This window comes from Phoenix dactylifera, chromosome 8 (genome assembly GCF_009389715.1).
Source record: "Phoenix dactylifera cultivar Barhee BC4 chromosome 8, palm_55x_up_171113_PBpolish2nd_filt_p, whole genome shotgun sequence".
In the NCBI taxonomy this organism is placed as follows: Eukaryota; Viridiplantae; Streptophyta; class Magnoliopsida; order Arecales; family Arecaceae; genus Phoenix; species Phoenix dactylifera.
This window is the reverse complement of record NC_052399.1, coordinates 12,645,656-12,789,834: the sequence shown is the minus strand read 5'-3', so window position 1 is coordinate 12,789,834 and position 144,179 is coordinate 12,645,656. Positions and strand designations below refer to the sequence as shown.

The 144,179-nt window shown below is 40.9% G+C and overlaps 3 protein-coding genes and 1 non-coding gene across 5 annotated transcripts; 3 read left to right on the top strand and 1 right to left on the bottom strand.

Annotated features, from left to right (window-relative positions):
- The first annotated feature begins 58,550 nt into the window (after nucleotides 1–58,550).
- Nucleotides 58,551–84,794, top strand: LOC103716583 (GABA transporter 1-like). The gene is made up of 7 exons (XM_026808251.2): nucleotides 58,551–58,876; nucleotides 61,971–62,093; nucleotides 77,123–77,217; nucleotides 77,298–77,484; nucleotides 81,518–81,648; nucleotides 83,431–83,646; nucleotides 83,864–84,794. The coding sequence occupies exons 1-7, from the start codon at nucleotides 58,705–58,707 to the stop codon at nucleotides 84,257–84,259; spliced, it is 1,320 nt and encodes a 439-aa protein (XP_026664052.1). The 5' UTR covers nucleotides 58,551–58,704; the 3' UTR covers nucleotides 84,260–84,794.
- Nucleotides 58,960–59,044, top strand: TRNAY-GUA. The gene is given in 2 exon segments: nucleotides 58,960–58,996; nucleotides 59,009–59,044. It is a non-coding gene; the product is annotated as a tRNA-Tyr (tRNA).
- A 2,235-nt stretch (nucleotides 84,795–87,029) lies between the features above and the next one.
- On the bottom strand, nucleotides 87,030–98,560 carry LOC103716574 (CRM-domain containing factor CFM3, chloroplastic/mitochondrial). The gene is made up of 9 exons (XM_008804616.3): nucleotides 97,630–98,560; nucleotides 94,458–94,947; nucleotides 94,242–94,372; nucleotides 92,657–93,007; nucleotides 88,820–88,976; nucleotides 88,145–88,437; nucleotides 87,889–87,948; nucleotides 87,698–87,787; nucleotides 87,030–87,447 (listed from the first exon to the last, which is right to left on the bottom strand). The coding sequence occupies exons 1-9, from the start codon at nucleotides 98,476–98,478 to the stop codon at nucleotides 87,181–87,183; spliced, it is 2,688 nt and encodes an 895-aa protein (XP_008802838.1). The 5' UTR covers nucleotides 98,479–98,560; the 3' UTR covers nucleotides 87,030–87,180.
- Nucleotides 98,561–105,644: 7,084 nt separating this feature from the next.
- LOC103716575 (ankyrin-1) lies at nucleotides 105,645–131,689 on the top strand. 2 transcript variants are annotated; one of them, XR_605546.3, is made up of 13 exons: nucleotides 105,645–105,787; nucleotides 105,918–105,980; nucleotides 106,074–106,244; nucleotides 107,518–107,649; nucleotides 110,150–110,289; nucleotides 115,650–115,736; nucleotides 120,112–120,237; nucleotides 124,531–124,683; nucleotides 124,998–125,060; nucleotides 125,511–125,612; nucleotides 129,394–129,541; nucleotides 129,646–129,725; nucleotides 131,252–131,689. XR_605546.3 is itself a non-coding variant. In XM_008804617.3 (13 exons), exons 1-13 carry the CDS (start codon nucleotides 105,757–105,759, stop codon nucleotides 131,304–131,306), a joined length of 1,374 nt encoding a protein of 457 aa, XP_008802839.1. In that variant the 5' UTR covers nucleotides 105,645–105,756; the 3' UTR covers nucleotides 131,307–131,689. The 2 variants fall into 2 exon arrangements, 1 of the variants encoding a protein (XP_008802839.1); XM_008804617.3 differs by having other exon boundaries at nucleotides 129,394–129,564.
- Nucleotides 131,690–144,179: the final 12,490 nt, after the last annotated feature.

The window sequence follows — 144,179 nt, the reverse complement described above, 5'->3', positions numbered from 1 at the left end:
TAGGATTGCAAGTAATTCTTGCTAAAACCAGATTGCAGGAAATCTTTTCTATCTTGGAATAAATTTCGAACTCTTATGCAAGTATGTGATGTTAAACACAACTAAGAAAGAATTGAAGTATTGATGCATTCCCATGCAGATGTCTTACTAGTACAGATCAAGCAAAACGTAGTCCTATCTATCTACCTCTCCGAGCACAATATCTTGAGTACCTAAAACTATGTTTAGGACTGCAAAAGCATAGCTGTAGCCCCTAACATCTTCATCTCCTTATTTTTATTTTGAATGTACATTTCTGTGATGATAATGGTACAAATCTTGGTGTCAGTCAGGAAAAACAAAGTTGAGGTGAACCATGTATCAGAACAGTACCAATATGGGAGTGGTATTGGTATTTTACATGTATTGTCCAATATGGCCCGTAGATATTGGTATGAGTTGATACTCAAATCCTTGTGACAAAAAATATGAACAAGTGACTGAAAAAAAAAGAAGGGACTTAAATTGCATACAATCTTGACCTATATTGCATGTTCGACTATTTAAATAAATCATCATTATTTATAGTAAGTCAATTATTTTCTTGTCAAGCTATAAGAGCTGGATAACACTAAAAGAAGGGACTTCTGACTTTTAGGGAGCCTTACATTTCTTAGATGTCTTTATTGAAAGTGAAAAGAAGTGAAGATTCCAGCTCATCATGATAGTAAACCTAAGTTTTTAGGGTTAAGAGAATTTTGGGGAGGGCTACCCCCTATGGTGTAGTTCATTGCCTACAGTCCCTTCTATCAACAACAACAAAAAAAAGAGGTGAAGATGCATAAAGTTCTTTCACTTTCTTATATGTTCTTGTTTGTTATTTTTCTTTTTCATTTTTTTGTCAGAGATACAAGTCGAATAAGTTGGAGGAAAAAACTCACACTTTAATAGATTACAACTACCGCAGTAAAACAGGAGAGAGTGGAGGTTCTTGGTGCCATATGATAATTCTATAGGACAAGAAAGGAGGACCAGCTGAGAAGAGATCATAAGAAGAAAGAAGAGGAAAAAAGGTAGGAAATGAGAGACAGAGAAGGGAAAGTGGAGGAAGAGAAAGAAGAGAAGAAAGGGAAGGAAAGCATAGGAGCAAAACAAGAAGAAGAAAGGAAAAGAAAAAGAAAAGAGAATTGGTCAATGCTAGTAAAGGGCATTTAGTTAACTCCCATAATCAAGATATGTAGCAGTTGTTGGAGTCATCATGAACTCTGATGACCCAAAGATTGATTTAAAGATTGATTTTGATGATCACAAAACCTTGAAGTATAAATACTAATGTTTGTGTTGCGAGAAGAAAGATTATTTATTTTGCAAGGAACATAGCAAGTTGGAAGAATTCAAGAAGGCCTCCAAAGCTCTCAAGAAAAGTTAGAAGAAAGCCACACCTCATTGGCCCAAGATTCAAGTTCAAAGGCTTCAATTTAGAAGAGCAAGTTTTAAGAAAAAATTCAAAGGAAAGGCACTCGAGTCGACTCCTACAGTTCCGAGTCGACTCCAAGGAGCAACAGACAGCCGGACAGAAAGATTCATCTCAGAACCTGTCAACGAGTCGACTCCTGAAGAGCGCGAGTCGACTCCGATGCTTGCCGAGTCGACTCCTAAGGAAGCAAGAGTCGACTCCCAGAGAAATACAAGGCAGAAAAGTCAGAGAGCAATTTTCGGGTCTGAGATTCGAGTCGACTCCAGTGAAACGCGAGTCGACTCCGATGGATGGCAAGTCGACTCCAAAGAAGGTGAGAGTCGACTCTCAGAGGAACATAAGAAAAAGTCAGAGAGCAATTTTCGGACTCTGAGATTCGAGTCGACTCCCGCAATATGCGAGTCGACTCCAAGACTCCGCGACCATCAACAGACAGAAGACCAAGTTACTGCCTCTGAGATTCGAGTCGACTCCCAGACAGCTCGAGTCGACTCCAAGACAGCTTCACATCAAAAAGGCAGAAGACCAAGTTTCGGAAACTGAGAGCCGAGTCGACTCCGAGGAAGTTCGAGTCGACTCCAAAACTGGACGAGCCAAAAGACAGAGAATCGGGAGTTCGGGCTCTGAGATTCGAGTCGACTCCCAGGACAGTCGAGTCGACTCGAGTGGATCAAATTCAAATTTGGATCCACGGACTTCAGTGGATGAGCCGACTCCGAAATTGCTAAGTCAGCTCCAGAAGTTGGCGAGTCGACTCCAGGTCAAGACGAGTCGACTCCCAGTCGTGAAGGCAACTTTAATTCAAATCTGGAACAGTTGCCGAGTCGACTCCGGAAAAGCTTGAGTCGACTCCCGCTAGAGCCGAGTCGACTCCTGATCGCGCGAGTCGACTCTAACCCACCAACGGACACATTGTCAGGCTGCGCAGAGTGTGCAGAACGGGCAGAAAAAGCTCTCTAAGGGCTAGTTTCCGTGGGGGTTGGTTTAAATAGCTACAGAAGACTGTAGCAAGGCAGAGAAGAACCATTCCACTCCAACTAATCAAGCATTCAAGCTCTGCAACGTGTTCTTCAACGAAAAAGAGGAAGATCTGTATTTACTGCATCCACCTACATCTTCCCAGCAATTAAAGCCTTCTCCTCCTGCATTCAAGTCGACTACTCACTCAAGAGGAGACCAGAAGTTTAAGAAGCCATTCCTCTTCTCCAACCTAAAAGCGTTTGAGGCTTCTTAACTTCATTTATTGTTCATATTGTCTTTTATCTGCTTTTGAGAAGCTGTATTTTTCTGTTTCTTCTTTTTATTTACACATTGTATTTGCTTGGTTCAATCGGGGGATTGAATCAAGGGGATTGAGGTTGGTTGGTGAGCCGAGTGTAAAACCAATGTGTGTAAGGGTTCGATTGTGATCCCGAGAAAACAATTGGGGTGGTTCTAGTCGGTGAGCCTGGGAAAACCGACCGAGTTCGTTGTGACCTCGTAAAACAACAAGTTGGGTTGTGAGCTTGTAAAACAACCGGCTGTAATCTGTAGGATTATAGTGAAATTCCCAAGAGGTCTTGGGGAGTGGATGTAGGTGCTGGGGTGCACTGAACCACTATATGTTTGTTGTGTTTGTGATGCTTTTTGTCATTGTCTATCTTGCTCACTTACTTACCTAGATAAATTGCATGCTTAACTCTTATCCGCGCATCCTTTAGTTGCAAGCATATTAAATTTACTTAATCAAGTCTCATTCGATAAATCAACCTATTGCTACGTTTAAATTCCACTATGCAACTATACAACTTAGCATAATTAATTGAAAAGTGTTAGAAGTAGCTTAAAAGTTTTATAAGACCCAATTCACCCCCCCTCTTGGGTTGTATCTACTGGGCAACAAGTGGTATCAGAGCAGATGCTCTATAGTTTCTTGCCTTGTGTTTTTGACCTAACCGTCAAAGAGCCAAAGATCATGACAACTCAAATAGATAGTTTTCTAGGAGAGGGACAATTAATTGATAGACCTCCACTATTTAATGGCATAAACTATACACATTGGAAAGCACGCATGCGCATTTTTATACAATCACTTGATTATAATTTATGGAGCATTATAGTCAATGGAACACACACAAACACTAGTCATAATGAGAAAATGGTTCAACAAAATTCAAAAGCCATGAACCTATTATATTGTGCATTAGATAGGAATGAGTTTAATTGCATATCTTCTTGCATGACTGCTAAAGAAATATGGAATATGCTTGAAGATAAATATGAATGCACTAACAAATCTAAAACATCATGTGTAGAAGAAGAGCAGTATCATATTGCAAATTCATGTTTCATGGCACATGAGGTACATGCTGAAACTGAAAGCAATTTTACATTTGATGAACTTCACGATGCCTTTTCTGATTTGTATTTAGAATATAAGAAACTTGTTTGTAAGAACAAGAACTTGAAGAATGAAAATCAAATTCTAATAGATGAAAAACTGAAACTAACTAGTAAAACTGAAATCTTAATTAAAGAAAATCAAGAACTAAATCAGAAAAACCAACTTCTCACTGAAAGCCATGATAAACTTAAGAAAAATAATGAATTGCTTTCAGAAGATAACAAAAGATTAACTAAAGAAGTTGACAAATTAAAACCTGTTGTTGAAAGATTTACTTTGAGCTCTGAAAAGTTGAATCTAATGATAAATAATCAAAGAGCTGAATTTGATAATATTGGATTGGGATGTCAACCTTGGTACACCCAAAAATCTTTCAAGAATATGTTTGTTAAAACAGTTTCTAATCATTTTAAAATAGATTCTTATAATGCTGATAAACAGGAACAAAGGTTATGCAAAATCTCTTCTGTTCCTAAATCTGTACATTACAAATTTGATAAACCTAAAAGGCAAAAACAGAAAACTGAAGGATTATCTACCACTCATGTTAAATCCATGTTTGTTAAATTTAATAAGAAGATGCAGAAATACACTTCTTGTAGTCCAAAAATCTGCAAGCCTATAGACAAAATAGCTATTAAGAAAATATGGGTTCCAAAAGGAACAATAATAGCTAACCTGCAAGGACCCAAAAGAGCTTAGGTTCCTAAGTTGAAAATCTAAATATTTTCTGCAGGTGTGTCTAGCACTCAAGGCTCCAACAAAAGATGTTAAATTGGACATTGGGTGCTCTAGACATATATTAAAGAATAAAACTTAAATGTAATCAAGAAAAATAATTAAAATAGAAGAAATAACTTCAAATTTCTCCATCTTTCTATATTATACTTTACTTATTGTTGGATAAGTTGCTAGATGATTAATCAATTTATTAAGAATAACTCTATGAATTCTCTATATGCTTGATTGAGAGCTTTTATCCATGGCATTATTGTTTATTGATCATAGATATAAAAATGTGTACTTGGTATGCCTTTGAATATTGCACTATAAATACCAAGATTAAAGAAACCATCTTTGGCATATAATATCAACTCATGCGAGTATGGATTTAATTTCAAAAGACTTTGGCATTGGCTTACTTAGAGTATCTTCTGAAAGGTCAAAGTTTGCTATGCATGTTAACTAAGGAAACAAACAAGAATCAATTTCTAAATCTAAAGATGTTGTTTCCATCACTGAGTTTTCAAAAGCTTACATTGGATTTGTTCTTGGCAAATAAAACTGAAGTATTTTCTGTATTTGCTAAATCCTGTAAAAGTGTTTCAAATGAAAAAGGTTTCCAAACTGTGAAGAGTATCATGACACAGTGTTGAAAACCAAAATCCTGATAAAGTTTATACAGAAATTAATTATTTCAGCACCAAGGACACCTTAAATAAAATAGGGTTCATAGAATTCTTGAAGAAATGAAAAAGACAATTGTGTATGATAGTCATCTACTTAAATGATTTTTAAAAGCTATCATCACTGCTTGTCATACATATGATTTCTATTAGATCTATTTTTGATGAAAACTCCTTTTGATCTTCTGAAAAATGAAAAATGAACCATTGCATATCTTTCATATTTTTCAGTAGCTTATGATATGCTTGATATGGTCTTTTGAAAATAATGCCAAATCTGATAAAGATATTTCTATCCTTGGATATCATTCATCAAGCAATGCGTATAGAATATTTAATGAAAAGATTCTAGTTGAAGAAATATCAATTCAGTTTATTCTTTATGAGACTAATGATTTATTATCAAAATACTAAAATCAAATTATATATGTATATGGTTAATCTTTTACATATAACAATCTGAAAACTTGTTAATAATCAGAACCAAATTGAGTTTTTCAGAAATGCACTTAATGAAGAAAAATTGATAACTACTAAAAGACTAAATCAAGAAAAGATGAAATAGATCTTGATAAGACTTTTGCATGATTAGAAGTAAAGATCACCATTATCATTTGTTTGCCTCATGAGCTTTATAATCTGTCAAATGAATGTGTAGAATTCACTCCTATGTGGTTATTTCATTAAAAAAAAAGGGGATCTATGTAAAATAACCACCATATTTAAAGATTACACATTACATATATGATAAAGCAATATGTGATTTGGAACAAGCATCAAAAGCATGATATATAAAGCTTAAGTAACCTTTTTGATAGAAAGTAATAGTGATAAATCTATGCATCAAAAATAAGAATTTGTGATATCTTATTTGCTCAAAGTATGCATTGATGACATCATTTTTGGTTCTACTAATGAAGAGTTATATGAAGATTTTACTTAGCTCATGTAAGGTGAGTTTGAAGTATATATGATGAATGAATTAACATCTTCTCTCAAACTCCAAATTAAGACAAACAAGAAAGGGGTATCTTCATTGACCAAAGTTAGTCCACAGAAAAACCCTTATAGAAGATTGGCATGAAGAAGGTATATCTATGACCCCATCTTGTAGAATTTGAAAAGGATGAGCAAAGTAGATCTATTGTTTAAAGCTGTATTGAAGCATGATAGAATAATTATTTTATCATACAGCTAGTAGACCTGAATGTATGCTTATTATGTGCCCTTATGCAAGACTTCAATCCAACTTTAATGAATCATATTTCATTGATAACAAATAAATCATAATCTGAATTTTGATAGAAACAACCGTTTAAGATAAGCTGATTAAAACTTAGCTAATATGTCTTATTAATAATTATCTTAAGCAAATAGAATCTAGGCTCCATTGATTCTGAAAATAAAAAAAAAAAAATTTGATTTGACCTTGATAAATCTTCCTATTGCCTCACATGCTTGTCCTTGAACTATCTTGGTTAATGAAACTATCTCTTTAGTTCAAGTGATATGTGCTTGCTTATATTTAGGCAATCTCTTGAGTAAAGTGATTCAACATTTAATTATTGTCATATCTTATGTTGAGCCATCTAATTAAAAAAAAAATTTATGTTGAATGAATATTTTGTATCTTAAAGAAACTAAAGACTTTCTTTCAAGAAAGAAAAGAAGTTTGTTAATAATGCAGGATCCTTGAGCAAGAAAATGAAAGATCTCAACTTGAAGGATATGTCCATGTAAGATACAACAAACATTCACATGCAAACAAGAGAGAAGACCTTCTTCAGCCAAAAGTTCATACATAAGAAATCTAGTAGGTATTTGACTGAAGAATGCAGAATGAATTGGTAATTCTAGATACTTCTCTCATAAATTAATTGAGCAAAGTCAATAACTTAAATCTTATTATGGCATGATTAAGGTCTTTAATTATTAATTTTTTGATATCATGTCTCTATATATATTGATTGACTTATACTCTTAAAAATTGTTTCATGGTTTGCCCAAACTAAAATATATCTTTGCCTATGTCATAACCATGAAATACACAAGTTTATGCTTGAACTTTTGATTTAAAATAACTTGTGAGAAATGATGAATCCTTGAGCATAATGAAAATGTTGTTTGCATGATATACATCTATATGATACATAAGATTAATTCTTTATTATGCTCTTTCATGTAAATTACTTGAGAATAACAAAAAGAGAGAGAGATAAAGAAAAGAAAATGGAAATTATTCAAGAGAAGTAAAATCTAAGTAAAGGCAAATACTTCAATCTTAAGGAAAAGCAAAACAAGCATAATATATTCGGCACATTTGGAAGGGATAAAATCCATAATTAATTACACTTAAACAGGGAGAGTTTGAAGTAAACATTTTAACCTTTCTATATTGCTCATCATAGGGATGGTGCCAATGGGGAGGCTAGTGGTAGTACCCGGCACTATTTGACCCAACTATTCGGTGTAGGACATATTAGGGACGGCACAAGAGAGAGGCTAGTGGTAGTACCTCGTGCCCCTTCCCAACTCCACCGGATAGGGAGCAAATAGAGTATAGAGCATAAGAAAGTAAAAATGAAAGACAAAGTTAATGAAATTATATAAGAAGAATCAAGTCAAATTTATTAATCACTTGAAAACACACTTTAAGGATGAAATCATTGCAAGATAATACTTAAATAGGGGGAGTTTATTTGAAAAGAATTGATTTTGATCCTTAACATTCTTACTCTTAATATTTTAATGCATGACTTAACACATAATATATTTTGCATATGGCATGATGCTTTAAATTATGGATTCTCAATATTTTGTAATGCTTCATGCTTGGACAATTTGACTGATTGTTTGAAATACTACATAAAATTTTTGTTTGGTAAGAAAATTCAGATTTGTCATTCACAATCATCGTTAAAATGTGAAAGTTGAAATGAGAAGAGAAAGATATCTCTATTTAGGCAAAATGAATTGATCTTGATCTATCTTTCTACTTGCCTAACTTTGATACATAATATCCTAATACTTGTTAAAATATCCTCCATTTTGTACAAAGATTCTGAAAGTGCTCTAATGTTATTGAAATATGTGTTTTCAATCTTAGTAATTTAAGATGAGCTACAAAGTAGAAGATACATATCTCAAATTTTGAGAGCCTTCTTGGAAATTCTTATGAAAATTCAGAATCTGATTTTGTATAAAAGCTTAAACTCCATATGATTTCTAAATAACATCTTAATGTAAGAAAAACAGAATTAATTTTGATGCCTTTGTTGATTGCTCCGATACGCATCCGAAACATATCATTTCTTATCTTTAAAGTGTACTAATATTGGTCCAAATGATGTGTCTTTCGATGATCTTGACTGTAAACAAAAATTTCTAAATATATGATCTTATTTTGATTTTAAAAAGATTTAGTGTGTTTCATGTATACATTGGTGAAAAACTATGATTAAGAAATTGAGTTCTATAAATATACCTCAATGATCATCTATATGTTTTTCTCTCCTACATTCTTAAAGACTTCCATCAGAATATATATAGAGTGAATAATCTTAAAGCTAGAAATATTTCAGCTCACTCAAATGATTCTAAAAGAAAGAAAATGTAAATGCTTTTGAAAGAAACTGAACTTCAAATGAATCATTTTCTGATTAATATTCTCTAAGATTAGGAGAAAGCATAACTTGTTCTTAAAGGATTAAAAAGAGTGATTACTATAAATTTTGAATAATTCTAGATCACTCTACATTCTCGATATCATAAGAAAGAATGATTAAAGAGGAATGCATCGTTTGAGGGGGAGCTTTAGATATTCAGTATATTATCCTAAAATTACTTTAATTTGATGCATACCTTGATTGATTTTGATGAACCTCCTTATATTGCAAGACTTGCTTTAATTATATAATAAGTTTATACCTTGAGATGAGTTCTATAAAGGTTGTCTTATCTCAAACCTTGAGTCTTATGAAAATAAGCTGAAACTTATAGAAAATATATTTTTGAGATTGACAATTTTATTGAACATTATCTTCAAATTCTAAACTCTTAAATGGAATGATCAATTGAGGGGGAGAAAGAAAATTTCAGAAGGAGAGATCATATGGAGCTAAATCGCATAAATCCATAACTAAAGGAGAGAGAAAGAATACTAAATGAAAAGTGATCCTAATGCTCTCCAATATTTATCATCTGAAATTTAAATCTAAAAATTTTTACGATACACCTTGAGGCCTGTTATTTGGTTAGTATATCTTATGCATCAATCATGAACCAAATTGCAATTCAAATAGTTGAACTTAAGAGCCTCTAATTTAATAAAAAAAGGGGGAGAATAACGTGTTGAATTTGCTTGAGTATCTTTTAGAAAATCTATTTTGAAATTCACTAATGAGTCCTAATTGGTTTGCTCTTTAGAACTTAAATTGTGTGCCAATTCATATTTTTTATGTATCAAATTGTGCTTATTTTCTAAAAGAACAAAAGAAAGTCTTTAAAAGAGCTCTAAGATGAATCATAAATTGCATGAATTCATATTTTGGTATTTGTGCCCCAATGCTCTTATTATCATAAAAGAACCTTGAAGTCATTAAGAATTAATGATCCAACATGATGATATGTCTTTCAAATATATAAGTTTTGATCTTTTACTCTGAAAATCAATTAAATTGCTCTCATGTTGATAAAATACTTAATAGATTGGGCAAAAGGTCTTAAATGAACAAGCTTTCATACTTATTAAAGAGAGATTAGATTTCCACTCATGTGTTTCCTTGAATATCATTTGTGGTACTTCTTGTATTAATCTAAGGAAGATTCCACCTATACTTGATTAGAAAACTATCTGTGGTATCAAATTAGAAAACTTCTTGAAATCACATTCAATGTGTTTTGCTCTGAAATTATCTTAATTGGCTCTGATCTATGCTCATTAATCTGATTCTAATATTATTGCCTTGAGTTTTATGATTCATATCCTTGCAATAATTTGACATGCAAATCAGAGTACAATAAGGAAAAGAAATATTTGAGTATTCTTATCTTTGTGCTTAATGTTTCACTCTCTTTTTGATGTTGTCAAAAAGGGGGAGAAATATCTAAGTATATGCTCATAATGCTTTGTGTTTTGCATTGAACACCAACTCAGCTTAAATTGAAATATGTTGATTGTGTTAAGCTGATTAAATCTAAAGCATTATCGTGAAGTATGTTTTTAAATATATATGTTTTCTACTTCATGCAACTTAGCTATGTATTACTTCTAGAACACAATATATTTTATATTGCATATACTCCAAGTTTTGTCATCATCAAAAAGGGGGAGACTGATGACCCAAAGATTGATTTAAAGATTGATTTTGATGATCACAAAACCTTGAAGTATAAATACTAATGTTTGTGTTGCAAGAAGAAAGATTATTTATTTTGCAAGGAACATAGCAAGTTGGAAGAATTCAAGAAGGCCTCCAAAGCTCTCAAGAAAAGTTAGAAGAAAGCCACACCTCATTGGCCCAAGATTCAAGTTCAAAGGCTTCAATTTAGAAGAGCAAGTTTTAAGAAAAAATTCAAAGGAAAGGCACTCGAGTCGACTCCTACAGTTCCGAGTCGACTCCAAGGAGCAACAGACAGCCGGACAGAAAGATTCATCTCAGAACCTGTCAACGAGTCGACTCCTGAAGAGCGCGAGTCGACTCTGATGCTTGCCGAGTCGACTCCTAAGGAAGCAAGAGTCGACTCCCAGAGAAATACAAGGCAGAAAAGTCAGAGAGCAGTTTTCGGGTCTGAGATTCGAGTCGACTCCAGTGAAACGCGAGTCGACTCCGATGGATGGCAAGTCGACTCCAAAGAAGGTGAGAGTCGACTCTCAGAGGAACACAAGAAAAAGTCAGAGAGCAATTTTCGGACTCTGAGATTCGAGTCGACTCCCGCAATATGCGAGTCGACTCCAAGACTCCGCGACCATCAACAGACAGAAGACCAAGTTACTGCCTCTGAGATTCGAGTCGACTCCCAGACAGCTCGAGTCGACTCCAAGACAGCTTCACATCAAAAAGGCAGAAGACCAAGTTTCGGAAACTGAGAGCCGAGTCGACTCCGAGGAAGTTCGAGTCGACTCCAAAACTGGACGAGCCAAAAGACAGAGAATCGGGAGTTCGGGCTCTGAGATTCGAGTCGACTCCCAGGACAGTCGAGTCGACTCGAGTGGATCAAATTCAAAATTGGATCCACGGACTTCAGTGGATGAGCCGACTCCGAAATTGCTAAGTCAGCTCCAGAAGTTGGCGAGTCGACTCCAGGTCAAGACGAGTCGACTTCCAGTCGTGAAGGCAACTTTAATTCAAATCTGGAACAGTTGCCGAGTCGACTCCCGCTACAGCCGAGTCGACTCCTGATCGCGCGAGTCGACTCTAACCCACCAACGGACACATTGTCAGGCTGCGCAGAGTGTGCAGAACGGGCAGAAAAAGCTCTCTAACGGCTAGTTTCCGTGGGGGTTGGTTTAAATAGCCACAGAAGACTGTAGCAAGGCAGAGAAGAACCATTCCACTCCAACTAATCAAGCATTCAAGCTCTGCAACGTGTTCTTCAACGAAAAAGAGGAAGATCTGCATTTACTGCATCCACCTACATCTTCCCAGCAATTAAAGCCTTCTCCTCCTGCATTCAAGTCGACTACTCACTCAAGAGGAGACCAGAAGTTTAAGAAGCCATTCCTCTTCTCCAACCTAAAAGCGTTTGAGGCTTCTTAACTTCATTTATTGTTCATATTGTCTTTTATCTGCTTTTGAGAAGCTGTATTTTTCTGTTTCTTCTTTTTATTTACACATTGTATTTGCTTGGTTCAATCGGGGGATTGAATCAAGGGGATTGAGGTTGGTTGGTGAGCCGAGTGTAAAACCAACGTGTGTAAGGGTTCGATTGTGATCCCGAGAAAACAATCGGGGTGGTTCTAGTCGGTGAGCCTGGAAAAACCGACCGAGTTCGTTGTGACCTCGTAAAACAACAAGTTGGGTTGTGAGCTTGTAAAACAACCGGCTGTAATCTGTAGAATTATAGTGAAATTTCCAAGAGGTCTTGGGGAGTGGATGTAGGTGCTGGGGTGCACCGAACCACTATATGTTTGTTGTGTTTGTGATGCTTTTTGTCATTGTCTATCTTGCTCACTTACTTACCTAGATAAATTGCATGCTTAACTCTTATCCGCGCATCCTTTAGTTGCAAGCATATTAAATTTACTTAATCAAGTCTCATTCGATAAATCAACCTATTGCTACGTTTAAATTCCACTATGCAACTATACAACTTAGCATAATTAATTGAAAAGTGTTAGAAGTAGCTTAAAAGTTTTATAAGACCCAATTCACCCCCCCTCTTGGGTTGTATCTACTGGGCAACAAACTCCAAGAATCATATTATTTTTTTTTCTTTGTTTTTATGTACTGTTCCAAGTTAGTTAGGTTGAGCCTTAAGCTTAATATATTCGAGTTTGTTTTTTTTAATTGAAGTGGGATATTGATATTTTTGTCTTTTAGTGGGAGAAAGAGTGTAGTTTTATAAATAAGAAGAGAGAGTTACGCAAAAATTTGGAGAGAATTCTTTTTAGTGAGGTGAAGCATTTTGAAGAGACATGAGGTTTCTTTAAAAGAAGAGCCAAACCCATTATTTTGGATTTTATTTTCTTTTAAATAAATATAATTTTCCCTCTCAAATTTTTCTTTCACTATTTATGTTTGATTTATTTGGTATTTTTTTGGATCCTAGGTCGGCGTGGTCGATCTGTTCCAAGTATTATGTCATTCTACATGGTATCATAGCTAGACTGAAGTATGGGCAAATAGTGTGCGGCTTTGATCAGATTTATTGGAAGCATAGTTTGTGGAGCAGCGACTTGACTATTGGTGGTTTTTGTGTTCGTAGCTCGGCATGGTTAAAAAGCTTCCAGTAATTTACTGTACGATAGCGCAAGTATATGGATTCTTATTTTGATGATTTAACATATGAATTATCATAGCTGATGCTATTGCCATCTCTCTCAATAAGCTTTGGTTTTCTATAGTTTTTAAGTTCATCTAAAGTAAGAACAAAAATCTTTTGTCTTGTAATGGAATTTGTTTTATAGTGCGAGAGCTTTAGGGGAAGAGAAAGTATATGTGACGTTTTTAAAAAGAGGGAAACATTAGAGTGGGGATTTCTTTGAAGAGAGGTGAGGCATCCTTGTGTGGCACGAGAAGTATTGACAATATGACTTCCTATAAAAAATTATATGGAAAGTATCCTAATATTTCTCATCTTCGTGTGTTTGGATGTGTTTGCTTTGTTTATAATTATGATGCATTCTCTAATAAGCTAGATAAAAATTACGTCAGATGCATATTTCTTGGCTATGATGAGGCTAGAAAAGGTTGAGGTGCATTAATCCTGAGACAAAGAAGAATTACATCTCCGGACATATTTTTGATGAGAGCTCTTCTTGGTAGTCTTTTGATGGGTCTTACTTTCCAGTTGATGAGTTTAGGTCAGTTTATGATGTGAGGACCGTATTTTTTAGAAGGATAGTGAACCTACTTCCTCCTCTACAACTTCTTCTTCAGCTCAACAGCCCGAGTAGTCTTCATTTTTGCCTACTTTAGGTACTCAAAAAAGTCCATTGGTGTATATGCCTCAAATTCTAAAAAAAAGAAAGACATAATTAGAGGAGAAGAAGACAACAAGTTACTTGGAGATAAACCTAAAGCTCCTAAGGATCCATCACCACTGTAGAGAAGCAAGAGAAAAAGGAAACAGGTTGATAGGTATCGAGATTGAGATTATTCTTCTATTGCTTATTGTTATATTTCTAAAATTGTTGATAAGCTAGAACCAACTTCATATGATGAGGCCAAAGGCATTAGTGTTTGGGAGGATACTATGAAAGAACAGATTTCAGCTTTTAAGAAGAATGAGCCATGGAATTTGGTTCTTTTGCTTAATTTTTCTTCTATTTCTTATAAGTGGGTTCATAAAGTGAGGAAAAAAAAAAAGGTTTTTATAGAGGTCCAGTTAATGGATATTTTAATCAAAGAATCGGCGATCGAGTAGTTTAAAGATTTGCACGACAAGCTTGGCATTGTAAGCATGGGATTCGTAATGAGGGAGAGTATTGGAGTCATCACGAACTCCAAAAAGCCTATTTTCTTTTTTGTTTTTATGTGTTGGTCCAAGTTAGCTTAAGTTGAGCCTTAGGCTCAACATACAAAGTTTGTCTTTTAAGTGCTAGTCCATTTAGTTAGGTTGAGCCTTAGGCTAATATTTTTAATTTTGGTTTTTGGTTAGAGTGAGAAATGGATGTTTTTGCCTTTTAGTAGAAGAAAGGATATAGTTTTATCAATAGGGGGAGAACATTGCGTGAAAACTTAGAGAGAATTCTTTTTTGGTGAGATGAAATGTCTTGAAGAGATATGAGACTTCTTTGTGAAAGAAATTAAACTTATTATTTCAATTTTTATTTTCTTTTGAATAAATATATTTTTTCTTTCCTAAATTTTTCTTTCACTATTTTTGTTTGATTTATTTGGTGTTTATTCTGGATCCTCGTCTGGTATAATCGATCTACTACGGGTAGCATGTCGTTCTATAGAAGTTTTGTTGGCCTACAAATATAGGCTCGTCAAATTCATATAGGTAGCTATACTTAGGTGCTAATAAATCTAATCTAGAATCATTTTGGCTTATCAAAATCTGACATAAACCCTCTTATAAAAAATCCCTATGACTTGATCTCTAGAAAATTTGTTATCCTTCAATACCTAGTGACCATAATTTTTGCCTGTTAGTTTATGTTAATGTACTATAGGTAGGTTTAGGACATCTGTTGTTTTGTTCTCATAAGGAAATGACATAACAAAAGAATTAGGATCTATAGATCTATAAATTAGTTAGGAAAGTTGCAACTTTGGTGGCGATGTTGATGAATTGATAAAAACTTACTAGTTCCATCCCCTTTTCTCCTTCAACCCCTCGTTCCTAAAATCCAAGTCTTAAGGAGTCATCTAAGTATTATAACTTTGATCCCACAGAGAATTCATGTATAAAATCTGGAAAAAAAATCAAACGTTTTATACTTACAGTATTCATATACATAATCATAATCTTTACCATCCAACCTTTCCCCCAACTATTTGGTGTTGGTTTAGGGATCCTCATTCACTGAGGGTTCATGAGAATACATTCATAAAGTGTTCTCGTTTTGGACCATGTATCAGCTTTTGTCCTTATGGAAACATTCACCAAGTGTTCTTGTTGGACCATGTATTAGCTTTTGTCCTTATGGAACTATATCCTCATTTGGATTTACAAAGGGGCATTTGTACAAGAAGAGATTAATCAAGAGGCCTAGAAATGTAGATTAAAGTGTTGCCCAGAGATGGTCACCCAAGAGGGGGGTGAATTGGGTGTTTTAAAACTTTTTGCCTAATTAAGAGTAAAACACGCAAATATATGAACTAAAGTAAAGATAGAGGGATGAGAAGAGTCAATCGCAAACACAAGGTTTTATAGTGGTTCGGAGCTTCCACTGCTCCTACATCCACTCCCCAAAGCACCTTTGGGAATTTCCACTATAATCCAAGATTACAGTCCGGTAGTTTTGCGAGTGCACTACCCAACTCGTTGTTTTACACCGGGCTAACAACGAACCCTAAAACCCCCAATTTAACCTAGGCTTGGGACGCATTTCCCTTGTTCCAAGTCCCTTGACTGGAACAAGCACAATATTGAAAGAGTTTTACAAACAATTAGAAAGCTCTAAATAAGCAAATATGACAATGATAAACAATAGAACCCGGAAGAATCCTTTTGCCGTTGGAAGCGTGGGAAATGGTGATTCTTCCGATGTGGATTGCGTAGGTTTGAGTGTGAGCTTTGAATCCCGGGCGGAAGAGAGTAGTTGAGCTTGAAATCACTTGGGAAGCTTGAAAGCACTTGATTTCTTCACTTGAATGCACTAACTCCCTTGAACCTCTTTTTCTTTCTTCTCTCTTGAATGATTTTACTTTGGGTTGGTAAAAAGTTATTGAGAAGCACTTAAGAGCTCCCTTTTATAGCTCAAAAAGCAAATATAGCCGTTAGAGATAAAGTAAAAGAGATTTGAAATTCAAACCAAACCTGTAAAAGCTGTCAGTCGCGTCCCAGGCGCTCCGGGGACGTCTCTGCTTCAACGAGAGACGTCTCGGCTACAAGATTTTACTTTTTACGTTGTCTGGGGACGACTCGGCTCTTTATGGGGACGACCCTGGAATTGTACCGTTTGAATCCTTGCCTTTCTGATTTGCTGAGAGGGTCGTCTCTGCACTTTACGGGGACGTCTCGGCTTGTTTGCACTTTTTGAATGGGGACGACTCCGCTGCCTCGGGGACGACTCCGCTTCTTTATCTCAGAAAAACATGTCTTCTGGAATTCCCTGAGAGAGTCGACTCCGCTCTTTCAGGGGACGTCTCCGTTGCCTTATCACCGAAAAAGTCATTCTCTGGAAAACCCTGAGAGAGCCGTCTCCGCTATCTTGAGGACGACTCGGGAAGTCTGCTTTTTACTTGCGGAGACGACTCCGCGTACGGTGGGGACGTCTCGCGCATATCTCTTGAAAACTGCCTTTCTGCCGCCACTGAGAGAGTCGACTCCGCTACTGAGAGAGTCGTCCCCGCGATACGGCAGGTGCCAGGGACGTCTCCAGACATGCCAGTTCTTCCTGTTTGTGCCAGAGACGTCTCTGAGACAACCCGAAGACGTCTCGGCTGTCCCTGAACTTTTTCTTTCATCTCAAAAATTCTTTAATAAGTCCTTAAAAATCATGGGAACTTGCCTAGATATTTCTTAACAATATTCCTAATAAAATACATGAAATCCTCAATTAAATTGTTAAGATAAATGGAATTATACTCTAGTGTTTTGTATTCATCAAAATCCATTAGGGGGTCAACAATCTCTCCCTTTTTGATGATGACAAAACACTGAGTATATGCAAATTCGAAATTTAAACATATACACAGTATTTGATCAGATGTATAAGCATAATGTTTTGATTAGAGCTAGATACAGTGTGCATAATTCAAAATAGTCAATTTTGAGTTCTATCATTATGCATAAGATTGATCTTCATAACTCTTAAGCAATTTTAGCATATCAACTGAATTTGAATTAAGTTAAAATTTGAAAGCTTAGTTCTTTTTGACTCCCCCTTTCTTTTCAGAAGAGCAATTATCTAAAGGCCAATATTTTTTAATTTTATCTTCTCTTAATTCAACTTGGGAGTATGAATTTTGCATTCCAATGTATCCAATATCCATATATCCATATTGGTTCTACTCTTGGTTCTACTCTTGATTCTACTCCCCCTGCTATATCTACTCCCCCTTTTTGTCATCAACAATGAAGGGGACAAATTATCCTTCCATGAACTACTCAAAGAGATTCAAGTTGTGCTCCCCCTGTCCAAGAATTTAGTCATTCATATCACTCCCCCTTTGTTTTGGAATTCATTTCAGACTCCTCTTTTTGTTTAACATAGTTATCACAAGATGTGCTCCCCCCTGTGTCATATGTATTGATAAGTTGTGTTGAATTTGAATACTCAAGGTATGTTATGAGATTTTTATGGCACATCACAAGAAACACATACACAGTCACAGAATCACATACACAGAAGCACATACACAAGGTTTCAAAAGAAATTGTATTCATGTATCATTGTAAACCTTTGAAGTCAGTACATAGTTAAAAGAAGAAATCATTACAAGAAGTGTTCCAAAATAGCCTAGGGTTTACAAAAAGAAGATCCTACAAAATGTCCCTCATCGGCGACGTTGCTCATAGACCCTACAAGCTGCATCTATAAATGCATTGATTGAATCCATTAGGGTCTTGAACTGATCTCCCTGTGACTTATGGAAGGCTGCCACGAGTGCTTCAAATTCTATGGTTGCCATTTCAATTCTTCCTCTGAGTTGGGCAACCAAGGTGCCCACATTTCCTCCTGGGCTTGTCAACTCTTTAAGATTCTTTGAAATGGCCTTCAAACTGTCCTTTAGCTCGATTGATCTGACTGTTTGGGTGGCACCCACACCAATTATTTCTTGCGTTGTGGCTTCAATTTGAGCTCTAATGTCCTTTAGCTCTTGTAGAAGCCCTTCATGTGAAGCTCTGATGGGGGCCAACTCAGTAGAGATCATGGATCTCATTTCCTCCCTCATTTGTTGACAAATGACAGATGCTAAGGTACGCATCTGGTCTTCTGATAGGAAGGAGGGCCCACTGACTGGAGGAGGTGGTGGCATGGATGTGGAAGGTCCAGCTGAGCTGGAGGGTATATCAGGCAAATCCATGTGGCTAGGTGGAGGAGAGTGGTGGTCAGGCTCCTGAAATGGGATCTCAGGCTCTAGGATTTGGGCTTTTCTCTTTGGTACCTTGACCCACGACCCATCTACTTTATGAAACTCCATTCTTCGCATTGTGCCCTCATTATAATAGTCGGTGTTTCTCAAGAGTTTTGCAGGCTCATTTGTTGGAATGGGAACTTTGAAGTGTTTGAATACTAGGGTAAATATCATGCCATAGGGTATACTAAACCTAGAATTCCTATGACATAGAGCAATGTAGTTCAACATAAGTCTAGGGAGGTTTAGGGGAATCCCTAGTAGGATATGATGCATAATAACTAAGTCTCGCTCTGAAACAAAATCGAAGCGACCGGTTTTAGGAAACAAGACCCGGTTGACAATACTCAAAAGGAGTCTCATCTCAGCGTTTAGGTCTTGAGAGTTGACAACATCAAGAGGGCCGCAGTCCTCTCATCCTAAAAGTAAATTTAGGGCTATTTCTCTTTGGGGATGTGAGGTTGGAGCCTCACCGTCCTTAGGGATTTGCAAAATAGTGGACAAGATGTCCTCATTAATTTCTACTAATGTCCCCCGGACATATGCAGTGTACCCTAAGTCCCCTAAGGCCATATTGCTAAAAAGTTCTCTAACTAGACCGGGGTAGGTCGAGGTATTGAGGGTACAAAGGTGCTCCCACCCTTGGGCTCGGAGTCTCTCTCCAATAGAGAACCCCTCACTGTCTAAAAAAGCAAAATCTATGTACCTACCGGTCGTCACTGTGCGATTTGCACAGGAAATGGTCGTGGTTGGCGGAGCAACCGGAGGAGACGGTGCGGAAGGTTCTTCCCTCCGTTCCTCACCGTCGGCCGCTACCCTAGGTCGCCTTCCACCAGTTCGTCTAGCCCTCTTTGGTGCCATGGATGCTAGGGTTTGTGATGGAGAGCAAATGGAGGCTAGGGTTTGAGGTGGAGAGCAAATAGAGGCTAGGGTTTTTTGTTTTGGTCGGGGATGAGAGAAGATAGCTCGGGTCGGCTCGAGCGGTTTCACTTATTTAAAAAAAAACCTCGTTCGGTCCCCGAGACGTCTCGCCTGGGGGGACGTCTCTGCGATTTGCCAGAGACGTCTCCGGCACTGAAAAATTTCAGACTGGATTCTATCTTTTCCCAAATTTTTGTTTAATCACCCTAATCAACATGATTTCTTTTGATAAACACAGAGTGAATTTGTTTGTGATCCTCCCCCTTAATAATACATCCTATAATAAATTGATAAAGATTTTTGAATTATTAATGTTGAAATGAGGAATGTTTGACCAAATTTCGAATACCTATGAAATAGGCTCTGAAAATATCTCCATGAAGAGTCCAAGGGAGGGTAACCATCCTCCGGAAAGTCAAACAGTTCGTCATTTAGCTTAGATGAATTCATGCTTTCACTTATGTTTACCTTGAGGTGGAGTACTAGTTTGAGTGGCAAAGCAATGCAATACAAGTTTAATTTATTTGTTAGGATCATACAAGCTCAAGGCATTCCTTAAGAAGTTGAATCTATCTTTACAAAGGGGCTTTGTAAAGATATCGGCCAATTGATTTTCAGTACATACATATTCAATCATCACATCATTTTTCAGCACATGATCCCTAATAAAATGATGCCTAATCTCTATATGCTTTGACTTAGAGTGTTGGACAGGATTTTTTGTTAAATTAATTGCACTTGTATTATCACATTTAATTGGTATATTATTCATTTTGATACCGAAGTCTTCAAGTTGTTGCTTAATCCAAAGGACTTGGGCACAACAGCTTCCAGCTGCAATGTACTCAGCCTCAGCTGTGGACAAGGCAACTGAATCTTGTTTCTTGCTAAACCAAGAAACCAAATTAGCACCCAAGAATTGACATGTGCCACTTGTGCTTTTTCTGTCGAGTTTGCACCCGGCAAAATCAGCATCGGAATAAGCAATTAAATTTATGTCAGATTGTTTAGAATACCATAAGCCAATATTAGATGTCCCTACTAGATATCTAAAAATTCTTTTAACAGCTTGCAGATGTGATTCCTTAGGACATGCTTGGTATCTAGCACACATACAAACACTGAATAATATATCTGGTCTACTAGCGGTAAGGTAAAGTAAAGAGCCTATCATACCTCTGTACAATTTGCAGTCTATACTTTTACCTTTTTCATCTTTGTCAAGCTTGCAACTTGAGCCCATGGGTGTGCTGATTTCCTTTGCATCCTTCATCTTGAATTTTTCCAACATTTCCTTGATGTATTTGGACTGACTGATGAAGATGCCTTCCTCTGATTGTTTTATTTGTAGCCCAAGGAAGAAGTTGAGCTCACCCATCATGCTCATTTCAAATTCTCCCTGCATAAGCTTGGCAAACTCTTGACAAAGACTATCATTAGTAGCACCAAAAATTATATCATCCACATAAATTTGCACAAGCAATAAGTCATTTCCTTTTCTTTTAATGAAGAGGGTTTTGTCTACATTTCCTCTCTTAAATTTATTTTCAATTAGAAAATTACTTAATCTTTCATACCATGCCCTAGGGGCTTGCTTAAGTCCATACAATGCTTTATGCAATTTATACACATAATCTGGATGTAAGTGATTTTCAAAACCTAGAGGTTGTCCTACATAAACTTCCTCCATTATATAACCATTTAAAAAGGCACTTTTTACATCCATTTGATAGAGTTTAAAATCCATGAAGCATGCATATGCCAAAAGTAATCTAATAGCCTCTAATCTAGCAACAGGAGTAAAAGTTTCATCAAAGTCTATTCCTTCCTCCTGATTATATCCTTTGGCCACTAGCCTAGCTTTGTTTCTTATTACTATCCCATCTTCATCTAGTTTATTTCTATATACCCATTTGGTGCCTATGATTGAAACATTAGGGGGTCTTTTCATTAGAGTCCAAACTTCATTTCTTTCAAATTGGTTTAATTCCTCTTGCATAGCATTCATCCAATTATCATCTTTTTCAACTTCTTCTAGTGATTTAGGCTCTATTTGTGAAACGAAAGCAAGATAATTACTAGTATTTCTTAGAGAGGATCTAGTTCTTATACCTTGTGAAGGATCACCAAGGATTAGATCCTTTGGATGACCATGTGCATACCTCCATTCCTTAGGAAGATCTTGATTTCTTGATGGAGGTTGATCTTCTTCATCTTACTGATTTGTATCTTCTTTGATCTCATCCTCATGTTGTTTGTCTTGTATGGAGAATTCTTTCATTCGGTCTTCAAGTATACCTACATCACCATCTTCTTTTTTTGTAGAAGAATCTCCATTAGCTTCATCAAAAATAACATGAATGGATTCTTCAACAACGAGAGTTCTCTTGTTGAAGACCCTGTATGCTCTACTAGATGAGGAATAACCTAGAAAGATCCCCTCATCTGATTTAGCACTAAATTTACTTAGATTGTCCTTTCCATTGTTTAAAATAAAGCATCGACAACCGAAAATATGAAAATAACTTATATTTGGTTTCTTACTTTTTATCAACTCATAAGGTGTTTTCTTTAAGATGGATCTAACTAAAGCACGATTTAGAATATGCATGAAGTATTTATTGCTTCAGCCCAAAAATACTTTGGTAGATCCGATTCGCACAATATGGTACGAGCCATATCTGCTAGTGTGCGATTCTTCCTTTCTACCACCCCATTTTGTTGGGGTGTCCTAGGTACCGAGAAATTGTGATTGATACCATTTTCTTCACAGAATTTTTCAAAATACTGATTTTCAAACTCGGTACCATGATCACTCCTAATTGCTTTTAGTTTAAGATTGAGTTCATTCGAAACCCTATTATGAAACTTGATAAAAGCGGGAAAGGACTCATCTTTGTGTGCAAGAAATGAAACCCATGTAAAACATGAAAAATCATCAACAATTACAAGACCAAATTTCTTACCCCCTAGACTAGCAGTTCTAGTGGGTCCAAACAAATCCATGTGAATTAGTTCTAAGGGTTTTGATGTTGAGACTATGTTCTTAGACTTGAAAGAACTTCTTGTTTGTTTTCCTAATTGACATGCAGCACAAATTTTATTCTTTTCAAAGTCTATTTTTGGTAGTCCTTTGACTAGATCCTTTATAATTAATTTAGAGATTAAATCCATGCTAGCATGCCCTAACCTACGATGCCATAACCAACTAGTCTCATTGACTTTGGGATTCATGGCTACAAGACATTGGCCATCCTTCATGGTGAGATCATCAAGATCTACCATGTAAACATTTCCATGCCTATGTCCTGTGAGTATGATCTCATTGTCAATTGGACTACTAATTATGCATAGTGATGATTCAAATGACACTTTAAAGCCCTTGTCACAAAATTGACTTATACTTAATAAATTATGTTTTAGTCCGTTAACTAACAATACATTATCAATAAATGAGGAGGGTGATATGGAAATTTTACCAACACCAATGATTCGGCCTTTAGCATTGTCTCCAAATGTGACTACTCCTCCTTCTTTTGATTCCAAGGTGACGAAGAGACTCTTGTCACCGGTCATATGCCTTGAGCAACCACTATCAAGATACCACATTCTCTTTTTATTCCCGGCTGCAAGGCATACCTGCAAAATGATCATGTGAAGCTCTTAGGTACCCAAGTTTTCTTGGGTCCTTCGTGGTTAGTGTAGTTGGTTCCCTTAGGCACCCATACTTTAGTTATGTTTTTAGCTTTTACAAATATACTCTTGTTAGTTTGGATCTTTCTTTGAATACAAGAGTAGGCCTTATGTCCATTCTTTCCACAATGAAAGCATGTAGGTTTTTCAGTTTTTATATCTTTTGCTTTTACAAAGAAATTCTTTAGATACTTTTGTTGCTTGTTAGTTTTATATCCTAATCCGGCTTTATTAAAAACAGCTCTTTGATTTGAAAGAATAAGATTTAATTTTTCAGAGCTTTGTGTGAATTTTTCAACAATTGGTTTGTACTTATGTACCTCATTCTTAAGGTTCAAATTTTCTTTAACTAGTTCTTCCTTATCTTTTTTAAGAGATTCAACATTTTGTGCAAGTGAGGTATTATTATCGAATAGGGATTTTACTTTTAGATTTAGTTCCTTAATTAGTGTTTTTGCCTTTTCATTTTCAATGCTAAGTTTTGAATTTTTGATTTCTAGGTTAGTAGTGTTAATATTTTTAACGCTCTCCTTTTCAATTAATAGGTTTTCAATATCTTCCTTCAGTTTTTGATTGGAGATTTTTAATTCTTTATTCTTTGCTCCTAACATACTACAATCACCCATAAGTTCTTGAAAAGCTTCATATAATTCTTCTAAAGTAAAATTTATAGTTGGGTTTTGACATACCTCGTCGTCTTCGAACGCCATGAAGCACAAATTGGCGGTCTCTTCCTTCTCTTCCTCGGAGGATGATGTGTCACTATCATCCCATGTTGCCTTCAATGCCTTCTTCTTCTTCTTTCCAAAATACTTCTTTTGTTGAGGGCATTCGGAACGAATGTGTCCCGGTCTCTTGCAATCATAGCATATGATTGGGTCTCTTTCTTTTTCTTTTTCTTTTTTCCAATCATTTCTCCCTCCAAACTTTTTCTTTGGGAAGGGTTTCTTTTTCCTCATGAATTTTTTAAACTTCCTAACTATCAAACCTAAGTCCTCATCTTCGCTTCCTTCTTCACTCTCACTACTTTCTTCTTCAACTACACTCGAAGTAGCCTTGAGTGCGATTGTCTTCTTCTTTGGCAACTCTTCTTCATGTTGCTTCATTGTGAGCTCATGCGTCATCAATGAGCCCAATAGTTGTTCTAGTCCCAAAGTGTTGAGGTCTTTGGCTTCTACGATCGCCGTGACCTTTGCTTCCCATGCTTTCGGCAAAGACCTGAGAATTTTACTTACAAGTTCCGGGTTAGTATAAGATTTACCCAAGCTCTTTAGACCATTAATTATATCGGTAAAGCGTGTAAACATGCATGTGATGGTTTCATTGGGTTCCATCTTAAACAACTCATACTTGTGAACTAGAATGTTCACTTTAGACTCTTTGACTTGATTTGTACCCTCGTGGGTAACTTCAAGCCTATCCCATATTTCCTTAGCGGAACTACATGTGGAGACTCTATTGAACTCATTTACATCTAGAGAACAAAATAATGAGTTCATGGCTCTAGAGTTAAGTTGAGCCATCCTATCATCATTCTCATCCCACTCCTCCTCAGGTTTGGGAACTTGAATGCCATTAACCATGTGTGATGGTTCTTGTGGTCCCTTAAGTATAACCCTCCACAAGGCATAGTCTTGTGCTTGAATGAAAATCTTCATTCTAGTCTTCCAATAGGTATAATTTGTCCCATTGAAGAGTGGAGGTCTATTGGTTGCCTGCCCCTCAGCAGGAACATTGTTAAAGGGTGTTCCCATCTAGATCTTTAGCTAAGACGGTTAGGTCTTCAAGAATTATACAGAGCACCCGCTCTGATACCACTTGTTGCCCAGAGATGGTCACCCAAGAGGGGGGTGAATTGGGTGTTTTAAAACTTTTTGCCTAATTAAGAGTAAAACACGCAAATGTATGAACTAAAGTAAAGATAGAGGGATGAGAAGAGTCAATCGCAAACACAAGGTTTTATAGTGGTTCGGAGCTTCCACTGCTCCTACATCCACTCCCCAAAGCACCTTTGGGAATTTTCACTATAATCCAAGATTACAGTCCGGTAGTTTTGCGAGTGCACTACCCAACTCGTTGTTTTACACCAGGCTAACAACGAACCCTAAAACCCCCAATTTAACCTAGGCTTGGGACGCCTTTCCCTTGTTCCAAGTCCCTTGACTGGAACAAGCACAATATTGAAAGAGTTTTACAAACAATTAGAAAGCTCTAAATAAGCAAATATGACAATGATAAACAATAGAACCCGGAAGAATCCTTTTGCCGTTGGAAGCATGGGAAATGGTGATTCTTCCGATGTGGATTGCGTAGGTTTGAGTGTGAGCTTTGAATCCCGGGCGGAAGAGAGTAGTTGAGCTTGAAATCACTTGGGAAGCTTGAAAGCACTTGATTTCTTCACTTGAATGCACTAACTCCCTTGAACCTCTTTTTCTTTCTTCTCTCTTGAATGATTTTGCTTTGGGTTGATAAAAAGTTATTGAGAAGCACTTAAGAGCTCCCTTTTATAGCTCAAAAAGCAAATATAGCCGTTAGAGATAAAGTAAAAGAGATTTGAAATTCAAACCAAACCTGTAAAAGCTGTCAATCGCGTCCCAGGCGCTCCGGGGACGTCTCTGCTTCAACGAGAGATGTCTCGGCTACAAGATTTTACTTTTTACGTTGTCTGGGGACGACTCTGGAATTGTACCGTTTGAATCCTTGCCTTTCTGATTTGCTGAGAGGGTCGTCTCTGCACTTTACGGGGACGTCTCGGCTTGTTTGCACTTTTTGAATGGGGACGACTCCGCTGCCTCGGGGACGACTCCGCTTCTTTATCTCAGAAAAACATGTCTTCTGGAATTCTCTGAGAGAGTCGACTCCGCTCTTTCAGGGGACGTCTCCGCTGCCTTATCACCGAAAAAGTCATTCTCTGGAAAACCCTGAGAAAGCCGTCTCCGCTATCTTGGGGACGACTCGGGAAGTCTGCTTTTTACTTGCAGGGACGACTCCGCGTACGGTGGGGACGTCTCGCGCATATCTCTTGAAAACTGCCTTTCTGCCGCCACTGAGAGAGTCGACTCCGCTACTGAGAGAGTCGACTCCGCTATCGCGGGGACGACTCGGCAGGTGCCAGGGACGTCTCCAGACGTGCCAGTTCTTCCTGTTTGTGCCAGAGACGTCTCTGAGACAACCCGGAGACGTCTCGGCTGTCCCTGAACTTTTTCTTTCATCTCAAAAATTCCTTAATAAGTCCTTAAAAATCATGGGAACTTGCCTAGACATTTCTTAACAATATTCCTAATAAAATACATGAAATCCTCAATTAAATTGTTAAGATAAATGGAATTATACTCTAGTGTTTTGTATTCATCAAAATCCATTAGGGGGTCAACATAAAGGAATGCCAAACTTAGGTTTAGTTAGATGTTATGTAGTCATCCTATTGATCCAACTCCTCCAATAATGCTAGTCCAATTTCCAACAACCTATAGCGTTGGTGAGGAAGCTTTGGAAAATAGTCCTAGTTGGAGTAAACCAGATCAATGCACAAAAGACAAGCAATAGATCCTTCAAGCATTGCCAACCCTATGTCCAACAGTTCCAATTATTCAAACATTTATATGAAGTCTCTTGAATGAAACTATTCCAACAAGTTTCAAATTAGGGATGGTTCTTTGTTTTTGTTACAAAATGGAAAATAAGCTGCATGAAGATTGACTTAAAGTTTCGATAAAAAAAAAAGACTTAAAGTTTGGAAACTAAACTAGTGAAAGAATCTCAAATGAATCACTTTTGAATGCAGGGTTCTCCTCAGAGGCTTTAAAATTCAAGTAAGCTTAACTTGCTTTGGTTGCCTCCAACGTTAAAGAAGCCAAGATCTAACCACAACTGGAATCTAAGATTGTTGGCGCCCGAAAGATGCATGGTTGCGGATCAGTAGTCCAAAATTGACGACGAAATTATGTGAAGCTTCAATTGTAGGTTTATTTTAACAGAATTGCTAGATAATTAAATTGAACATAACCAGAGGATCAACTAGGAGAATCAATAGTCCTATGCCTTTGGCCAAATATCAATCTTCTGTCGGAGTTAAGCTTGAAAATTGATAAGGATTCTTAATTTGACCCTTAGAGTTAGCATCAGGTAATCACTTGTGAGACTTCAAATTTAGCATTACTGAGTTTGCAAAATTAAGAAGCATATAAGAAATGCTCTCCAAGACAAGATTTTAAGTACCATGGGATGGGGACATTCTGGTTTTTTTGTGGAGCGAGACATCCCGTATACCGACACTTGGGATGGTGGACGTCCTGTCCCATCTAGGTCCAGTTCCCAACTTGTCCTATCCTAAAACTCAAGATGGTGAGACACCCGGAGTCCTGCCAGTATTTAAAACCTTGCTCCAAAAACCTTAAATATTCTGAATTTATGAATTCTTCATTGATTCCCACTTAAGGTCCCTTTTTGGTGCCTATGTTTTGTTGCTAACCTTAGAACTCGACTAGGATTTCAAACATATATAATTAATAGAAAGGAAAAACAAAATATTCAAATATATACATGGGACAGTGAACTAAATCTTACCCTAGTATCACACCTTTCAGCTTAGCAAGTAAAAATCCTGGGTTTGATTCTTGGGTGCAGTATCCCCAAAATTCTGGATCTAGGTAATGTTAGTGCAGGAAGGTCTTCCTCTTTCTCTCAAAAAAAAAAAAAAAGAAAAAGAAAAAAGAAAATATAACTAGGAATGATTTACAAGGTTGGCAATACTTTGGGTCAGGTCAGCTTTGGATTAGGTCAAGTTAGAGCAATAAAATGGTCGACCTTGGCTCGTACATGACTGAAACCGGTATTGGAATCAGACCTTTGACCCATCTCAACTCATGACCTAATCTAACCCAACTGGCATATTTTCTATTACTCTTTGCCTGGCCCAAGCTGACACAACCCCCACATTGGCCATGGATGGTAAAACTAGTTATGCTCTCGTTGTAGCAAGCATGACAGAATAGACTATAACTATCTCATCTTGGGAGATGCTTAGAATGGTAAAGATTAGAAATCAGTTTGTCAAGATTAGAAAGAGCATACAACTTATGAGATCTGTCTGGACTTTGGAGGCCTCGATCATTCTATCCTTGAGATACATCGTGCACACAGAAATTTCGAAAGGCATATTTAGTTGGAGAAAGTTGGGCTCTGAAATAGAAATAAGAATGAATGAATTCCATTCAAGCTGTTTGATTGGAAAGAGACCCATTCCCATTCCAATTTCAGAAGAAAGGGATGCCCCAATCCTCTAAAATTCAAATCCAACTGTCTCCTAATATTCAAACCTTATTCCAATTCCGATTCCATATGAACCAAACATGTTGAGAAATACTGCCATTCCAATTCTCATTTCAATCCATCCCAATTACCCTTTCGGTTGTGAGCCAAATGCACCCTAAGTGGAGTAACGGAAGCATGGGAGAAGTGGTAGAAATTGCTAGAAGTTATGCAAATTCATCGAAAAGATTTTGCTCAAGAAAAAGAAAATTCATCTAAAAAGATAAGCTCAATTTCTCAAATATATTCAGATTATGGAATCTATCGGTTCTATTTCCTTCAAACTTCTTCATTCTTCCACCATGTTCTTTCTCACTATTCCCTTTGTGTAGCAGATATCACATGAACTGTTGGTTTGCCGTGGAGAGGACTTACAATAATGGACCAAGGCACTGACTCCAAGTAGTGTAAACTGTAGAAATATGCATCTCAAACTCTCTATACTGGAGGAAAACCACAGTGACCATGTCCCGATCTACTGTCAATTATGTAAGCTTTTATATATGGGTCTTCAGCAAAAAGGATGAGATGAAATGTGTCACTTTTTGTGCCTCAGGCCGCAAAGGAATTATGCCAAGGGCCTCTTTTTTATATTTTGAGAGAGATTCAACCACAGGAAATCAAAAATATTGGAAATGTTTTTTGAGGACTTTATATTTGAAGAAATTTTTTCACTTGATACGGAAAAGCTGATGGTTTACACTAACAGATTATTGGAAAAATTGTTTCAAGAATTTTCTTCTGTATTTCAAGGAAAAGAATTAACTTATTTTTCTATCATATCTTTGATAGATTTCACAAGATATATCTTTGTTTTTCTTTTTTATGATTTAGAACAAGAAAATAGAAAGAGGATATATTTATGGCTTAAAACGAAACCATATAAACAAGGTATCAAAATTCATGCCTCATTTTTTTGGCAGTTCTTCAAACCGGAATCCACGCTTAATAGCTATTATTCTTGAATAAAGTTATGTTAGTATTAATATGCTTGAACTGGTGTAAGCATTTAGAGGACCCTAGAAAACTGTGAAAGAGGAGGAGAAGAAGAAGGAGAAGAAAGCTAACATCTAGGAATAAAAATTCTAACTCCTCAGCAAATTTCTTAGATATAAGCAACAAAAATAATAATGACAACCATGGATAACATAATTAGCACTTGTTGCACATCAAAGAAAAGCATAATAACAAGACAAACAAAAAAGACAGGACAACACTCAACAAAGAGAGAAGAATATCTTGAACAGCATATCATTCATCTTCCTGATAATAAAAGAAACTCTTGCTTTCTCACCTGAGGCTGAAAAATATATAGGCTCTGCCTCTGTCCTCCACTGCCTCCGAATTCTCAAAAGCCAACCGATTAGCATGGATGCTGATGAAGAATTCGTCGTCTTTTCTCTTCATCTATTGATGAGAAAATATTTTGAGAATTGATGAAAAGAAATCCGAAGAACAATAACACAATGGCCAATAACTTGTATTTTATGAAAGAAGGCAAAGGAAAGGATCAAAGAGAACAAATTACAGTCAGAGTAGACGAAAAATCTTTGCTTTGATCGAATCTGGAATTGTTCCCAAGAAAATCCTCCTCCTGGGAATCATTCCGCAGCCAAACTTGACTGACAGACTTAGGAGGGAAAGAGAAATTCTTCTTCTCCTCCTCCTTCTTCTTCTTCTTCTTCTTTCCCCCTTGAGGTTCCCCTGGAATGAAGGGAAGATGGGTCAAGGGAAATTCCTCTGTTGGGTCCTTTGTTCCCGCGTAATTCAAATTTCTTATAGCTCGTTACCCGCGTGGTCAACCGAGTTGGTTTCGTTTCTCAATAAAAAGCATGAAGTCTATGGCTTTGGTTGGTTTCTTTTCATAATATAAATTTTTAAATAAAAAAGTCAATGAATTGGACTTTTGACTGGCCAAAGTTTAAGAACTCATTCTTTTCTTAATCCTACGTGCGATTGTAAATGGACATAAGGACCCGTTCAATCTTCCCAACTCAATGGCTGATTTAGGGGGATATTGGTTGTAACTTGCTTATTAAAGCTGAGGTGTACAGCTGTTATACTAACCATAATTGGTTGATGACTATGTAAAATAAGGGATCCTGGACCTCTGTAAAAAGGATATATATAACAAAGGAAGAGAGATTTAATGGTGGATGTAGGTCATCATTGGACCGAACCACGTTAACCTCTGGTGTTATTTGTCTTCTTCTTTTTCTTTGTTTCTTCCTGTATTTCAGAATTTGATATGGTATCAGAGCCAGGCCATTGATCCATTTGGGTCCGTTTAGTTGCTTCTTTCTGGTGTTGATCCAGGTCGGGTCTGATCGAGACCTTCATTCTTCCTAAGGCTTCTTTATTTCCTCTCAAGGATCATTTTTTTTTTCTTGGCATGGATTCTCACCATCATCCTCGCTTGGCGGTGAATTTGGATGGTAAGAACTACGTCCTATGGTCCTCGTATCTTCGTAATTTCTTGCAGGGACAAGAACTATGGGAGTTGATCAGTGTCGATACTCCTCAACCTTCTAATGAATCAAAAGCCCCCAAATGGTTGGCAAACAATGCCAAGATCAAAACTTGGATAATGGAGTCTGTGGAGAACTCCATTGCAGTGAATCTCAGCCCATTTACTACTGCCAAAGAAATATGGGATTATCTTCAATGCTTGTATTTGCAGACCAATCAGGCGCGTCTCTATCAACTTGAACAGGAGATAAGTTTTATTTCTCAGGACTCTCGTACCATAACTGATTTTATGCTGCTATTACCTCTCTTTGGAATGAAATGGATATGATGTCTTCTGACATTCCTAAGGAGGCTCTTCCCACAATAATCACGATGCGACAACAGACACGCTGTCAACAATTTCTAATGAAATTACGTCCAGATTTTGAGCATGCTCGAGCCTCTATTCTTAATCGTAGTGGGAGTTACACTCTTGATACGATTTTATCGGAATTGCAAATGGAAGAGATACGACTACAGTCTCTTGCATCTCTCAAATCCTCTCCTGAGACAGCACTTCTTGCTAATACTTTCAAGGGAAAATTTCGAGATATTAGCCAAGTTAAATGTTTTCACTGTGGACATTACGCCAATACATGCAAGAAGAGAGGTACTAAGAGCAACTTGATGTTTTGCCGTTATTGCAAGGTGCATGGGCATGTTATTGAAAATTGTCGCAAACGTCCTCAAAAGCCTAGAAATCATCGGGCCTATAATGCTATTGTCTAGCCACCTGTGGTCACACCATCTGCAGAAGCTCCGACTCTAGATTCTTCGACTTCAACAAGCTCAGCGTCCCCATCTCCAGACTTTATTCAGCAAGTTATACAGGCACTCCAAGCTTCTAGCATCGGTAAGAACTATACTCGCTCTTCTTGGATACTCAATTCAGGTGCTTCACATCATATGACAGGAGATTTGTCGACTCTTCATCATACACATCCCAGTTATAAGAATGAGAATATCATGGTGGCAAACGGCAACCGTCTTCCAGTTGAGCGTATTGGTTATTCCTCTTTCAAACTCAAAGTGTTTATCTCTCTCAAAAGTTTTATATGTGCCTACGCTCTCTACAAATTTACTTTCAGTAGGACAGTTTGTGAATCAGAACTGTATTATCTCATTCTCTCCCTCTGGATGTCTAATACAGGACCTATAGACCGGGACAACAATTGGGACCGGCCGTAAGGTGGGGGATATTTTTGTACTGGATTTCGGGACTTCCTCATTAACTCCTCGTTGTTTTCTTGCACCCTCTTTGAAGGAAATAAATTCAGCAAATAAACTTTGGAAGCTGTGGCACCACCGTTTAGGTCATCCTCATGCTCGCAATTTGCATTCTATGTTTACATCGGGTCTGTTAGTTGATAAGCTTGACTCTAGTATTGATGTTGACAAAACTTGTGAAGATTGTGCTCTTGCTAAAGCACATACTTTACCTTTCACTAGTAGTTTAAATCATGCACAAGCCTCTTTTGATATTATTCACTCAGACGTATGGGGCCCCACCCGTGTTAGTTCATTAACGGAAAAATATTACTATGTTTTGTTTGTTGATGATTGGTCAAGGTATTCATGGGTATATTTCTTGCGTCATAAGTCTGAGGTGATGCCAGTGTTTCAACAATTTTATACGATGGTCTCTACACAGTTTGACAAAAATATTAGGATTCTCCATACAGATTCAGGAGGAGAATATATGTCAAATGAATTTACTGCTTATCTTATCTCTAAAGGGACTGTGCATCAGCGAAGTTGTCCCCATCAACCTCAGCAAAATGGCCTTGCGGAACGGAAACATCGCCACTTGTTGGAAACCTCTCGCACTCTGCGTTTTCATGCAAATCTTCCTAAAGTTTTCTGGGCTGAAAGCTTTCTCACTGCCTGCTATTTCATCAATCGGTTGCCCACACCGATCTTAAATAATATTTCTCCATTGCAAAAGCTTTTGGATTCTCACCAAAGTATAATTTACTTAGAGTTTATGGCTGCACTTGTTATGTTCTTTTGGCCCTAAAGGAGCACTCCAAACTTGATGCAAAATCAGTTAAGTGTATTTTTCTTGGATACTCCGAGACTCAGAAGGGTTATCAATGTTATGATTGGTTGGCTAAACGAATGCGTGTATCCCGGAATGTTGTGTTTTTTGAAGATATGCCATATTTCAGTGCTCCCACCCCTCAATCTGTTCCTGTGACTTCCACAGATGTGCCGCTATCTTCTTTTCCTCCGAACACACCGCTACATTCTTTATTACCCGTGACTCCTCCACCAATACCCTCGTTGCCACTGCAATCATCTTCTCCTTCATCACCACCGCCCCCACCGCCACTGCCACCTCTCCTTCGTCGGTCATCTCGTTCAAATTTCTCCAAGCCCCCTGATCGCCTATCTCTATTCTCTTTCTTGGATCCTTTATATATACCTCGATCCTATAAGCAAGCTTCAGAAACTGCTCACTAGACTCGCACTATGGAGGAAGAGCTTGCGGCATTACATTCGAACAACACCTGGGATTTGGTTCCGGCTCCTGCGAATCATCCGCTAGTAGGGTCTAAGTGGGTTTATTCCATCAAGTTGAAAGCTGATGGCTCATTGGATCGTTATAAAGCAAGGCTTGTGGCGCAAGGTTTTAATCAGGAATATGGGGTTGATTATGCTGAAACATTTGCTCTGGTCGCTAAAATGACAACTATTCGTACTCTTATAGCTGTTGGCACAATCAGACAGTGGGATATTTTTCGAATGAATGTTAAAAATGCTTTTCTTAATGGTGACCTATATGAAACAGTTTATATGAGACCACCTCTAGGATATCATGCGGCTCCCAATTTGGTGTGTAAGCCCAAAAAGGCTCTTTATGGTCTGAAGCAAGCACCCCGCACATGGTTTGCAAAATTGCGTGGAGTTCTACTAGCAGCAAGTTATCATTAGATTTCTAATGATTATTCCTTGTTTATATCCTCCACCCAACAAGGTAATATATTTGTTTTAGTTTATGTTGATGATCTCTTAATTAGTGGTGATAATAAGGATGGCATCCAATATCTCAAGGACACATTACAATCTTCTTTCCACATGAAGGACCTTGGTTTAGCTTCCTATTTTCTTGGATTGGAGATTTCCAAAAATTCTCAAGGATATTTTCTGAGTCAGCGGAAGTATACACATGATTTGATCGAACTTGCTCAACTATCTGATGCTAAAACAATAGCTACACCTCTTGAACTCAATGTTAACTATGTCTGTGATAATGGGGATCCCCTTCCTGACCCCATGACTTATCGTAGTATTGTTGGTGGACTCGTGTATCTCAAAGTTACACGGCCCGATATAGCTCATGTTGTACATATTATTAGTCAATTTGTTTCTGATCCGCGGTGTTTGCACCTCACGACTGTTCATCGCATTATCCGTTACCTTCGGCCTACTTCTCATATGGGATTATCGTATGCTACAACTTCTGCTTCGTTATTAACTGTATACTCGGATGTAGACTATGCAGGGTGTAAGGATACATGCAGATCCACCACAGGGTATTGTGTTTTTTTGGGAAGTTCTCTTCTCCCTGGAAGTCCAAGAAGCAACCAAACGTATCCAAATCCTCCACTGAAGCAGAGTATCGTGCAATGTCTTCCACCTCTAGTGAGATCGTTTGGCTTCGCAGGTTACTCGAGGATTTTTGTCTTCCCCAAAAAGTCCCTACACCTTTGTTCTGTGACAATGAAAGTGATGTTAAGATTGCGTGTAATCCGGTGTTCCATGAACGCTCAAAACACATTGAAGTCGATTGTCATTTTGTTCGAGAAAAATTTGAGCAAGGTTTAATTTCTCTTCCTCAAGTATCATCTAAGGAGCAGCTGGCTGATTTCTTTACTAAAGCACAATCATCGCTGTGTCATCGCTGCGACACAACTATTATATTGGCAAACTGATGATGGATCATCATCAGTTTGAGGGGGAGTGTAAACGGACATGAGGACCCGTTCAATCTTCCCAACTTAATGGCTGATTTAGGGGGATATTGGTTGTAACTTGCTTATTAAGGCTGAGGTGTACAGCTGTTATACTAACCATAATTGGTTGATGACTATGTAATATAAGGGATCCTGGACCTCTGTAAAAAGGATATATATAACAAAGGAAGAGAGATTTGATGGTGGATGTAGGTCATCATTGGACCAAACCACGTTAACCTCTGGTGTTATTTGTCTTCTTCTTTTTCTTTGTTTCTTCTTGTATTTCAGAATTTGATAGCGATATAGATTAGATGGTCCACAATCTGATTGTTTCTACTCTTTCTAACGGTGGAACTCTGCTCACGACTGTATACAGCAACAAAGTCATCAACAACAAAAGCTATGTTTGAGCTTACTTCCAAAAAAAAACAACCTGAAAACGAAAATTAAGAACACCAACAACAACAACAACAACTCTGTTTGAGCTGGTGGATGATGCCGGAGTTAGGGGTATCAATGGAGGCTCATACTTTAACTTTGGATTGCAGGTTGGCATGTTATCGGCTTCCATTGAAACCCATAATAGCCAGAGATTTAAGTTCTTTCGAAGTTGGCTGCAGAGGACCTCATGCAATTAATGAGCTCGAGATTGAATTGCATGAAACTTAGTAAAGGTTCTAATCTACACCAAGACTCCCATTGGTATTTGTATATATTGAGCTTCCACACGGTCAATGATGGACATCTGAAAATGAAGATCCATATGTTAATTATGACTTCTGATATCTAAATTAGTTAGAAACAAGAAAATCATGTGTCTTTGAAGTCCATCAATTGATAAAAAATCAAGCAATTTTAACAATATAATATCATGTTTTAGTATGATTTCTAATCCAGATGTATCTAAGTTAGCTAAAATTTTCATATTATATATATGTATATCAATTGCTAACTTCACCGATTATTTCATTATCTTCATAAGAATCCCTCGTTACGAGCTTGTACACATACTTCTAAAGCCACCCTATTAACTACTGCACCAAACTAATTTCCCCAAGGGTGTTCTATCGGTCGTCCACCGAGTTGTAGTATGGAAATATTTCAAAATCTTTCAGCCAGGCAGGCATATTCCAAACATGAATACTGCTAAAGCCACAGGCATAACACCTAGCATAGAAACCCAATCTGGAGTGAAATAAATACAATGACTTCAGTCTAAAAATAATAGTGCTGAGAATGTAATAAATAAAATAAACCCAAAGTAATCTCAAGATAAATGTTTGGTTTAATATTATACATATTGTAATATAATTTTTACTCATTAACTATATTATTACTATTCATTTTGTCCTTGTTTCATGTATAGGGAAGAGATTTCCAAAATAAATGATTTTTAACCTCTGGGTGTTCCATACACTGTAGATCATAGTCAATAGCGTAGATTTTCATTTTGGGGGGTCTACAAATTTCAATCATTAATTATATCATTACTAGTCATTTTGTGCTTACTTGATGTATAGGGAAGAGATATCCAAAATAAATGATTTTTAGCCTCTAAGTGTTTTGTACACGGTAGGTGATAGTCAATAGTAGAGCTGATCAAAATCCGGGCCGGGCCGGGCTCAGGCCGGGCTCTACAGCAGAAATTAGGCCCGATGGCTATGCCCAGGCCCGGGCCGGCCCGACTGTCGGGCTTAAATTTTTGTCCAGACCCGACCCGACTTTATAAATCTAGTTCTAGGCCCGTCTAGCCCGGCCCGACCCGATAGGCCCGATTTTTCTTTGTTTGGAATATGGAAATGGGCCAGAATGGCCCGACCAAGCCCGGCCCAATTTTTTGGTCGGGCCGCCTTTTTTACCCAGGCCCGACCCATGGGCCTTTTTTTAATGCCCAAGCCCGAAAAATTTCGGGACGGGCTAGGCGGGCTAGGCGGGCCAAAAGGCCCGTGATCAGCTCTAGTCAATAGCATGGATTTTCTTTTTGGGTGGTCTAATATTAATTTTCATTATAAAATATTTCAAACCAAATGCAATCAAGTATATTCTAGTCTCTCTCCCCATCCTCTCTATCTCTTATCTTGACCAACATAGATTTATAAATAGCAAGATTTGGACAATATGATAATCATATTTTTATTTTTTAAAATTGATTTTAACTAATAAATTTCAGAGATAATATTTTAAACTACATACTGGTATTAGATCTATCGTATCAACTGAGCTTTTGAATGATGCTACTTCTTTTCAATTTTCTTATGTTCCATATTGGCCAAGACAAATAGAGATTTTAATTCATCTTGAGTCTCAACTATAGACTAAGATGACCAAGATCAACTTTTAAAACTTTGGTTTTAATGGGTCTTTAGTCTCAAGGACCTTGGTATTGCTTTTGCTTGATATTTTTGGTTTCGAAATCCTAAGAAGAAAAATGAACTAAACTGAACAACTTGCCCATTACTTTGAGACTCCCCCTCTTTTGAGTCCATATATTTTTTTCACTTTAGTTATGGGAATATTTTAACTGATGATAGAAAGAACACTACTCTCCATAGTACTCCCCTTGAGAAGAGTAAGGATCCGAAAGAATACTACCATTTTTAGAGAAAAGAAATAAGAAAGATTTTCAAAGAAAGTGGCATCCATGGACACAAAAGCAAAGATTTATTGCTTTTGGAGATAGTGCAAATAAAAGCAAGGAATAACTACCATAAATATTGTGAATGCTATCTTCAACATCAATACCCATGTAGTATTTCATTAATTCGTAGAGAAATAAAACACATAATTTTTTTATCAAAAAAGACAAAAACACAAGAACAAGAATGACAACAACAAAAATGCCAAATAGCTAGGCTCCAACTTATTTGAATTTTCAGAATCTCCACTATAAAAGTATATCTATATTATGTGAACTTAAATTTATGTAACTATTATTCAATATTTTATGTTTATATGTTAAAATTAATTTATATTTATTTGGTATTGTATGTCTATGTATTTAATATATATACTATATTTTATTATTTTTATGTTTACTCACTATTCGAATGATTGATTCACTTTGAGGATTAGAAATCCAAACAAGTCAAGTTTTATTTTTCATTCAAAAAAAGGTTTTCATATATTTGAAAACCAAAAACCGTACTCCTTTTTTTAGGGGAAAAGGCAAAATGTTTCTTGGACCTGTTTAATGTTTCCTTATCAACAATTAGATGACAAGTTGCATTTTCATATGCATGAAACTTTTAATTTGTTGATGCACAATTTTCTAAGCAATGAAATAAGAAAAATGTGAGGATATTGTCAGTAAGATGATTCATGTATGCATAAATTCCTCCTTTAATATTTTGGCACCATCGGCAACTGCAACATTAGTCAATTATTTCAACTTAGATCATAGCACTTCACGAGCATCTAGCAAGATGAATCGCGCGGAAGTTGACTTGTGAAGTGGATGCTCCTATTCTTCTTGTCATTGTTGTTGTTATTGTATAATAAAGAGTGAAATAAGTTTTTTCCAAAAAAAAGGAAAAAAAGAAAAGAAATAAAAGGTCGAATAGGTTAGGTTGCTTGAACTTAATTTAAGACATGGTTTAGATCTAAAACTGGGTTTGCTACAAATAGAGGTGGCAATGCCTAATTTATTTCACCCGTTTAACTTGATTCAATTTGTTGTAAGTCGGGTTAGGTTACTTATTAACAAAATGGTCAAGCAAAGGTCTAGATTCTTAGACTGCTTAATAAACAGGTTAGGTTTGGGTTGATGAATTTTTGACTCAACATGTATCCAACCCGACCCATATCTGGTCCAACCTAACCCAATTGCCATCCTACAAAGGAAAAACCAAGCTTTTGACATTGAGTTCTCCTCCAAAATAGGAGAGACTTTAAGATCTTTATACCCTATCATGTGTTCAATAGTACAATGAAATTTTAGGCAAACAGTACGAAGATCTCATTGCCTATCATGTATTACTAGCAAGCTCAAAGTGAAAATTTAGTTTCGCCCTAGGATGTACTTGTGTAGATCCTAGTATACCAACAAGGCATCGGCTACACAAATAAAAAATAGCCTCTCCCAAAACAATGATTGATGCTTCAGTAACTCACAAATTTTGATGAAAAATAATAGGTTTTACAAAACACTTAGGGCCTATTTGGATACTCCTATATGATTAGGTTAAAAATTCTGTAAGATTCGTGAATTGAGTCATCTAGTTAAGCATGGCCCAGTATCAACCAAACCCACCCAGCTCAAATCCCATAGGAAAAAAGAAAAGACTTTCATAGGTCTTTTTTTTCTTCCTACAGCCCAAAGGCTACGACCTATCTAGGCTAGGTTTGGATAAGCATTTAGAAAATATAAGCTAGATGGACCAACATGCTTAATTCCAATAGGATTTTCAACCCAATCCTATAGAAATACCCAATCATGCCCTTAAATTTCTAACTTGAAATAACATGCTACATAACATGCTACTTGAATGGTAAGGGACTCCAACTCCAAAACCTATTTTATACCCACATCTCCCCTCCACTTGGACCAAAATCAAGATCCGGCCAAGCCTAATACTCATGGAACCAGATAGTAGCGGTATCCAAACTAATGCTTGATGGTTAAATTAAGCAAATTGGCCTACCATTATACTAAAATTCTACACCATTGAGAATATGAATCCATAATACCCGACAAATAAAGGAACATCTTTTACCAAGATATACATAATTACTTCTTTTCCTTTGTACACTGGTTTGTATCATAATTTGAAGATGGGGAGTTCATCATCTTTTCTGATACAAAAGGTTTATAAAAAAAAAAAGAACTTATACAAAATTACTTAAGTATTACCTTTGTTTCAACTGTGTTTTCACTAAAAAATGTCAAGCACCACACTTCCTACGAGAGAGTTATGGATTGAGATCCAGGATATCATATCCCTAGCCCATAATTTGCATAGTCCTGCAATTCAATGCAGGCTTGTCTGGATCATTAGATTTTGATCAGTGCAGTGGGGAACGGAGGGGTTTTAAGGTGCACATTTCACAGTAAGTATACAGGATAACTGTCTCCTTGTTTCATGAGGGTTGCCTGCAAGTGGTTTCCATTAGTTTACTATCTTTCTAGTTTTAATCGTGCTGACTCATGCACATATTGTAACTTGTGGTCAAACAGGATTAGTTCAACTTTAACAAAACCCAAAAAGAAAAAAAGATTAGTTCAATAATGCCAATATCTTCCAATAAAAGTTATCGATGATGGGCTATCATTATTATTCTCTCGCTTGGAAATTGAATTTAACAATATTATTTTGTTTCATGGAATTGTGAAATATCAAATCACAACTGTTAAGTTCATCATATAAATGTGATTAGCTTTTCTTTTTTCTAAAAACAATTATATAATCTATCCCCTAGCATCCCAAAATACATACATGCACAAATGGAATGAGCTGGATTAGATGGATCCATACTATAACAGTTGCCAAATAAATATTTCTTCTTGATGCACATTAACATAGAAACAGTGCTTCGAGACCATGTTTCAGCTTGAACCTCGTATATTAAACCTAGAAGACTTAGGTAATTTATCTTGATCAAAGGGCATGTGACACATCTTGCAAGAAGAAATTTTGTTAATAGACACCTACAAACTAATGAGTTGAATAGCAACATTGTGGAACTCCTCAGTTCTTCTACTACTTACTAGTAAAATTGCCTTATTAACTTTGCTGCTATTGGTAATTGCAATTTGTTTTGGCTCCAATTCAATTCACTACATTAATTTTTATTCCAATATAACTTGGATTTGTGCCATGGACTGGCTATTGTTTAGCTCTGGAGCCCTGATTTAGACTTACCTTGTTCTTACATGAACCTAGCTTAGATCCACATCAATTGGACGCCTTTTTGTGACCTAACCCACCATAAAGTCTGCTACTCCTTTTGATTTCTGTTTCTCCCTCTTTCATTAATTTTGGTGGCTTCATACGGTGCGTTGTGACCTGCTGAAGCCCATTAAAAAGAAAGGAAAAAAAATCCAAAGGAGAAAATAGAATTAAGTATTGAATATATTGGAGGATGTTTTGCAACTTGCCTTATTATTATTATTATTATTATTATTATTTGCTTAGGAAAAGGGGAAGGGAGGAGGAAGGGACAAGTCCAACCCCGCGTAGCAGCCCCTACTGGGCCTCCACCCTGTCGCAAGAATGTTCGATGCGGACAAAAATGACCGTATGTTGGGCACGCCAGCTGGTTTTACTCATACCCTCTCCACCCGTAGGCCGGGCTCGTTACCCCTCTGGGCTCCGGCACGGTTACCCTCCGTGTGAGTATGTCACACCCAGTACCACCGAGGCTACCAGCAGACCAATAAGCCCTCCCAGATTCCGCGTCCAAGCAGGGAGCATCCGGTCTCCACAATTTAATCGACGCCCGCGCGTTTCAAACTCGGAACCACTTAGTTGGAAATAAGACCCAGTTTTACTGAGCTACTACCTCATTGGCCGCAACTTCTCTTTATCACTTTTTCATCTTTCTTCTTTCTTAAATTGCTTGCGGTTTTCTTTCAAAAGTTTATTAACTAAGGGTCCTTTCTTTTTCCCATTTTTCTCTTGGCAAGAATCCGGGTTAGTTTGGTCATAAAGGACAATTAAGGCTGCAATAAGCACTTGGGAGGTTCCTAGTAAAGCCCTGTTAATGGCTAGTTTGGTCAGAAGCCTCTCATCCTGTAGTTGAGCCTAATTTAAACATTAAAATAATTCCCAAATAAATCAATATTTTAGGAATAAATTGAAATAATTAGAAGTAAGAGATAGGCTTCTATATGAATGTGGCCTGCCTAGCGCGGCTCATGCCAGCTGAGCCGAGCAAGTGTGCATGGTTCGTAACCCAAAATCGGAGATATCCGATTAAAATCTACTAGTTGACAAGTATTAAACATAACACTATTTGCATTGTTTTTTCTCCATAGAAGTGACAAACTCGATATAGACCACTTTGTCTGCTACCGCTACAGTTGAACAAAGCTTGAAAGTGAGATCCATGATGTTAGAAAGTTGAATTGTAAGCCAAAGTTTCAAAAACTGTAATTGGTCCTTCCATGTTCGATTGAGATAATCTTTTTTATATAAATTAAGTAACTTTCCAAGCTTTGCGACGTGGTGCCGCACCTCAAAAGATGCAATCATGCCTCATATTTCATCATTTGAGTGTCGAAATGGACCGATCAAATCGAAATTTTCTTTTTAAGAAAGATTTTAATCAACCACATCTTCTAATCCAAAAATAAATAAATAGAACAATTGAAAGCAAAGTCGATGTAGAAGTCGAGATCTACCTCCTATAGAATTTTAGCTTTTTCATATTTATCTCTGTTAGTCATTTTTATTTTGGGAAAGCTAAGTCTTATTGGAACTAGAAGAGGAATCTAGCTGAAATTATATGAAGGATGATCTCGCTATTATAAATAGATGTTATATATCTTAATTTATGATCATTAATGAAAGAAAAAGAAAACTATACCCTATTTTTGCCAAAATTTCTACTTCTTCTTCGATTTTTAAGAAATTCAAACTGAGCAGATTAAGAAAATTTTTCCTTCACTCTGATCGGATCAGACACGAAGAACTAGTTGAAAAAATAAATATTTTGAAGAATGAACATATTCAATCAAAAATCAAAAAATATGTAAATAATTAAATATTATCTCACATGATCATCTTTTGGATGTCTTGTGGTCCAACCTTCTATGCCATAGGTGTGCCAAGCCACCAGCCCACCAAAATTAAAATTAAATATCTCTCGATCTAAAAAATATTAAATAGAGCGACTAAAGACAAAATTGATGTAGAAATCAAAATTTACATCCTACAGAATTTTAATTTTTTCATGTTTATAACTGTTGCTGGTGGTCCAAACCGAGAACGATTGACACGACGGTGTGAACGGGGTTCCGCCTGAGTTGTCTTGGTTGGTGCTGGTTGCGCTCCACCTTCCGCCAAGGAACCTGCAAACAAGCCTTGCACCACCACCAGGGTGGTGATGGCCCTCCGACGGTCAAGTCAGAGGAGATTGGAGGAGGAGAGATGATAATCACAAGTGGGAGAGAGTGCTCTGGGAGGTATTGCTTACCCCCCTTCTCCCCCCAGCCGCATATATGCCTGGCTGGGATGTCTCTCAGGGGGGTTTGTCGTCGTGGGGCACGATAGAATGGCCACTGACATGGCCGTTACGGGGCGTCGTGGAGCAGCGCCGGGTACGGTCATGGCAGGGCGTAGTGGAGCTCCGCTTTGTACGGTCGATACAGGAGATCGTGGGCAGCATCGGGTACAGCCGTTGCAGGGAGTAGTGGAGCAGGAGGCCGCGGCGTGCCTCTGGAGAATAGCCTGTCGTTATCAAAAGATCTCCGATTCGGGGTCGGAATGCTGGATCATAGGGCAGCCGACCCGGGGTCGGGCTGCGGAGCCGAGGAGGTCCGACTCGGGGTCGGAGTGCTGGATCATAGGGCAGCCGACCCGGGGTCGGGCTGCGGAGCCGAGGAGGTCCGACTCGGGGTCGGAGTGCTGGATCATAGGGCAGCCGACCCGGGGTCGGGCTGCGGAGCCGAGGAGGTCCGACTCGGGGTCGGAGTGCTGGATCATAGGGCAGCTGTAGCTTTCCTGGATATGCGTGCCGATCACGTGGGGCATGGCGGCTCAATTCCCCCATAACAGTAGCCCCCGCTTCCGAGCCTGGAACCAGAAGGGGAACAGGTGAAGGGAGTGATGTTTCGAGATTGCCGCCATCCTTCGGAGAGGCGCGCGCGCTTCAAGCTTCCCGCCTTCTTTATGGCGTATGGCGGTTGCTGCTGACCTGGCAACCTGAGGATTTCGGCGGACATCCTTCCTTAATGGTGTCGATTCGCCTTTGGGGTGCGAGCGACCCTTCGGCGGCCAGGCGTCTTCTGGCGTCATCGAGGTGTCACTTGCCCTTTCGCCTATTTAATCGGGGGCCCTCCCCCGTCCGTCTTCTTCTTTACGGACATTTTCGAGTTTTTCCTTTGCGCTACCATTGTTGCCGCCGAAACGTTCGCTTGCTTTTCCTTTGACGCTCTCGGAGCCGTTCTTCCTCCTCTTCAAGTGAGTTTCCCACTCTTCTACTTTGAGCTCTTCATACTTTTTCTTTTTGTACTAGTGCACCCCAGTCGTTCCGGCCTTTCCCTCCTTCTTGACCCCGTCCTGACCGTAGATTGGCCATTAGGGATGGGCGAAGTGGGAGCAGATAGCATCAAGTCAAAACTGGTCGCCGAGGACTTAGACGGATTTGTGGCTCGGTACCACCTTCCCGAGGCCTGCAATGTCACGCTCCCAGGGCCTGAGGAGAGGATGTCTCATCCTCCCCGAGGGAAGATCGCCATCAATGAGGGCATCCTCCAAGCCGGGTTCCGCTTTCCCCCTTCAGACCTAGTCTTACAGGTGCTCCGGGGTTTAGGAATGGCACCGACGCAACTGGTGCCGAACTCGTGGCGTGCTCTGACGGTCTTCCAGGTTCTCTGTCGCTTGCATGCGATTCCCGCCACCTTGAACGTTTTCTGGGAGCTCTACGGCCTGAGCGGCCACCCCCAGGACAAAGGGTGGTGGTGCTTCGCAGCGCGGCGAGGGTGCGGCCTTGTCAAGGAGGGTCCTACCTCCATTCACCACTGGAAGGAGCGCTTCTTTTTCGTTGATGCAGACCCCTCCTGGGAAATCAGGGCAATCTGGGGGACGCCGGTGAAGTCCCCAATTGGCCTGTCGAAGTTGTCGAGGGAGGAATCCGAGGGCGTCGCCGCCTTGAAGGGGTTGGTCGCCGAGGGCCAGCTTCCCCCGGTGGGGCCGCCTCATTTCTGAGGATACCTTGGTGAACGTCGGTTTGAGCTCGGTCCCCACCGACCGTGAGTCCGCCATCGTTTCTTTAGCTCTTTTCTTCTCTTTCGTTCCTTCTTCCTTTCGGTTTCTCAGTCCCTGACCATCCCGTCCTTCTTGCAGAGGTCGACGACGTCATGCGGTCGGTGAAGTCGAAGGCTGTTGGTAGGGCGTCCCTGCTGGAAGCAGTCCGGAGGAGGAAACGAGCTCTTCCGAGCGGGGCCCCACCGGCGAAGAAGTCCCGTAAGGAGATACCTCCGATGCCGACCGACGAGTCCGGGCCCACCGGTCAGGGAGATGTCGTGGGCACCGACCGGCAGCTGACGCTGTATCAGCCCTCCGGTGGTAAGGTTGCCGCTACTCCGGAGGTGCCACCTGAGCCTGCTCAAGACGGACGGGTCGGACGTGATCGGTCCCCAACCCGGCCTTCGACTCGGTCGGCTCCTGATGACTCGAGGAGGGACGCGCCGAGGCCCCGGCCGAGCGGGACCCTATCAATTCCTGGGGCGACCCCCGCCGCGAGCGTGATCAGCCGGACTCTTCCCCAGGCGATGGATAAGGGTAAGGCTGCAGAACCACCATCCGGCTCCGGGGAGAAATCGGGGTCTGCCTTCACTACCGATGGCGCCCGAAATCTCATCGAAACAGTGTTGCTGGAGAAGGACCGTCGGCGGGTCCGGGAGTTGGATGTCTCTGACGTTGGGGCCGCCAGCTGCGTCTGTCTCATGTCGGTGAGTGTTCTTCTGGCCGTCTTTCACCATTTATTGGCTCTGTTGTTCTCCGCCTGACTCCCTTATTTTTCCTATTTCTTAGCTCGCCCAGTACATGATCCGTCTGGAGGAGTGCTACAAGGAACAGGCGGGGCTTTTGGCGAAGGCCGAGGACCGGCTGAAAGCAATGGAAGAGGGAGGCCGGGCTGCGGCAGGCAGGACGACCGGGGACCTCGAGGCGAGGCTCCGGGAGGCCGAAGAGCGGGCACTCGGCTTCGCCGCCCTGGAGGAGCAACTGTCAGAGGCTCGGGAGCAACTCAAAGCCGCCTCGGGCCTCGAAAGCAGGGTCAAGAAGGCGGAGGAACGGGCTGAAAAGCAGTCCCGGAAAATCGCGGACTATCGAGAGCGGTGGGAGAAGGCCCAGCGGTCTGCCGACAACGCCTGCGACCGAATCCGCTCTTTTGAAGCCAAACTAGGCGAACTGGAGTCGGCCCTGGAGAAGTCATGCACGGACGTCCAAGAGCTCCGTTCGCGCCTGAAGGAAGCCGAGGCCGCTCGGGTTGCTACCGAGGCGAAGCATAAAGAGGCTCAGGCTGATCTGCTGAGGGTCTCCTCTGAGGCCGAAGGCCGGATTGTGGCGAAGGTCTTGGAGGCCAAGGCTCAGATTATGGAGCGAGCTGAGGCGGAGCTGGCCGAGAAGAGGGCGGAAATCGGGCGTCAGGCGGTAGAGGCTTATCGCCAGTCCGCCGAGTTCGCCCATGATATGTCGGAGGCAGTGCGGACCTATCGCCAGTCTGACGAGTTTGTCCATGACGCGTCGGACGCGGGGGCCGAAGCCTTCACCTTGGGCTTCGAGGAGGGCCTGGCAAGGGTGTCGGCTAAGTATCCCGAAGTTGACCTGAGCGAGATCTCCCTCCTGGACTCCTCTCCGGCGCCATCGCCTGCTGGTTCTCCTGCTGCTTCCCTACCTCCCGCGGACGAGCCCGGCGTTCCCGACTCGGGAGTTCCTCCAAGCTGACCTCTTGTACCTTCCATTGTCTTTTTTATTTTTGTATGTCGGCGTTTTGCCCAATTGTATGGGCCTCGGCCCTGAAAATTAATGCACGTTGAATATTTCTTCATCTCGCCCTCGTCCTCTTTTTTTTTTTTTTTAGCTCTTGGTTGCTTCTTGCTGACTTTTTGATTCCCGAAGTTCTTCCGGCGCTAGGCCAGGCATCCGAGGGTTAAACCTCAGGAAACTCTTCCGGCGCTAAGCCAGGCATCCGAGGGTTAGGCCTCAGGAAATTCTTCCGGCGCTAAGCCAGGCATCCGAGGGTTAGGCCTCAGGAAATCTTCCGGCGCTGAGCCAGGCATCCGAGGGTTAGGCCTCAGGAAACTCTTCCGGCGCTAGGCCAGGCATCCGAGGGTTAGACCTCAGGAAACTCTTCCGGCGCTGAGCCAGGCATCCGAGGGTTAGGCCTCAGGAAACTCTTCCGGCGCTGAGCCAGGCATCCGAGGGTTAGGCCTCAGGAAACTCTTCCGGCGCTAGGCCAGGCATCCGAGGGTTAACCTCAGGAAACTCTTCCGGCGCTAAGCCAGGCATCCGAGGGTTAGGCCTCAGGAAATTCTTCCGGCGCTAAGCCAGGCATCCGAGGGTTAGGCCTCAGGAAATTCTTCCGGCGCTGAGCCAGGCATCCGAGGGTTAGGCCTCAGGAAACTCTTCCGGCGCTAAAGCCAGGCATCCGAGGGTTAGGCCTCAGGAAATTCTTCCGGCGCTAAGCCAGGCATCCGAGGGTTAGGCCTCAGGAAATTCTTCCGGCGCTGAGCCAGGCATCCGAGGGTTAGGCCTCAGGAAATTCTTCCGGCGCTAAGCCAGGCATCCGAGGGTTAGGCCTCAGGAAATTCTTCCGCTCGCTGGTCGGCCAAGGCTGGCGCAAGCCGAAGCGACCGGTCGGGGCTTCCGGCTAGTCTGCTCCCGGGATGATCATCGGTTAGCCAGGCATCTGAGGGTTGTCAAGCCTCAGGGGAATTCCGCTCGTTGGTCGGCCAAGGCTGGCGCAAGCCGAGGCGACCGGTCGGGGCTTCCGGCTAGTCTGCTCCCGGGATGATCATCGGGTTAGCCAGGCATCCGAGGGCCGAGCCTCGGGAGATTCCACTCGTTGGTCGGCCTAGGCTGGCGCAAGCCGAGGCGACCGGTCGGGGCTTCCGGCTAGTCTGCTCCCGGGATGATCATCGGGTTAGCCAGGCATCTGAGGGTTGTCAAGCCTCAGGGAAATTCCGCTCGTTGGTCGGCCAAGGCTGGCGCAAGCCGAGGCGACCGGTCGGGGCTTCCGGCTAGTCTGCTCCCGGGATGATCATCGGGTTAGCCAGGCATCCGAGGGCCGAGCCTCGGGAGATTCCACTCGTTGGTCGGCCTAGGCTGGCGCAAGCCGAGGCGACCGGTCGGGGCTTCCGGCTAGTCTGCTCCCGGGATGATCATCGGGTTAGCCAGGCATCTGAGGGTTGTCAAGCCTCAGGGAAATTCCGCTCGTTGGTCGGCCAAGGCTGGCGCAAGCCGAGGCGACCGGTCGGGGCTTCCGGCTAGTCTGCTCCCGGGATGATCATCGGGTTAGCCAGGCATCCGAGGGCCGAGCCTCGGGAGATTCCACTCGTTGGTCGGCCTAGGCTGGCGCAAGCCGAGGCGACCGGTCGGGGCTTCCGGCTAGTCTGCTCCCGGGATGATCATCGGTTAGCCAGGCATCTGAGGGTTGTCAAGCCTCAGGGAAATTCCGCTCGTTGGTCGGCCAAGGCTGGCGCAAGCCGAGGCGACCGGTCGGGGCTTCCGGCTAGTCTGCTCCCGGGATGATCATCGGGTTAGCCAGGCATCTGAGGGTTGCAGCCTCAGGGAAATTCCGCTCGTTGGTCGGCCTAGGCTGGCGCAAGCCGAGGCGACCGGTCGGGGCTTCCGGCTAGTCTGCTCCCGGGATGATCATCGGGTTAGCCAGGCATCCGAGGGCCGAGCCTCGGGAATTCCACTCGTTGGTCGGCCTAGGCTGGCGCAAGCCGAGGCGACCGGTCGGGGCTTCCGGCTAGTCTGCTCCCGGGATGATCATCGGGTTAGCCAGGCATCTGAGGGTTGTCAAGCCTCAGGGAAATTCCGCTCGTTGGTCGGCCACTTGTCGCTCGCCGCCCATCGGGGTTTCTCTGTGCCCAGCCGCGACCGTGTTTCTCCTCTCCTCCAAGCGTTGCCTGGGGGGAACACGAGAAGGGTATTAAACGCTAATTAATGCGTTACCTGGGAAATCGGATCGCCAGTTGCTGCTGGTGAGGAGTGTTAGTTGAGCGGCCGCGATACGCGGGTTCTTCGAGGAGGATGCGGCCTGGGCGCGAGCGGAGACACGTGGACCTAGGGGTATACGTCACCCGGATCGTCCTGCACAAAGAATGCGATTTAAGGAGAATGACGCTTAGGAAATCGCGGGGAGATACGCCTCGGGAGCCGGAACGGCTCCGGATTCAGTGCGCCTGCATTTATTGGAGCCACCCGTATCGGAACTACCAGGGGGCCGCAGCTTGGCTATAAATACAGGTGCAGGTACGATGGAATTTGCTAAGCCGGAGCTGCAGGTTGCCATGGATCGCGGACCTCCTCCTTGGCATATGACTGAGAGACTCCTGTCGAAGGAAAGGGGAGGCGCTCCCCTTACAACTTCAGCCAACTAGCCGTTTCATCTGGGATCAACAAGGAGGGTCTCCCCGGCGGAACTCCGCTCTAGGCGTTTCATCCGGGATCACATCTCCCCTCCTTGAAGTTCAGCCTCCCGGTTGAGCTCTGCGCCGGACGCTCAATCCGGGACCGCGCCTCCATATACTCTTCCCCCTCGAATCCCTTCTCTTCCTACCACTGGGGAAGATGGGAATATCCTTTGGAGGCGGCGTTCCCCTGGGGGCAGCGGGAGCTTCTTCTGCGGCGGCTCCTCCTCTTTTTGGTGAGGTGCTGGATGGCGCCTCCGGTTAGAAGCACCCACTTCTGGTGGGACTGCAGCCGCCCTGGGTTGAGGGTTTGGGTCCCCACCTCTTCTTTACTTTCTTTACTCCCTAATTCCCCTCTGGGAATTCCTTGTAATCACACGAGCACGCCACTGTAACCAGAAATTATTGAAATGAAAAGTATTGCACCTTTTTAAATTGTCTTTCTGGCCTTGTTGTTCTACTGGTAATACATCCGCAGGTTAGCGGAATTCCAGCCCCTTGGAATTTCTCGGCCATCTAGGGCTTCCAACTGGTAGGAGCCAGGTCGGTTTACCCAACGAACTTTATACGGGCCTTCCCAATTTGGCGCTAGCTTCCCACCTTCCGTAGGTTGAGATGCCTTAGCTCGCCTCAGCACCAGATCTCCAATTCTGAAAAGCTTCGGTCGGACTTTGGAGTTGTAATATCGGGCCACCCTCTGCTGATACATTGCCATCCGTACCTGAGCCATTTCCCTTGCCTCTTCCAAGAGATCCAAGTTCCCTCGGAGTTGCTCTGAATTGGCCTCGGGTCGGTGCGCGGCCACCCGAGGCGAGGGGAGTCCGAGCTCCACGGGGGCAACGGCTTCCGTGCCATAGGTTAGGCTGAAAGGCGTCTCTCCAGTAGGAGTCCGTTGTGTGGTCCGATACGCCCAAAGGACATTCTCGAGTTCCTCGACCCAAGCTTGCCCCGTCCGGCCGATCCGCGCTTTGATACCTTGGAGGATTGTCCGATTTGTGACCTCGGCCTCGCCGTTGGTTTGGGGATGCGACACGGATGTGAACCGATGCTCGATCCCGAATTCCTCGCAGAAGTCCCGGAAGTGCTTGTTATCAAACTGTCGACCGTTATCCGAGATGAGGACCCGAGGTACTCCAAATCGGACAATGATGTTCTTCTTCACGAACTTCCGGACTTGTGCCTCCGTGATGGTGGCCAGTGGCTCTGCCTCCACCCACTTGGTGAAGTAGTCGATGGCGACAATCAAAAATTTCCGCTGGGCCGAAGCGACGGGGAATGGTCCGAGGATATCCATTCCCCATTGTGCGAAGGGCCAGGGCGCGGTGATTGGCGCCAAGGGGACAGAGGGGACTCTCTGGACGTTGGCGTGGCGCTGGCAGGCGTCGCATTTCCGCACGTGGTCCTTCGAGTCCTCCATCAAGGTCGGCCAATAGTAGCCTTGCCTCATGATCTTATGCGCCAAGGACCTAGCCCCCAAGTGCGATCCGCAGATGCCTTCGTGGACTTCGCCGAGGGCGTAGGCCGCTTCCGCGGGGCGGAGGCACCTTAAGAGGGGGGCGGTAAACGAGGTCCGATACAGCCTCCCTTCATAAAGTACGTAGTGGGCGGACTTCTTTACAAGCCGCCGGGCCTGATCTTCGTCTTCAGGGAGGATTCCTTCGGCGAGGTAGGCGACGAGCGGGTCCATCCAAGACGGCTCCGGATCAATTGCCATCACCGCTCCAGCCCCGTCAATGCTCGGGGCATCCAGGGTCTCCAGGTAGATTGCCCTCGACAAGTTGTGCGCGTCTGCGTCCACTAGGCGGGACAACCTGTCGGCCCTGGCATTTTCGCTCCTCGGGACCTGCTGAATGTCAACACTGCCGAGGTCGGGAATGAGTGTTTGCACCTTCCGGACGTAGCTCTGCATGGTCGGGCTCCGCGCCTCGAACTCCCCTCGAACCTGCCCGACCACCAGCTGGGAGTCGGTGAAGACTTTCAGACGCCGGATGCCGAGCTCCTTGGCGAGTTTGAGTCCCGCGACTAGGGCCTCGTACTCCGCCTCATTGTTGGTCACTGGAAATCCGAACCTCAAGGCATACTCGGCTATCACTCCATCGGGATTGGTGAGGACCAGCCCAGCCCCTCCACCTTCAGGGTTCGACGACCCGTCAATGTGGAGCGTCCAGATCGGGAGATCGAGGCTGGGTGTCTCCGGCGGCTTAGGTTCCGCCTCCTGCACAGTGCACTCAGCGAGAAAGTCCGCGAGTACCTGGGCCTTGATGGCTGGTCGGGGCTGGTAGCGGATGTCGAACTCACCAAGTTCTACTGCCCACTTCACCAGCCGTCCCGCATTCTCTGGATTGCTGAGAATCTGCCGCAGTGGTTGATCGGTCAAAAGGGTGACAGAATGAGCCTGGAAATAGGGGCGAAGCCTCCTGGTCGCAGTCAGCAGCGCGAAGGCGATCTTCTCAGCCTTCGTGTACCGCGTCTCGGCATCCCGGAGGACTCGGCTGATGTAGTATACAGGCTTCTGAAGTCTTGCCTCTTCCCGAACCAGTACTGCGCTGACTGCGGTTGGGGAGACCGCCAGGTAAAGGTAGAGCATCTCCCCCTCTTGCGGCTTGGACAGCAGGGGAGGAGACGCCATGTACTCCTTGAGCTGGTCGAACGCCGCATGGCATTCGGCCGTCCAGAGGAAGTCTTTTGGGCGCTTCAACACCTTGAAGAATGGTTGGCAGCGTTCGGCCGACTTTGCCACAAATCGTCCGAGCGCGGCGACCCTTCCAGCGAGCTCCTGAACCTCCTTCACTTTGGTCGGAGGGGACATATCTTGGATGGCTTTGATCTTGTCCGGGTTGGCCTCGATCCCGCGCTGGTTGACAATGAAACCGAGGAACCTCCCGGCCGAAGCACCAAAAGCGCACTTCGCTGGGTTTAGCTTCATGCGAAACTTTCGCAAGGTGGTGAAAGTCTCCTCCAGATCTGCAATGTGCTGGTCTGCATGGCGGCTTTTTACCAGCATATCGTCCACGTACACCTCCATATTCCGGCCGATCTGCTCCTTGAAGATTTTATTGACGAGGCGCTGGTAAGTGGCGCCAGCGTTCTTCAGACCGAAGGGCATTACCTTGTAACAGTACAGCCCCCGGTCTGTTATGAAGGCAGTTTTCTCCTCGTCCTGTGGAGCCATCATTATTTGGTTGTAGCCGGAGAAGGCGTCCATAAAAGACAGTAGCTGATATCCGGAAGTCGCGTCGACCAGTTGGTCTATCCGTGGAAGCGGAAAGCTATCCTTGGGGCACGCCTTGTTCAGGTCGGTGTAGTCGACGCACATCCTCCACTTCCCGCTCGCCTTCCGGACAAGTACGACGTTTGCCAGCCACTCGGGGTAGCTCACCTCTCTTATGAAACCTGCCTCCAAGAGTTTGTCTACCTCCTGGTCGACCACCCGGATCCGATCCGGGGCACAGTGTCTCTTCTTTTGCTTTACTGGTCGGTGGGTCGGGTCGACGTTGAGGGCGTGAGAAACGACCTCCGGGTCGATCCCAGGTACATCGGCCGCCGACCAGGCAAACACATCTGCATTGGCTCGGAGGAATTCCACTAACCGGAGCCGAGCTTCCAAGTCGAGGTTGGCACCGACCCGGACCGTGCGGTCCGGGCGGCCTTCTTCGAGGGGAACTTCGATTACGCCCTCGGCCGGCTCCCCGTGCCGCAAGGCCACTTCGTCTCTGGCGTCAAGTGACTCGACGCTTAGGGCCTCCATGGGCTTCTTCCCTTTGAGAGTTGCTAGGAAACACTGCCGTGCGGTCGGCTGGTCACCTCGGACCTCTCCAATCCCGGCCGCTGTGGGGAACCGCATGAGCAAATGGTAGGTAGAAACCACCGCGCGAAGGGCGTTCAGTCCGGGTCGTCCGAGGATAGCGTTGTAGGCCGAGGGGACACGGACGACCAAGAACCCGAGCCGCACCGTGGCTTCTGCGGGTGCAATGCCCGCAGTCACAGGCAGCTCGATGACACCTTCGGCCGAGATAGCGTCTCCAGTGAATCCTATGAGGGGGGTGGATGTTTTGTGCAACAATTGTCGGGAAAAGCCCATCTTTTGGAAGGCCTCGTAATACAAAATATCAGCTGAGCTTCCACTATCCACAAGAACACGCCTTACATCATAGTCCGCCATAGTGAGAGAGATCACCATGGCGTCATCGTGGGGAGTCTGAACCCCCTTTACATCTTCATCACAAAAAGTGATTACATTTCCGACCCGCTGCCTCTTCGCGACGGCCACTCCTGATACTTCCGCCGAGCCCCCTGCGTTCCTCACGGGCCGAGAGCAGCCCCCAGTGATGGTGTGGATCACTCCCGCAACGGGTCGATTCTGCTCCCGAGGCTCCTGAGGGGCCGGGTCGGCTGGACGCGGGTCTGCGGGGGGACGTCGGTCGTTTACATATCGACCGAGACGTCCTCGGCGAATGAGAGCCTCGATCTCGTCCCGAAGCTGGAAGCAGTCTTCGGTATCGTGGCCGTGGTCTCGGTGGTACTCACAGTACGCCCGAGAAGGCTTCCTCCCAGGGATCTTCTTCATCTGCCTCGGGACCGGGAGGTCCTCCCGCCCCTTGACCTCCATGAGGATCTGGGCCCGGGGGGCCAGGAGTGGGGTGTACCGGTTGAAGCGTCGGTGCGGAGAACGAGGGCGTGTGGCGCCGTGGTTCCTTGCTGGTGACGGGCTTCTGCGCCGGCGTTGAGGCGTCGGGCTCCTCCTCTGGGGTGCCTCTTTTCGCCTTTTCTTCCCGGGCTTTAGAGGGGCTTCGGCGGCCTCCTTGTTCCGGTGGGAGGCTGCCTCCTCGGCGTCTGCATACTGGTTTGCCCGAGACAACAGCTCCGGGAAGCTCCGCGGCAGACGTTTGTCCAGGGAGAAGGTGAGTCTGCCCTTCCGGAAGCCTCGCTTCAGGGCTGAGAGAGCCACCTCCTGGCTCAAATTCCGGACCTCCAGTGTTGCCTTGTTGAAGCGGGTGAGATAATCCCGCAGGCTCTCTCCCTCGTTCTGCCGGACATCGAAGAGGGAGTCGGAGACCAGTCTTCGCCGGCTACTGACGGCGAAATGGCTGATGAAGAGACGGGTGAACTGGTGGAAGGACTGGATGGAATTAGCCTCCAGGCCGGCGAACCACGCCCTTGCCGGGCCGCGGAGGGTCGCCGGGAAGGCCTTGCAGAGGAGAGGATCCGATGCTCCATGGAGGAGCATAAGAGTCCTGAAACTCTCCACGTGGTCCCGTGGGTCCGCCGCCCCGTCGTAGGGTTCGATCGCCGGCATTTTGAACCCCGGCGGGTTTAGGGTTCGCAGGATCCTTGAGGCAAGCGCCGGCTGGGAGGAGATTTCCAAGTCGGCGAAGGGATCTTTGGAGTGGCCCTTCAGGACCTGGAGCTGTCTGTGGAGATCGTCCACCCGCCGGTCCAGGGAGCGCGACCGGTGGGTGGGAGACAAGGAGCGGCGCGAGGGGGACCGACTGGAGTGCGGGCCCCTCGAGGACTGGGGTGTCTGAGAACGCGCCCGGGTCCGCCTCTCGTACCCCGCGCAGCTCCGATGAGAAGGTCCTGGCAGAATGGACCGCACTCGAGAATCCTCCCCGCGCCGGTGCTCCTCTCCATGGGAGAGGAAGGAGCGCGGGTTGTGAGGAAGAGGCGAGTGCTCGGGGAGCAGCGGCTCCTGAGCCCGCTGCGGCACCCGAGAGATCACACCCTGCAGATTCTGCACTGCCTCCGCGAGGGTGCGAACCTGCTGGGCTAGCTGGTCGAACTGAGCAGGTTCGACCGTCTGAATGGGAGGAGAAGCGGTGGAATGCTGCTGAGAGTGTGTTGGGGACGCAGCAGCCTCCCGGCCAGAGGCGCGAGAGGCTCCGCGACCGGAAGCATTGGAAGCTCCGCGACCACCTCGCCGTGCCATTACGATCGTTCTGAGATTAGGCCCTTCCTCTAGCGCCAACTGTTGCTGGTGGTCCAAACCGAGAACGATTGACACGACGGTGTGAACGGGGTTCCGCCTGAGTTGTCTTGGTTGGTGCTGGTTGCGCTCCACCTTCCGCCAAGGAACCTGCAAACAAGCCTTGCACCACCACCAGGGTGGTGATGGCCCTCCGACGGTCAAGTCAGAGGAGATTGGAGGAGGAGAGATGATAATCACAAGTGGGAGAGAGTGCTCTGGGAGGTATTGCTTACCCCCCCCTTCTCCCCCCAGCCGCATATATGCCTGGCTGGGAGGTCTCTCAGGGGGGTTTGTCGTCGTGGGGCACGATAGAATGGCCACTGACATGGCCGTTACGGGGCGTCGTGGAGCAGCGCCGGGTACGGTCATGGCAGGGCGTAGTGGAGCTCCGCTTTGTACGGTCGATACAGGAGATCGTGGGCAGCATCAGGTACAGCCGTTGCAGGGAGTAGTGGAGCAGGAGGCCGCGGCGTGCCTCTGGAGAATAGCCTGTCGTTATCAAAAGATCTCCGATTCGGGGTCGGAATGCTGGATCATAGGGCAGCCGACCCGGGGTCGGGCTGCGGAGCCGAGGAGGTCCGACTCGGGGTCGGAGTGCTGGATCATAGGGCAGCCGACCCGGGGTCGGGCTGCGGAGCCGAGGAGGTCCGACTCGGGGTCGGAGTGCTGGATCATAGGGCAGCCGACCCGGGGTCGGGCTGCGGAGCCGAGGAGGTCCGACTCGGGGTCGGAGTGCTGGATCATAGGGCAGCTGTAGCTTTCCTGGATATGCGTGCCGATCACGTGGGGCATGGCGGCTCAATTCCCCCATAACAATAACTATTTTTGGAAAGTTGAGATTATGTATCTTAATTTATGATCATCAATAAAAGGAAAAGAAACCTAAAACCTACTTTCACCCAAATTCCTACTACTTTTTTTTGAGAGAGAGAGAGAGATTTGAGTTAGACAAATTGAGAGAATTCTTCCTTCTCATTGATCAAATCAGGAACCAAATTTATTGAACTAGCTGAAAAAATGAATACTTTAATCAACAAACATATTTAATCAAAAATCAGAAAATATTTACATAATTAAATGTTTTCTAACATGATGATCTTTTGGATGTTTTATGGTCCAACCATCTATCCCACTGGTGTGCTATGCCACCAGCCCACCAATTTGGTTTTGCCAATTATTTGAGCACTTTGGACTAGATGTATTAATTGTGAGACTCAAATGTATCACTGGAGCTCAATTCTCAAGCTCAGAAGCTAGTTAGGTCATGAGCCCCATCTTGATTACTTGTAAAAGATTAAAATTAAATACTTACTCAATCGAATTCTAGACCTAAGGTGGCATTTGGTGATCCAAATGGGAAGTGACCCAAATGGGATCATCAAGATGATCTTAGATCACTAGCGATCCTTATTTCGAGATAATCTGATCCTCGATAATCTAAGATTACCGTATTTGGTATATTATATTCCTATTATTTAAATCCTTGGGTATTTACAAGTAACTTGTTTGATATTTTATGAGAATCCAAAATCGCTAATCATATAATACTAAAACTACCCCTACCCCTGATATATTCTATATAATATATTTATTAATATATTAACTATTAATATACTTCACAAAAAATATATTTATTAATTCTATAAATATATTAATTATTATTATAGAATTAATATTTTTATTTATAATAATATATTATTATTTTAAACACTAATATCTATTTTGATTAAAAATGAGACAAATAGAAGTCATATATTTAGGCCCCATCTGGGAAAGCTTTTGGAGGGCCAAAAAATATTTTTTCGTCTCCAAAAGCACTTTTGGATGAAAAAGGGTGTTTAGTAAAAATTTTGAAAAGCTGTTATACCTTTTCCAGAAAGCTAAAACAACTTTTTGAGGGAAGCTCCATTTTGAAGTTTTCCAAAAAAGCTATTTTGAGCTTTGTCAGAAAGTTATTTTTTTTGACCAAAATACTTATAATAAAATATAACAATTACATACTTTGTCCCTTTATAAACCTAAAAACTTAGTGGAGACCTAACAAAGAACCCTAGCTGTGGATCAGGCTCCCCTCCGTGCAAGAAAAGGTATTCTTATATTCTATTATTATTTTATACCTTTATTATTGTATTATACTATAAATATAATATTATATTACATTATATCATAATACCTTAATATGTTATGTTAAATAATTTAATATTATGTTATATTATGAAAAATTAAATTTATGCTATAATTATAATATTTTATACCTTTATTATTGTATTATACTATAAATATAATATTATATTACATTATATCATAATACATTAATATGTTATGTTAAATAATTTAATATTATATTATATTATGAAAAATTAATGTACGCTAATAATTATAATATTTGGTAGCTTTATTTTTGTATTATACTAATAATATAATATTATATTACATTATATCATAACACATTGATATGTTATGTTACATAATTTAATATTATATTAAATTATTATACTATAGTATATAATATTATATTATATTACAGTAATATTATACTATATGATATATTTATATATTAATGTATGTTATATTTTATTATGCTCTGCTGTATAATAATATGTAATATCCTTTATGGTAATTTTGTCATATAAAAGTATTTTTTCAATTTGTTTGCCAAACACATATTAAAGTGATATAACACTTTAGAAATATGGTTACTAAACAGCAAACAGTTTTTTATAAAAACTCTACTTCAGCGAGCTCTACTTCCAACAGCTCCTCCAAACAGAACTTTAGTAATTTGATAATACCAATATAAAGTGCAATAATATATTTGTATTATAATTAAGAATTATAATTTAATAATAATATAACAGTAATAATATAGTATAATATATTATATATCATAAATATAATTTTAGTCAAAGATTGCTGCTCTGGATTAGAATCTGGATCAGGTGAAAATTTGAGAAGTGGATATGCTTTAGAATCACAGCTTATAAGGCCAGAATATAATAAAATATAATGAATGCCAGCACCAAATGCCCATAAAAGCCATCGTATGCAGGTCAAAAACTGAACCTGAGGTGGGTGCCGTACTACTTGACAAAAGCGGCGGAACTGCGTGCAATGGCTGAGCTCCATGCGCGCGCCCTTGTCAAAGGAAAATAATAGTTTTTTTCCCTGCAAATCAGAGCCGAATATATAAATGAAAGCGTGGAAAAAATTCGTCCCCTTGTGCCGATGAATAGCGACGTCTTCCCACCGCCGGAGACTCTTCTACTCTGGGAATCGGAAGCGGAGAGATTCTCCCATATTCGTCCCCTCTCCCAAAAATAAATGGTTCTCTCCACTTCTTCGGAGTCCTCCTCATCGCCCTCGCCATCTTAGAGAGTGCGTGGGAGATGAGAACGAGCGCCTCCGACGGGGTCGAGGAGGAGGAGCAGCAGGTGATCTCTGAAGGAGGAGGGAGAGGTACGTGGAAGCACGCGGCGTTCCACGTGGCGACCACCATCGCCACGCCGGCGGCCTATGCTCCCTTGCCCTTTGCTCTCGCCTCACTTGGCTGGCCTCTTGGTATTCTCCTCCTCCTTTTCGCTTCCTCATCTCTGTAGAGAAAACGTTTTAGGAGAAATCTCTGGGCTCATTCGACCATCCATCCGACCTTAGCTCAGTTGGTAGAGCGGAGGACTGTAGTTGAGCAGGTTAATCCTTAGGTCGCTGGTTCGAATCCGGCAGGTCGGATTTTTTTTTTTTTTCTATGAAATTTTTTTCTTGCTTGGAAGTGCTGTGTGCTGAAGTCAAAACTTCTTTTTTTATTTTCCTAATAATAACTATTATTATAAATCATTTTTTAATTCGATTGACATGTTTAAAATTTTAATTTGCATGTATGGTTGTTGTAAAAGCATCAAGCACTGTGAAAGAATGCATTGTTCTTTCCAATTAGCATCTCTTTTTTTTTTTTTTAACTGCTAGGTGCTGAAGTGAAAGCTTCTTTTCTTCCTTCCTAATCATAACTATTTTAAATCATTTTGTGATTCAAGTGGCATGTTTAAAATTTTGATTTACATGTACGGCTCTTATTAAAACATCAGGCACTGTGAAGGAAGGCATTGTTGTTTTTCCAATTTGGATCATTGAAAAGGCATAGGAACTCACCTTGAAGCCTTTGAGTGCCCAAAGACTAACTACCACAAGAAGGAATATGCAGTTCAATTGTACAAAAGTAATGAGAATCATGATGTAAAGATGAAATTAAACCTAAGACTGGAAAACATATCATGGACGAGGTCAGGCACACGAAAGCCTAAAAAGCAATGGCCCTAAGCTCATAGCAAGAAACCGAAAGCTCATGTCTAAGACCGATCCAAGATGGAGTGAATATACAATTTTGAAATTACAAATGTCTAAAACTTTAAAAATGTAGGAAAATATATGTTTGTTGAGTTTAATAAATATTTATTCCATTAAGCAAGTCGGTATGTATCGTGAAGCCTTAGAGTATGTCAGTTGATACACCATAATGCGAAGCAATATTGAGTTGTAATGAGTCCATTTTTACTGCCCAAAGGTTACAAAGGGTGGGCATCATGCTTAAGAGACCTCAACATATTTCGTGCTACATGATAAGATATGCATATATGGTGCAGAGCATTTTCTAAAATTCAGAGGATCTACATGAGAAAGCATCGATCAGTGTGTACTAATATTTGTTTTTATTGAAATAGGAACAACCATATTATTGACAGGAACGAAAAATAAAGATAAAAATTTGAAAAAGATGCAAAAGAGTAAAGATAATGTTCAGATCATACACCTATTAAGGTATAGGCAGTTGTGAGGAACAAAATTGAAATTGATCCTAATGATAAAGATTCTAAAGGAGACCACAAATTCTAAGGATTAATCTGGATTTATGGTAAGATTTTAAGCATTTGAGGTTATCTTCTTCCTAAGGAACTTCCTACATGAAAGAAAAGAGAAAGAAAATAAATACAGTTTATTGACGCGGAGCATTTGAAGAAATGGTTCACTGAACATTAGATGCAAGGCAAATAATAGGACTATACCATATCAAGATATACGTAAAGACTAATACTAGAAATTGTGGTGGCAACGCAAGTGAGATTCTATGATTTGGGACTTATACTGATGTTGATCTTTATTCTTGATCTATTTACATTTGTTGTGGATGAATAATTGTTGAAAATAAGAAATTTCCAGGATATGATGTCTGCAGTTGATGGTGATGCACATGCGAACTAATATTTAGGAAGAAAGCTATCGAGAAGAAGGATTCAAATATTAACAGAATCATAATATGTACGGTGTATGCAATTTAATAAGGAATTAAGAGGGAGAAATGATGATTCAGAACTCTTGCTCTCGTAGCTTAATTATACAATCAGTTCTGGATAACGGATTGTGCCGAAAAGAAATAAGCTGGATAAATGAAGTGAAAAGCTGCATGCCACTTAGTATCGAATAATGAGTTTATATGATAATGGTGTGGCTTGTACATGGCTCATGGATTTTAGCACTCGCAAAGGGTTATGCTCATGAGTGTACATCACAAAAATGACCCTATTAAGGTGATAGTTTGGTAAATGGTAATGGCAGAGAGGATAAGCTTAAGATTGAACGCATCAGAGGAGACAAATGGTCATGCTGGTTATAGACGAGTTCCTGCATTTACGATCATGTGGGATGTATATGGAATATCAGTGGAGGCTTTCATAATAAGTGCTAGTAATTGCCAAAAGGCCAAGAATGGTTGGCAAGACCTTAGATAGCTAAGTGAAAAAGTTTGGAGAAACAACTGACAAATCTTGCATTGGTAGATAGATAGCCCTCAAAGGGAATGAGAAAGGATTTACTAGTCTAACTTAAACCAAGTAGTAATTGGCTTCATGGAAACTATAAATAGCAAGCCTTATCCCAAATGGACCAATTTAGGGATTTCTCTAGTGCTATTCAAAAGGGCTAAACTAAGCCCCCAGTAAGATGGTGCGGATTGGATCTCACAGCTTTCATACAGGTTTTTCCAAGTAGCTTTCAATCCTTTTATTCAAATATCAGCCCCATTCTATAATATATGTTTCACCAGTTTTGTGTTATCATCTGCATCACTTTGCATTACCAATTCTTTGTCTTCCTAATAGACATGTATGCATAATTTCTTTCTTATTTTCTATCTTCACAACATCAGTCATCTTATCTTTATGCATTCTATGCATTTCCAACATTTAAACACATAGACATTATCCTCCTATGCAATCGACGATGGCACAAGTCTGTATATTTTTCCCTTCCTCCATTCTACTCTAAGATACTATGAAAAGTTTTGTCTTTTCGAAATGATCTTGATAGTGGTTGCTAGGAAAAAAAGTTGGCAAGGCTATGGTATTTGTTGCACTCACATCTGATGAATGATTCTGATCCTTTTGAATGTAGATCCAAGAACACGATTTCTCTGAAAATGATCCTCCAATCTGAAAATGCAACATTAAGAAGTCTTATTTTCCTGACATATGAGAAATTCAGTTACTTGAATCTTCATGAATCTCTCAATTTTCTTTAATTGCACTAAATTTTTTGATAGAATCCTTCATATTTTTGGTTAGTTGAAGACTAGAATTAAATTTTGGTCATTATGGTTTTAATTCAGGTGTTTGCAGTTTGGTTGGTGGAACGCTCACGACATGGTATTCCAGTTTGTTAATTGCTTCATTATGGGAATGGAATGGAAAGAAGCACACTACTTATCGTCTACTTGCAAAGAGTATATATGGTTAGTTCCTTTCAATTAAAAATAAAGTGTTCTACAAAGATTAGTAAATTAAAGCAACTCTTCTTGATTATGAAGTAAACTAGTGAAGTGTTTCTAACATTTTAATTGCTTTGTAATCTATTAGTTTCCTTAACTTGTGAAAAGTAGTGGCATGTTGTCTTCCAGAAATGGGCTATCATTTAATTAGTCTTAAACACATCCCAACACCACAAATATATGCATGTGCACAATGTAATTGAAAGGAAGAAAAGCTTTATAGTTCATCCTCTATTTATGATCTGATCAGGGAAAAGAAAGATTTTCTTCAATCCACTCAACTCGAATCTCTCGGAAGATAACTAGAAGAGGATAGAAGAATTATTAAAGTAGGGCTTTAAGTCTCATTTCTTTTATTAATGATTAAAAAAATGAAGTACATAACCTCTGTTTATAATGTGAGGTCCGCCCAAATACAATTTGGCTCGGATCTTTCTTTCTAAACTTAGTAGGACTCTCTTTCCTAAAATAGACGTTACTAGTAGAAATTTTTTAGAAAAAGCTAAAAATCTTGAGGGGGTAGATCTCGACTTATGTTGCTTCACCTGATTCTTCTCAGATAGAGAGCTACGTCTAGCCAAAGTCTTATCCGGAAAAAAAAAATGGTTTGATCGGCCTGTTTTGGGCCCCAATCGATGAAATTTGGACTACATCGCTTGGGGCGCCGGCCCCTAAGGGCATGGCGTCACGTCGTAGATATCAAAAAATTGTCTGATTTATAAAAAAAAAAAAAAAAACCATCTCAATCAGACGTCGTATGACCAAGTTATGGTCTCTAAAAGCTTTGGCTTGCGACTCAGCTTTCTATTGTAGTGGATCTTGCTCCTAGTCCCTGTCTAGCCCTGCTCGTAGTGGCCAAAATAGTGCACATCGATCTGGAGATCCTCTTGGATCATGTTACTAGAAAAAAAAAGAGGAAGAGGGGAAAGAGAAAATAAAGAGGAAGAGGAGAAAGAATGTGAAAACAAAACAGGAGTTTGAGAAAAGGGAAGATGGGAATTCTTATGATTGATATGGTATAATGTGGCTCGTAAACTTTATGTATCTAAGCATGGGCTATACAACTAAACTCTACTCCTCATATTGTTAATGGTACACCTAAGATCATTTGTCTCTTGGCCAATGAATGAAGGTCCATCTTTCCTTGCTTGCTTGAGTTCTTGACACTTCAGAAAGAATATTAGCAAGACAAGCTTGTCCTTATTTAAAGGAGAACAATTTCTTTTGTGGAAACTCTATCTATCTATCTGCCTGCCTTTTAAAATAAATATTAAATTTTATAGTTTTCTTGCAAAATAAATAAGGAACTGTTCTTCAAGTTATTAGGTTTTTATTTGGGCTTCTAAAACTTAGGTAGATTGCCTGTCAACCACAAGAGCAGGCCAATCGGGATTTATGTCTCTACTGTCATGTGATCATGATTGGTGTTGCTGGTGGTCCAAACCGAGAACGATTGGCACAGCGGTGTGAACGGGGTTCCCTTGGAGTTGGGTTGATTGCGCTCCACCTTCCACCGGGGAACCTGCAAGCAAGCCTCGCACCACCACTGGGGTAGTGGGGGCCCTCCGACGATCAAGTCAGAGGAGATTGAAGGAGAAGGAGAGATAGCAGCAGCAGGTAAGAGAATACTCTGGAAAACCTTTGCTTACCCTCCCCCTTCTCCCCTCCAGCCGCATATATACCAGGCTGGGGGGTCTTTCTGGGGGGTTGGTCATCGTGTGGCACGATGGAGTTGCCACTGGCATGGCCGTTACAGGGCGTAGTGGGGCTCCGCTTTGTACGGCTGTTGCAGGGGATCGTGGAGCAGCGCCGGATGCGACCGTTGCAGGGAGTAGTGGAGCAGGGGGCCGCGGTGTGCCTCAGGGGAACAGCCTGTCGTTGTCGGGAGATTGCCGACTCGGGGTCGGATGACTGGATCAGGGGGCAGCCGACTCGGGGTCGGGCTGCGGAGCCGAAGATATCCGACTCGGGGTCGGATTACTGGATCAAGGGGCAGCCGACTCGGGGTCGGGCTGCGGAGCCGAAGATATCCGACTCGGGGTCGGATTGCTGGATCAAGGGGCAGCCGACTCGGGGTCGGGCTGCGGAGCCGAAGATATCCGACTCGGGGTCGGATTGCTGGATCAAGGGACTGCCGTAGTCTTCCTGGGCGCGCGTGCCGGTCACGTGGGGCATGGTGGCTAAATTCCCCCGTAACAGTAGCCCCCCACTTCCGAGCCTGGAACTAGGAGGGGAACGGGTGAAGGGAGTGATGCTTCGAGATTGCCGCCATCCCTCGGAAAGGCGCGCGCGCTTCGAGCTCCCCGCCTCCTTTATGGCGTATAGCGGTTGTCGCTGATCTGGCAGTCTGCGGATTTCGGCGGACATCCTTCCTTAATGGCGTCGATTCGCCTTTGGGGCGCGAGCGATCCTTCGGCAGCCAGGCGTCCTCTGGCGTCACCGAGGCGTCACCCGTCTTTCCGCCTATTTAACCGGGGGCCCTCCCCCGTCCGCTTTTCTCTTCGCAGGCATCTTCGAGTTTCTCCCTTGCGCTGCTGTCGTTGCCGTCGGACTGTTCGCTCGCTCCTCCTTTGACGCTCTCGGAGCCGTTCTTCCTTCCCTTCCGGTGAGTTGCCCCATTCTTCAATTTAGGGCTCTCCATACTTTCTCCTTCCATATTAGTGTACTTCAGTCGTTCCGGTCCTTTCCCCCTTTTTGGCCCCGTCCTGACCGTAGATCCACTGGCCATTAGGTATGGACGAAGTAAGAGCGAACCGCATTCAGTCGGATCTGGTCCCCGAAGACCTAGATAGGTTCGTGGCCCGGTACCACCTTCCCGAAGCCTGCAACGTTACGCTCCCGGGGCCTGAGGAGAGGATGTCCCATCCTCCTCCAGGGAAGGTCGCCATCAACGAGGACATCCTTCGGGCCGGGTTCCGCTTTCCCCCCTCGGACTTAGTTGTGCAGGTGCTTCGGGGTTTAAGAGTGGCGCCGACGCAACTGGTGCCGAACTCATGGCGCGCCATGACGGCCTTCCAGGTTCTCTGCCGCATGCACGAGGTTCCCGCCACCCTGAATGTCTTTTGGGAATGCTACAGCCTGAACGGCCACCCCCAGGACAGAGGGTGGTGGTGCTTTGCGGCGCGGCGAGGGTGCGGCCTCGTCAAGGAGGCTCCTTCCTCCATTCACGGCTGGAAGGAGCGTTTCTTTTTCATTGACGTAGATCCCTCTTGGGGAATCAGGGCAACCTGGGAGACGCCGATGAAGTCCCCGATCGGCCTATCGAGGTTGTCGAGGGAGGAATCCGATGGCGTCGCCGTCTTGAAGGGGTTGGTTGCCGAGGGCCGGCTCCCCCCGGTGTCTCGCCTTATTTCTGAGGACACCTTGGTGAACGTCGGCCTGAGCTCGGTCCCCGCTGACCGTGAGCCCGCCACTTCTTTTTTAGCTTTTTTTCTCCTCTTTCATTTCTTCTTTCCATCAGCTTCTCAGTCTCCGACCATCTCGTCCTTTTTGCAGAAATCGACGACGTCAGGCGGTCGGACAAGGCGATGGCTGTTGGTAGGACGTCCCTACTGGAAGCGGTCCGGAGGAAGAAACGGACTCCTCCGAGCGGGGTCCCACCGGCGAAGAAGTCCCGCCAGCAGGCGACTCCGACGCCGACAGACGGGTCTGGACCCACCGATCAGGGGGACGCCGCGGGCTCAGACCGACAGTTGGCGCTGTATCAGCCCTCCGGTGATGAGACTACCGTTATTCCGGAGGTGTCATCTGAGCGCGCCCGAGACGGCCGGGTTGGACGCGATCGGTCCCCAACCCGGCCTTCGACTCGGTCGGCTTCGGATGACACGAGAAGGAGGGGCGCGCCGAGGCCCCGGCCAAGCGGAACCCTGTCGATTCCTGGAGCGGCCCCCGCCCCGAGCACGGTCAGCATGACTCTTCCCCAAGCGATGGGTAAGGGTAAGGCTGTAGAACCACCGTCCGGCTCCGGGGCGAAGTCGGGGTCGGCCTTCACTTTCGCCGGCGCCCGAAACCTCATCGAGACGGTGCTGCTGGAGAAGGACCGTTGGCAGGTCCGGCAGATGAGGATCCCTGACGTCGGGGCTGCCAGCTGCGTCTGTCTTATGTCAGTGAGTGTTCTTTTGGTCGCTTCCGCCACTTATAAGTTCTATTGATCCCCGTCTGACGCTCTCATTTTTCCTATCTTTTAGCTCGCCCAGTACATGATTCGTCTGGAGGAGAGCCACGAGGAACAGGCAAGGCTCCTGGCGAGGGCCGAGAGCCGACTGAAAGCAGTAGAGGAGGGAGGCCAGGCTGCGGCGGGGAGGACGACCAGGGACCTCGAGACGAGGCTCCAGGTGGCCGAAGAGCGGGCACTCGGCTTCGCCGCCCTCGAGAGGCAACTGTTGGAGGCTCAGGAGCAACTCAAGGTTGCCTCGGGTCTCGAAAGCGAGATCAGGAAGGCGGAGGAGCGGGCCGAAAAGCAGTCCCGGAAGGCTGCCGACTTCCGGGAGAGGTGGAAGAAGGCCCGGCAGTCAGCCGACAACGCCCGCAACCGAACCCGGTCTCTTGAAGCCAAGCTGGGCGAATTGGAGTCGGTCTTGGAGGAGTCCCGCGCGAGCGACCAGGAGCTTCGTTCGCGCTTGGAGGAGGCCGAGGCTGCTCGCATTGCTGCCGAGGCGAAGCACAAGGAGGCTCGGGCTGATCTGCTGAGGGTCTCCTCCGAGGCGGACGACCGGATTGTGGCGAAGGTCATGGAGGCAAAAGCTCAGATTACGGAGCGAGCAGAGGCGGCGCTGGCCGAGAAGAGCGCGGAAATCGGGCGTCTGGCGGTACAGGCCTATCGTCAGTCCGCCGAGTTCATCCGTGACATGTCGGAGGCGGTACAGGCCTATCGTCGGTCCGATGAGTTCGTCCGTGACATGTCGGACGCGGGGTCCGACTCCTTTGTCTTAGGCTTCGATGAAGGCTTGGCAAGGGTGTCGGCCAAATACCCCGGGATTGACCTGAGTGGGGTCTCCCTCCTCGACTCCCCTCCGGCGCCATTGCCTGCTGATTCTCCAACTGCCTCCCTACCCCTTGCGGACGTGCCCGGCGTTCCCGACCCAGGGGTTCCTCCAAGCTGACCCTCTGTACCTTTCTTTGTCCTTTTCTTTGTATGTTGGCGTTTTGCCGAGTTGTATGGGTCTCGGCCCTGAAACAATGAAAGTTAATGCAAATAGAGTGTTTCTTCATTTCACTTTCGTCCTTCCTCTTTTTAACTTTTGGTAGCGTCTCGCCGACTCCTAACTCTTGAAGTTCTTCCGGCGCTAGGCCAGGCATCCGAGGGTTAGGCCTCAGGAAATTCTTCCGGCGCTAGGCCAAGCATCCGAGGGTTAGGCCTCAGGAAATTCTTCCGGCGCTAGGCCAGGCGTCCGAGGGTTAGGCCTCAGGAAATTCTTCCGGCGCTAGGCCAGGCATCCGAGGGTTAGGCCTCAGGAAATTCTTCCGGCGCTAGGCCAGGCATCCGAGGGTTAGGCCTCAGGAAATTCTTCCGGCGCTAGGCCAGGCATCCGAGGGTTAGGCCTCAGGAAATTCCGCTCGTTAGTCGGCCAAGGCTGGCGCAAGCCGAGGCGACCGGTCGGGGCTTCAGGCCAGTCTGCTCCCGGGATGATCATCAGGTTAGCCTGGCATCCGAGGGCCGAGCCTCGGGAGATTCCGCTCGTTGGTCGGCCAAGGCTGGCGCAAGCCGAGGCGACCGGTCAGGGCTTCAGGCTAGTCTGCTCCCGGGATGATCATCGGGTTAGCCTGGCATCCGAGGGCCGAGCCTCGGGAGATTCCGCTCGTTGGTCGGCCAAGGCTGGCGCAAGCCGAGGCGACCGGTCGGGGCTTCAGGCTAGTCTGCTCCCGGAATGATCATCGGGTTAGCCTGGCATCCGAGGGCCGAGCCTCGGGAAATTCCGCTCGTTGGTCGGCCAAGGCTGGCGCAAGCCGAGGCGACCGGTCGGGGCTTCAGGCTAGTCTGCTCCCGGAATGATCATCGGGTTAGCCTGGCATCCGAGGGCCGAGCCTCGGGAAATTCCGCTCGTTGGTCGGCCAAGGCTGGCGCAAGCCGAGGCGACCAGTCGGGGCTTCAGGCTAGTCTGCTCCCAGGATGATCATCGGGTTAGCCTGGCATCCGAGGGCCGAGCCTCGGGAAATTCCGCTCGTTGGTCGGCCAAGGCTGGCGCAAGCCGAGGCGACCGGTCGGGGCTTCAGGCTAGTCTGCTCCCGGGATGATCATCGGGTTAGCCTGGCATCCGAGGGCCGAGCCTCGGAAAATTCCGCTCGTTGGTCGGCCAAGGCTGGCGCAAGCCGAGGCGACCGGTCGGGGCTTCAGGCTAGTCTGCTCCCGGGATGATCATCGGGTTAGCCTGGCATCCGAGGGCCGAGCCTCGGGAAATTCCGCTCGTTGGTCGGCCAAGGCTGGCGCAAGCCGAGGCGACCGGTCGGGGCTTCAGGCTAGTCTGCTCCCGGGATGATCATCGGGTTAGCCTGGCATCCGAGGGTCGTGCCTCGGGAAATTCCGCTCGTTGGCCACGCGCCTGTTGCTTGCCGCTCGACGGGATTTCTCCGTGGCCAGCTACGATCGTGTTTCTCCTCCTCTCCAAGCGTCGCCTGGGGAACACTGGAAGGGCATTAAATGCTAATTGAAGCGTTACCTGGGAAATCGGATCGCCAGTTGCTGCTTGCAAGGAGTGTCAGTTAAGCGGCCGCGATACGCGCGCTCTTCGAGGCGGATGCGGCCTGGGCGCGAGCGGAGATATGTGGGCCGCGGGATACACGCTGCCCGGAGTGTCCTGCATGAAGAATGCAATTAAGGAGAACGACTCTTAGGAGATCGTGGGAGGATACGCCTCGAGAGCCGGAACGGCTCCGGATTCGGTGCGCCCGCCTTTATTGGAGCCACCCGCATCGGAACGACCGGAGGGCCTCAGTTTGGCTATAAATATAAGTGCAGGCGCGGTGGAGCCTGCCAAGCCGGAGCTATTCAGGTTGCCATGGTTCGTGGACCTCCTCTCCGGCGTGTGGCTGGGAAACCCCCACCGGAGGAACGGGAGGCGCGCCCCTCGCGACTTCCGCCAACTAGCCGTTTCATCTGGGATCAACAGGGAGGTTCTCCCCGGCGGAACTCCGCTCTAGGCGTTTCATCCGGGATCACATCCCCCCTCCTTTCAGCCCCGCCTCCCGATTGAGCTCTGCGCCAGACGCTTCATCCGGGTTCGCGCCTCCTCGCGCTCTTCTCCCTTGTGTTCCTTCCCTCCCCTTCTCCTGGGGAGGACCGGAATATCCCTTGGAGGTGGCGTTCCTCTGGAGGCAGCGGGAACTCCTCCTTCGTCCACTTCTTCTTCGTCCGCGCCGGCTCTTCGTCTTTTGCGTGAGGCGTCGATGGCGCCTCCGGGGAGAAGCACCCACGCCCGGTGGGATTGCAGCTGCTTCGGATGGAGGGTTCGGGATCCCAGATCTTCAGCTCCACGGAGTCTCCACCTCTTCCTTGTTTTCTTTACTCCCCAATTCTCCTCTGGGAATTCTTTGTAATCACACGAACACACCGTTGTAACCAGGAATTATTGAAACGAAAAGAATTGTACATTTTTCGAACTGTCTTCCTGGCTTTGTCGTTCTACTGGTAATACACCCGCAGGTTAGCGGAATTTCAGCTCCTCGGAATTTCTCGACCATCTAGGGCCTCCAACTGGTAGGAGCCAGGTCGGTTTACCCAGCGAACCCTATACGGGCCTTCCCAATTTGGCGCCAGCTTCCCACCTTCCGCGGGTTGAGATGCTTTGGCTCGCCTTAGCACCAGATCTCCGATTCTGAAAAGTTTCGGTCGGACCTTGGAGTTATAATATCGGGCCACCCTCCGCTGATACATCGCCATCCGAACCTGCGCCATTTCTCTTGCTTCTTCCAAGAGGTCCAGGTTTCCTCGGAGTTGCTCCGAATTGGCCTCGGGTCGGTGCGCGGCCACCCGGGGCGAGGGGAGTCCGAGCTCCACAGGAACAACCGCTTCCGTGCCATAGGTTAGGCTGAAAGGCGTCTCCCCGGTAGGGGTCCGATGCATGGTCCGATACGCCCAAAGGACATTCTCGAGTTCTTCGACCCAAGCTTGCCCCGTCCGACCGATTCGCGCCTTAATTCCTTGGAGGATTGTCCGATTTGTGACCTCGGCCTCACCGTTGGTTTGGGGATGCGACACAGATGTGAACCGATGCTCGATCCCGAACTCCTCGCAGAAGTCACGGAAATGCTTGTTGTCGAACTGTCGACCATTATCCGAGATGAGGACCCGAGGTACCCCAAATCGGACAATGATGTTTTTCTTCACGAACTTCCGGACTTGCGCCTCCGTGATAGTGGCCAGCGGCTCTGCCTCCACCCACTTGGTGAAGTAGTCGATTGCAACAATCAAAAATTTCCGCTGAGCTGAAGCGACGGGGAACGGTCCGAGGATATCCATTCCCCACTGTGCGAAGGGCCAGGGCGCGGTGATTGGTGCCAAGGGGACAGAAGGGACTCTCTGGACGTTGGCGTGGCGCTGGCAGGCGTCGCATTTCCGTACGTGATCCTTCGAGTCCTCCAACAAGGTAGGCCAATAATAGCCTTGCCTCATGATCTTGTGCGCTAAGGACCTAGCCCCCAAGTGCGATCCGCAGACGCCCTCATGGACTTCGCCGAGGACGTAGGCCGCCTCCGAGGGGCGGAGGCACCTTAAGAGGGGGGCGGTGAACGAGGTCCGGTACAGCCTCCCTTCATAGAGTACGTAGTGGGCGGACTTCTTGACAAGTCGCCGAGCTTGATCTTCGTCTTCAGGGAGGATCCCTTCGGCGAGGTAGGCGACGAGCGGGTCCATCCAAGACGGCTTCGGATCAATCGCCATCACCGCTCCAGCCTCGCCGATGCTCGGGGCATCCAGGGTCTCCAGGTAGATTGCCCTCGACAAGTTGTGCGCCTCTGTGCCCACCAAGCGGGACAACCTGTCGGCCCTGGCATTTTCGCTTCTGGGGACCTGCTGGATGTCGACACTGCCGAGGTTGGGAATGAGTGCTTGCACCTTCCGGACGTAGTTCTGCATGGTCGGGCTCCGGGCCTCGAACTCCCCACGAACCTGCCCGACCACCAGCTGGGAGTCGGTGAAGACCTTCAAACGCCGAATGCCGAGCTCCCTGGTGAGTTTGAGTCCCGTGACTAGGGCCTCGTACTCCGCCTCGTTGTTGGTCACTGGAAATCCAAACCTCAAGGCATACTCGGCTATCACTCCATCAGGACTGGTAAGGACCAGCCCGGCCCCTCCACCCTCGGGGTTGGACGACCCATCGATGTGAAGCGTCCAAATCGGGAGGTCGAGGCTGGGTGTGTCCGGCGGTTTAGGTTCCGCCTCCTGCACCGTGCACTCAGCGAGGAAGTCCACGAGCACCTGGGCCTTGATGGCGGGTCGAGGCTGGTAGCGGATGTCGAACTCACCGAGTTCTACTGCCCACTTCACCAGTCGTCCCGCATTCTCGGGGTTGCTGAGGATCTGCCGTAGCGGTTGATCGGTTAAGAGGGTGACCGAATGAGCCTGGAAGTAGGGGCGAAGCCTCCTGGTCGCGGTTAGCAGCGCGAAGGCGATCTTTTCAGCCTTCGTGTACCGCGTCTCGGCATCCCGTAGGACCCGGCTGATGTAGTACATAGGCTTCTGGAGCTTTGCCTCTTCCCGAACCAGCACCGCACTGACCGCGGTTGGGGAGACCGCCAGATAGAGGTAGAGCATCTCCCCTTCTTGCGGCTTGGACAGTAGGGGAGGAGACGCCAGGTATTCCTTGAGCTGGTCGAATGCTGCTTGACATTCGGCCGTCCAGAGGAAGTCTTTCGGGCGTTTTAACACTTTGAAGAATGGTTGGCAGCGTTCGGCCGATTTTGCCACAAATCGTCCGAGCGCGGCGACCCTTCCAGCGAGATCCTGAACCTCCTTTACTTTGGTCGGAGGGGACATACCTTGGATGGCCTTGATTTTGTCTGGGTTGGCTTCGATACCCCGCTGGTTGACAATGAAACCGAAGAACCTCCCGGCCGAAGCGCCGAAGGCGCACTTCGCTGGGTTCAACTTCATGCGAAACTTCCGCAAGGTGGTGAAAGTCTCCTCCAAATCCGCGATGTGCTGGTCTGCATGGCGACTCTTCACCAGCATATCGTCCACGTACACCTCCATGTTCCGGCCGATTTGCTCTTTGAAGATTTTGTTGACGAGGCGCTGGTAAGTGGCGCCAGCATTCTTCAGACCGAAGGGCATTACCTTGTAGCAGTACAGCCCCCGGTCTGTTATAAAGGCAGTTTTCTCCTCGTCCTGTGGGGCCATCATTATCTGGTTGTAACCGGAGAAGGCGTCCATGAAAGACAGCAGCTGATATCCGGAAGTCGCGTCGACCAGTTGGTCTATTCGCGGAAGCGGAAAGCTATCCTTAGGGCACGCCTTGTTCAGGTCGGTATAGTCGATGCACATCCTCCACTTCCCGCTCGCCTTCCGGACAAGTACAACATTTGCCAGCCACTCGGGGTAGCTTACCTCCCTTATGAATCCTACCTCCAAGAGCTTGTCTACCTCCTGGTCGACCACCCGGATCCGATCTGGGGCACAGTGTCTCTTCTTCTGCTTTATTGGTCGGTGGGTCGGGTCGACGTTGAGGGCGTGAGAAATGACCTCCGAGTCGATCCCAGGTACATCGGCCGCCGACCAGGCAAATACATCGGCATTGGCTCAGAGGAATTCCACCAACCGGGCCCGAGCCCCCGGGTCGAGATTGGCGCCGACCCGGACCGCCCGGTCGGGGCGGCCTTCCTCAAGGGGGACTTCAACCACACCCTCGGCCGGCTCCCCGTGCCGCAAGGCCACCTCGTCTCTGGCATCAAGGGACTCGACGCTTAGGGCTTCCACGGGCTTCTTCCCTTTGAGAGTCGCTAGGAAACATTGCCGTGCGGTCGGTTGGTCACCTCGGACCTCTCCGATCCCAGCCGTCGTGGGGAACCGCATGAGCAAGTGGTACGTAGAGACCACCGCACGAAGGGCGTTCAGTCCGGGTCGTCCGAGGATAACGTTGTAGGCCGAGGGAACACGGACGACTAAGAACCCGAGTCGCACCGTGGCTTCTGCGGGTGCAACGCCCGCAGTCACAGGCAGCTCGACGACTCCTTCGGCCGGGACAGCGTTACCAGTGAATCCGATGAGGGGGGTGGATGTTTTGTGCAACAATTGTCTGGACAAGCTCATCTTTTGGAAGGCCTCGTAAAACAAAATATCAGCTGAGCTTCCACTATCAACAAGAACACGCCTTACATCATAGTTTGCCATAGTGAGGGAGATCACCATGGCGTCATCGTGGGGAGTCTGAACCCCCTTTACATCCTCATCAGAAAAGGTGATTACATTGCCGACCCTCTGCCTCTTTATGACGGCCATCCCTGATGCTTCCGCCGAGCCCCCTGCGTTCCTCACAGGCCGAGAGCAGCCCCCAATGATAGTATGGATCACGCCCGCAACGGGTCGATTCTGCTCCCGAGGCTCCGGAGGAGCCGGGTCGGCCGGACGCGGGTCCGCGGGGGGACGTCGGTCGCTCACATATCGACCGAGACGCCCCCGACGGATGAGAGCCTCGATCTCGTCCCGAAGCTGGAAGCAGTCCTCCGTGTCGTGGCCGTGGTCTCGGTGGTACTCACAGTACGGCCGAGAGGGCCTCTTCCCAGGGATCTTCCGCATCTGTCTCGGAGCCGGGAGATCCTCCCGCCCCTTGATCTCCATAAGGATCTGGGCCCGGGGAGTCAGGAGAGGGGTGTACCGGTTGAAACGTCGAGGCGGAGAACGAGGGCGCGGGGCGCCGCGGTTCCTCGCCGGCGATGGGCTTCTGCGCCGACGCTGGGGCGTCGGGCTCCTCCTCTGGCGTGCCTCTTTTCGCCTTTTCTTCCCAAGCTTTGGAGGGATCTCGGCGGCCTCCTTGCTCCGGTGGGCGGCCGCCTCCTCGGCGTCCGCATACTGGTTCGCCCGGGACAACAGCTCCGGGAAGCTCCGTGGCAGGCGTTTATCCAGGGAGAAGGTGAGTCTGCCCTTCCGGAAGCCACGCTTCAGGGCTGAAAGGGCCACCTCCTGACTCAGGTTCCGGACCTCCAGCGTAGCCTTGTTGAAGCGGGTAAGATAATCCCGCAGGCTCTCTCCCTCGTTTTGCCGGACATCAAAGAGGGAGTCGGAGACCAGTCGCCGCCGGCTACTGACGGCGAAGTGAGTGATGAAGAGGCGAGTGAACTGGTCGAAGGACCGGATCGAGTCAGCCTCCAGCCCGGCGAACCACGCCCTCGCCGGGCCACGGAGGGTTACCGGGAAAGCTTTGCAGAGAAGGGGATCTGATGCTCCGTGGAGGAGCATGAGGGTCCTGAAACTCTCGACGTGATCCCGAGGGTCCGCCGCCCCGTCATAGGGCTCGATCGCCGGCATTTTGAAACCCGGCGGATTCGGGGTCCGCAGGATCCTCGAGGCAAGCGCCGGCTGGGAGGAGATCTCCAAGTCGGCGAAGGGATCTTTGGAATGGCCCTTCAGGACCTGGAGTTGTCGGTGGAGATCGTCCACCCGCCGATCCAGGGAGCGCGACCGGTGGGTGGGAGACAAGGAGCGGCGAGAGGGGGACCGACTGGAGCGCGGGTTCCTCGAGGACTGGGGGGTCTGGGAACGCGCCCGGGCCCGCCTCTCGTACCCCGCGCAGCTCCGGTGGGAAGGTCCCGGCAGAATGGAGCGTGCTCGAGAATCCTCCTCGCGTCGGCGCTCCTCCCCATGGGAGAGGAAGGAACGCGGGTTGAGGAGGACAGGCGAACGCTCAGGCAGCGGCGGCTCCTGAGCCTGCTGCGGCGCTCGGGACATCGCACCCTGCAGATTCTGCACCGCCTCCGCGAGGGTGCGAACCTGCTGGGTTAGCTGGTCGAATTGGGCGGCCTCGACCATCTGAATGGGCGGTGGGGCGGTGGAGTGTTGCTGAGAGCGTGTTGGGGATGCAGCGGCCTCCCGGCCAGTGGCGCGAGAGGCCCCGCGACCGGAAGCATTGGAAGCTCCACGACCACCTCGCCGTGCCATTACGATCGCTCTGAGATCCATCCCTTCCTCTAGCGCCAACTGTTGCTGGTGGTCCAAACCGAGAACGATTGGCACAGCGGTGTGAACGGGGTTCCCTTGGAGTTGGGTTGATTGCGCTCCACCTTCCACCGGGGAACCTGCAAGCAAGCCTCGCACCACCACTGGGGTAGTGGGGGCCCTCCGACGATCAAGTCAGAGGAGATTGAAGGAGAAGGAGAGATAGCAGCAGCAGGTAAGAGAATACTCTGGAAAACCTTTGCTTACCCTCCCCCTTCTCCCCCCCAGCCGCATATATACCAGGCTGGGGGGTCTTTCTGGGGGGTTGGTCATCGTGTGGCACGATGGAGTTGCCACTGGCATGGCCGTTACAGGGCGTAGTGGGGCTCCGCTTTGTACGGCTGTTGCAGGGGATCGTGGAGCAGCGCCGGATGCGACCGTTGCAGGGAGTAGTGGAGCAGGGGGCCGCGGTGTGCCTCAGGGGAACAGCCTGTCGTTGTCGGGAGATTGCCGACTCGGGGTCGGATGACTGGATCACGGGGCAGCCGACTCGGGGTCGGGCTGGGACTGCCGTAGTCTTCCTGGGCGCGCGTGCCGGTCACGTGGGGCATGGTGGCTAAATTCCCCCGTAACAATTGGTAAATAAAAATCTTGTCTTTGCGAGGAGTTCAGATATCCTAGTGTGCAACTTAGGATGAATTAAAACTTTATGATGCATGATTGATTGATTAGGACCCCAAAACTTATGCAGTGGTATTAAATATGGTGTCGATCATCCTCCCAACTACCAACTGGAACAACCCTTCTTTTGAAGAGTTTCTTCACTTTTTTATTGCAACTTGAGTGGTGTTCCATGAATGCATCATCTTATCTTGATCTAACTTTCTACTCACTGAGCAAATATCTTGTGTACCAAATTCTCTTATAAAAATAAAAAGAAGTAGCAAAATAAAAAATATTGGATAAGGATTGTGCTAAAAACAGGAAAAGAGAGAACTGAGGCCAAGTAGAAATAGAGGGATGGTTGTTGGGGTTTTTTAGAGATAGGTGGGGGTCCATACTGTTGGGAGAGAGAGGATAAGAATTGTTAAGAAATTAAACAACTTTTTAAGATGGAGAGAAACATAAAGAGAGAGGATTGTTTAGATGGATGAGGATAGGAAAAGAATACTTGTATTAGGAGATTTGAATTTAAATAAAGAAGAAAATTTTCTCTTCCATATCTACACATGCTATCGATTCTATTAAATAAAGCTTTATATGAATAACTAATTGAAATTCTGGCAAGGGTCAAATTTGATAGACCTAAAAGCCGCATGATTGATTGATTAGGACCCCAAAACTTATGCAATGGTATTAGATATGGTGTCGATCATCCTCCCAACTACCAACTGGAACAACCCTTCTTTTGAAGAGTTTGTGGGGGTCCATACTGTTTGGGAGAGAGAGGATAAGAATTGTTAAGAAATTAAACAACTTTTTAAGATGGAGAGAAACATAAAGAGAGAGGATTGTTTAGATGGATGAGGATAGGAAAAGAATACTTGTATTAGGAGATTTGAATTTAAATAAAGAAGAAAATTTTCTCTTCCATATCTACACATGCTATCGATTCTATTAAATAAAGCTTTATATGAATAACTAATTGAAATTCTGGCAAGGGTCAAATTTGATAGACCTAAAAGCCGCTGCACCCCCCCCCCCCCCCCCCCCCCCCCCCCCCCCCCCCCCCCTTCTCTCTTTAATATAGTGTAGATATAGATGAAAGGAGGCAAAAGCTAAAGTTAGAAATTTTCAAATTCAGGTAAAATTGAATGGAAGCATTTTTTTCATCAAACCTTCATCTCAAGAACCATGATTTTATATTGTTTCTCTGTTTCTCCACTGAATGTATTATTTTTCTTCTTAGGATCCTGGGGTTATTGGTTTGTGACACTCTTTCAACAAGTGGCTTCTTTGGGCAATAACATTGCTATCCATATTGCTGCTGGAAGCAGTCTTAAGGCAAGTCTTCGATACCATGCATTTATTCATCCTAGTGGATACCAGCTAACTAACTTGAATCATTTCTGTTTTTTTCTCAGGCAGTGTTTAAGTATTATCATAGGGATGGTACTTTAACATTACAGGATTTCATTGTTTTCTTCGGGGTCTTTGAGCTGCTTTTATCACAACTCCCAGATATTCACTCACTGCGGTGGGTAAATGCCTTGTGCACGTTTAGTACCATAGGCTTTGCTGGAACAACCATTGGTGTGACCATATACAATGGTAAATTCATTATACTTGTTTTCTCTTTGTTAATTCACAGAGATGACTTATTAGATCAAATCAATGAATACAGCTTAACTTTGCTCCTGTTCTTTTCAGTTTAAATGCTAGAATTAGCATGCAATATTATTTCCTTTGAGGATCATTATGTTTTGTAAAGTTACTGATAACATTTTTTGCATTGGCTAGCTTCATCAATTGTAAATTTACTTCTATATTAAGGATATTTAGGCTGGCAAGAACTTCTAAAGGGCTTCTCAATTATACTTTCTATGTCACTGTCCAGCCAACAAGGCTTGCCATATGTTTGTATTCGAAACAGAAACAAGGGGGCATATATGAACTTCGATATACGTATAGAGGGATGTTATATCTATACAAGAATACTCTTTTTTGTTATATAATCTTATGATTGCTGATATCCCGATACATTTTCCAAGAACATGAAATGCAGGTATATTTTTATAATTTAACCAAAAAAGTCAGTATTCCAGTTACCTGTGAATTTCTACATTTTCTTTTCTAATCTCAAGTACTACATGTTTTAACTTATTCCCTACTGAACACTTTGCTCCATTGTTGTTGGTAGCCTTTATTACCCTCTACATCTCCATCTCTATCTCATGGAATCCTCATTATACAAGGTATCTACTACTTAGAACAACTACTAACTATTTACTAGGGAATGTAAAGAAATATAACTAAACTACTTAGGTTCAAGCATTGCCTTTTACAGTTGTCTTTCTGTTCTAGAACTATTTTAATTTAGGATGATCCTGTTATAATCTTACTGAGATTTAATTTCCAGCTGAGTGAATGGATTATATACACATGAGTTGTGAGACTGATAGTTAAGCATGTCTCAAAATGAAAGAAGGCACAGAATTGGATCCATAGTCCATAGCATACCTCAAGACTTCTGATTATCATGGGCAAAGCTGGCTTCCTCCCAAATAGCATGACATCATGCAGAAGATCCATCGATACTGAACTACAATTTTCTTGAGGTCCAAAATTTGTGTGTTTACTAGTCTCTGCAAATGGAATTTACATTTAACATCGCTGTGGTGAAACTGCAGGCAGGTAACCAAATCCAACAGCAACCAGCACAACTGCGCGGCTCTCATTAGATTGCCAACTGAAAGGAAGAAACGAACAGGTAAAAAACTAAAAGAATATAGACTGAAGGTGGCAGGATGAGACATCATGCAGTCCCTCCTCGCAGTTCGGAAACATTTTTTTAAGTGAAATTGGGTTCGGGATGCGGCAAAGCTAATTCAAAGGCATGCAATATCGGCTTGCACTTCATGATCACGCTTGTGGACAATTGTCATTATTTCTACCAAAATGTCTTGGACCTCCAAAAGTATAGCCCTGAGATGGTCCAATTATTCAAAAGAAAAAAGAAAAAGTAACCTAAGGGATTAGAGGAGGACGAAAATAGGAGTGTCCACATTCTTAACCCAAACAAGGGAAAACTCAAAAGCAAGGTTGCCTAAATCAGTATCAGTACATGTATCGGTCAGCCACTGGTTGGGTACGGTATCGGTTTGGTATCATACCTGCACACAGTATTACATGGCATGCTGGTCTGATGATGACATGCCTATTTGTTTTTTTTTAGTTTTTTAAATTTTTTTAACATTTAATGAAATGTAATCAATTGTTTTTATTCTTTAAATGATTTTTTTAACTCTAATTTGATGTTTCTTGATATCTTTTGATGTTTTTATTAAGGTGAACCTCCTAATTTGATGTTTTTATCATCTAATACATCTTAAATGATGCTTCTCAACCCTAAATAGACCATAATTATATCATGAAATGAAATTAAAGTAGATCAAGCAGTATATTTGTAAAACAAATAGTGGAATACAAAACATATAATTAATTAGATGTATTTAAACTTTAAAGTACAACATACATACGAATATTTAAAATCTGGTGGAGTGTTGATGTCTCTCGTAGATGTCTGGATCATTAACATAATTAGGAGGTACATCAGTCCACCTCTCTATTCACTGTGTACATGATCGCCCCCAAACTTGAATAAATGAACACTAAATTTTGGTCGAGAGTAGCTTGCATACCCCTAAACAAGCTTCAAATTTTGCAGTTATTTTTTTGTTATTATTTTATCTGTTCAAAATTTTTAAAAAATAAAAATATATTTTTGATTTAAAAAAGTATAGATTTAACAAAAATTAAAAATTTTAGTGCCATTATATAGATTATTCATAAATCTACAATATATCATGAAATCATACTAAATTCAAAATTTTTAGCATAACCTCCTCTATTTTTTTCATTTTTTTTCCAATTTTTGGCCTAAAAAGGAAAGAAAATGAAGAAATAGAGAGTGGGAGAGTAGGAATACCTTGAAAGAAGCTTGGATCTTATGCTTTTATTGTTGAAATCGGTGTTTATTTTTATTTTCATGGGAATTTTTGGAGAAAATTGAAGAGAGGAGGTGTGAGAAGCAACAAGAGCTTCTCACGCCCTTTTCTTCAATTATAAAAGGGGAGGGGGGGTGAAACCAGACTGAACCGGTCAGTGCGAACCGCCGGGTTTGCATTGGTTCCACTCGAAAGCTCTTGATTCAAAGTGGCTTGCACGGGTTTGGTGCATTTTCCATTTTGTGGGAGAGAACCTTGCCCAGTTTGGTTCGGTACGCCCAGAATCAGGCAATTCGGGGCGCATACTATGCTCAAAAAGAGGGTAAAATAATAAAAGTTCATTAATTTTTTTAGAAGAAATAGCACAAATTAAGTTGTATATTTCACAATGAAACCATTACAAAGAAGATTCAACCCATTCCAAATTAAGAGATGAGATAATGCAGAGACAACATAAAGGACAATGAGATCATAAGAAAGAACACAGAACCTTGGTGGTGGTGGGATGGGCAAAGAGAAATGGAGAGAGAGGGGGGCACAACTAAGATTTGAGAAAGAGAGAGCAATGGAGGGAGAGAGGGGAAAAGGGAAAGAAAATGTAACACTAATTTAGGAGAGATGGAGAGGGAGATAGGACCAAAGCCATGACAAAGTACGGAAATGTTGCCTTAAAGATATGGATGGCCGAATGCCATAGGCTGCAAATTTACTGGGAGTCTGAATGGCATCAGCAAGATCACCAGTAAAGGGAAGACAATAGATATTCCATTTTCCACATGCTGGCCTTGAAGTGTTTTGTCCTCAGCAAAAACTTTTCCACCTCCATCATCTCCTCCCTCTCTCTTTTTGGGCTCTTCCATCCACCTCACCTCCACCATCTCTACCTCTATTTGCAAATGCAGATTCCAATGATGCCTCATGGTCTCTTCACAAGCCATAGAAACAAGAGAAGGGGTTACAAGGGTCCAAGATCTTAGAAGTTGATTTTTTTTTTTGGCTTCTTGGTCTAATTTCTTCTGATATAAATAAAATATGCTCATGCCTCAAAACGGGCATTTGGAGCATGGAATGGGGACACGGCAAAGTTGCAATAATTCCCTAGGTTTGGCTTTTGTTCTCCAAGATTTGAATGTTAAGAACTTCAAATAAGAATCGTTATGTTTTGGCAACTTCTTATGTGTGTGTGTGTTCGTGTGCATGTGTAGATTATGTACATGTATATTATGTGCATATGTGTTAGTCTATGTATGCATGAACATGTATATTATCTCTGTGTGTGAGAGAGAGAGGGAGATAATACACATGGTGTAAAGAAAAGAGTTTACGCCTTCTACAAAATTTTAGAATATATTGACAACTAACAGTGGTAGCATTAATGTTGCTTTCCTTTTACTCTTTAGTTTCACTATCTCTTTGATGTTGAATCCTGAGGTTGTTTGCTCGTTTGTCTACAATTACACAAGGGAAATGTTTGATACATTTGCTGTATATAGCACATATCTAAACATGCAGGCCATGAAACTAGTAATGAAATGCAGTAAAATTTAATCAGGAAACAGTGGACAAGACAATGGATAGCATGATCTCTAGGTTTTCTATATGATGGTGGTTACCAAGTTTTCCTCTTTTTTTTGTAGGAGAAAAGATTGACAGGAAGTCAATCAACTACACATTGCAAGGGAGCACTTCCTCTAAAATTTTCAAAGCTTTTAATGCTCTAGGTGCGATTGCTTTCTCATTTGGAGATGCCATGCTTCCAGAAATACAGGTGGAACATCTTGGAATGATTATTTCATCAGCATTTTCTGTTTCTGGTTGCATTGAGCATATTTTTTTTATCAGTAAACTTAATGTTCTATATTTTACTGCTTAAATTGTCGTCTACAGCCAAGGAAATGATCTTCACAGATTGTATGCAAATTGAGCTAATCTAGTACAATTTCAAAATTATTAACATTATGTGAATAAGCTTGACTATAGGAATTATATCGGAAACTAGCCATAATTTTAGCAATGCTGCATAACACATTAGAGTTAGTAAAAATCTGGTGGAAGAACTGTGAGTCATCTTTTATTAGGAAAAAGAAAGATATCATTAATTTTTTTCGTTGAAAAATGTTTAACACTTAAACTAGATGCCTCGATAACTTAAAAGAAAGTCCAACTAGTATATTCATATCATAATATGGTTTAGTTGAATGGTATCTCCTGTACGTGATTGGGCACGTATATTAGATGGGAGAAAATATCGTATACTTAGCATTCATGACCTTATAGCTGTCTCAAATTATGAGTCATTTGTCTTTTTATTTTGTTATTTTTATTCCTTTTTATTGGGAAAAAGGAATTTTGTTCTGATGCAGCAAGAAAGAACTCTGAACCAAGGTTTGTTGAATCGTGCCAAGCCGGCCGGTTCGGGGTGTATCAAACCAGACCAGTCGGCTACCGGCACGGTTCAGTCCATCGATTCGAAACAAAGGAAGACGGAGGAGAGAGAGGAAAAGAAAGAGGAACGGAGACGGAGACGGAGAGTGAGGGACAGAGGGAGGGAGAGAGAGACCTCTCGGCTCGTCAGTAGGGGTTTCCCCTATTTCATTTAGGGTGCCCTTAATTTTGTTGATTATTTTGAACTGAAGTCCACAAGCAATTTGCCAACTTCACTTAACTTCACTTAAGTAAAATTGGCAAACAGTTTGCCAATTTCAATTCGAAATCAATAAAAAATTGAACTCGGTAAATGGTTTGCCGACTTTAGTTTGAAGTATTTCAATAAAAAAAATACTGTAATCCTAGAATGGCACTGTATGGGCCTATACCATACCATGCTGGTCGCGACTAGCGTGAACCCTAGAACCGGTTCGGCGAATCTTGCTCTAAACTGAATTAGTAATACTTGTAAGAGATCTTAGTTTCCACCAATATGTGTTTGTGATGCTATTCAGATATGTGACATAGTTATTAGGTGTTCAAGCATCGTTAAACAATGGACACGGGCCTTTAAGAAACCAGACAGCAGAATGGAAGATCTCTAGATTCACTAACTGTAGTTACTATATATTTGCAACATTTTTCAAACAGGTGACGTGTCTCAAGTCTCCAGCTTTCCAGAAGGACCTTAAAGAATTCCAACATAGGGAAACAAAAAGTACATCTGCAAATGTGTTTAAAGATCTTTTCTTATGTATATAAAATATAAGCAGTTGATCTAACTGCAGTACAATTTGATAAAAATGACATTTTGATAAGTATTATGTTAGAGCAGACTATTTTACCTAAAATTACAAAAAAAATGACAGAGTAGTAATGATATCATGGTTTGATGTGATGAAATCTCGAGGAGTGTGGATGAAGTCTACAATTTCGTGACAGGTCAGGAATCGAAAATTTAAAGCATCCAGATAACAGTTAATGTTTTTACATTATTTTTATAATAAATCTGGTATTCCAATTTAAGATTTATATGGACACATTTACATAGAGGCTAAGTGCTATCAATTGAGCGGATGGTGTATTCATTTAATAATATATAAATATGCGACTCTCTTACCAGAATACTGTAAAGGAACCTGCAAAGAGGAACATGTACAAAGGTGTATCAGCTGCATATGGAATTATTGTTTTGACCTACTGGCAACTGGCTTTCACTGGATATTGGGCATTTGGTTCCCAAGTTCAGCCCTACATCTTGTCCTCCCTCACCATTCCAGGATGGACAATCGTCATGGCAAATATATTTGCTGTTATTCAAATATCAGGATGCTTTCAGGTACCTTTCCTTCATCCCTATCAAAAGCTGTAATTTAACACGTATGCTTTTCGATGTAGTGCAGATAATGCAAGCAATTTAAAACATATATCTTGATGAATTTTTTTCACTTCATACTTCTTCCAATATAAGCAGTGTGGTCCCGATTGCCATCTATTAGATAGGAAAAACAAACAATCTGTTCACACACGTATTCTGATGCATTTTATATTTTCAGATATACTGCAGGCCAACGTATGCATACTTTGAAGAACAAGTTCTGTCTAAAAATACAACTTATGGCATGCGCATCCAAAATGCTCTATGGAGACTTGCTCTCACCTCCATCTATATGGCTTTGATTACTCTAACTGCTGCTGCCATGCCGTTCTTTGGAGACTTTGTTTCCATTTGTGGAGCTATTGGGTTCACCCCTCTAGATTTTGTGTTCCCAGCTTTAGCTTTTCTAAAATCTGGAAGAATGCCCAAGAACAGCAGACTGAAACTTCTGGTGCAGATATTTAACCTTGCCATTGCTATTTGGTTCTCGTTTGTTGCAATACTGGGTTGCATAGGTGCTGTTAGGTTCATTGCTCTTGACATCAAGACATACAAGTTCTTCCATGACATGTGATCTTATATTTTAGCTCAGCCGTATCCCTGTCATCAGGGTATCGATTAGCTTTCTGGATTCTGGGCTTAAGCCTGCAGGTATAGATTGAGTTGCAAAACATTTAACGTATACCTGTAACTTGTAAAATATTAAAAAAAAAAAACATCTTGAAACACCTGCAAACTATAGCCCTGTAAGTATCTTAAGGACACATCACTTGCATTATATCAAACATTTCCATATTATCTTGCCTATAGGTACTTGATATAGTCAAGTGTTGCAGATTACGCTGTTAGACTGAACAGCAGTGAGTTGGATACAGTCAAATTGACTCCAGAGTCCAGACCATTCATGGAAGTGTTTGATCTACCGAAGCTTGTTTGACAAATTCAGGAATCCAATTTAAATCTTAATATTTCTATTATGTAAATTTTTTGAGATAATTGTATTATGTAAATTTTTTTCAGATAATTGTACACGACCATCTTGTTTAATGAGGCTGTGGATTGTGAAGATATACATAAACAAATGATTATATGAAATCTCTTTACTTTCACTATCTTCTTTCATAATCATGGTCCTACAAGCAGAATTGAAATCACATGATTGAGTTGATAGATTATGCAGCAAGAGGTTGTGCAGCATAACTGATCAAAATTGAAGGGGCTTACCTGAAAATTCGAATGGATGGTGAAACCTAAGGAGCATCCTATAGAACACTAAGCTTGATCAGCAAGTGGGCCTTCTTTATTTATTAAGTGATTGAGGAATTCTATAGTAGCTAATAGAATGTCTTGTTTTCTGAGGACAGTTATTATCTATAGAAAGCATGGTCTGTCGTACTGCTACATACCAGGCCCCATACCGCCTGGTACAGGGCGTAACATACTATATTGAAAGAAAATTGGTACCAAATTTAACTTCAAGTCGGTCCGTACCGATGAAAATGAGAAAAATGGTTTGAGAGCTATTTCAGTACCGAGATTGTGGACCTTGATAGAAAGTCTCTATATATTAACTGCAGAAGGATTCTGGCTAGACTCTAGTATGTTTTGTAGCTAGACAAATTGATTATGTAAATTGTATTCCCCTAGAGAAAATGAGTAGAATTAAAATACATCTTGAATCAAGATGGTTATGTACCATTAGATTCATGGTTGTAAGGGTTGGTACAATGAGCGGCGGGAGAATATCAATGAGATTGTGTAAGCATTGGTAGCTGCCTTGGTTCTTTGATTTCTTTGTTGTTATTCAATTTTTAATTTGTGGTACTTAAGTTGAAATTTAATTTTGTAATTCTTAGTTCTTTATATTTTGATTGAAATTTTTAAATTTCTTTTTAATTTATCCTATATTTTCCTATTTTGTACTTTTATTGTAAATATTTTCTTTTTCTTTACATTTTTACTATATTTTTTAGCTCATATTTTGCAATCTTCCATTTTTTTTAAAATTTATTTTTAAGTTTTATTCAACTTATTCATCTTAATATTATAGTAGTCTATTTTATTTTTGTTCATTTGTAACATAATTCCTTTAAATGGTTTGTAAATTTTTTTCCATGAATACTGCACATGCCTCTGCTCCTTCCGAATGCTCCAACATCTGATGAAGCTCATATCACCCTCTAAATGCTATTCATGCAACATTAAGCCAACCATCGCCTGGGCAAGAAAGTCTAGATTCTTTAGTAAGTTCTATTTCTTTTCCTAGATTCTTTAGTTTTTGATCAAATTGATCTAGGAGTTCCCTTGACTTCATCTGTTAGGCATTTTATCAGCAAGCTCTGTGTATATTGCACCAGTAATGGTTCCACACAGTCAAAACTGCATTGCTCATAGTAGCTTCTTCCTGCCCAAAAGCCTGAAAGGTTGATATATAAGATTGCACGATAACGACGCGCTTGAGAATTCTCGCAGTTTAATCTTGGTTTCTGTTTAAATGTCCAATCATTCTGGGAAGGCTGAATGCTGCATAGGATGCTATAAAGCAAGTAGGATTCTTAAACTTCTAGTAGGAGGTGATGCAACAAAAATGGTCATACATTTAGACTCCTCCCCTCCAATATATGTCTGAAAATAATTTTAGTACTAACAGGCCATTTTCACATGTATTTTAGCAAATTCAGGGAATGCAGAATATGGTTTCAAGGGTCTGAAGTGGAAAGTAGATACGACCAAGACTACATTCAAGGGAATTTTAACGTCACAAGCTAAAGGGGCATTTCGGCTGCTCTCACGGTACATATAATTTTACTCTGTACATTCAGGATGAGAGTCAGCATGGGTACTGGGTGTAACATCAAGGGCGAGTAAAGATGAATCAACTCTGAAATGAATCAAAAAATTAACCTGGCTCCCACATATACTCATAGCTTACGACACCAAGACAAAAAGAATCCAGAGCAAAAAGGAGTAAAGAGAGAGAGACCGTCCCGCAGAGCTTGATCCTTGTCTATGTTTTTGTCTCACAAATTTACCTACGACTTATCAAGGCTTGAGAACTATCATTTGGTAGTGAGTTCTCAGGTAATATAAATGAAGAAAGCCTCTAAAACTCATGCGCAATGCAAAAATATTAAAAGCGGGCAGAGGACCATATTTTATATACGAAATTTGTTCTCCAAGCCAAATAATCTGATAGCAAAAGTGAAAATAAAACAGTACATCCAAAACCATTTCAAGTTGGATCTTTATGGATTGGCCCATTCGATTCAATGCCTCATCATTATACCATATATGCTTTTTCTCTAACTCATCCAAATCAGTAGAGGGACTTTTTTGGGACATACTTCAGGCTAGCCTGCTCAAATTTTGGATTTGATTTAACTAATTAAAATGATAATTTGCATAACAAATATTGTTTATGGTTACAGATACATGATTATATTTCTTCCACTTGAGCCCCATTGCTTTGAAAAATTGGGTCATATATACAGCTCATCAGCACTCAGCAGCAGTATCTGTCATTCCAGTTTGCTGATGCTGGATGGAATTCATGGATGTGCGGACGAAGCCAATCGAATCTTCTTCATTATCTTCAAAAACATCAGACTCATCATCTTCATCGCCATCACCATCCTCATAACCATCATCACCACCATCAGCAGCCCCACCATTATTGGCATAGTTTTCAACTCTGCCATATTCATCACCATCAATGACAACAGCAGTATTAAAAGTGTGAAGATAAGCCTCATCATCATCATCCTGCAAATAACAAAAATAAGAGGATCACTCTTTGGCAATTCCATTTTCTTAACATGGAAAAGATATGCCAGAGTAAGTCTTTTGTTAATAATTTATATATAGCTCAAATTGGTCCACTGAGAAAAATGACTGGTGGAGATTAAGTATGAACTGTTGAAAAACATTTGGCCCATTTGATGGTCTCATTTTCATGCAAACAGCTTCCCTTCTCACAAAATTAACAGCTGATGTCAAATGTAAGTATATCTACCTCTGTATCTTCATCTTCAGTGGAATATGCAGAGTCCAGTTTGGTATACAATTCCTCGTCCCCTTGGTCTTTTACATTGTCCATTTGGACCTGAGATAAATGTAAACTTTTAGTGAATATACAAAAAATATATAAGTATACAGATTTTAACAAGAAGCTCATGTTAGATCTTAAACAAACTGAGCTCATACCAGTTCAGATCTTAACTGCTCCACCCTTTTCTGTAAATTTGAGATATGACGGCTAAGAGCCTGTTTGAGAGAGAAAACTATAGAACATCAGAGCACTCCTGAGATATGAACCTGTTCTTTGCATATAGCAATGCAAATTACGTAGCAGTTTTTAACTGGACTCTCTATTTCGTTTTTTCTTCTTTTTTTCCTATCATATGTTCATGCTTGCATAACTAAGACTGATTTTATTTTTTCATATAACATTAAAGCTTACCTCATGCCTTTGAAGCTCTATAGATCGTGCTAGAGCTTTCCTTTTAGTCAATAAATTCTTAGGCCTCAAGGTAGAAGGTCGCTCATAGTCCTTTCCTCGGTACACAATAATAGCAAACCCCTTAGAGACCTTGTCCACAGACACTAAGACACCTCCACTCTCAGATTCAAGTGATAAAGCAATGTACTTAGCCTGTTCAAAAGTTTTTGTTTTCACAATGACCTTAACAAGTTCCCTGTACTTCCAATGCAAATGCATGTTTTCTACAGTACCAGCAAACACTCCTCTCCTCCCTGAAACCATTACCATAATTAGAATATAGGATAGATTAATGGAAACCAAAAATTTGCAGATGATAAAAGGTAAAATAGCATGTATTGGGTAAAAACTCAGATATTGGATAGTACTCGTGTATATATAAAAGAAGTATTATAGGTAAATGTATATTTAAAAAGAAAATATCAAAACATTTATGAATAATTTGTTAATTGCCATCAGAAGAAAGACGAATGCATAATCATGAATAGATCATACATATTATCCTTTGTTTGCATGATAAGAAAGATCTGCATAAGTCTAAAAAACAATGACAACATTCTATGAACTTCCAGCTCTGAAGTAAATAAATGCAAAGGCCAAAGAGAATATTAGCTGCAGTTTTGGTGCAAAAGTTACCAAGGAGCAAAAAAGCCTTCATCCTTAACCCAAGCTTGCGAAACATAAATCTCTCCTCCTCAGTTATGCTTTCAGGATCTACAGTATGTTCAGCTGGCTTCAGGGATTCTTCTACTTTGGCTAAAGCTTTTTCAGCTTTCATTAACCTGCGTTCAGCCTGTGTCAAACAAAACATAAAACAATATTAAGTCAGAAATACACAAAGAAAATGCAGTGTGATACAGAATTTGAGCCGCAACTTTTTATTTCACCAGATACATGAAAATTGTCCTTGAAACATGTTGGTACAATTAAATCTCCATGTCCCTTAAATATGCTTCATATAGAAGATACTAATTGCCATTCTTTAAGCAGTCTAGATAACTTCTCATTTGTAACATCAGAGACAAAAAACTTCCTAGTATTCTTCTAGAGTGCTGCCTGATCTGAGAACCAAATGAAACCAGCTTATGTTGGGTAACAGAAAAGACAATAAACAGAAAAGCAAGAGGGCATTGATGTCATCAAGCCATACTATACAATTTGACTATAAAAACCCTAGTGTATTCCTTATTTCAACAAAATCATGAAGGGCCTGCACTCAATCTACATGCACTGGTTACATGATAGGCAGGGCAATCCTAGAATAGACAAGACAGAATATGCAATGCCAAAGAAAGCCAGTATGCAGGCTGAAAATAAAGTGATATAGAAGAGAAATATAAGAAAAGTTTTGAAATTTAACACAACTCCATTTGTGTTATATTGCAACGCCAACAAAAATGTAGGATGCAATAAGGTCTATGCTTCATCTTCGAATTGATTAAGATGGACCAGGCTATAAGTTTAATTCAGGATGCCTTGTAAGTCTTAAGAAATTATGAGGACCACATTAGATTTCCTATTAACGCCTCGTGCTTGGGAGGATTTCTTCATGAAAATACTCTCATTTTCGTCAAAGCTAGGTTGATTTGAAAAATATTACAAAGATTAATTTGTTTGTGGATATTCTGGGGTCAGTTTAGAATCTCACCTTTCCATTAGTCTCTTTTTTTCAAACTTTTCCATCGAAGCATAACTATATTCTCTATATCTACACTCATCTGCATCAGGTGATATCTAGATTATATTCCTCTAAAGTTACCTAGTTTATGCCACTGCAGGTTTGCATATGAATTAGCAGCTAAAGGTTAACGGATGGGAGTCCTTATGATGTGTGGTAAAATGAGGGAGAAAGAAACAGGTATGGATTATTACATAGTTCTAACAGGATGTAACCTTTAATTTAACAATGTTTCCTTCCTTTTATCCACCATATATTTCAATGTAAAGCACTGATGGTACAGAACCCCAAGATACCCTGATAAAGAAGCAGGATACAGAAACAAATTCAGCTGTAGGAGTCAAGAAGCTAGAACCTTTTGAAAAAAGAAAATAAAAAAATGAACTGATAAAGCCTGGGAAAATTTGACAATATAAAGTTAAATTAAATATTATCAAGTGATGTAATCTAGTAATCAGGCTGATTTAACTGGTTTCTATGGGAGAGTAGCCAACTATGTTTATCACATGGAAATGAACATAGAATAGAAACAAAATATTACATAGCATAATCTTATTTGGACATAGGTTACCATCGACAGGATAAAACGGCATAGTTATGATAACAATGGGCTTGAAGCATTAGAAAATGTTTGCGAGTGCCACTTCTGGAGGCACTGTGGTACCCAAAGTGGAATATTCCACAGAGAGAACCCAAAGTACCAGTTAGACAAGGACAATGATATCTAAACATCAAGTGTAAAAATACCTCTAATCTTCCATTTCTAGAATTGGAACAGGAGTAACTATGATCATCTTCCCCGAGATAAGAATCATGGATTCTCTTATACCATGTCACATGATGCACATAAATACGACATGAGCAAAAAGGTTCACATATCCTGTAATATGATGAGAGCTCATGGAGTAACCTATCATGCATTGGAAAGCTATCTAACACGATCATATGGGAAAAGAGTTTGAGAGTCAAAGGTAGCAGTTCTCAACGTGCAAGTTAAGGTAGTAAATTGAAACAAGGTGACCAGCTAAGAGAAAATTCTTCAAGTAGAATCAGCCACCTGAAGTGACAAAGGATTTTTAGCAAAAAAAAAAAGTGACAAAGGATTCAGTTTAATTCTGCAAAGTTCTGGGGGTACCACCACCATGCGATGGATGGGAAAGCATAAAGCACACACAATTACTAACAGGTTATGGTATCAAAATTTGGGACAAGATGAAAGTCCCTTCAAAGTTAACTCTCAACCTAGTTAATTCTGAATGGCCCCTCCATCTCCAGTTCCACCAGCAAAAAGATGACATAGTTTCACAAGAAGTATGTAATTATGTGAGATTGAATAGGGAAAGATTATGACATTTAAACTCATTCTACTAGATATGTAGTTCACCCCAAAACAGCATATAAGATTATATCGTGCATTTCCACATTTATACAGTAATGGAGAAACATTGCACACCAACTAAAAGAGAAACCACAGATTTTTTTCCCAGACAAAAAGCAGATTCAAAGCTTTAGATAACCAACATGACTCCTCGAAGACAAACAAAGAACAGGCATGAAAGGCTAAAAAGAAAAGTAAGTGCTGACAACAAGTTGATTTCAAAACTTTAGTGAAGTTCCCTTTGCTTCTTAAATATGAGCTTAAAATCCAAAAAACAAAATTTCAAACAAAAAGGATCAAATGAGGATGAAAGTGATGTAAGGTCTCATCAACATTATAACAAGGGGAAAAAAGCAGATACCACGAAAGGTCTTCAGACTTACATTTTGCGATAGCAAATTATGCAAGAAGATTTTCAATAGTGATAGAAAAAAGTATGTCCTTGTCACAGCAGTAATCAATAAGATAAGATGAACTGATGACATTCATGAGAGTGTGCAAGGAAACTCGTTTAATTGGATGACCATGAAAAGATAGTACTACAGTTCAATTTGTCAGTGTCTAATCATTTTTAGTTGGAGAATCAACAACAATCAGGTCCCTTGTGATGTTGCACAAATGTCAGCCACGAGGACAAATGTTTGTAATTCAACTGAAATATAAATTTTAAAATATAAGATGCATTTATTCTAGTGGGGAATGTAAAAACAAGCAAATTCCTATTTCATATTGTTTCATTTAAAGCAGTACCAAGAAGATCTAAAACAGCAAGTTGGCACGATTTTCCTAAAACAAGATAGAGAAATCCATAAATCATATTATTACTTGTTTTAGTGAATAATGCAAGACCAACTAGGAAAGGCCTGCATAGGCGTAGGTGGACCGATGAAAGGAATTTAATTAGGATCAATGATCAGGTTGCTTGCTGTCTTCGACCTGTGTACAGGACCTATGATAGGAATTTAATTGTGATTAGGGATGAACAGATTGCTTGCTAACTTCAACCAATATGTGGGACCAGTGATCAACGTTTGAAATTAAGGCCAAGTAAAGGTCAGATAAACCTGCCTTATGGATTTTGTGATGTGAAAAGACAGGAGGTTTTAGTAAAAAAGAAGCTCTATGATTGTTATCTAAAATTCAGAAAGCAGAGCATGTAGTTATATGAGCAAAGACCAAAGATACTACAACAAAAATTGCAGGGGGGAGACTTCGGAAGGGCCTTCAAACTGTCATTCTTGTTCAAGTTACATTGAGATCAAAAACTTTGGTTATTTTAGGAAGTTCTTCATGTGCTTAGTGCCTTGCAAGATTTTAGATAAACCAGTACATGCTGGAAGTATTTAAGGTATCTTACCCATATGATCTTACCCTTCTTACAATGCTCAGGAAAATATTTCAAATTTAGGATACTTACCAAAGAAAGCCTCCTCTCTAGCTTCCTCACAAGGTCAGCATGCCTTGCCATTTCTGCAGCTCTCATCATTTTCTCCATATGATCTTCATCCAGTCTATTCCCCCATCTGGCATCAGCTTCCAGAGTCTCTCCAAGAGTACCAGCTGTCCCAGGTTCATCAGCTATTTCAAAATTTGAAACAACTGAAGAGGAGGCTCTTAGTCGGGCTTGCTCCTCCTCATCTTGTAGGGTCTTAGCTAATGTTTCCCTCTCAAGTAATGCTTCTGTCACTTCTGGGGCCAAGAAATCCTTCCCTCTATAAAAAACAAGGTAGTCCTTGTTACTAGAAAGAATTGTACCCCCTGTTAATTTCTGCAATCGATAATAAGAAGAATTAATACAACTATGTTTTTTACAATTTGCAAAAATATTACAGAACAAACCAGTGAAAAGAGGGGAAAGACAAGGACAAGAAAGACCCAATGTATATTCCATAGACATGCAATAGATAAATGCATATTCCATAGCCCTCTTTCATCTAAAGAAAAAAAAATCCAATGCCCTATTCATGACTGAATACAAACTGAAACATAACAGAGACAAAGAGGGCCCTCTTGAACATCACCATTAAATAAAATTAAAAGAACATAAAATTCAAAGGATATCCTCCAAACATCCGAACCAAACAATTAACTATTTTACTTACACCTTTCCCATGCTAGCCTAAAGGGAAAGAAAACTGAACATGATTTGTGATGCAAGGCCCAATCTCAATGACTGGAAAGCTTTAGATATCCTCACAATGGGAGAAGCTGGATCAAAGATATATCACAAGTTTTGTGAATTATGCATCTACAAGTAACACTTCTTAGACACCGATAGCTTTAATTCCCTATATGACTGCAATACAAACACACGATCATATCCAATAGGTTGCCATTTGGTCACTGTAGCTACGCATCTCCAACAATGATCATCTCAAATCCTAGGTTCCCAATTCAAGCTCCAATTGCTGCAACTAACCCCTATTTCCATATATCACTCATAATTAAGAAGTCAATTATCATAAGCAAAATGCATGAAAATCACAATAGATCTTTTTATCCTTGGCCAAAAATGAGTGCTTTCCAAAAATAATCTAGATACATAGATAAAAAAGAAAACCATGAAAGTCAAAGTCACTACATTAACTTACACTAAAAGGTTGGTTATAGAAAAGTTATGTCAATTATAGTTACAGTTATAAATTATTAAAAAGAGCAACCAGCCAGACATAAATGGCATACAGTTTTCTAATTATGGTTACTTAACACAATATGTTAACTTGTTATTAGCATTAGAGAAACGAATGTGAATAGCCTAGTTCTTGATGGACAGGATATGGGATTAAATAACAATCTAATTTGCTAGAAGGTTGATGAAAAGTTTTGCACTATTTAAACAATAAATTAAGAAAGAATGGAAAGCTTTGTCAATTTTAAAATGAAATGGAAACTCAATTGATTACTACATTTCTTTAAAATATCGTTTAGCCTATAGATAAGTTGCATTTGAATAATACTTTGCCTAGAAAAATTTCTAGTAAGAGGAGATATTTAAGACATACTTTTATTTCTTCAGCCATTCTTTCACTCGTCGTAAGTTGTACCCCACGCTTCAGAGCAATCTTTGCAATGGAACTTTTCTCCCAGAGCTTCACCATCGCTGCAGCTAACCCTTGATGTTGCCTACTTCTCCCTGTAGATGTTTATAATGCATATGTAAGAAAATGCTCGTCTCAACAGTCCATCAATCAAAAGCAATTTTAGAAAAGGCATCTTACCAAGGGCAAAATGAGGAGGCAATAGCCTTGCAAGCCTTCGTAATGCTGTACCTTCCTTCAGACCAAGAGTGCGTCTGACTCCATATGGAAGAATTCTGAAAGGGGGTTTATATCCAGGAATCACACCTGGAAGCAAATCAGCATCTACAGGTAGTGGACCAGATCCTGGCCAGTCTGTGTAACGAGGACCTAGGCCATCTAATAGCTTGTCAATCTCATGTTCATATTTAATTTCTGCATCTGGTTCAGTATCTTTTTTCTTCTCAAGAGAAGCTGTCAAATCTTCATGAAGATCTTGTATATTATTGCCTCTACCATTTTCTATGGAAACTCCAGTTGGATAGTAAGTATCTTTGTTGAATGTGTCCACAGCAGATCTTTGCACACTCTGATATTGCTTTTTTTCTGGTTGAGGGATCTCATAGCCTACACCCCTATATAAAGAAATAGAAGTCCCTGACCTCCATATCACCAGACCTCCTGTTTTTCTCTGATTATCATTGGTAGATAGAAATCAGCATGCTGGGTTGGAACCATTTCAGACAAGTTGAACATGAAAAATTAGAAAAAGACATCAATAGATAAAGGAGCATGTGATGTAATGTGATAAAACTAGTGAAAGTTATCAGATGCATCCAAACAAAGTACTTGGCCATGACCATACACTTAATACAATGACTGACTAGGGTTATTAAGAAACTTAACCAGTGCAAACAATTATTAACAATGGAACAAAAAGATAGTAAAAAAAATTAAGTATTTAGCAAGGAAAAAGGAACTTTTATGACCAAGGTTTGCTGGATCGGTATTGGAGGATCCGTACCGTGCCGATCTAAGGTGAACCGAAAACAAGGAGACAAGGAGGAGAGGGAGAGGAAGGGAGGAAGGGAGAAAGGAAGGGGAGGGTTAAACCCGAACCCTAACCCTAGCAGGGAGATAGGAAGAGAGAAAGGGAGGGAGGAAGGGAGGGAGGGAATGGGAGGGGAACCAGAGAGAGAGAGAGAGAGAGAGAGAGAGAGAGAGAGAGAGAGGACCCTTACCGGTGATGCCGTGGGTGAGGGGAGGTGCTTCAAGCGTGAGAAGGGGGTGGCAAGGTGCTTCAGGCCAATCGCGTGGGTGAGGGGTGATCGCACGGGTTTCTCAAATGATCGAGCCAGGGGCCGCAGAGGGCTTTTTAAGCTATTTTTTTTAATCAAATGGGCCTTAATTGAATGGTGGACATATTCCCAAATATTTAATCCAACGGTTCCAAATCGATAGAGAAAACTGTCCTAGCTCCCTATCAATGTGGTTTGGTATGCTCCAAACCAGTTCACCCAACCTTGTTTATGACCTATCCTTATGGATCTATAAAGGTCAATAACTTTGCTTGCAAAACCTAGCAGGTTAAGGTCAGAGGGGAAGCAGAAAAATAGCATCTAATTTCTGGGTGCTCAATTTCCAATCCAAGAAAGTTTCATTGACTATACCATGTAAAATTGTCCACAAAAACCTCTTCCTCTCTGAAGATCATGTTCTTTTCTGTTTTAAATAAATATTCAAGTACATGGATATGCTATAACTAAGACAATTACAACATCAAACACGAGAAACAGTGAAGAGGACAGGCAGGTTTTTTTAGTTAGGCAACCTTCAGTTAAAGTAAGACTTTTCATCCTCATAAATGCTCAGAAATCAGTAAGGAGTTGTTGCCATCCCAAAATAAAAATTTGAATTATGACCTCTTATTGTTGTCAGCATGCTCAAATTTCACCATGAAATTTTCTTCTCCTTAGAAAGAAAAACTATCATTGTCCTACGTAGTAAATGTTAAAGTTGCCATATCAAGTATTCTTATTTATAAATCAACACAAAAATAAAGATATAAAAGAGAAAAGCCGAATAAAAAGAGGTTCTAGAATTTCTCTTTTATGATAGTTCAGCCCTAAGGATAGTGAGCTACGCAATGCATTAGCCTATCCCCCACTGGATCATCTCTGAACTAGGCCATAACCACACCCAACTGCACCAAACAACTCTGAACTGGCCTAGGCCGCACCCTTTCCATAACATGACTGCTGAACCGCCCTCTTAGGGGCACACACAGCAATTGTCCTCATTTGAAACTCCACAGAAATGCACAGACTTGCAAACAAGGTACTGCTCTGGTGAAAAGGGAACAGAAACAGTCATGCAAGTAAAGAGATACATGTACTCAAAGCATATCAATAATGAGTTCCAGCACCACATTCATAAGTACACAAATTTGTATCAGGGACAAGTATATGCAATTATATCAGGACCATGCTAGCATAATATATCAAAAGTTGGGGCTGTTAGGATTACCATTCCAAATTCCAAAGAGATAAATCTTACCATCAGGTGAAAACATAAATTTCAATAGCAAAAGTAATATTTGATGAATACTGATGAAAATTATGCCAATGTTTCACCTCACCAAGCCAAGAATTCTATGACCCTATCCCAAGGCAGATCTGACCTTCCACAACTACCAAAAAGTGGCAACTTCTATAAGACTCTATTAGAGTAAGGATTAGGAAGGTATTAGCGCTGTCCTCCAGTTTTTGACAATCAGTACACGTTTTTGATAAATATTGATATGTCAATGTGTCTTGGCACCGACAAAAGAATCAAGCTGATCTTTTATATCCACGTAAAAGTTGTGATCTTCTGTACCAAATTGCAGCTGAACTATATCAGAATTAGGATTCTGAAAACATAAGTGGCACTGTGTCTTGGCACCAAGCTGGACATGGATGTGAACAAAAGACAGAAAATCTCATGTACATGCAAACAATATGCATTTAACAGACATAAGTAAAGTTCATAACACTAAACAAAGAAGTCCAAGGAATTCTAAGACACTATCTCACTGTCAAGTAAATATTCTCCATTACAGGAAAATTATGATTCTCCATAACTAGTTAGGACTTAACTCTGTTGGAACTAGAATTCTGAAGAAGTGTAAGATGAATTCCTAGACTGTCAAAATTTGTTGCACAAAAGGGATCCAATTTCTGCAGTTTCTCTGTCATAGAAACAGAGAATTTCAAATGATTCTAGACTACCAGTTTGGAATGTTCACATCATTTTGTATTTATTATTCTTTCACTACCTCATACCAAAGTTTAGCCCAGAGAAGGAAGAAAAGGTAAACCAAGTGATGTCTAACCTCCAAGATCTCATGAGTTCGTTTCATGTTAAGTGCTGGAGCCCCCTCACACTTAAGCCTCACTACCTCCGTGGTCTTCCACTGCTCGTGAATCAAATCCACGATGTCCTTCGTCACTCCCGCACCTTTAATCTTCGTCTTTGACTTTATTCTCACAGCCATATGCCTCAGCCTCCTCAGCTCCCCTTCCGGGAGCGTCAACTCTGCCAATGAAGTCTTGCTCCTCCTCTTCCGCATTGAACTACCTCCTCCATCCCCTTCCTTATTCTGCAAAGGCTTCTCCCATGGAAATCGGACCTCCTTGTTCAAATCCAACGACAGTCCACCTCTCGAGTCAGGCAAAATCCCATCTTCTGCGTAGAAGATGTCCTCCACCGATCCCTTCTCCGGCAAAGGACTCTCTTTTCTCTCATCGGAGACATCAATATACCCAAATTTCTTCAGTTTCTCAACAATCTTTTCCATCGTGCTACTCCCAGTGCTTCTACTGGTGCCCACCACATCGTCGTCGCTGGAAATGCCCTCCCGGTAATCCAAGAAGGCTCTAGGCCGCTTCGGGCTTGTCAGGAGGCGAGATTGGTTCCAGCTCTGGATCCAGGTGGGCCGCGACGAGAGGTCCCCGGCTGGGAGACGGCGGGGGCGATGGCCGGGTCCGGGGTAAGGAGAGGATTTGCCATCTGGGGCTTGGTCGTGGATGGAATTCGCGGAGAAGCGGAGTTTTTTGGAGGGAGCAGTGGAGGAGGAGGAGCGGAAGAGGAGGAGGCGGGGAGATTGGAGGCGCGAGAGGGAGGCATGGAGGGAGTCGAATATGGGGGCGGGGTGGAGTTGGAGGGTGGGAGCAAGCGCCATGGATTTGGAGGAGAAAGGGGTATCAGGCTTTGTGATTTGAAACGAGGGACATTTTGGGGTTGGGATTTTCAGGAGTCGGGGGGTTAACGACAAAGGTTGGGATCGAGGACAATGAAAAGATCTTGAGCAAGAGTCACGTAAGCCTTGCGCCTGACATGGTTCACTGAAGCATGAGTCGCTATGATCCTCGTCATCACATGATCTGATCAAAATTTTGCTCACACCTTATGCACGTGATTCATCAAAGAGTATTGTTGTGACGGACATGGGTTATATCTTTCGCGCAAAAAAAAAAAAAAAATGAACTTTTTTCATGCGACTCCGCCATTGGATTGCACGAAATAGCCTCTTCGAGATATATATAAGTTGATAAATGGGATTTGTATAGGGTGCAATCCGAACGATTGATATCGCGGAAGAAGATCATCTTCTTTCGTGCAAAATATAAAATCTGAACCCTGCTGCGACTCACTCATGAAATCACTTCTCGGTTCATCGAGCTTATGTGGCAATCAAAGTTTGGTACAATACACGGTAGGCATCGTATGCTCACTCACTTAAGAGGAAGACTCGGTGGAATGGAAATGGGCCACTCAAAAACCTTCTTGGTTCAACACTGTTACAGGTTCCTAAGCCTTTGGAGGATAACGTCATCCTTCGAGAAGATAATCTGATAAGTCATCCCTCCCTGACAAAATGAAAAATTTCAAGTGGTTATCCTTGCACAATAGAATTCTCACGGCGGAAAAGTTGAAACAAAAAAGGAAGTGGCTTGCACCACCATTCTGTATATTGTGTGGCGAGGAAGATAAAATAGTGGATCATGTCTTCCTGAAATGTTCTTTCTCTGTAATGTTTAATTTAGCAAGGAGCATACTGTAGAAGCACTCTACTCTCCTATCATCCTCTATTGAAGAATTTTGGCTGAGGTGGAGACTTAGGATATCAGATAGATGGCAATGGCTGGCTTGGGATTGTTTATTTTTGATCAGCTGCTACTGGACCATTTGCATTGAATGAAACAACAGTTTTCAAACAATAAGCCACATCTCCAACGTCCCTCCTACAATGAGCGCAATGGTTACTATAAGACTGGATGTTCAGCATTGAGGGAAAAACCAAAGCAGTGATTGAGGCACTATGGTGGGGTAACTCAGAACTTTTGGATAAGAGAGTTCGACCTTGTTGAAGGTTGAGAGGAACCTATTTCCCTCTCCTAGGAGGCATATCACGTTTCATGGTTCTTGCAACATGGTCCAGCTTACAAATCAATCATGTAGTCTATACTCTGTCTATGGACTTTGTTTTGGAATGCACCAACATCCCTTGCTGGGTCAGGCTCACGAACCTTCATCCTATCAAAACATTATTTTTCTTAACAAATAAACCTTAGATGGGCCACCCTCCCTTTTCATCAAAAAAAAAAAAAAGAGCATCAGTCAGACCCTAGACCCTGCCTATCACTCCTCGACCACCAACTTCCATATCAAACCAATGAACTAAGTAATGATTTAACGGGTAATCTCTTACTCTTTTTTTTGTATTTCCATCAAATGGTTATGGATATACAAACTAAGCTTGTCTATAATAAATTTGATAAGTATACTTTCATTTTAAACATATTAGTATAATAATTATTTTAAAATCATTGTTAATATTAAAGACTCAACATAATCTAAAAGAAAAGAGTCATTGTAATGATTTTTGCGTGGGGTTAGCTTAAGATGCTGCTATCCCACACCACAAGGATCATCATCTTATAATCCCTTACCTCAAAGCATTCGATGTTTTTTTGAATTATCTCTTTCCCACATTACTCTCTAAAAGGAAATAGAATAATGGCAAATCAAATCTACTTTCATCTTGATTCAAATAAAATAACAGATTTGATTTGAAGCCAAATTCATGGGAGATTGTCTTGCATCCCCTTTTAGCCCCAAACTACATTCCTTCTCAAGTTCGCCAAGTCTCTCCATTAGACCATTACTTGAACCTTCATCTAAGTTTGGACAATCATGTAGATTCAACACCTTATACCATCTTTAGGCCTCAAGATAGAGAAGACATTTAAGAGAAACAAAGAGGAGATAAACAATCAAAATCAAAAGTATATTTGGAAGCAGTAGTAGAAGTCAAGTCCTTTCATGATCTTAAAATGTGAAACAAAAGATTAGAACCAGCTAGCATTCCTCCATTAAAAATTATGTTATTTCCAAGTAGCCATAGCCTCAGCCAAATAGCCAAAATTAAGATTTGCCAACCATAAAAAAATTCTTTAGAATAGAAGCCTTGGACCTATCAAACCAAAGATCTTGAAATGATGGAGGAAGAGAAGACATATCCAGCTTGGTGCAAAAAATGTTTCTAGATACTTTGCCACAGTACAATGTATTATCAAATGAGAGAATATTTCTTCTTCACGAAAACAAAAAACATAAGTAGTATGAGGTCATCCCTTTTTACCAACTATCCTCTATCAAAATCTTATTTTTAAGAATAACCAACCAAAGATCTTGACCTTCTCTATAGTAGAAGTTTTCCACAATTTCATAATATCTTTTTGCTTGAGTCATCCAAAGTTAAGAAACTTCTAGAAAAAGCTTACTGAAAAAGAGGCTAATTACATCTTCAAAAAAGCTAATCATGGTTACTTAAAAATAAAAGAGCTTCCAAAGAGAAAAAATAAAAGAGCAAAATCATTAGGCAACATGGAATCAAGATTTCTTCTAAAAATTTAAAAAGCATATAAGTTTTCATGTTTCAAATTAATTATCCTAGTGGAAGTGTTTGGTTGTTGTGATCACTTCTAAAGAGATAAACATGGGGTTCAAGATAGGTCTGAAATCATTGTTGGCTATTTATAGCCAGCATAAACCAGAAAACCAAAAAAAATAGGATGAACAAGGAGAACCAATAGAACCCAAGCCTTGATTAAGTCTTGGGGATACTATCAAGAAAGGTTCAAAAGTGAAACACCCCTTTTATCCCTAAGCATAAAGACTTAGATCCCTACTTTCGTGTATAGAATAGTCCTAAGGCATGTCACGATGGCCTAAATAAATAGGTGCAAATAGTCGAACATCTAGAAACCAAGAGTTTAGCCTTCAGCACATGCTAGGATACTATTTCAATTGTCTTGAGATTCTTTCAAGGGTAAGATTAAGGGATATTAGACCCAATTAATCTGTCTAGACAAAAAAAAAACTACAAGTTACTTGGCAAGAACGCAAAAATTAAACTAAAAAGCGAGTAAAAGAGAAAGATATAAGCCATTTCATTATCAAAAAGCAAGAATTTCTATTCAAATCAAGTCAATTACGTGCTGTCAAATGAGATCCGGGATCAAAGTAACACAAAGAAAAAAAGGAAGAAAACGATAAAGTGACTCCTCATGTGATAGATTGATATAATCTAGTGTGTTTCCTTCTCTTTAAAGGATACCTCTTGATGGATCTTCTTAAGCTTGGACTTCTTCTTGCTCTAGGCTTTTTTACATTTAAGATCGGGATCCCTCCTTGGGATAGGGAGATCTATGTCTAGGTAATTAAGGCCTTGTTTGGGGGAGCTTTTGGATGGCCAGAAAGCACTTTCTGGCCCTCCAAAAGTACTTTTAGATGAAAAACTGTGTTTGGTAAATTTTTCGAAAAGCTGTTTCAGCTTTTGCGGGAAGCTGAAAATAGCTTTTGGGAGGAAGCTCCAATTTGGAGTTTTTGGGAGGAAGCTGTTTCAGCTTTTTCGGAAAGCTGTATTTTTGACAAAAATGCCTATATTAAAATAACATAATTACATAGTTTGTCCCTTTATAAACCTAAAAATCTGCTGGAGCCAAGAACCCTAGCCGTCAGACTCCCTTCCGTAAGAAAAGGTATTTTTCTTTTCAATTTTTGTATGCATCTCTTGAACCACATTTTAGAAGAAAAATTTTTTAATCCTTTTCCATACCTTCCAAAATCAATCTATTGTTTTTTTTTTTATCATCAACCTCGCGGCCCACGCTGAGGTCCTCCTCGAGCGTGGACCACGAAGAAGAGCCCCTGGACCGCGAAAAATTATTTTATGAGAAATTATGGGAAATTATTTTATACTAATAATTATAATATTTTATACCTTTATTTTTGTATTATACTATAAATATAATATCATATTATATTATATCATAATACATTAATATGTTATGTTAAATAATTTAATATTATGTTATATTATGGAAAATTAATTTATACTAATAATTATAATATTTTATACCTTTATTTTTGTATTATACTATAAATATAATATCATATTATATTATATCATAATACATTAATATGTTATGTTAAATAATTTAATATTATGTTATATTATGGAAAATTAATTTATACTAATAACTATAATATTTTATACCTTTATTATTGTATTATACTATAAATATTATATTATATTACATTACATTATAATACATTAATATGTTATTTTAAATAATTTAATATTATGTTATATTATGAAAAATTAATTTATAATAATAATTATAATATTTTATACCTTTATTATTGTATTATATTATAAATATTGTATTATATTACATTACATTATAATACATTAATATGTTATTTTAAATAATTTAATATTATGTTATATTATGAGAAATTAATTTATACTAATAATTATAATATTTTATTCTTTTATTATTGTATTATACTATAAATATAATATATATTACCTTATATCATAATACATTAATATGTTATGTTAAATAATTTAATATTATGTTATATTACCAAATATTAATTTACTCTAATAATTATATTACTATTATGCTATATTAACATAATATTATTTTATATTACAATAATATTATACTATATCGTATATTTATGTATTAATTTATGTTATGTTTTATTATGTTCTGTTGTATAATACTATGCAATGTCCTTTATGGTAATTTTGTCATACAAAAGTACTTTCTCAGTTTGTTTACCAAACACAAAACAAAGTACCACACCACTTTACGAATGTAGTTACCAAACAGCAAACAGCTTTATATAACGGCTCTACTTCAGACAGCTCTACTTCCAACAACTCTACTTGCAACATCTCTACTGCCAACAGCTCCCCCAAACAGGACCTAAGAGTGAAGAAGGGAACCAGAGAGGAAAAGCTAAAACTAAATGATCTTAAGATAAAGCAAGAGAAAGGGATCAAAAACATCAAGAGAGAAAAAGGTAAATTGGGAGAAAAAGATCCAATTCTCTCCTCCAATAGGTAGTTTATAGGTGGAGGAGGGATGGTCAATAGTTGAATTTTTTGAATTGAAGAAGGGTTCAGATGATGCTAAGCGACATTCTAGGATTGGCTTAAGAAGAGATTCGTAGATCAAAGGCTTGATTTGATGACTAGGATGCTCATTCTTAAATTTGAAAGCTTAGAATGATACACTTTTCCTAACTTTGAGAAGAAAAGTTAGAGCTATAAATATGATATCTATTTGATATTCTTACCCTTTTTTATTTTTTGATAAATTTCGGCTAGACTTTAGGTATTTTTGGATGGTTTTAATTCTTAAGGAATAGAAATATCCTAAAAATATAAAATTTTAAATGAGATACCTGGACCATAAGCGGAGGCTGCAATTTAAATGTGAGTCCAATATAAGCTTGTTTGACTTGGTTTCAAAAAAATTCAAATTTAGGCACAAAAGTGAACCGAATTGAGTTTAATTGACTTGCATGTGTTGAGAATTGATTAAACTGAGTTTGAATAAGTCTAAGTAGACCTTCAAATTAAGGATAGAGAAAAAGTAGAATTGGTGAATAATTTGAAGAGGATTGTATCTGCTTAGTAAATTGGGCTAGATCATGTGAACTAGGGTTGGCCTATTCAAAGTTGATTGATAGAGTTGGTAGAAATTTTGATCAATTGAACTTATGATTGACCAATTAGAAATGGAATTAAGTAAAAGATGGAGCAAATTAGGCTTGGAATGACTCAAGATAAGTCGAATTGAAACACAATGGGTGAATTAGGGTTGAAATTAGTAAAAATGGGTTGCTTGATGTAATTGGGTGTGATCAAGTCCAATTGAGAGTGAAATTGATCAATAGAAGTGGGATGAGATGAACATTGACCAATTTTGGACTAATTGAAGTCAAAGAAAAGAGATTAGTAAGATGAAGAACTACAAGAAAAAAATAAGGAGCTTTTGATTTCGAAGCACAATTTTTTATTGATTTTTAGGTCTAAGAGATTTGGAGCGATACTCGGGATGTTTGTACATATTTAAGTAGCTCAAGGCTAATGATATATTACTCTCTCTTGAATCAAGGACTCTCCCAAATCTACTATCTCCAAATCACAACCCTAAGAGCATTGCTTGTTCTTTGTTCCACGGCACATGCGGCACAAAAGTATAAGAATAACATGTTGGCATTTAATTAATGAATATATTATTTTAATATTTATTTTTAATATATTATAGCTAACAATATTATCAAATAATATTTTCATTAATGTAGCACAAAGAACATAACAACAGCATATTTGGCATTCAATCATTAACTAGTGTATTTATTTTTTGACATTTATTATTTTAATATTCATTCCAACTATATTTAAAATATGAATTTTTGATATAAAACAATACTATCTTTGATGTACCACTGAATATAACAATAATATATTTGGCCTTCAATCCAATTGTCTTCCAATAGACAAGGCAATTTTGTCCAATTTATATAATTACTTTTGAATCTCCTTATTCCAGTCTTCCATCCAAATTTCGTTCAGGCAAAACCTTGGGAATAATAACAGATTCTTATCAAACAATATTTGGGTTTATTCCATCAATTCATGGAGTATGGCAAGGAAGAAATTATTCCACTTCTACTCTTCCAAGCACAGCCTTAGGGTTATTGTGCAATGCATGAGAGAGTATTGAATGTTATCCAACATTCTCATTTCACCACTACATGAATCCTTGCAAATATCCTCTGATTTAAACTTGTTCTACTTCAACCACAACCATCTCTTTCCCCACTAACAAGTTGCAAACATGTACATTTATCCTAGGGGTGCAAATGGGCTGCGTCTGAGCTCAGGCTTTGCATAATTTAAAAACGGTCTATTCTAGATGGAAATCCAACGGTCGTAATCTTCTCCAGGCTGAAATAAAACCCTTCTCGGGTCTTTTCTAGAGCCGTTTCGGTCTTCTTCGAGGCATCCCCAAGAGACTCTCTTTCAGCTCTTGGAAGCAAACGCTTAAAACCCCACGACTGCTCCCTCGGAGAACAGCCCGAATCAGCAATGGCGTCCGATGCTTCAGCAGCCTTGTCAGGTCTCGTGGTTTTCCCCTCAAGAAAAGATCTTCTTTTTACGCGATTTTTTATCTCTCTCTTCCGATTTTTTTCCTTTTTTTCCTATTTGACCTGTTTTTTCTTCCTAAAGTTTATCGCTTTTGATCTCAGTAAGGCAGAAAGTTCAGAAATTTCTAGATGCTGCTCGCACGGGGAACCTCGATCTCTTCAAGAGTGAGTTGGGCTTCTTTTTTCCCTATGGTAGAAGCGTTTCTGATTTTTCTGAATTTTATTGGTCATCTCTTGATGCTTTTGGTATTGTTATAGCGCTGGCAATGCAGCTAGATGAAGGGAAGGGGCTGGCGAAGACGGTGGCTGACGTGAAGGATGCGAATAAGAGGACGGCGCTCCACTTTGCGGCCAGGGAGGGGAGGACCGAGGTTTGCAAGTACTTGCTCGAGGAGTTGAAGCTTGATGTCAATATGAGGGATGATGATGGTATGACTTCATTTTCTGAACGTTAGTAAGCTCTCGTATTTGTTGGAATGCTAGTTAGATCAAATTGAAAGGTATGGGCTTTATGAATCCCTTGTGCTTCTTCTCTATCAGAAACATACTTTTAAAAGAAACCTTGGGAATTTCGAGTTCTGATGATTAAGTGAGAGTAAAAAGATGCGATATGGTTGGAATGTTACTATGGAAAGGACAGAACCTTAAAGAGTACTCAAAGGACTAACTACTAAGACTTGAACATCTCAAGAATGTCTAAAATTAGTGAGCATCATGACTTATGATCTCTGGGCATAATTTCAGGTCTGTTTCAATGGTTTTCAAGCAGGGAATTTTAGTGTTAAATATGCTGAAATCCTGGGAGAAGGAGTCCAAGGAGGCAATCACAACTAACCAAGTTACTATATGATTGGCGTCCTTGTCTCTTCCTCACCTCTTTGGCTTCTGTTTCTATCCTAATAGGAAGCCAATTCTGAGAAGATCTTTTCAGGCGATAAGATCTCCAGACATACAGAAATGCCTATATGTCCTATTCCAGTCCATAAAACTGCTGGAAATTTGTTTTATTTGAATTATTCTTGAGACATTTTTATTTGGGATTTCTCATTTTATGAGCTACTTCTTTTCTTAAGGATTGGGAGGTGGGAAGGTATGTGCTTTGGGTTCCAAATTTTCTCCTTGCATGTTGGAGACAACTATCTCATCTTTGTTTCTACATATCCTCCTTGTTAGTTGCTGTGGAGTTGGAGTGTTCTTTTTCCTTTTTTCTTTTTTATTTTTTATTTTTTCTCCTTCCTTGATTTGGCATGTTGAATGCTTAATGTTGTATAATTTGATCTTGTAAACCCGTGTTGCTGTCCATATACTAACTCTGTGTTCCTATATCTACATATTGATTATTTATTAATTCACTAATACAGTATTACTATTACACATAATACATATACCAACAGCATACATTTCTGTTTGTATCAGATGCAATTAGGATGGAGTTGCTTTAAATTCAGAATATTAGTAAGTTGAGCCATACCTGTGACTTTAGTGTGCTTCCTGCTTTGAAAATCTTGCTTATAAAATGGTGTTTTAACCTTATGTTCTCTTTTTGGCAATTTGGTTTTCCTTCTTGATAATGTCTTGTCTTGCCTATGACTATCTCTTCTTTATTGTAATCAAAATTATGTTGTAAGGTTTGCTATTACTCTTTCATGTTAATGGGTAAAATGAGGACCTTATAAACATAATATTCATGATTGCCTGACAGGAGAGACTCCTCTTATTCATGCTTCTCGACAAGGGCACTTTCTCACTGCAAAGTATCTTCTTGAGCAAGGGGCAGATCCATCTGCTTCCAGTGAACTAGGCGCCACTGCTCTGCACCATGCTGCCGGAATAGGTCTGGTCCCTTTCCATGAACAAAGATTAGATATTAAATCTGTTTGGGGTTATTTCAGCATGACATTTATTTATGTACATGCAGAACTTATTAGATTACGACATCTCATATTAATGGAGTGCCCTTCAATTGAGGCTGCGATGCTAGTTTATAGTAGAAACAAGTCGTTATTACCAAATATTGGAATATAAAATGAGTTCTCATTTTTTCCCTTGTTTTGGGATGCTCCAGCATTCATATATATATATATATATATATATATATATATATATATATATATATATATATATATATATATATATATACTCGTACATACATACATATACATATACATATATATATTCCAGTGCATGGAAATCAAAAAAACTTTGCATGCTATAGCAAAACAAGTTGTGATCCTTACTTCCAAGGGAAAAAAAATCTAAGGGATTACGTGTCTTGTGTGGTTGATATTAAACCCAATCACCAAAGAACAACATGCGCACACACAAAAGAAAAGAAAGAGAGAAATCTTCTCTTATACAGTTTGGAATTCTGGTTTCCGAGTATGTCTTTTTTGAGGTCAAGGACCATTGCTTTTCTTTTCTCCTTGTTGAAGAAATTCTTGGAAGATCATGTTTTATATATATTGCATTTAGTGAGAAAATAAAGATATCTTTTGTATGCACTGGAATTATGGTTTTCCAAGTTGATCTTTTTCAAGCCAAAAACTTATGCTTTTGGTTAGTACACTCACGGTAAATATGTTCTCACAAACATTCCATTTCATGCAAGTCCAACTTAGGATAAGTAGACTCATGGTGGTTTGATTTAATACAATGCTTTATTCTATAAATTTGTGTATTGTGGGGATGTGACCATATATTTGTGAGGCATTTTTCTTACTTTCTTATCATGTAAAGAAAGGAGCCAGAATTCATGGAATAAGAATTGCAACATATCCTGTAAGTCTCATTCTTTGACAGTTTTATTATGAGAGAGTGCAACATAATTAAATTGTGATCAAAAGGCACATCTACAATAATTCTTGTTATGCATCTATCTATCTGCATTCTTTTGTGGTATGATACGCTTATATTTTATGCTATTCAGGCTCTAGATCACTCTATCTAGATGAACATATAATTTTCCGAACAAACTACTTTAGTCAAGATAATTGTGGAATATATACACCCTAGACATTGGATTGTGCATTTTGCTTTTGGCTGTACTTTTGGTCATGGCTGTTGGAGAACTGCTTAAATTTATAGTAGTAAGACTTTGAAAGGCTTTAACCATAGGGCTTTCCTTTTCATGATAAGAGGACCACATCTTTATGGTTGGATTCTCAAGTCGATATTGGAATCTGGTGATTTGAAAATGTAATACTACATTGTGTAATTTTTCCATGACAAAGCCTTGTTCAGGCTAGGATGTAATTTAGATCCTTGAACTCATTCCCAACAATTCTTAAAGCATATATGTGAAATTTGGAATAGAGGGCTGGGATGCGTTTAGATCCTTACAACCATTCCCAAGGTTCTTAAAGCATATATGTGAAATTTGGGTAGAGGTTTAGGCTGTTTTCCATCTTGATAAATTCGGTTTTATGTGGAGTTATTCATTGTTCCATTAGAGGCAGGAGTGTAGGTAGGTATCTAGCACGCGCGTGCACACACACACACACACACACAGAGAGAGAGAGAGAGAGAGAGAGAGAGAGAGAGAGAGAGATGGCTTGGCCGACTGTTGGTGGCAGCTTGCGGTGGTCTAGTGGTGGTCCAGTTGGATTTCCACTCATTGGAGAGGACAATGTGCCTAGGTGGATAGTAATCCAAATGATGGCAAGGGATGGAATGAGATGATAGGAAGGGGGGGTACAGGAGCGTGATTGGGACAATATCAGTTATGGGTTTGGAATGAGAAGGGCACTGAAAGGTAGCCATGGATTTATAATTATTTTAGTTCTTTTGAGAATTAATATCTATTTGTTGCAAATTCAGAGTGAAGTTGTCAAAAAGTTAATCTTTCGAGCAAGCTCAGGTCAGGCCTATGGTCCAAAGAGTGGCTGGATTTCATTTCAGGTTTTCATATGTAGGCCTACCTTGGTCTATGGTGCATTAATTATAGTCAAGGTTTGCCCCTAAAACTATTTCCAAGTGTTCCTTGCATAGTTTAGGCTATAAAGGACATTGGCAAGAAGAGTTGATTCAACTTACATAGGTGGTGACGAGGGAAATAAAGAATAACTGAATGAGAGTAATGTAAAGGTATTCAAATACCCATAACTTTTGGGAGGATTCTTCGTTAGATGAGCTTTTATAGGTGGGCATTTTTATGTATGTATATACGTATGTACGTGTATATATTCTTCTTAATCTTATCACCTTGCTTTGAAGGTTGCTTTTCTGAAGGGTCTTAGTTCAACCCCCTACTTTTATAACTTCATCATTTCAGTTCTTTCGTTTCTTTTATAATCTATTACATGACTTCCTTATTGTATTTTACTATATGTATGCAGGAAACATTGAGCTGTTGAGACTTCTGCTTTCCAAAGGGGTTGATGTGGAATCACAAAGTGATGCTGGTACTCCCCTAATATGGGCTGCTGGTCATGGACAACAAGATGCTGTCAAAGTTTTGTTAGAACACCATGCTAATGTAAGCTGGATATAGACCACTAAATTTTATTCCACCTCACTGTTTTTATGATTGTTACAATATGTTTATATTATATGTCTTTATATATATATGTATGTGTATCTAGTCACATGCTTGTATATATAGGTGTATGAATTTGTGTTTGTGCGTTTATCATTAGAACATTTTAGTCCAACTTGTTATGACACATGACCTCACCGAAAAAGCGCAAGCTAAAATATTATTAGTTGGGTTCCTTGGCCCTTCTTAAGTATCCAAGACCTCCCCAACACAAATTCATTGTGAGGCTAAATACATGCCTTCACGGGTTAAGCTTTAGTTTCTTGGCAGGGGAAGAGTCCAAACACCAAATACCATGATTGGCCCATGGTCAGCTGCAAATAGGCGCGTGCTACAATGTCTCTTAGCCATATGGGTGATGGGTTGGGTTATTTTTGATATCATTTGTGACAACCTATGACCTCACCCAAAAAGTGCTAATCCAAAGGTATCTTTTGTGCTATAGAGGGACACTTAGAAGGTTATTATTTGAAACCTTGATTAAAATTAAAGAGTTTTGAACGTTCATAGTCCTTGCATGTATTTTTGGGTTATCAGAGAAGTAAGTTATTCCACTGATAATATCTGAACAAATAGTAATACCGAACAATGAAAAGAAAAATGAACTTTTGTAAAAAAATGAATGCCATATAAATATTGTTATTAAAACAACAATATTAGTGTAGCTATTTTATTATTGATTTTTAAAACATGACACAAAAATCTTCTCTTCTAGTTAGTTGAAAGAGGTTGCAAAGGGCCATCTTGAATTGCCTAACACCCTGACCGCTCAAACTAGGGTCTTGTTTATGTACCTTCTTAAGTGCATACGTATGGCCTAACTAGTAAAAGAAAAGAAATTATTACATTGCTCAAGTTTTTTTCTTGGGTCAAAAATTTGTGAGGAATAGAGTACAAGAGTGCAAGGGTACATGGACTCAATATCTCTATAGTGATGCATTGTAGGCTTGATTGCATGTTGGCGGCACCACCTCATTATCTAACACCTCCGTGGAGGTCGTGGTCTCGAGGTCATGATAGCCGCCTCGATGACCCCTAAGGCCCAAGACTTGCCTTACAGTGAGCTGCCAATCATCAGAGAGCATTGTCAATAAAGAAAAATAACACTACTAAGGACACTATAATAAGGCTTCATAAACATGACAATGAATTATAGGGAAACGGTAACAACTTATTAGTTCTCCCTAGGGTCACAGAGGGTGGACCGCCTATACAATAAGCATTCTTCTAGGATTTATCTTTAGTAAGACTTCTTCTGTAACTAGTTTAGCTAGAGACTTTTGACCTTGAGATTCTAATCCATCAAAATGATATGAGATGCGAAAATATTCAACAATGGAACTAGAGCGACTTGGCTGGGGGAGAGGGGTGGGGGGTGGGGTGGTCTTGAGTTTGCAGGGATCATTGACACGTTTGGCCCACAGTATCGGGATGGCGACCTTCTCCATGGAGGTGTTCGATAATGAGGTGGTGCTTGTATCACTTAATGATGTCAAACCATTTTCTGCATTGCCACAGATATTGAGTCCTTCTACCTACAAACTAGACACAAAATATTTATGGGCCTCAATTACAAAGATTAATCTACAAGAGTCAATCAGCCTACAAATTTCGAACAAGTCTCATTGAGTCTTCTGAAAAATCATCAATATCTTTTCGAATCAAACTAAAGTCTCGTGGATCCTAGATTCTTCAAAATCTTCAAAAAATTATATCTCAACTGTAGTTGGAGCATGTATATTGATTTCACAGTGAGTTCATCTGTCAATTAGACTTCAACTTAACAAGTTTTATGGATATCTTGTGATTAACCACCTTTCCTTATAGAAAATAAAGACCTTTACGATTTTGGCCTTTTATGTGGTTAGGGATCTAGCAGTGTATATAGTAGGTATATTGCTGCATAGAGATGGAATGGTTTCAGCAAAATCAATTTCAAGGTCCCATCAGCTTACATGTACACATCAGCTCGCATGTACTTGTAAGCAGTAGCTTCATACTTAGCCTCTGTGGTAAAATAAGCAACCATCAACTGTTTCATGCACTAGCACCCTGATCCCAATGTACAGAAAGATGATCTGTCTTATCTGCTTTACTTTGTTCTAAACATTAAAATGTCCTTGTGGCAGTACAATATGTTTCCTTTGGGAGAACCTTTCAAAAATTTGATATATTACTTCTAGTTGAGAACGAATGGCTACTCATTAACTTGTTGGCCACTTTCATAAAATGGAGTTATATCAGTCAAGCATATGTCAAGGTGCTTTCCCTAAGAGATAGTAGCTTTGCATCCCAAAAAGTTGTTTTGCTGTTGCAAAACCAATACATATTTCAAGCAAGATATTAGCTCATCTTCATTCAAATTTGGTACTTTATTGCCAAGAACATAGTGGCATTGTTCCAAGGTTTTATTTTCAATCAGTGTCGCAGAACTTTCAGAATAGCATCTTCTAAATATGATATCATTTACATAGACAATGGGAACCATATGTCCCTAGGTAGTCCTTTAATAACTGGAAAGGGTGATCTTGACTTCTTGTGAATAGAATTGGGCCAAGCATACAAGGACTACTCAAGACTGCTCATGAATTTCTTCAATTGAAATACTAGATAGAAAGCTGGAGAAAATCTGGTAGGAGGATCCACATAGACTCTATGGATGTTTTACTATTTGAAAATGAGGAAGTGCATATTTGACATCTAAGTTGCAAGAGGATTATTTTAGGTTTGCTGCAGAATGATAATAACCATACTGATTTCAATGTGGCCTATAATGAGAATCTCTCAAAATAATTGACTCCATAAATTTTTTAGTAAAAGCCATTTGACCTAAGTTGTGCCTAGATTTCCTCATACGAAGGGGATAATATGGATGTGGATTTTATGTGTTAAATAACCGACAATACTTGGAAAATACAAAGACAATATGAATGATTAATTTCTAACTTTTAAGATAAGGGAATTGAGATGCTTGAAGTTTTGCGGTACTCTGCTGTACAGTCGCAGAGCATGGGGGGTGGGGGGCGGGGCTTGGGGGCATGTTCCCCCTTGGCCTGTAGAAGATGCCCATAGTCCTTGTGCTTTTGGCAGCAGAAATGGACCCAAACAACCCCCTAGCACACCATTTCTTAAGGTCCCTTGACATGCTTCCTGCCATTTCTCTCCTCTTTTCGTCTCAGTGGAACGGCCCACAGGCATTATCTATTAAAAAGAAAAAATCAAAAATATGTAATTAGATTTTTCATTTTATCCAAAACCTTATTAGTCCACTTCATTTTGAATGGAAAACAACATAGAGGGGTACCATTTCCCTGCTCCCCCCAACTCCAGCCATCAATAGTTCGAAGCCTTGCTTTATTTTACTGTATCTCATCACCCATCAATTCCCTAAACTTACCACCTAATCCCTTTTGTTCATTTCCCCGGACAAGCATGATCCAGACAAATGCTGCTTTGCTTTATATCTCAAAAAGGTCAAAGGACTAAATGCATGTAAAGAACTGGTGTCCCTACCATCCCTAAGGTTTAGCCATTGTCTACTACCTCTCAAAATAGCAGGCATCAATCCTTGTTCTTCCTTTTATTTTTTTCATTTCATAATTTATCTATAAGTTAATTGATTGCTTTGCATCATTCATGAAATATTGCAATATTTGGGTGGTTGTAGCCCTTTAAAGATGGTGCCCTTTCATCCTACAAGACCATGGATTTTTTTAGGGTACCTAATGTTGCCTCTTGAAATACTTGCCTCTTTGTATGTCGATGTAAAGTGGAATCAGATAGTATGATATAACTGATTTTGGTTTTTTTGATAAAAAAATCTATATCCTGTTGGTTGTTCAAAATACTACATTTTATATTTTGTTGAACTATAATGAGACAACCAGGCAATGATTTCAAACCTTGAGAAAATGTGGAGGATGATTATAATGCACAACGAAATTGTAATTGAAAAAATTGTAACTGCAACATATTCTATGAATGGAAGGTAATGTTGATGAATGTATATATTTGAATTGACATTTTAAAAATTTATATTTGACGTATGTTTGTATTAGAACAAGATTGTGATTTATATCTAAGGAATATCCCCCATCCTAGAATTCCAGGTTCTGTCCCTGCTCATGTGCAGTAGTTGACTTGCTTGGTGCTTGCATTAAAGTGGTATTTTTTCACAAGTCAAAACTTAATATCCATGTTCAGCTTTTGGTCAAATATACCTCCATGTAAATTTAGACCAATAGCAACCACAAAAGGTTAAATTTAGATCTCCATTTCCCCCTTAGCTGAAGTTTCTTATTCTAAAACATATTCATGTATCTCCTCTTCTGTAAAAAGAGAAGAAAAGCAAAAGATAAATCTCTGTGATGAGTATTGGCCTCTTAAAAGTGGTTTTCACATGAAGTAGAAGGGATTCGTAGGAAAATAACTTCTTGTTTCTCTAAGGAAATGATCTGCATCCTTGCCTTTTGTAAAACTACCCTAACACTTTTTTTATATTGGATGATGTTCTTGTTTCCCATTTATGTGCAAAATAATGTTCACAGTTAGTCAATAGTCCAGATCTCAAATGGATAGCTAATTATTTCCTTCCGATCCTTAAATTTCAAATAAAAACCAATTCTGTATGAATCTTAATTATCTCATTCTAATTAATTGGCGAATAAAAATAATTAGATTTTTTTTGTCTCCATCTATTTATATTTCTACATGTTGAATAATTGATAAATGCTACTGTTCTTGAGCATGATTCGCCATACCACTTTGTATCGGCTGTACTGTTCAGATGGTGAACCTATACTTAGTATAGGGGGCATATCGAGTGTTGGTACCGTAAACCGACATATACCAGCAGTGCACTAGCATGGTATCGGTATAGGGTACTGAAATTGATACTGTGAACCATGATTTTGAGTGATATGTGATTCTTAGTAGTTTTCTTCCCTATTACTTGTATTGAAGCAGTTAGTCCTTCATGACTTTCATTCCATCTTTAGCTTCTAGTCCACTTTAACTTGCTCTATGGACCAATATAGCTGCAATGGTCTATGACAGAAATTTAATTTATCCCAGTCCAATCAAAGCCTAATTGCAAATATACGCTACTTTATGGCTTAAATAAGAAAAGGAAAATCCTTATGACAACCTCCCAATAAATAAGTCTAGCACACTTAGAGAGTTAGAGTATTTGGTACATTTTTTTTATGTGCGATGTTTCTTCTTCCTCACATTTTTTTCAGTCTTCTTTTGTCTAAGCAAATTCATCTTTTAACTTACACTTTCTATCTTAACTTTTGCAGCCGAATGCTGAAACAGATGATAATATTACTCCATTGTTGTCAGCTGTTGCAGCTGCATCGCATCCATGTCTAGAATTATTAATTCAGGTATGTGAACTCACTCTAAGTAATCAATGGCATGCACTTGTTAGAGGTTTATGTTGTTTTTTGCTGTTGGAGATCTACATCTGATGAAGGTGGCAACTAGAAATGTGTTGTTTTTCTTTCAAATCTTTGCTTTGCATGAATATATTATATGGTCAAAAGGCATCATCTTGCTATGATAATGTGAAAGATTTAGCCCCACTAAACAAGCTGGCCTTTAAATTCTAATGCCTTTCTTCTTACTTTAATCTTTCTTCTGCTAAATAGAGAAAAATAGGACTAGGCTGGAACGTACGCATGACCACTAGTTCTTCCAAAATTTTCTTGTCCGTTCTCATCTCCCTTTTGCTTGTTGCAGTCTCATTTTTAATAAAAACACCCCCTTTCGCTATCGTCACATCACGTTCAAAAGAGATGGATTGGGATATGGATAGGGATGTCGCTTGGGCTATGGTAGTAGAGATCTAAGTTGACACTACTCCTAAGGTAAAAAGTGGTAAGCTAAAATAAAATGTGTTGATTGGATTGTTGAAAGATTCTTACAAAGTACAAATTTTGTTGAAAGATTCTTACAAAGTACAAATTTCACTTATTTATACGAAACATAATAACTACCCACTTTGATAGTTACCACCCATGTCAGGCCTCAACTCCTGGCAGTTCTGGTAACTGATGCCAACTGTCCTCCCACTGCGCATGTCTGTCAGAGCAAACTAATCTTTACTACTTGTCAGACCGATTGACATATTTAGTTAGCTGAAATCCTTATTGTATCTTCATTCGGCCTACTTTATATTGGTGCCCTCTTGGTCATTCTTTTGTATTCAACCTTTGGTGTGCTTGTCAGCTACCATACGATGTCCATTTGGTCTTCGCTCTTGGGATGTTCTCCTGAAACCCATTATGTCAATTCTCACTCCATCACGTGGCCAATTAGGCACATGTCTCCCACATGTTGGTTTGAACAAGGATGTGGTGTAAACAGAGTCCCTGTAGGTGGACTGCCTGCAACTCAAGTTGCATTGCAGCACCACCTATAGGGCTCTAAACAGCCCCTTAGTGGATGTCAATAGTCATCATCTAGAACAATTTCATATGGAGAATGTAGAAACAATATTATTACTTCTGTTAAAGGATGCACTAATGAAATGCATGTCTTCCCAAGATAAATAACTAACCCAAAATGTTGATGAAATTTTGAATACCAATACAAATTTTGGTAGGAAAAAATGGATCGCCTTGGTCTGCAACTAAACAATTATAAGTTATATAGCAAAATTTGTCAATTAAAGTTGAGACCGAAGTGAGTAATATCGAGACATTAGTCTTCAAAAGAACTCTATTTATATATCTTGCAAGTTGCGGTCTTAGGAAGGCCCACCTGTACATACTGAGATCTTTATTATCTCATATGCATCAAGTTTAGGAGAGGCTGACTTATATGGCTGAGCGGAAGGGGCCATTGGAGAGCATATAGGGGGGCCGTGTGCTATATATGGTAAGATTTGGAGATCTATAAAATCAAAAGATTGAAGTTTGACTGCATGGCCGCGACCTTTTAGAAGGCATAACTTTTTTGCAGAAATACCAAATTTCATGATATTGTATTCATTTAGAAGGAATATTTGAGATCTATAATTGATATCTCACACCCAGTGAAATTCGAACAGTTCCTGAGTAGAAGAGCTGCTGAAAGCTAAATTATAATGTATAGTGACAATTTTCTTCTGATTTTTGGAACTTTAGTCATATTTGGAGTCGTTTAAGAGTAATTAAAATAATTACAATTTCTTCAATTAGATTCAAAGGTTGTGATGTCCTATAGACAGAAATTTTTTATTTGTGCTTTATATATAGTATAGATTAGTTTTCTGCACATACTAGCATATGGACACATGTAATGTATGTTAGATTAATATGATATGACTAAACACCTTGTTTTCTAATATATTTTTGAAATTTTAGTTGCTTTTATTAGCTTGAAGACAAGGATTGGATTTCACTTGTGCTGGTCCTGTACTAACTGGCTCTCAGTACTATTGGGGCCGGTACATGTTGGTTTCATGGAATTGGGCAGATCGACCCGAACCAATTCGTACCATTTGGTACCAATCAAGAAACCTTTTGAAACCGCCGCCTTCTTTTTGGTGTTTCTCACCATTTGAATATGGGAATAACCAAGCAGAGGGAGTGTTGAGGTGAGAACAATGAGGGATCTCTCAATTAGGAGTTTGGATCAGCAGATTTGAGCTATAAGTAAGCTTCTAGCTTGGTGATGGTCTCCCTCCCCGACTTTTTTTTAAAAGTTTATCAAAAATCCAATGATAAATGATATGGAATTGAAGAAATAATGTAGCTACATGTTGTAGGTAGATTTAAATCAGTACACTCATCATATTTCTGCAAAAATAGCATAAAAATAATAAAACACAAGAAAAAGGCAAAAGAAAAATCTGGAGTGACCTTGTCAATATAGCATGAGATATGGTGTGTACCATACTACCTGGCCATCTCTATGCACCTGTACCTTGATATATGAGTTTGTGCTTCAAGCACAACAAGGCTATTCCATATAATATGGCATATATTACCCTTTCTTTTTTACTCATTTTCAAATATTTTAATGGTTTTTAAATCTTTTTCAGTAAAAGATCTCAATCCCTTTGTTGGAAATTAAAATCATATATTAATATGTTTTGATTCTTGGTTAAAGAACACATCTAATGTTTGGATTCTTTGAATTAGTCCGTAGTTCTCTGTTGTTCTTTTTCAATAGCCAATAGCTGCAAAATATTATCTAGATGGGTGGAATGGTTCTACTTTTTGGTTCCATCGGAAATCTGTTTGTTGCAATCAAGGTCCGCCAAACCGGATTTTTTTTTCAATGTTTTTTGAGTTTGAATTAATGCTATTCAATGTTTTTCAAATTTTTCAATGATTTAAAGTATAATTTGATGTTTCTATGATCCCGATACATCCTAAATGATGCCTCTTGATGTTTTAGAGTGATGCAAAATATAAAATGATTAGTGAGATGTTGCATGCTAGAAGAAGCAATATGAAATATCCTAAAATTAATTAGTGAGATACAAAATATAAAGATTTTAGTAGGATAGATTGTGTGGATCATCCATAAATTTACAGCATATCATGAAATCATGCCAACATCGAAAATTTTGGCACGGCCTCCCTTTATTTTGGAAATTTCTTGGCATTTTTCTGCGTTGAAAAAGAGAGAGGAGGAAATGAGGTAGGAGAGGGGAAACATACCTTGTTTTGGGTTGGATCCTCCTTGAATCGTTCAAATCAATGTGATTTTTGGCCCGAGAGAAGGGGGGCGGGGTTGAAAAAACCGTGAAGGCTCGAGAAGACTTGGGAAGCCTTCTCCGGCCTTCCCACCCCTTAAAAAGGAAGGGGGAGGGGGGAACCGGTTCGGGGCAGGTTTCGAATTCCACAGCCGAATTGACCCGGTCCCATGCCAATTCGGTAGACACTGGTTGCAGTAAAAGATATTGGCACAATCCACCTTTTTCTGTGAATGTGCCTTTTCTACTTTGTGATACAAGAACAGTTTTAAAAAATGATCCACCTTCAAGATTTACAATAAGCTTTGTGATCTAAATCTGCCAATTGGTATCACAATTTTCCAATATAGTGGATCTCAAACAGTAGATTCAGATACAAGAAAGGTCTAAAAAAATGAACCAGCTTGCAGATATACAATAAGAGAAGATAGTTTGCAAGACTTGGACATGACAGAAACCTACATCAGTTAGGGGCTGAAAGGCCTCTCTACTGCTGTTATTGGGATAATGGATATGGTAAAGTTGTCCTGTGTCAATTTGTCCCTGCAGTCCTGAACCAGACCAGCAGGTTCATCGTCACTAACCAGCAACAGCCACATGTTTAGGCTGTTTAACATGAAGTACATGGTGCAGCAATTGTGGCTCTGGAAGCCCTTGTGGAGGGTGCAGCAAATGGAGCTGAGTAGATGGTGAGGATCACATGGTATGCTTGGTACCTAGGATTGAATATAGAATTTACTCTATGTCAGGCAATGAACAAAACTAAATAAGAATCATCCTTTAAACAGCTGATGCCATATGTTCATGCTTGATTAGTTAGTATTTAGCCAGTTGGTTATTTGTACCAAACTTTTTTATTTTTCTATTCTTCATTTTCACTTCTGTGTCCTTCTGGAAGAGTGATATTAGCAACTTGGTTGTATCAGTGCATTCTTTGGTTGTATCAGTGCATTCTTTGGTTCTAGGTCAGTGGATATTGTCATAAACTTTTTCTCTGTTGCATTTACATGTTTAATCATAAAAGATCAAAGTAAATTATTCAATTACTAACTTCATGTTTTTCTTCTGTGAAGGCAGGTGCTAGTCCAAATATTAATGCAGGTGGAGCAACTCCATTGCATGTTGCTGCTGATAATGGAAGCATAGAAGTTATTGATTGCTTATTAAAAGCTGGAGGAGATCCTAATATTTGTGATGATGTAGGTTACTTCAGGTCTTTATTTATGTGCTTAAATTGACGTATTGAATATTATTACTCCATTTTAGATCCATGAAATGCACTTGATCAGCATTTGATATACTCAATAGTTATGTAACATGTTTTCTTTGTTATTTCCTCAGTATCACACATGATTGTTTTAGCTGTTCAATGGTGTGTCATTGTTGTTGACTAGTTGTTATACATGAAATTATGGTTACCATCAAGCAATAAAATCAGTGTCAAATTAAAGCTAGTTTTTCATTCACACCAAAACTTCTAGTTGTTTTGATTAACCATGATGCGTATGCAAAAAGTGAAACTCAGAAGATTATGCATATTTTTTATCCCATTATATATTCTTTTTCTGAAGCATTGAGGAACATAGGAACAAATATTACACCACATCTTATGAGGGTTTGTATCGCTAAAGACTCTTCCTGAGGGGAATATTTTCTTTGCAATGTTGCAGAAAGCAAGGTTGTCTACCTTTATGAAAGAAAAATGTTTTTGTTTCACCTGAGAAATTTCAAACACATAGACTAATACCTAAAACCTGTATTATAAGAATGAGGGATAAAGTCTCTTTCATTTGATAAAATGATTCATATACATTTTCTTCTCTCCTTTAGAGTACATTTCTCTTCATTTCTCTTGTTTTCTCCTTTTATTTTCATTTATTTGGCTATCATTCGATCCATCTCATGGTGGGTTCTGAAATGGTTAGTCAAGTTGGCATGTGACACTTTCATGATCCAGTTAGACACCATCCGTTCAGGAACTGATCTTATGTCAGCCAAAAAATTTGATAGCTTGATTAACCTGAGAATGATAAATCTATCAGATGTTGTTATCCTAAATTAACTATTTTGGGGGTGGGGTGCATTCATGGGTGAGGGGCTAGAATTGGCTTTTTTCTTATTCCAACCAGCCCCAGTTATTCACACCAAACTTAACTAGGTCCTAAAATTACCCTCCCCCACTGTGTTTTCTTTTCTATTTCCACCTTTATCCCTTCCGGCCTTATCACCCCAACCAACAACTCAAATTGCACCAGTGACTTGGCTTCATCCTTGCCCCTGAAGGTCCTAAAATTACCTCCTCTGCATTTTCCACTGAATGTGGCACGAGTAATATCACAAGTTTTGGTGGGACAGCTCTGCCTTGATCTTATACTCGATGTTGCTCAGCATCCTTGGATGCAATTTCCCTTCCCTTCATCTACAATTGAAGGCCTCATCCTTTCCTTCTCCATCTAGTAATGCTGCTATGCCTATTTTCTATTTTTACTGTTTCTTTCTGTTCTTACTGCAGTTTATGCAAAAAAATTTCTTTGCTCCAGACCTCTTTATTTCTGACTCCACAGCTAGATTTTCTTTGGCCTTATACCTGATCTTTACTCTGTTCATGTAGCCATCACTAGTGCATGCTTTGGGGGAACACCACTTCCTTCTCAATTGAAGGCTGTGGATCTAGCAGAACCCCTGCGTCCTCCTTTGGTCAACCCTCCTTCCCCTGTTCCTTCTGGCAAAATAGCTATGCCCCTTCCTTGTTGGTTCTTGACCATCTTGCTAGGGTTTAGGGAAAGATATTCCCCCCTTTTCCTCCCTTCCATGTTTAACTCAGCCACCAAATTTGCTCTGCTCTTACCAGACTCTGTCTTAGTGGCTAAAGCCATGCATGTTGTGGTGGAACATATCATTCATACTATGAGTTATTTCAGGAGTATTTTATAGTCCCATCTTAACTAAAAAGCACATTTAACCATTCATCTAATTGTTTTCAGGAATAGGGCATTTTAGCTAAATGAATAACTTCTTAATGAACAACTTCAGGTGGTACAACTATTCTTTGTCTGCTATTTCTTATGCTCAGACCAGTTGGTGTCAATCTTTATTTAGTTTTGATCCGTCAATGTACCTATACTCAATTCTTCCAAGGGTGGTGACACCGTTTTTTGGGGTTGGTAGGGCTTATGATCCTCTGAACCTCATTATCTCCATCACTTTCTGTCATTCTACACCCTACTGCATCCCTAATATAAAACTTCCAAAATATGTAATGACCATGATTAACTGTGTGGATGCTTGATACCTAGAATGCATAAGTGAAACCTCCAAACCATTTCCTTTCTAGCTTTGTGCAATTTAGATGTTGTAATATGCAAATAATGGTGTCAGCTCTCAGTTTATATGGCTCGTTATACATGTTTTGCATAGATATATGTATGTATGTATATAAGAAATTTAATATTGCTCATAGTGCAATATTATGTAGTCATACAAAGCCTCCATACTTGAAACAAATTGCAAAATAATTGTACTGATAACTTGTAACATAGCTGAGGATCATCTAGTATACAATGTGTACCTATTATTATAATTATTTACATTGTTCTTACAGTTCCTCTACCCCTTACCCCCTTGTTTGTGTGAAGAAGGATGACAGTAATTTAAGGCATCACTTAATGAAAAATGGGGGTTATATCTCTCATATAATATCATTTTGTTATTTTTTTTTAATTAACAAGGGAGCTGATAAGCTTTTGGATATATTGGAATGTTAAGGGAATGGTTTCACAATTTAAGGGTTTGAGATAATGATGTTGTATAAACAGATTTAAATGGTCTTGCACAAGGTTCACCGTACCGGGTCCGGTAGGCGTACCGGTTGCCTACCGGACCGGTACGGGCCGGTTCGTACCGTGCTCCGGGCGGTACGAACCGGGAAGCTCTTCCCCGCCGGAACCGGGGAAGAAGAAGAGAATCAGAGCGAGCGCGGGGAAGAGAGGGAGCGAGCCCACCTTCGGCCGCCATCGGAGAGCCGCGGAGGGGCGTCGGAGGCCGGTGGGGGGCGGCGGAGGCCGGCGGGGGGCGGGGGAGCCCGCGGGGGCGCTGCGGAGGCGGTACGAACCGGGAAGCTCTTCCCCTCCGACACCCCTCCGCGGCTGTCCGATGGCGGCCGAAGGTGGGCTCCCTCCCTCTCTTCCCCGCGCTCCCTCTTTTTCTCCTCGTCTTCTTCGTCTCCGGCAAGAAACCGGCCTGTACCGGTTTCCACGGCTCCGCCGTACCGGTAGCTAGCCGGACCGGTTTGTACCGGCCCGTACCGGCCGGTACGGGCCGGTTCGGCATACGCTGGTCTTGCATGAGAGGAAAGTAGAGATGGATGAAATGTTGTTCTTCATGGGTGTTTAAATTTACATCCTTAGCTTTCATCAAAAGATGCTTCAGGTAATATCAATCTTTATCATTTAATTGCTATTTTAACCATTTGTGTCATTGTTGTTAGACAGTGAGATGACATCAATAGTTGAGAAGAGTGATGTTCTTAAAGGGGTGGGAATTGTTGGACATCTTGGATTTACCATATATTCTAAATGCAATCATAAGCCATCATAACAAAACAAAACCAATATCAAGTTTTAACAAATTACAGAAAATGCTGATCCTGGACACAAGTAGATGGTAGGTAAGGTAAGTGGAAAAGCAATCACTAAAGGCTTGTGAACATGTAAGGTCTGGCTTGGACTGGAGCATGGCAAAGTAAATGGAGAGGCTTGCATTCAAAATGTTTGTAACCCTTAGTGGGTAGAAATTGGAAAGCAGGATTCTAAGGTTGACACAAATTAGTTTAGTAGTTAGTTTGGATGCAGCTTTTTGATTTTAATTGTAATCTGCGAAGTTGCATCTATGTAGTCAGCATTCTGAATGAAATTTAAAAATATCACTTTATAAAGTTTTTCTAAAGGTAACTTAAGTATCCTTCGTATTTTTCCACATTATTCTCTATCTTCAATATTACTGCATATAAACTCTGCACTGTTTGATAATTATGTACACACCCTCAACAAATTTCAGTCGATTCAAAATAAGAAGTTCTGCCAGTTCTATATTGTCAAAATAAGGAATAAATTGCAAACACTCCTTCCCAATAGCCATTAAAAGTGAGTTAAACGTTTAAATGACTATTTTTCCCTTCTTCTCCAACTTCATCTCCTCAATTTTGTCACCATTTATCAAGCAGCTATTGATGATTCAAGACATTTTCTTATGGTCACCGCTACCAAGGATTAACAAAGGGTGGATACTCTCATCTTGCAATCAACCCCAGTTAAGAAGAAAAGTTGACATCAGTTAACTGTAGGACTCCCTTTGCAAACAACCTGATTTATTAGGGGGCACTTATGATGCTTTTTTCCTGAGCATGTATTTGCTAAGATTGGGAGGATGTTCATAAAGAACACTATGTCCTATTTTCTGCTTTCTTTATTTCTTTCTTTCTGTTTTCAATGCAGGATGGTCTAAAGCCTATACAAGTTGCTGCTTTAAGAGGTATCCGTGGAGTTGTAGAGATTCTTTTTCCATTGACATCTCCTGTTCCGAATATTTCAAACTGGAGCATTGATGGAATAATTGAATACATGCAATCTGAGGCAAAGAAGGAACAAGTACATCCATGAATCTTAGTTTTCGTGTAATGTGAATTTGGAAGCTTATGCGCATTTGAAAATTATGTTTTCATTAAATCTCTGTCTCTTTCTTCTCTCTGTTTCTCTCTTGCTCCCATGCATACACTCAAGCAACATAAAATTCCTTATTTTCCAACCTTATATTCTTCAGTTTTAGGTTTTGTATGATATAAAGTGAAAAGTTTGTTGGCTTTTCAAACTTGTTGACAACTTCACCAAACACTCGCTCTCTCTTCTCTCTCTCAATGTGTTCATTGGTGCTTGTGTTTCTGCTAACAAAGTTCATCCTGTAGGAAAATACGAAGGAAGCTATCTTGCAAAAAGGTGCCAATGTACAAAAACCGGAGATTATTGAGGTGACACTCCTACTTTATACTATTTTAGCTCTTCCATGAGTTATTAGCATAACATGAACATGTGTAATTCTCTATCACCATTTAATTGGATTATTATCTTAAATTCTTTTATAGTATAAATGATAATTATAAAGAATATAAACAAGACCATTCCTGCTAGTATATTTGTTGATGAATTTATCTATTTGCTTGCAGTTCAAACTTCAAAAAATTAAGTATTTAATTGATTGGTTTTGTATGTTCCTTATGATCTTTATTGACGTGCAAGCCAGTTATTTTTGTAAAGTAGGCATGGTCACATTATCATTCGATGGTTGCTTAAGCTTTTCTTTTTTCCAGGTTAATAATGGCTGATCAGAATCTCTTTGTAGAATGAACCGATAAATCTTGCATCAGGCTTTCCCCAAATACTTGTGTTTGACATGCTAAAATTATTCTTAACTTGTGCAGGTGACACCTGAAGCAAAAAGGAAATCTCTGGAAGCTAAAGCAAGAGGCGAAGATGCCTTTAAAAGAAAAGACTATCAAATGGCAGTAGATGCTTATACGCAGGTAGCTCCTTTAGCAAGATAATCTAGATGTGTGCTTACACATTCAAATGGTTGTTTGGTTTTATTCAAATTACTTAAAGCAAGAGTTATTGATATAACTTGTGCTCTAGCTGAAGCACTAGCCAATTACAGAAACTTGCACAGCATACAATTACCAGTAGCCTGCATAAAGACATCTGAAGGGATAAAATTGCTGCAGATCCCTGAGAATTCAAAATACACTCGCTAAGATTCAAAAGCCAGTTGAGTCTTTTGAAGCCTAAATTGCTCTCCTTTTGCGCCGAGCTCCTGGTTTTCTGCTTGAGCCGCATCTCCTGCCTGTGCTTGAGTTTGGTATGAGTTGAATTAGTTTGTAGTTAAATTTGGATATATCTGCCCTGCGCCCTAACAATGTTATACGATACCTGAATGAATTGTAAGTCATGAAAATCCGTGAGCATAAAAGCCAAACAGAGGAAATATAAGGAAAGACAAAAATATGAAGATAAAAGATTACAACTTTATTAAAATTATCATTACTAGAGTGTGATTTGGCACATGCAGTCCTAGAGATTATTCCACTATTATATTAGGTTGAAGAGTATAAATGAACAATTATGGCAACATGGCTAATTATGTTCAAATCATATCCTAGACGCAAGAAGACGTCCCAAAAACCATAGCTGCTAAAGACTCAAGGATTGGACTTAAAGTAGGAAAAATAGATATTCTCCTTCTGAGACCTAGATGTAGCCATGGTATCAGAACTGTGCATCTTAATTGTCAGATATTTAATATTCATGACTTTTTGATCCTTTATTAGCTTTTATTGTTAATTTTCTAGACGTCAAGTCATCATAGTTCCTAAAAAGACAGATACTATTTGATAAAATTACATGCTAAGCCACAATGCATGTATATCGTTAGCCAAATTGTTCATACTTTGAAGAGTATCATATGTAAATTGGTTGCCACTCGGTCCAAGATAATCCTCTTCGATTTATTCAATCTCTTAATTCCTATCTATTTGATCTATCTATTCGAGAGTCATTCCTATTTGATAATATGGCATTGTAGTCAGCATAATATAGAACGAGAAAAGGTGAAATGAGGTGATCAATGCCATTGTAGCAGTGGTAGAGATTGAGGGGCTGGAGGAACCATGTGCTCCCCTGGCTCCAGAAATATATAAACATGTGTGCATGCACACGCATGCATACACACTCTTGTCACCACTAAAAACAAGACTAGGTGAATAAGTTGATCAATGCTATTGTAGCAGCGATGGAGGTAGGGGGACCAAGGGACCATGTGCCCCTCTGCACCAGAAATATGAATACGCGCATGCACACAACCCTGCATACATACTCGTGGTCTCCGCTAAGTAAAACAAGAAAGGTGAAATGAGGTGATCAATGCCATTATAGCAGTGGGGAGTGCTCCCTCTCTCTCTCTCTCACACACACACACACATGCTGATCATGGAACCTTCAAGACATAACCAAAGGCACTGACAAAGGATCACAAGTCTTTGGTTGGAAGATGCTAGTTCTTAGTTGGTGTTAATCTTGTTTTAGTCAATTTTAGTGTTTTGATTCGTTCATTTATTATTTTCTTTTAGGTGAACCCCTCTTATGTTATAATTTCTGGGGACTAGGGACCATATGAATTTCTTAGGGATGCTAAGTAAACATAATGGTTAATAGGGTCTTAGATTAAATTTGCCACTTATACCTATAGAAAGTGGTTGGCCATAGGGTTTGTTTAGAGGGATACCATGATGAATAAAAGAATGTTGCTTTCTTCTTCACAGTCTTCTCCTCCTTCATGCGGGATGAAGCTGGCTTGAGGCCTTTGGAGCGAGTCTGAGAAGACTTGTATCTTCTCTGACCTCTCTTTTCTTTCTTTCTCCCCTTATTCTTTGAGCCTTTCTTGCTGACTCTCATTTCCTTCCGATTCACCGGGACGTCGAAAACCCGAACCCTGAGGTTGTTGACATATCCTGTAGCAAACAGCCACCAGCTTTGTTGTTACCAGCGGTTGGTCTTCACCAGGTTGCTGCCAGCCTGCCTGCAGACCTGAAACAGACCTGATTTGGTCCAGAAACAGCCAGGAGCAGCCATTCTGCAGGACCATGCTGTTTTCTTTGGAGTTCAGTCATTCCTTTGATCCCCAGTAATGCCTTCTTCAATCTATCTAAACCTGAAAAACTAACCAGCCTGTGCAGTCCCAAGATTATCCTTTTTCCAGGCCTTTTGCAACTTGCTGTCATCCCTCCACCTAATCAGCTTAGAACAGCCCCTTTTAGTTATTTTCTGGATCACCACCTAAGTGGACCAAAAACCTGTTGCTGTTTGCTGAATTTCTGTGTCTGTGGCTTCGCAAGATTGGTCAGGATGATCTTGGTGCATCTTGAGGAACTATCTCAGGTTCCTCAAGATCACCACCTAAGATCACCAAGCTTGAACTCTTTGAATTTTTGTCTCTCGCTGGAATTTGCAGGTATTCTAATTTTATGATTGCCTTAATAATTTGAGTTTGAACTCATCTTAAATTATTCATAGCATGCATATTAGGTTATATAGAAGCATTGTCACTGTTTTCTGGCTATTTATTCCCCTAAGTAGTCTTATTTTCTTTCCTGTTGTTAGCAGTTCATTTCATTTTATTTCATATATTTGCCGTTGCTTCTTTCTTCTTGCATCAGCACCATTCTAGGTGAGCATATAGAGTTCCCATTAGGTATGCCTTGCTTCACCCCCACTAAATAAAACAAGAGAAGGTGAAAGGTGAACAATTCCATTGTACCAGTGGTGGAGCTGGGGATGCCCAAGAGACCTTTGTTATTTCATATATTTTCAGCGCGTGTGCAGGTCCCCACTTCAGTTCACTGCTGTTCGTGCCTCCCAAGCACGTTTTGTTCTGTGCCTAAGGGATCCTCCTATGGATTTTGGTGGGCAAGAATATGCCCATTAGTCCCAGGTTTCTCTGGGCTCACTTAGGTTTTGCTGCCATGTGCGTAAAGAGAGAGAAAATCAATATGCTCTCTGCAAGATTTGAACCATATGTTACATCACACCTCGCCACTGCACAGTTTTCTCTCCCTCTTTTGTCCACATATCTTGATTGAATCACTTTGGTGGTTCCTTGCCTCTTTACTTCCAAAACTCTGGCACCAAATGTCCCTGCCAATTCGCGATATTCTAAAGTGCCTCTCTCCCTCCATGCGCACCACCCTCACCCCCCAAACACCCCTACAGTACATCTCTCTCAGGGCATGTCTCTCATGTCCAAGTTCCGTCAGCACTACAGGGATACAGTTACAGACAGCTTCATGATATATCTTCCCCAATCCCCATCACAAGATCCATGTCATTGTCTCTGTCTGTGGGCTTCATATCCATTCTGTGGACACCCTTGCAAAAATGATTTATACAATCTTTAAAGATTAGTTGTTATTATGAATACAATGATAGCAAAAATTGCACAAATGTCCATTCTTTTCCTATATCTTTGTAGGAGTGGTTTTTTATTACAGGTTCTCATCCCCACTTCAGTAAAATCCTGTTGCAAGATTAAGGAAAAGATATAAGAAGATGACTTTAACCTAGACAATAAGATGATGAAGGGTGAACAATTAAAAAGAAGATAGCGGAGGAAGCTAGATTTATGTTAAAAAGTAATGCCTTATGTATAATGGTGGCCCCCTACATGAGAACGCTTGCTCTGACCCAGAATTATAGGATTTTTTTGTTTCTATGAAAATGAGTTATGGTAGAAAAGATTAATTCTTTGTATTACAGGCTATTGATTTGGATCCCAATGAAGCTACTTTGCTCTCAAATAGAAGCCTTTGTTGGATACGTCTTGGACAAGGTGAGTGCGCCTTGGCTGATGCCAAGGCTTGCAGAGCTCTGAGGCCAGACTGGCCCAAGGCTTGCTATAGAGAAGGTGCGGCATTGCGTTTATTACAAGTAGGTTATCTCTGCCATTCCTCTTACTATGCTTGTTCAAATTATTGTGCCAGAATATTTATGCCATCCTTTTTATTCCAGCGGTTTGATGAGGCAGCTAATGCCTTTTATGAAGGTGTGAAGCTTGACCCTGAAAACAAGGAACTTATAAATGCTTTCAGGTACTGCTTGATGTAGTTTCTTTTGCTTGCCATCCTTTGTTGCTGACCAGAAAGGAAAAATCAGAAAGCGCATCTTGCTTGTAGTTTGAAAGTCCGTTACATTTTTTTGTTATTTTATATCCAGTTTCCAATATTCTATCCAATAACACACGTACAAGGAGTCATAGTAATATGACATGAGAACCACTATATCATTAGAAAAAAGAAAAAGATTCTAGGGTGTCAATGCGCTAGTTCATGCCTAGGACTGAAACCAGCCTGGAGTTTATGTCAGGCCCTAGCCTGGCTCGCCCCATCCAGGTGCAGGGTACCGGACCCGAGCCTAACCCCAGTCGGGATTTTTGGCCCTAGAATGGATCAAAGCCACCATTCCTTTTCTACCAAAATTCCATTCTGGAATTATTTGGGCTTCCTAAAAATCAGGGCTGAGTCAGGCTTTTGGGCTTAAAACAAGAATTCAACCTGAGCATGTTTTTTTCTGGGTCAGGTCTTTAGGCTGCTCGGGCTGACCGGACCGATCAACAACCCTGTATTATTGACAAGTCTGAGAAATTGATCTAGTTCTTGACCTTCAAGCTGCTATTTTCAATATTAAAATTTTCACTGAATCTTGTATAATGCAATAATAAAATTTATTTTTGATGAAATGTTAAATAATTGTTCTTTTAAAAATCTTGCTAAGTAAATATTAGGATATAAAGCTACTATTGGTGCAGTTGCTGGAGAAAGTTGTTCTGCCATGTGATGTCTTCTTATATCATCTTTATTATCACCAAAGAAAATCATCATTTTTAAGGAAGACAGGATTATATCATTAATTCATATTGTGCAACCATGACGAGCGAGCCTCATCCCAATTGTTCAGGTTGGTGTTTCTGAATCTGTTGCCAGTCATTCCTAATCCTGGACTGCATAAACTGTCCCAACCAGTTATCTATCATTTTCAAAACTTTCATGGATGTTTCCATACTTTCTGGATGCAATAATATGCAAGTGTTTTTGGAAATAGCACCATTAGCTGACCATACCAATTGTTTCAAATCCTTACAACTGTGTGTTTTGTCCTAAATCTTTCTTATTCATAACTTTGGAAATACTCCAGCCTGGAAAGATATCTTGTTTCAATGAAACCAATTCAGTTCTTCAAACTTGCCACCTCACAGTGCTCATACCAGCACCCCAGACCCTTACCCAGCATAAATTTCAAGCTCTATATATGGTTCCATTTCTGTTTATACTTAATCCAAATTCTGCACGGATAATCATACTATTTGTTTTATTTTTCACTTTCACTTTAGTTATAAAGTTTCGATTTAGTAATAAAGTTTACACACGGATTTGGTCAGTTGGATGGACAATTACCCCAGTTCTATGTTCTGAGTTTACTCTGACCTCTTAAGTGACTTTCGAAAACTACTGTAAAGGTTTCAAATATAGGGTTCTGCATGCAACTTTGGCAGTTATAAGTATATTTCTCGTGATGGTTCTTGTTCCTTAAATTTACTTTTTCCTCTTCACTTCATCAGGGAAGCTGTCGAAGCTGGAAAGAAATTTCATGGCACGGACCAGCAAAAACAATGACATTTTTTAACTGCGAGGACCTGCTAGGATTGTGAAGGCTTCCTGTATTTTTCTTCTGATGCACACTTTTTTTGAAATTTCTTTTTACAAATCTGCCTTTGTTTTATGTCCTTGTAGGTGTCCCTTTTTGAGGTGGAATATGGGCATCTTGAAATTACCATGAATAGAATGTGTGAAAAGCCTGAGTGGTTTATAAATCTGTTTGGAAGTAGCGAATGTATAAGTCCATCTTTAGCAGTTAGATTTCCTCCTCTCCCCACTCTTCTCTCTCTTTGGTTTTTGACATGGGTGTTTTGGGGTGATTGGGTAGGTGTGGTGATGTTTCTGGAAGTATGGATGTGACTTCATAATATAATTTTCAGAAATGTTTGCCCATTCTTTTGTTTGATGTCTTATAGATGTTTTATTTTTTGATACAATGCCTTGTATGTTTAAAAACTATCCGTTTGTGATGATGAATGAGATTAAGACTCTTCAGTGATCTGTTGTGAAGGTTGAGTTGCTCCCTTGTGACCTAAGTGTCAGGTTCGTACACGGGTTCACACACAAGGGTAAGGATGTAGACATTCGATCCTCCTTGGTCCTAGTAATGGGGTCTCTTAGAATGTTTTTTTTCTCTTGAATGAATTGAGGTCAAGCTTATAATCATGGCATGCACCTAAAGTGGGGATTGTAAAGGAGTATCACTGATATTTATAAGCAAGTTAACTCTTCTTGTTTTGACTAATTTGATCTAGACTTGGGTTAATACAAACTTAAATTTCCATTGGATTTGGATCATACATCATTATTGTCATCACCCCATTCCTCATCATCCAAGATTTTCCATCAACTACAGATTGAGAAGATTTAAGAATTTAGCAAATTCTGCAAATACTTGTGTTTGCTTTATACAGCAATTGTGAATCAAACATATTTTCTTTCAAGTCGAAGTCCATCTAGTCTACCATGATGCCAGAGCTTAGGCCCCATGGTTTCATGTCTATTTGAAGATTTGTAACTTAATAAAGACGCTGTAAGTATGTTTCTTTTTTTTTTTCCTTCTTGTTTTCATTCTTTCTTCTTTTATAAGTTCCCCCCATTTTTTTCATGTAATTCCTCTATGAACAACAGACAAATATGAAAAATGAAAACATATTGCAGATAAACATATTGTAGCTCAAACTACTTTCCACAGTTCCTAATAAGAAATTATTTCTTTTTTAATTTTTTGATACAATGAATAACTCATACAACTCTCATAGGAGTATATTCAAGAAATTTAGAAAATAGCAAATCTCAGAGCGTCCGGGGCAACTTCGCCTCATCGGTCCAAATGACTCCACTTGAGTGATCAACTACAAAGAAAGTCACCTAGTCTATAGCTTCATTTGTCTCCCAATGACATGCCTCGCCTCGAAGGTAATACCTTCATTAGCCATGCCTCAGATGTTCTGAAGTAGGAGGTGGTGGCACCTAATCTTCCTAGGCTGCCCTAGGATCCAACCGACCATACTGGCCGAGTCACCTTCTAGTAGGATGGCATTGGCCCTCAACACATATCGAACATGACTGAAGCTAGCCTAGGTTGCTGTCAGCTTCGTCTTAAGGACTGAGGTGTCAAAAATCGGACTTCCTCCAGCCGCTACCACTCTAGAATCTGGGCTTTTGATCATGAAGCCTACTCCACCCCTCTTACTGCCATCCAATACTTATCCATCGAAGTTAACCTTGAGAAAGCTCGGAGGTGGAGGCTTCTAGGTGATAAACACTGTCCGAGACGCTACAAGAGCAGAGGTAGAGTCCTAGGTGCCCCGAGCTATCATAGGCGCTTCAGATGAACCTGTATGAATGATCTCCGTAGCCTGCATATGTGCCCTCTCTAGAGTAAGCCTCAGCAGCGAACTACCTCAAAGATTCAGGAATTCTTGGCTATCCAAATGTGATAGGCAACATATGTAGCCATAATCGCCGCAATCTAGGAGTAAGGTGTACCCGACCACCTCCTCAATAACTAGAGGAAGGAATCAGCCAAGGTCGTGTTGCAGAGTACTTTCCATGGAATGTTGGAGAGTCTCCACACCCGCACTGCTCGGTCACACTGAAAGAGGACGTGGTCCACGAACTCCTCTGGCTAGCAGCTAGGGTAGGTCGGCAGAATGCTCAACCCACGCCTGCTCAGGACAGCCCAAGTTAGAAGACAACCCCAGGTCACCTTCTAAAGGAACATAGCAATCTCTCGGGTGAAGACCAAACCTCTAGATCTAGGCACAATCCTGACTTTGAGTTTGCTCACTCTTGAAGAGGCCGTAGAGATCCCTCAGTTTGACCCTTGGGCTGCAAGATGAGCTCCAGACCCTCACGTCTGAAGCATCACACCTCGGAACCACCACTGACTGCACTCTTTTTACCAGATGCTCGTTGAATAGATGGCCGATCTAGCCAGGTTTCCACCCTCTTCCATCGAGATAAAGAAGATCGCTGACCCGCAAACCCCCATGACCTCAACATTGACCGTGATTGACCAGAGCCTCAACAAGAGGACATCCATCCACGGGTCACCCATCATGTCCGCACTTCGCTCGTCCCCAACGAGCCATCTAGTGTTGGCCAGGACTCTTGGACTGTGCGCATAGATCTTCCTCCAAATGAAGGAGCTTCTCCGTCCACTCTAAATTTCCTCATCAACAGTCCATTGGCCCATACCTGACCCTCATCACCAAACTCCAAAAACACTGGGCTCCAAAACCAATCTCACAGCATGCCTGACAACCAGCACCTCTCTCCTCCTCAGCAGAGTCTAGATACCCAACCCTCCATTATGTATTGGTTGTCAAATCGCTCTCCATAAATCCAAATGTCAAGAACAGATGTGTTATGGAATGTTTTTAATGCAGAAAATTCACTGAGTAACTTAAAGTCTCGTATCATATGTTTTACCAAAACAAAAAGGCTCACACAATATGCTGGAAGCCTCCATGGACCAAGAGTTTGAGCAGAGGGACCCTTTTTGCTGTATTCTGTAGCATTAAAGCCCTTAGGCATAGCAGGTGAATATCCTGCTATACTGCAGGGCAGAACTTCTCCCCACTTGTTATGTTGTGTCTTACGTCCAAACAACATTTTGGTACCTCGACAATAAAGAAAACAAGTACGAAGCCATGTAATTAAGATTTTTTTTTTTTTTGAAAACATGTTTGGTATAGCCAATTAATTTTAAAAATAAACAAATAATAGTAGCAGAGGACAGTGATATTAGCAATGGAGGCCGTGGATATAGCAGTGATATCGACGATAGGGTTGGCGATAGTATTATGAATGTGATGATGATGGTGGCGGTAATGTGGTGGAGGTGATGGTGGTGGTGGTGTCGTGATGGTGGTGGCAGTAGAGGCATCAATATGTGGTGGAGGCAATAACGATAGTAGAGATGATGTGGTGGAGGTGTCAATAATGACAACGACAAGGTTAGTAGTGGTGGGGATGATGATAGTAGTGCTATACTAGCAGCAATTGTAAAGCTGGCAATATCAACAATAGTGGTGATAGTGGTGATAATGATAATACAACGACAATGGTGGTAGAGGTGGTAAAAAATATGAGTTTCTTGTTTTTAAAATATTAGAAGTAAGAATTTTTTACCTTTATCTTTTAAAAAATAATAACAATAATTTTAAAAATAAAAAATAAAAAAATAACATCAAATATATATTTTTAATTCTCAGTTGATATAATTTTATTTATTTTTTTCCAAAGTGGAAAACAAGAAATAAAAATGATGCTAAACAGATCCCAAGGTTTTGCCGGGAGATAGTGCAAGATTTTATGCGAGCATAATTTTTTAGTTGATTATGCCATTTAACCATACAAATAAAAGCATAAATATTTAATATGCAAGCACCATCATCATCTGCATGTTTGTGGATTTTTTGTAGTAAAATCAATAAACAAACTTATATCGTCCGATACAATTTATTCTTTCGAAAGAGCAAAAAGATGTCTTAAGCAAAAAAAAAAAAGAAGAAGAAAAGAACAAAAAGATGACTAAATAAAGTAATTGGTAGTAGATCTTATTCCATCAGACCAACCAACTGATTCGTCACAAAAATCATTCTAGACGACTATGATATATACATAGAAACTAATCTGCATGCTTTTACTCCTCGTCTCTACTTTTGATCCGACGACATATAATCTATTTGTTCACTGAAAGGAAGACGTCAAGAAGAAAAGAAGGGCGCAATGGGATGGGATTTGAATGCTTCCAAACACAAGCAATCAGCCACTTTCTTCAAGTATAACAAGATTGGTTTTACAATTTCTATTTCCCTTGAAATCCAATTAACAAGGACTAACAAGATCAAAATACATGGGGGACTTGAGGTTAGTTCATTGAGTTGCTGAAGAGGGAGAGTCAAAATGGAAGTATGATTAGGGGATTGGATTCTTGGAACTCCCTGAACAAGGGATTAGAAATGGTTGGTGTCCCATAAAATCCAAGAAGATCAAAATAGGTGGATTACAGGATGGCTTGAAAGAAGGATGATCGACTGGCTGAAAAAAGAAGTCAGGATAGACGTGGTTAGCCATTTCTTAATGGATTTGGACTCCTAACACTTCCTAATTAAGGGATCAGTCCATAGAGAAAACACTACTGCTCGTTGGAGAATGGAAGGATAGACCCCGGGGGTGATATGTTGGATATTGTTGGAGGTGCGGTTCCTAGAAAATCACCAATAATTTCAAAAATGATAACAATACAAATTACAAAAATCAAAGGAAAGAAGATGTGCCTGGGCCGAGGCATGTGAAAATACTGATCTAAGAACAAAATTTGCACCCTTATGCGAATCTACAGCAAGATCATCCCCAAGGTATAATCAACATAGCTCAGCCCGTATCCTCCAATCACGGGCACATTTGCATGAGAGGCTTGACCCAATTGACTCTCTTTCAGAGTTTCAGTTGTCCAAAAAGTATTATAAAAGAAAGAGCTTATGAAATTGAGAAAGAAATGAAATTTGGTGCAAATTGAAGGGAACATCAAAGGCAAAGAATGCATAGTAATAGTACAAGGCCTGATCTAGGTTTGGATGTGTTGTCCCAAGACTCAAAACGTGGAGACTTTTTTATAGGCTCGGTCAATCAGGAGATACGATATTTAAATTTCAAATTCATATTTGAATTGAATCATCTTATGTTAAGATTCCAAGATCATATATGATTTTAAACTTCATATGCGACGCTTAAGTTACAAATAGAAATCAAATTTCAATTTTAATTCAATAAATTCGACAGGATGTATGGAAAAATGTGTCATCTTATGTTAAAGGTATTTTAATTAAGCAGTGTTTCCTGATAGGAGATATTAATATAGTGCTTTGTGCCTATAAAGTAGGAGGACGAACCAATAGAACCGGAAAAATTTGCTAGGAAGCAATTGTGGAAATGCTATATCTTTATTTTAACATTCTTAACAACTACAGAACTAGGCTGTATATGAATATTTGAAATAATCCTATTGAAGAAAGTCATTTTCTTCTGCAACTTATTACTCGGTATAATCAACCTCATAAACAGTTATAACTCACTACAACAAATGTGAGTTTTGCTGACTGTGTTTTTCCGACGCTAGGGGAAAGCATCAGGAAAGTTTGGCTCAGCGCCAACCTTTGTCAACGCTTTGCCCTTGCGTCGGTAAATCTCCAGAAACGACGACGCTCTAAAGCGTCGTTAAAACATTCAGAAACGACGACGCGTAACAGCGTCATTAGAAAACATAAAACCCTCCCAACCGCTCGCCCGGCCCCCTCTCCTCATCCTCTCTCTGCGCGCCGACATCTCACCTCCATCCCGAATATTTCATCCATGTTACAACGATTTCTCCCTTCTCAGGTAAATAACTATATCTATTCGAATACTTTACATATTATCAATTATGATATATGAGTTAATGTATTACATTATTCCTAACTTCTAAGGTTTCTCTTTTTTTTGTGCAGATTCCTGATACTTCAACCACTCGTAGAGATGATGATGATGGAGCTGAATCCCGTCCCTGATGCCTTGTAGACTATTTTTTATAGAGTTTGATATGTATATGTTTCTTATTTTTCAGAGTACATTGTAATTCTAAACTTATTAAGCAAATTTTTAATCAGATATGATAATATTCATATTTCGAATGATATGAGTATTTGTGTCAATGTGTCAATGTAATACAGGTTCATGTTGTTATAATATATGTTTCATAATGTGTGTTTTATAATGGGAATTGGTATTTTTATTTTTTTAAAAAAATACAATTTCCAACGCTTTTAAGCGTCGGTAAAAGATGTCATAGCACAGCCCCGGCACGCCTATGCCGATGCTTCAAATGCTTGCATTAGCGTCGGCAAATGCGGGATCCGGACGCTTTGAAGCGTCGGCAATTGTCGATGCTTTAAAGCGTCGGGGTTGTGAGGAATTTGTCCGTCGAGTTATCACCGACGCTTTATAAGCATCGGCAAATCTCAGTTTTTGCCGACGCTTTCGTCTTGCGTCGGCAAAAAGTTTTACCACTCCGGTATCGCCGATGCTTTGGCGACGCTTCGCGTTGCGTCGGCGGGATTTAGCCAACGCTTATAAGCATCGCTAAAGATTGCAAAAAGCGCCAGAATAGGTTGGTTTTCCTATAGTGACTATGCTATTTGTCTATTTAATCCTTTGAAACATTGCTAATATTTTCTTCTCTAGTTTTTTAATAGGTTGAAATAATCATATGATGTACTTACTTCAAGCTCCAAATAAAATGAAAAAAAATGACTCAACTTCAAAAGATTGGAAACTCTCGATCAAATAAAAAAGGAACAGATTTTTTGATGTAAGCAAACACTTATTTATCCTACTACGAACATTCAGTTGTTTTATTTAATAATTTATCCTTTCCATCGGGGCTGATATTTTTATTCATGAGAAGTTGGACCAAAATGGTCAATCATTATTATACAGATTTCACTTAAAATTTAATTATCATTCTATTTCCCAAAAATTTATTCATTCTTTTGTCACTTCAATTTAATTTTAAATTTTCATTATCCCCCCACATGTTGCGCGGGTATCATTCTTGGATTCTTTTTAATTAAAATTAAACTTTTATAATGAAATAGATTTATAAATTAAAAATATAAATGCAAAATGCTAGCTTATTATTGGCGTACCCACCTTGTGCTGCCTTTTCAAAAGCACAGAGTGTTACTCTCCATATGGATATTTTTTTTGCATAGGGTTTGTTTCTGAGCTTTGTTTTTAGGGTGTCGTTAGAAGGCCCTGGCATTGCCTACATGGGGCACTGATTCAAACATAATTTCTTTAGTGCGCGCACCGGAGAAGATTGCTTGAGGACCTGGGCAATGTAGCTCAATAGAGGGATAAATTGGAGTTTTCAAAAACTTAAGTGTAATACAGTGAAATTAAAAATTTTATAGATGAATATTAATTTTAGCAAAAGAGTAATAAGTAGAGATGCAAGAAATATATGCAAGCAACACAAATGCATATGATTTATAGTAGTTCGGTGCCAACCCTACACCTGCATCCACTCTCTAAGATTTTTTTTTTTGAAAATTTCACTATAATCTTTTTGGGATTACATTCAATTATTTTTCATGAGCTCATAATCAACTCAGTTGATTTTTTCAAGCAATTAACCAAAACCTACACAGATTGTTTTACTCGGGCTCACAATGAACCCAGTTGATTTTCTGAGGCAATCAACCAAAACCTTCCATGATCCTATCCTAGGCTCAATACAGTCCAATTCAAAGTTTGGATGAATCTTTTTTCAAGTTTTAGTCCCTAAAACTTGTTACAACAGAGTATAGAATGAATAAGTGCATGCACAATAAAGTACAACTCTTAAACAATATATACAAAGAAATAAATGGAGCTTGACTTTGTTGGTTGGCTTTGATTGATCTTAAATACGCTTTACCAACTCTCAGCTTTAGAAAATGTGATCATTCAGCTCACTATGAATGCTCTTGAATGATTTTCTCTTTGAAGCTCTCTTCTTTTTCCTTTTTTCTTGCTTTAGTGATTTTTCTTTGTATTGCTTGAGCTCTCTTCATTTCATGGTGTTCTTATGCATTTATACCATTTGAAAGAGATTGAAACATACTCCTAGCCGTTAGACAGGTAAAAGAGTTATTGTGAGATGAAAACAATTGTTCTGACTCACATGAAAACTAGCTATTATTATTGTCAGGCGCAAAGAGGTTGACTCGACATCTTCAGGGGTCGACTCGAGCTTGCTTTTGTTTTTGTTGCACTCTGTCTTTCTTTTATGTATAATGTGGAGTCGACTCTCTTAGTTTAGGAGTCCACTCATCTAGTGATATGAGTCGACTCGTTTTCTAGGGTTGACTCTTCAATGGACTAAGTCTTACTGCTCTCTATTTTTTCACTGTGGTCATCAGAGATCAACTCGTTTGTCTCTAGGGCTGGTCTACTCTTGTCTGACTAGAATTGGCTTGTATTTTTCATGGGTCGACTAGCCAATGTAATAAAATTTTCAGCTTTTTATCCTTTTTTTGTGGCTATTTAGGGGTCGGCTCTTTTTAGATTGGAGTCAGCTCGAGCTCTTCATGTGTCAACTCATTAAAACGATGAATTTCATAGCTTTTTATTTGTCTTTTGAGATTGATCTGAGGTCGACTCGTGATCTGCTGGAGTGGGCTTGTGAAGGTATATCAGATAATAAAGTATGCCGAGGTTGACTTGTTACAAACTTGGGATTGACTCTTAAGGTAGCTTAGGATGAAAATTTCTATATCTACATGTGAGCTTCCAAGGATTGTTTTCATGACCTTTTTGGAGTTATGCTTCTTGATATAGAACTTCAGATTGATGATCTTCATTTGAGAGTAATTGAAGGCTTTTTTCTTTGCTTTCTAAAATTAATCAATTAAACTCAAGAAAATAGATTAGTTATCTTTTTACTTAATTATTTTGTATCATCAAAATCAACCATTTAGAGTCAACATTCTCTCTCTTTTTGGAAAACACTTGAGTTCTAAAAGAAAATGATGTAAATAGGGATAATAACTGTTGCCCAGAGGTGCGCGGCTAGGGGTGGCAAAATATGACCCGACCCGCCAACCCGACCCGTGTTCGACCCGCCATAAACCGGTTTGGGTTTGGCCTAAACAGGTTTGGATCGTAAACAGGTCGACCCGTTTAACCTGTTTATTAATTGGGTCGGATACGGGTTTTAGATGTCTGACCCGTTTAAACCGTTTAACCCGTTTAATTGTTGGGCAGGTTAAATAGGTCTAAACAGGTTAAACGGGTTAAACAGGTCTAAACAGGTTAAACGAATCTAAACAGGTCTAAACAGGTTAAACGGGTCTAAACAAGTCGGGTTGGGCAGGTTAAACAGGTTGGGTTGGGCAGGTTAAACAGGTCTAAACAGGTTAAACGGGTCAGGTTGGGCAAACAGGTTAAACAGGTCGGGTCGGGTTAGGTAAACAGGTTACCTGTTTATTAAACAGGTTAAACGGGTCGGGTCGGGTTACCTGTTTAATAAACAGGTCAGGTTCAGGTTGTAATTTCTGACCTGTTTAATAAATAGGTTGGGTTCAGGTTTATGATTTTCTGACCCGACCTGCATGTGACCCGATCCGTTTATGACCCGACCCGACCCGATTGCCACCCCTATGCGCGGCCCAAGAGAGGGGGGGGGGGGTGAATTGGGTCTTTTTTTAAAAAATTAAAGTTAAAACGTGTGAAGAGTATGAGTTACTATTATGTTATAGATTGAGCAGCGAAAATAAGATTGCACAAATACGACAACGAATAAAATGAGGAAATCAATCAGAAATATGCAGAGAAGAGAAAGAGAGAAAAACAACAAGCACAAACACCAAGGTTTATAGTGGTTCGGTGCACTCCCAGCACCTACGTCCACTCCTCAAGCCTTGCTTGAGATTTTACTATAACCCAACAGATTATTATTTTCCGGGCTCACAATCAAAACCCAGTTGGCTTTCCCAGGCAACCAACCGAAAACCTTTTGTTTTTCGGGATCACAAACAACCTAGTTGGTTTTCAGATAAACCAACCAAAAACTTTACACAGTTTGTTTTTCCGGGCTCACAAACAACCTAGTTGGTTTTCAGACAAACCAACCAAAAACTTTTCACCGTTTGTTTTTCCGGGCTCACAAACAACCCAGTTGGTTTTCAGATAAACCAACCAAAAACTTTTTCCTTGCTGAATATTTCCGATTCAGCAACTTCCAATCGAGGCTTGGAAGAGCCTTTACAAGTTTCAAATCAATGAAACTGTTACAGCAACAATTAATCTGACTAAAAGAATACTGTAACCAGAAAACTTAAAGCTTCAGAATATAAAGAGTGAAACAATAAAAATGAAGACTGAAGCTGATGAAGAGGTTGGCTGTGGAAGGATGTTCCAATGCTTAAACAACTGCTCTTCTCGATGCAGTGAGAAGCTTCGACTGATTTCCTCACGGAAGAAGGTTTCAGATGGAATGCCGGTGAGGATGATGAACTGTTAAGCTTTTCTTCTCTTTTTCTCAGTGAAAACCTTTTGTTTTTAATAGAATCTTTTTTCTTTTCTTGTTGTTCCCATTTTGAGGTTCCCTCGTATTTATAGATAAATTCTTCGGCAGGATTTGAAATTCTTTCTTCCCGTTCTGATGAGAATCTTTTTCTGTTATAGAAGAAGATAAAAGTCGTTCAAAGCTTTCCGTTGTGGTCCCAGCAGTACAAGGGTCGACTCATCTAACTCAGGGGTCGACTCATGTTCATTCTGGATCGGCACTTCAAGATGTTGAGAAGGCTTATGCTGTGATATCTTCAAAGGGTCGACTCTTTATCCTTAAGGATCAATTCATCTTCATTAGGAGTCGCCTCTTTAAACGCAAGGGTCGACTCATACTATAGTTTTTCGGTTGACGCTGAGACTGAGCAGGGGTTGACTCTTCAAACGCAAGGGTCGACTCTTCAATTTCGGGGGTCAACTCATTTTGAACAAGGATCGACTCTTTAGACTTTGTCTCAGGCGGTAAAAGTTTTTTTGTCTAATTTGAACTACACAAGGGTCGACTCATGTTTTGCGGGGGTCGACTCATTGACTGTGCTACTTGAGTAAAACATACCAGAATCAACTTAAACTTGTCCTTTTTGCTTAGGGGTTGACTCAAGTTTTTCAAATAGAAAACTTTAGACTTCATCTTTGATCTCCATGGATTATATTAAGATCATTTTCTTTTAGAACATGTCCAATGAGATGTTTGCGAAGAACTTATGATTTGCAGTGCTTCATTTCTTCTGATTTTTCTTGACTTATAAAACTTCACAATTAAGCCAATGTCATTAGTACACAATATCATCTCATGTGTTTTGTAATCATCAAAATTCATCCTTTAGGGTTGACAATAACTTTTAGAACAGAGTATAAATTTGTAAAATTCAGATAGTAGTATAAGTAGGAAATATCATTTGAGTTTATATTTGCAAATTCAGAGAATGATCATGTCTTTTTAAATTGAGTTTATATTTGTTTGATATCATTTACTCTTTATACTTGATTGATTGAATTTACTTTTATTACAAGGTTTATAAGTAATTCTCCCCATTTTGATATATAGATATAACTTTTTAAAAAAAGAATTCCAATTTTCAAAGATAGCTTGCTTGTTTCCATAGCAGTTCTTATGCTATGTCTTTACACTTATAACTTTGTTTTTGTTTTCCATGGATGTCAATTCTTTATTCTTGTATATCTATTTTTTTTTTACTTAAACTTTTCTCCCTCTATTTGCTTTTCTTTTGAACTTTTCTGTTTTCGTTTTCTCATCTTTTGGTATTTCTCTCCATTTTTGTCATTATCAATAAGAAGGAAACTTAAGAGATTAACACTTAAATAATGAGAAACACTTAAACATCAAACTGAAACAAACATTCATCAGATAGAATTGCAATATTAAAGCATATCATAAGAAGCAGAAATAGTAAACACTTATCACTTAACCTTAAGCTATAGATATTCATTAAACACAAGTTACTTAAACTGAAAATTTCATTGAGTAACTGAGTTTAAATACAAGTAGGGATAAGTTACTGAGAAAAGCATAACAAGAAGATACATAGCAGGAAGGTTTGAACATAGATCAAGGATAACCATAAAATAATATCTAGTTTTCGTTAGAAGAAGAAGATACATCTAAATGAGTTGGCATGTTAGAAGATGCACCAGCTCGGCGACTCCTAGTTTTGCTAGAAGATCCAGCACTAGTGAAGAATTGAAAAGATTTAGATGAAGAAAAAGTTTTAGTTTTAGAACATAAGTGATATCGATAAACAAGTTCACCAATACATAGTCCACATAGTTAGTTGAAATATATCTCGTAAATTAGTCATCAGTGACCCAATACACATCTCTAGTAGTATTGATATATAGTATCTAGAATATGACATTCATCGGTACATAATTTATGGCCAGCTAATGCACACCTAGGGATGGATTGTTTGAGGATAGGCTGCTTGGGGATGGGAAAGGGTAAGAGACTCCCAAGGGTTTCGAAAGAGGAAAGAGGAAAGAGGAAAGAGGAGAGAGAGAGAGGGGCTACGAAATAGACGGATGGTTCTCATCTTTATTATAATTATAATTATTTTTTTTTCAAAAGTAATGGGGACAGGAGGGGCTTAAAAATAAAAAAAAAACTGCTCGTTTCTGTTCGCTACCTAAAGGCTAAAGCTATCTACCCAGGTATAAATAATATCAAGTCTCTTTCTAGCCGTCCAAACTAAAACGAACGATCACAGTTACTTCCATGTCCATCGGTGAATAGGTCACGTTTAATGGCATTGTTTGTAATTTCAATTAAAT

Excerpts from the sequence above, each read along its gene's own strand:
- LOC103716575 (XM_008804617.3), top strand. The coding sequence starts at position 105,757 with ATGGCGTCCGATGCTTCAGCAGCCTTGTCAG. Across the intron at positions 105,981-106,073 it reads GAACCTCGATCTCTTCAAGA|CGCTGGCAATGCAGCTAGAT; the intron begins GTGAGTTGGGCT and ends GTATTGTTATAG. Across the intron at positions 129,726-131,251 it reads GAACTTATAAATGCTTTCAG|GGAAGCTGTCGAAGCTGGAA; the intron begins GTACTGCTTGAT and ends TCACTTCATCAG.
- LOC103716574 (XM_008804616.3), bottom strand. The coding sequence starts at position 98,478 with ATGGCGCTTGCTCCCACCCTCCAACTCCACCCCGCCCCCATATTCGAC. Across the intron at positions 87,788-87,888 it reads AGCAGTTAAGATCTGAACTG|GTCCAAATGGACAATGTAAA; the intron begins GTATGAGCTCAG and ends CATTTATCTCAG. Across the intron at positions 87,448-87,697 it reads CTGAAGATGAAGATACAGAG|GATGATGATGATGAGGCTTA; the intron begins GTAGATATACTT and ends TGTTATTTGCAG.
- LOC103716583 (XM_026808251.2), top strand. The coding sequence starts at position 58,705 with ATGAGAACGAGCGCCTCCGACGGGGTCGAGGAGGAGGAGCAGCAGGTG. Across the intron at positions 77,485-81,517 it reads TGGTGTGACCATATACAATG|GAGAAAAGATTGACAGGAAG; the intron begins GTAAATTCATTA and ends TTTTTTTTGTAG. Across the intron at positions 83,647-83,863 it reads AAATATCAGGATGCTTTCAG|ATATACTGCAGGCCAACGTA; the intron begins GTACCTTTCCTT and ends TTATATTTTCAG.